General features: G+C 52.0%; 4 protein-coding genes across 8 annotated transcripts; 2 read left to right on the top strand and 2 right to left on the bottom strand.

Moving 5' to 3' along the window:
• The first annotated feature begins 2,502 nt into the window (after nt 1-2,502).
• Nucleotides 2,503-43,329, top strand: PLCG1 (phospholipase C gamma 1). 4 transcript variants are annotated; one of them, XM_066330590.1, is made up of 32 exons: nt 2,503-2,812; nt 19,616-19,768; nt 20,136-20,229; nt 20,687-20,734; nt 25,025-25,109; nt 26,164-26,247; nt 26,417-26,439; nt 27,482-27,554; nt 28,544-28,645; nt 29,330-29,448; nt 30,243-30,328; nt 30,665-30,785; nt 31,164-31,332; nt 31,767-31,889; nt 32,751-32,852; nt 33,072-33,259; nt 33,560-33,760; nt 34,166-34,285; nt 34,561-34,741; nt 35,032-35,109; nt 35,579-35,682; nt 35,929-36,025; nt 36,126-36,195; nt 36,410-36,567; nt 37,072-37,168; nt 37,612-37,836; nt 38,665-38,813; nt 40,522-40,636; nt 40,823-40,984; nt 41,475-41,563; nt 42,161-42,345; nt 42,713-43,329. In XM_066330590.1, exons 1-32 carry the CDS (start codon nt 2,611-2,613, stop codon nt 42,753-42,755), a joined length of 3,846 nt encoding a protein of 1,281 aa, XP_066186687.1. In that variant the 5' UTR covers nt 2,503-2,610; the 3' UTR covers nt 42,756-43,329. The 4 variants fall into 4 exon arrangements, with proteins under 4 accessions (XP_066186687.1, XP_066186689.1, XP_066186690.1 ...); XM_066330592.1 differs by having other exon boundaries at nt 42,164-42,345; XM_066330593.1 differs by having other exon boundaries at nt 36,129-36,195.
• Nucleotides 43,330-43,745: 416 nt separating this feature from the next.
• ZHX3 (zinc fingers and homeoboxes 3) lies at nt 43,746-91,359 on the bottom strand. Of its 2 annotated transcripts, none has more exons than XM_066330595.1 (4): nt 91,323-91,359; nt 73,107-73,213; nt 50,690-53,597; nt 43,746-49,419 (listed from the first exon to the last, which is right to left on the bottom strand). In XM_066330595.1, the coding sequence occupies exons 3-4, from the start codon at nt 53,445-53,447 to the stop codon at nt 49,409-49,411; spliced, it is 2,769 nt and encodes a 922-aa protein (XP_066186692.1). In that variant the 5' UTR covers nt 53,448-53,597; nt 73,107-73,213; nt 91,323-91,359; the 3' UTR covers nt 43,746-49,408. The 2 variants fall into 2 exon arrangements, with proteins under 2 accessions (XP_066186692.1, XP_066186693.1); XM_066330596.1 differs by lacking the exon at nt 91,323-91,359 and adding an exon at nt 73,452-73,577.
• A 7,544-nt stretch (nt 91,360-98,903) lies between these two features.
• Nucleotides 98,904-107,273, top strand: LPIN3 (lipin 3). Its single transcript, XM_066331047.1, has 20 exons — nt 98,904-99,098; nt 99,441-99,536; nt 100,302-100,537; nt 100,762-100,863; nt 101,300-101,420; nt 101,581-102,010; nt 102,616-102,712; nt 102,833-102,996; nt 103,079-103,172; nt 103,352-103,421; nt 103,507-103,599; nt 104,155-104,216; nt 104,365-104,514; nt 104,663-104,792; nt 105,033-105,181; nt 105,342-105,428; nt 106,338-106,490; nt 106,745-106,856; nt 106,948-107,051; nt 107,162-107,273. The coding sequence occupies exons 1-20, from the start codon at nt 98,907-98,909 to the stop codon at nt 107,271-107,273; spliced, it is 2,754 nt and encodes a 917-aa protein (XP_066187144.1). The 5' UTR covers nt 98,904-98,906.
• Nucleotides 107,274-112,458: 5,185 nt separating this feature from the next.
• EMILIN3 (elastin microfibril interfacer 3) lies at nt 112,459-121,945 on the bottom strand. The gene is made up of 4 exons (XM_066330584.1): nt 121,749-121,945; nt 118,597-118,719; nt 115,242-115,489; nt 112,459-114,723 (listed from the first exon to the last, which is right to left on the bottom strand). Exons 1-4 carry the CDS (start codon nt 121,943-121,945, stop codon nt 112,829-112,831), a joined length of 2,463 nt encoding a protein of 820 aa, XP_066186681.1. The 3' UTR covers nt 112,459-112,828.
• Nucleotides 121,946-139,442: the final 17,497 nt, after the last annotated feature.

Below are 139,442 nucleotides of genomic sequence, written 5' to 3' on the forward strand. Positions count from 1 at the left end.
CAGCGCTCGTGTGATGAGTATCGGGCACCTCCTCTCCGTGTGTGGTGTGCAGGGCAGGAGAGGGATGCATCATCTCCCGGACACTGGTGTCAGAGGGATGCTGGGCTCGGGGACCCCCGCACTGGCCTCAGAGTGCTGTTTCCCTGGATTTTGTTCCACAGGCTTTGAGCATGCCTGGGGCTGTCCTTAAGCCAGAGGTCACCTGGCCGTCGGCCTGTTCCTGGTGGGAGGATGCAGCTGCTCCATGAATCCTGCAGGATACGGGGGATGGCATCCCGTGTTTAGGAACTGTGAAGGGGGAGGTGCTGGGGCCACTCCGAGGGGAAAATCCCCCTTTTTCCCGAGGTGGGAGAATTGCAAAGGGAGATTGCAGAACTCCCGGGCTTCTGCAGCCACATGATGAACGTAACCCTGGGAACTTCTTCAAAAGCAAAGCAGGAATATAATGGAAGTTTTTGCTGCCCTGGGGGGTGGGGATGATTGTTCACAGCCTGGTTGGTACCGCAGCTGGGACCATCAAATGGGGCTGTCAGGCAGCAGGAACACGAAGGCTGTCATATTTCCTGTGCTGCCAAATTAAACAGTGGAATTCCTTGGCGTGCAGCATCTTAGACACAGAGAGCTAAGGCAAGGCTGAAAGGTGAGCAGTCAAACTTGGAAAATACAAAATATCCATCGCAAACAGCTCACTGTAAACCACATCCTTCACGTGCTGGCCCCTGCCACCTCGAGCTCCAGAGCCGAGGGCACACCTTGCTGGGTGCTCTCCATCAGCAGGAACAGGTAGTATTTGGGAGCGAGGGAGTTGCCTTTTCTGCTTCTTCGGTGGCCACGCTCTCTTCTCAGGTTTTGCCCTCAAAAACAAGGGTGTGCCCATAATGCTCAGCTATTTTAAGACCACTGGGAGCCGGCTGCTTCCTGCCGGTCCCAAGCGAGGCCATTACACAAGCCAGGAGCAACTTCCCCAGCGGCCACAGCAGCTCACCCCGGAGAGAACCAGCCCCAGAGTGCTGTGCCAGCACCAAGCACAGGCTCAGGTAACTTTGGCTCAGCTGAGCACATCCCCAGCACCCTGACAGTGCTACCTCTGGTTCACTGTCATACCCCTCATTTCTATCAGGGCAGGTTTAGGCTCTCACCCCCCTGTGTCTGTCTGTGCCTGTTTGATGCCCAGATGCCAGGTGGGATCCTAAAGTACCTTATAGGGCTCCTACTGTGGGTGCACATGTGTGTGCTGGGGAATGTCCCTCTGGAGGCAGGTGAAGTGACAGGACAGAGGGAGCTGCTCTCATGTGGGGTCCACTCAGGGATGGGTCCCTCACTTGGAAAATGATGCCCCTCCCAGTCCCAGCCATGAGCTGGAGGGGTGAGATAAGGACTGCTGAGCACAGGCTGCCTTGCCGTGGGCCTGTGGACACGTGTGTACGTGCGAGTATTCACAGAATCATTACGTTTGGAATAAAGAAAAAAATCATAGCATCAATAAAGTTGGGAAAATCCTCTAAGATCGTCAGGTCCAAGCATTAACCGATATTTATACATTTATACATATAAATGGGACAGCCTGAGCACCCAGTGTGCCATGGGGTGCCCTGATGGAAAGGAGGGCACGGGGAAGAAGGTCAGTGGCACACAGAAAGGGAAATTGCAGGCTTTAACCACATGAATGGAGTGAACTGCACTGAAACGCTTCCCGATTCAACCACTTATCCCCTCGCTAACCCTGCTTTTGTGTGGTCTCTAACCCTGTTTTTTTTGTGGGGCCGGAGAGCAGTCTGGAGAGTGTCCAGTGATCCCCGGCTCCTGCCACAGCCCACCCTGCAAGCCCCATCCCTCCCGCTTTCCGTGCCAGCACGGATCCAGCTGGTATCGACGTGGAGGAAACCACAGCAAAAGCAGACCTGGCTTCATCAAGAAGCCACACCATGAGCCATACGGAGGGGTCTGTCCCCAGGAAAAGCCACCGTGGGACGCAGTGTTGGGACCCCACCTGTGCCACGCCAGCATCCCACGCAAACCCTGCTGTGGGTGCCGGGGCCCTAAGGCGTTCTGTGGGGTGTGTGGCACACGGGGGACCCGTGCCGTGTAGGGTGGTCCCCTAGACGTGCCACAGGGGGCAGAGTCCCCTGGTCCCCCAGACGTGCCATGGTGCGGAGGGTCGCGCGGTTCCCAGGCGTGCTGGGTGGTCTGTGGCATCCCGCACCACGCAAGGGGCCCGCCTGCCCCTCCGCCCCGCGGGCTCCTGGACGGGGATGCTCCGGCCCCAAGCCCCTCGGCCCACAGCCTCGAGTGTGTGTCTCCCCACGGGACCGCCGAGTGCGTGTCCCCCCGCAGACCCCCGAGCCCCGGGTGCGTGTCCCCCCACGGAGCCCCGAGTGCGTGTCCCCCCGCGGACCCCGCTCTGCGCTCCCCGTGCCCGCCCCCCGCGCCGGCAGCGCTCCGCCCCTTCCCCTCCCTCCTCCCTCCTCCTTCCTCGCTCCTCCTCCTCCTTCTCCTCTCCTCCTCCTCCCTCTCCCCGTCCTCCTCCTCCTCCTCTGCTCCCCTCCCGCGGCGGCGGCGCGGGGCGCGGCGGGGCTCGGGCGCTCCCGCTCCCCTTTGTTCGCCGCGCCGATGGCGGCCGGGCCGGGCGGCGGCCCCGGGGCGCCCAGCGAGGCGGAGGCGGCGCAGCTCTGCCGCAGCCTGGAGGTGGGCACCGTCATGACCCTCTTCTACTCCAAAAAGTCGCAGCGACCCGAGCGGAAAACTTTCCAGGTGAAGCTGGAGACGCGGCAGGTCACCTGGAGCCGCGGCTCCGAGAAGGTCGAGGGCGCGGGTGAGTGCGCGGCGGCGGGCGCCCGGCGGGAAGGGGCTGCGCTGCCTCGGGCGGGCTGCGGGGCCGGAGCCCTCCGGGAGCCGCCGTTCCGGGGCTCGGGGGCGAGGAGGAAGGAGAAAAAAAAAAAAAAACAAAAAAAAACAATGAAAAATAATGAACCTCCAGGCTCTCGGTGCCCGCGGGCAGCCTGGGGGGTCGAGAGGGGTCGGGGTCGCGGCGCGGGGCCGGCTCCGTGCGCGGGGGATGCGCGGGTCGGGACCGCCACCGCCCCCGCCCAGCGCCGCCTCCCAACTTTCCGCATCCCTGCTCGGCACCAAACTTCCCCTGGGATGAACGAGGTGTTTTCCCGGGTGGTGCCTTGGCGGGCGGCACCTGAAGGGCTGTAAGGAGCCTCAGAAAGAGGCAGGATTAGTGTGAGCCCTTTTGCGGTTGCACCTCGGAGCAACAGATGAGACCAAACGGAAAAGGTGAAAAAGTGGGAAAACCAACCCGAAATACCGTGCTGTAGTTCCGACCTCTTCCCCGCTGCCCTCTGTACGTCAGCCCCGGGTTCCCTTGCTGGATGGGGACAAGGAGGACAGAGGGAAGGAAGAAACCTGAGTGTAAAACCAGAAAGATGAGTGGGAAGGAGGTGAGATCTGGCATGCCCTGCACTCTTAACCTTGGTGCTAGTTTCCTCCTAGGTTTTCTTAAATCATCCTTCCCGCCCCCGTGTGCACCAGCACGAGGACAGGGTCTCTGTTCCATGCTGGGCATGAGGAAGAGGGGACGTGCACCGAGGCCAAGTGGTGGGAGAGCTGGTGCTGGCCATGGCACTGGCCTTCCCCTGGCTGGGGGATGTGACTGAGGCCCAGCAAGGCCAGGGAGGGTTGTCATCTCTCCTGGCAACTGCTGCTGGTCCAGCGTGGAAAGGTGGGATGCTGCTAGTGCCAGGGGCTTAGATGAGGAAAGGGCATTGGAGATAGTGGCCACATCTCTGTGGCAGGTCCACAAAATGGCAGTTGGGGGCTTTGGTTTGTCCTAAGACCTTTCAAGTCCTCTACCTTCTGCCCTGTGGTGACTCCAGGCAGATCCAGAGGGAGCCTTGGGCTCCTTTAGCATCCTGAGGATGTGAAGCTCCCCCATCTCTTTCCCAGAATGGCCTCTGAAAGCAATGAGGCACTGTGAGAGGGAGGAGAGAACAGCATTCTATTGACCCTGGGCTTAAGCTGTTCTTAAACTAAGGCACAGCAAATGTTGTTTTTGCTGGGGAGATTCTCAGGCAGAGCCTACAGATCACATGTGCCCATGGTGGACAGAGGTCCCCACTGGTGTCTGCATGGGTGATTTTTCCTGGGGACAGACCCAGGAGTGTCCCTGTAACCTGGGACCTTATCTTGGGGGAAATCTAGAGGGCTTCAGCTTCTGTACCTGAACTGTGGGCCTAGCAATGACAAAGCCACGGCTGCAAGGAACTCTTGTGCTGTGCAGACATCCAAGGGCAGACCAGTGAAAGCAAAGAGAGTGTTCCAGGGTCTGAGATGATTGTGTTTTTTTTTCATGCCACAGAGGAAAATTCCTTGGGGCTTCTCTGTTGTGCCACAGGCAAGTTGTCTGGCTGGTGGTTTTGGGCTCTGGGTTCCCCACACTAGCTGTGACCCTCCCAGGAGGCAAGGTGGGCCCTGCTGGGCACAGAGGACATCAGGCTGAAGAGCTGCTGTATCTTCAGCCCCATCTCTCCGATGCCAGATGCTCTCCCCATGGCGTCCTCCCTCACCAGAGCATCTTGTCCTGTCCCCAGCCCCCTCCTCTGGTGTCACCCAGCGCCCTGAGCTTGCAGGGCTGAGGAGCAGAGCTTTGCTTTAACACTTCCTGGACAGAACTGTGGGGCTCCAGGTGGAAATATCAGCCTGTGTACACAAATAGTGGCTGGGTTTCTAGGCAGGAAAGGTAAAGCCATGGGATCGATGGCCAGCAGTACTAGGTTCTTGGCCAGCTTCCCTATTTTTATCTGGATGTGCTTTCTGGGCAGAAAGAGGGTGCCTGGGAAAAGCCAGGTGTGTGACAGCTCCGCTTCATGTGGCAAATACACCAATGTATTCCCCTCCTGGCTCCTGCCCTTGAGGTCAACCTTGCCATGGCCGTGGTGAGAACCAGAGGGGGAAGTAACCTGGACCTGAGCTCATCACTTTCATTGCAGGATAGTTTCAACCATGGGCAACGACTGATCCAGTTCACCCCATGCCAAGCCATGCCAGCACAGGGAGCAGTAGGCTGGGACTGGTAGGAAAATTGGGGTTTGCTTTTTATGGTGGTACTGGCTTGGCCCCAGCTTGCACTATGAGGAGAGTAGCCAGGTGTCAGGAGATGAGATGTTCCTTCCCATGGAACAGCATCTCCACCAAACGGTGTCTGGGGACCTACATTGCTGTTTTCATGGGTCAGTAATGGATGGTCTGGTGTTTCTTGAGAGCTGGAGACGGACAGGGAGTTTTAGACCACCCTAGATACATGTTAATTGTCCAAGTAGGGATGATTCTGGGGTTTTATCCATTTCAGAACAGGTGAATATCCACAGTACATCACATGTGGAGGTTTTGGGCTCGGGGCATGTCCATGTAGATGGCCACGTCTTGGAGAGGTCTGTCTCCATGGACACCAAACACAGAGGACCTGTGCTCCTTTCTCTGCTCCTGCTGGGCTTGTGCAGAAAGGAGATGTGTGTTTGTCCCAGGGAGGGGTGGGTGAGGATGGGGGACCTGGTTCCATGGCTGACAGCGCTGGGAAGAGCCTGTTCCCTGGCTGCAGCCTGGGAAGCTCCTGTTGTGTGGTAGGCAGTGCATGAAGGGACAGAGGGTCAGCTGGCTCATCTACAGGTGGCCTCAAGCACGTGGGCTAAAGCCAGGAGGAGAGGGCTCTGGGCACAGCCACTGCCATCGTTCCTTGGTATGGTGGTGCTCATTTTGGACCTGTGCCATCACTGTCAGAGGTGTCCTGGAGCAGCTGCTGCCCCAGGATCTGTAGGAGCTGGTTTGTCAGGACTTCTGATCTCTGCCAAACTCTGGGGGGCTGCAACAGGCAACCAATTCTTTGCCTTAAAAATAATATTTGGGTGTGCTTGGCTTCCTGTGCATGCTGATGTGAAGCTTAAAGGGGAGCAGAGTCTGAGCAGGCTGAAGGTCACCTCACTGCTGGAGAGAGGTCCAGGGAGCCCCTGTCCTCTGTGCCTTTGGTGCCTCAACAGCATGGTGCTGTTAGTGTGAGTTCCCTCACTCTGCCAATGCTGCCGTGCCCAGAGGTGATGTGCCACCCTTTATTTCAAGTTACTGAAGCCAGCAGGGTCTGACTGGCCTCTGCAAGGAACTTTTGGCACTAAAGGACAAAGGCCTGTCTAAACTTCAGCATCTCCTAACAGCAGGGAGGGTGGACCAGGGGGATGCTGGCTGGGGAGGAGCTGTGTAGATGTGGCACCATGGCTCAGTGGTGGACCTGGCAGTGCTGGGTTATGGTTGGACTGGATGGTCTTAGGGGACTTTTCCTACCCTCATGATTCTGTGAAGGCTTGGGTGGCATCACCACACGTGCTGTAGATGGACAGGTAACCAGCTGGCCTCTGTGGCCACCAGGAAGCTGCCCAGCCTTGCCTGCCCATGAGGCAGGAGGTGCAGGGGAGCCGAGAGCAGGGAACCCTCGCTGGTGTGACAGCCCTCTCCTGGTGCCCTGCTTTGTGACCCTTGTGTGGCGCTTTGTGAGCGCTGCATAAAGCCACTGTGTGTGTCCCCCAGGGCTGCCCTCTGTGAGCAGCCCTGGCTGGACAGCAGGCAGAGCAGGGCCACAGCCAGCTGGGCTGCCACGTGCAGAGCCTCTTCTCTTGGACAGGACCCTGCTCCTCGTGGGGCTCCTCAGCTCAACCCAGAGTGAGGAGAATCTCACAGGGCTGGTGAGGAGGGGTAAGCTCCCCTGGGCAGGAAGCCTTTCCCTTTCCAAAGCAATTGCCTCCTTCTCCTGTACTTGTTCAAAACTGTACAAAATGCAATCCTCGTTTGTGCCAAAGGATTTAAAAAAAAAAAAAAAAGGGGCAATTTTTTCAATTAATACTTGTTTTTATCCATAGGGTTCCAGCCAGGTTTAATTACCAACGTGTTGCTTTCTTGCTAATCAGCTCTGGAGAGGGCCTGGCTCCTACAATAGGAAGAGTGCTAATAATTTTCTATTCCTTTTGTTAAGCACCCAGAGCAAAGTAGACCTAATCCCTCTAGTCAGTTTTCTTTTATGCATTTATTTTCTTTTAAACTTCTTGTGTTAACTGATTCTTTGTTTTTAATAAAAAAGGGTCTTACATTCTTACTTTTTCTTGCTGGGGGGTTATAGGCCAGCTTCAAATTGAACTGTTTGCCTTGAAACACGTCAGAAAATTCAGAGAGTTTGCTCAGAGAGTGAGCTGAAAATTTGGAGCAGATGTTTGTTTTATAGGGGAGAGAGAGGAGGAAAAAAAACTCCCTCTAAAAAACCCTGGTTGCATTCTTGCTTTCAGTGAAATGAGCTCAGTCCCTTGGAGGTGGAGAAAAGCCTGTGCAAAAGAAAAGAAATGAGCTGTAAAATATTAATGCAAAGTGGCTCTGAAGTGTGGCTCGTACTCGCCTCAGCCGTTTCAAGCACCAACCTCTTTCATTAGTCCACTGGGGCACAGCTTTTTTAATTATGTTTTTTTGGGGAGCGTTGGCTTTAGCTGAGGAGCTTGGAGCTCTTAAGAAGTGAGTGAGGCAGACATGGTTTCCAAGGATAAAATAACTTCAGAATGAGCTCTTCTTGGGGTGCAGGACAGCTTTTGCACTGGAGGATGCCCTCCAGGATGCAGCCCCTGCAGTGGGCAGGGAGGAGGGAGCTCCCCCTGAGAGCCTGGAGCAGGGGGCTGCAGAAGGGCTGGGGTGGGAAGGGCAGAACGTGCCTTGTGACTCAGGATGGTTGAAGCTTCCTCTGCTGATTCTCAGCTGCGGGAGTTTCTTGAGGGCAAGTTTTCTGTGTCCCCCTTCCTGCTTTATGAAGGCACTTGTGCTACACACAAAGCAAGTGAGCTCTGCTCTGCCTGCACTTCCAAACTGAAACAGCCTCTCCCCTCACTTCACATCCCTTTGTCATCCCAGTTTTACTCTTGGTAGCATCCTTCAGGAGGAGCAGGTTAGAAATCCCCTCCCCGTGCAGTAGGATACATTACCTCCTCCCTTGGCATCTCAAAGGTTTCTCTGCAACCTGGAGAGCAGCTGGAAGTTGGCTGGCTTGGGAGGCCAGTGATTTCCTCTAGTACCTGCACCCACGTCATCCCTCCATCTGGTTCCTTCCTGTGCCAGTCAGCCACGTGGAAGGAATTGGCTTATGGGGTTCAAGCCCACTAATTAGAATGTGCTGGAGAGGTTTTGCAAAGTGTTGGACTGATTATTTCTCAGCAACATCAAGGGGCTGAGTTTTTCAGGGCTTGGCTTTTCCTTGGCTGTTGGCTGGACACCATGTGTGGAGGCAGGAGCCACCTGAGTGAGCTGGATCTGAGCATCTGGCCTTGCAGAGTGCCTGCCAAGAGGTGCCACACTCAGCTCTGTCACCTCCTGTCACCGGGGGCTGTTCTGTTAAGGGGTTTTGTACAGGACTTTAATGTGCCCCATCTCAAAGCTGAGGAGCTGAGCCAGCAGTTTCCCAGCCCAGTCTGTGATCTCTGCTGTGTTTGAGCTGCCCTGCCTGCGCAGAGGGGATGGCCATCCTTATCTCAAGGCGTTTGCTGCCTCTGTTATCTGATGCCAGTGGCTGCACTGTGAACATCCCCGGGACATGCTGGCTGTCCCCTGGCCTGTCCCCATGTGAGCAGCCCGGTGACCTCCTGCATATCTTACAGATTGCAGACACAGGAGGAAAGGCTCCGCCAGGAGTCAGTGCTAAAGTCCCCAGCCCTGAGCACTCCTGAGGTCCCAGTCGCCAAGTGCTGCGTGTGGCAGAGCAGGCTTGGCCACTGAGCTGCCCAGGGGTGCAGACTTGGTGTAAATTCTGTGTTCCTGGGAACCTGGGCACTGCTCTTTGGCTGGGAGTTTCCCCTCCAGGGAGCACTGGGGCTGTTGTGTCCTTTTGAACTGCCCCATGTCGAAGTGCGCTGTGATGGGCAGCCTGGCCAGGATGAAAAACTTGGGAACTCCTGGAGTGGGAGCTCTCAGAACAGACCCTCACTTGTGACTGCCTTACAGTTTTGGCTACAAACTTCTGCTTGACTTGCAGGGTTATTGATAAGCTGCAGCAGCTCAGCCTATGGATGGCAACTTCAGGTGCTGGGAGTGGAACAGTTTTGTCTGTGTGTCCAACTCCTCTGTCTGCCAAAGTGGGATCCTGCTGGGGTTGGCTTGACAGACAGCTTGTGCTGAGCCATGGGACTGGCTGGCAGGAGCTGTGAGATCTCTTGGAGGTCAGCCTGGGGTTGCTGCAGGGCTGTAGGGATACCCCAGCACTACTCTGGTGGTGGGCTGTGGTCTGGTGGGTGAAGAGGCCAACGGTGACAATCTGTGCTTAATGCTGGGTCAGCCAAGAGCTGGGCTGGTGGTTTTGGGCTCAGAGGTGTGTGACAGTGGCTCTAGGAGCCGTGTGGCCTGGCAGGGCTGCAGCCAGTGCCCGTGCTGTGTCCCTGCTCCTCAGCTGCTGCGGGTTTTGTGAGCCCCAGTGTAAAGCTCACAGTGAAGGAGGGTGTGGGGAGCCCAGGAAGAACTTGCAGCGTGTGGTGAGGAGGTGTGGGCCTTTGAGCACAGAAAACCCCAGCAGCTCTGAGTTTAAAAGCCATTGGCTGCACCTTACCATACAGTAGAAGGAAATGGGTGAAGTCAGTGGAGAAAATTTTTTACTTTTCTAGTGTTCTCTGAGTTTTAAGTGCAGTAGAAATCAGAAAATTTTGAAGTTCTTACAAAGCTTTTGAAAAGTTTTCCCCCACATCTTCCCTTCTTCCCCTTGGCCAAACAGGCTGGCAAGTGGCTGGCAGAAGATGATGCTGGAATAGAGCAACGAGAGGGATACCTGTCTAGAGAGGGATAAAAGGAGACAGCAGCTCTGGGTGTTCAACAGATGTGCAGCAGCTGTATGGAGAGAGCTGTGTGGTGCCTGACATCTGGGGGTGCTCACAGAAACCTGTGAGGCTCCTCACTCACTTAGTCGGGTGGTTGCTGCTGCTGGTGCCCCATATGAGATCAGATGAACATTTAGCACATCCTCTGCCACTGGCTGTCCTCCCTGCACAGGGCTGGGTGGTGATCTCATGGCTTTTCCCTCTCATCTCTTCCGCCGAGCGTGGTTTTGCTGCCGGAGATGTTACATCAGACAGTGGTGGGAGGGTATCTTCCAGACCAGGGAGAGCCCTAAAGAAGGGACATGGTGACAGCAGTCATTCCTAAAGGGACTCTGTAGTGCTGGAAAAAAAACTGTCCTTCTAAATAGTTTTCATCTATAAGTTTTGAATATTCTTATTTTGCACGAAGTGCTGTTTTATGTGGAAAAAGCTTTTTGACATTGATTCCAATGAGGAACTTCCTCATTTCTGAGAATTTTCAGCCTTTCTGAAGATCCCCCAGCACCTGGAGCTCTAGGCCAGGGCTGTCTGCTTCTGGTCTGCTGGGCTCATCCCTCCTGTCCCAGGTGTCCTTACCTCTGAGCACCTTGCTGCCTCTGCATCTGTCCTTGTCATCTATTGGACACCTTGATACACTGGGTGGCAGGAGGGTTCAGGATTGTGGAGCACCCTGAGCACCCAAACAGCCGTGGGCTGATGTCTCTAGCAGAAGCTGGCCACTCTAAATCTGCAGAGTCAGCAGAGCTTTAGGATGCTGCCAGTCCACACTCTGAAAGTCTCTGTGATTTTCAAACTGCATTTTAGCTCCATCTCTGCTGTCCCTTTGGTCTGGCGGCTCTTTAGCCTGATCTGGGGTCCTGCACTTGTCTGGCTGGGGAGCCATGGAAAGCCTTCCAGAATCTGGGATGGACCTCTCCCTTGTTTTCCTCTGCAGGTCCTCCCTTCCGTTTGTAAACATTTGTGGCTCTGAGGTTTTGGTCAGTCCCTTGTTGTGCTGTCAGCAGGGTGCCCCAGAGTGTTCCTGGCTGCCCAAGCATCCCTGCGGGGATGGCTGCAGTAGGGTCACTGTGCTCTGGGTGACACACAGCGATGCTGGGGATGCTCTGCTGCCTCCTGGCTCTGGGAGCTGCTCCAGCTGTCCTGCTCTGCATCTTTGCTGGGACTCCTCTGATTCCCTCTGTGCTGCTCTCCTGCTGGGGTTGCCCCGTGCAGAGCCCCATCCTGCTCCCTCTGAGCATCTCCCCGTGGCAGGGCCACACCAGGCAGAGCTGGAAATTCCCACACCAGGGAGGGCTGTCACTGCAGGCTGTGCTCCGCAGGGACGCTGGGCAGAACAGCTGCTCGAGAGCCTTTTTCCTGTTTACTTGCTCCCAGACGTGCTGATGGTGTGGTGATTGAAGGACATCCCCCTGCATGTGCCAGTGCATCCTTCATCCCTCCTCCTCCTCCTCAGCTCTGGTGCTGTGATCCTCCGTCCAGGTCAGATAAGGGGGCTGGCTGCAGGTGGGAGTTTGGCCAGTCTGGGAGCAGGGAATGTCCAGGAGGACTTTCACCCCCTTGGCCGCCTGCCCTGGAAATCTGCACCCCATAAATCTGCTTCCCAGCTGGCGGGAGGTGGGGCAGGGACTGGCTGGGTTTGTTTGCTGAGCATTTGGACGCTGCCTGTCAAGGTCCTTCTTGGTGTGAGGCACTCGTGCCCCTGGGCTCATCAGAGCAGAACACAGAGCCTGCTGCCTCATCTCTCCAAGCTCCTGTGCTCGGATACTTGTCCCTTAGACATCACTCATCCACCTTTTGCCAGGATTCCAGGGCACTCTGGATACCTTCCTTCTCTCCTGAGCTTGCAGTCCTTGTCCTGTTAATCCCTGCCAGCCCACAGCCCTCCTCAGCTTCAGAAGGCCAAAAAGCTGTGTCCCTGGTCCCAGAGCAGACCCCAAGCAGTGCCAGGGCAGTGGGGAGTTGGCTCTGCTTGTCTCTATGTCCCAGCAAAGCAGCAGAAATTGATTTTTGTCAGTTTTTTTTTCCTCTTCCATGTCTCACATGTCCTGTAGTGCCTTGTGTTGCTCTGTTCTCAAGGTTTTGCTGCTAGTTGGAATATTGTCCCTGTAATCTCTAGCAGTTCAGGCTCTGGGGCGTGTTGTGAAGAGGTCTAGAGGTGAGGGAATGAAGTTTCTGGAACATTGATACATCAGGTTTGATATGAACCATGGAGCAGGTTGGAGTACAAACAGGAAGAGGTCTCCAGTTCTGGGGGCCAAATAAATCCCAAGTGTTTTTCATTTATGAAAAACAATCCCAAGTGGTTTCACACCATCACCATGTGCTTCTGCTTCTCCCCCATAAACTGAAAATGCTGTCACCTGCCAGGACAGTGTGTGGCTTGGACAGTGTCTGCTCAGTGCCTGGACATCTTCAGCTGGATGGTGCTGTGAGGAAGAGCCACTGGCTGATTGTCCCCCAAAATCTTGCCTTGGCATGGGAAGGTGAAACCAGCCCGGGGGTGTCCCATCGTGGTTAGTGCACATGCAGCAAATTTGGTGGGAAGGGGAGGGGAGAGTCACTGTTTCCATTTCTAACCACAATGGGACAGGTTTGATTGCAGCATCAGCTGCTGTGGTAACTTTGTGTCTGGTGTGTGTTGGGGCAGGCAGAAGCGACTCAGATGGAGAATCCAAGGAGGAGGAGGTGACAGGAGGAGGTGCCTCCTGCATTTATTGGTTGAGATGGTCCTGCCCCTGGGGCTCTCTGCAGGCAGTGGCACAGAGCGAGATCGAGGGGAGGGCACACATCTGGAAGCCACATCTGTGCTCTGGCAAATACTCAACCCTGCCAGTCTCAGAACAGCTTCTGAGTTGAGCATGGGATAGGAAGAGGTCAGGCTGTTGTGGTGACCTCAAACAGCTCAGCAGCTGATGGGATCTTTATCCCATCCTTCTCTTCCCAGTGGTGCTGTCACAGTGCAGAGTTCAAGCCCAGGGACAGGGACAAGCCACTTCCCTGCTGCCCACTGAAGGTCCTGGCCAACTGTTTTAAAACACTGTCATGGAAACTTGATTGCATTGTCTGGTGGGGTGGATGAAAACTGAGTCACAGCATTTGAGCATCGCTGACATTTGCTGCCACTGTGACAATTTTTTTCTGTCCTTTAGTTTTCACTCCTTGCCTTTGTGCCTTGTCCTGGGGGCAATGTGTGGTCACTCTTGTCTCCAATTGCTTTGTGACAGGGCATGAAAGTTGGGAAGGCACCTTTGTTGAGTGCAGAAATCCCCAAAATGCTCCAAGGAGAGCTTACTGCTGTTGGACACTTGGGTCCCCAAATCCACCTCTGCCAGGGCTCCTCACTGGCCCTGCCAGGCTCCTGGCTGTCAGGCTGTGAGCTGTGCATTCAGAACTGCTGGACTGCCACATCTGCCCTTCTGTGCTGCTTGGTTTCTGGCAGTGTTCTTTGCCCCATGCCCTTGCCCTCACTGGCAGCGAGCATCTGGCTGCCTGAGAGCCTGGGGACATCAGTGACCCTGTGAGGTTCAGGAGAGGGATGAGAGCTGTTGCACAGAAGGGTTCCCTGGTCAGCCCTTCCAAGAAGGACACCTGCCTGGAGAGCAGCTTCCTTGAGCCTCTCCCCCCTTCCATGCTGAGACACAGTGTGTATTGGTGCCTCATCCATCTGTCCCTGCCCACCTGTGGGTCTCTTACAGTTGTAAAGAGATCTTCCCTGGAGAGAGGAAGAGTGGTGACACAGGAGCTGTGCTCACAGATCTTCATCCCGTCCTCCCTCTGGTTTATTGTGCTCCTTGAAGGTCATTGCATTTCTCACCCAGGCAGGGCTGAGGGGGATGGAACCTGCAGTGCCATGCAGAAGAAAGGTCACCTTGGGGGTGGATTGTGGAGCCTTCCCTAGACAGGCTGTCCAGAGCACCAGTGCTGAGCTTCCCCTTTCCAGATGAGTCAGTGGAACTTTGCTCCTCTCAGACAGGGCAATGACTGAAGGGTCTCTCTGCTGGCTGCCACAGGCCTGATCTCATCTGGGACAGGGACACCAACATCTTCAGCGCAGCATCTGTGCATGCAAAAACTGGGGTTTGCCTCAGCTGGAGCAGCTCTGCCTCTCAGCAGAGGCAGAGCTCTCAGCAGCCCTGGATGCCCAGCTTGGGATTTGCTACAAAACCCCACAGCTCCACAAAGACAAAATTTCCATGGAGGACAAGAGGGAGCCCCAAAACGTTCCAGGAGGAGGATTGCTGGAGCCCTTGCTGGCATTTGCCATCTGCTGCCTGTCTCCTTCAGCTCCCCACCTCTGGCTATGAGCAGAGGCTGTGAGGCAGCAGCATCCTGCTTTGCTCACTTGGAGGATCAGCTTTGGTTTTTTACTCATATTTTCTTGCAGCTGAGGGTGAGCAGGAGAGATGTGCTGATGATAACAGGTCGGGCAGCTGCCAGCCCACAGCTGCCTCTGCTTCTCACATCAAGAGGATGTTCAAGAGCTCTTGAAGGCCACCTGCATGAGGCTGGCAAGGCAGCCTGGGAAGAGGCCACCGTGCCCTGTAGGAGCAGTGTCTAGGCAGGACCTCTGCCTCCCTTCTCCAGCCCCTAACGTGGCATATGTGTGGGGTGGAGGAGGGCAGGGCTCTTCCTCACATCCTCCCCCCAGCCCGCAGAGCAGTGTGGCAGCACAGCATCTCCTAATCTCCCTGCACATCTCCTGCAGCTTCCTCTGCAGGTGATAAGGATTTTGGAGGGGGGGAACAGGGGTGGGAGAAGCAGGAGCTCAGAAGCCCCAGGACATGTGACTGGGGGCACAGCAGAGGCTGGGGCAGGAAGCCCTGGTGCCCACACAGCAGCCCCATGTCCCAGGTGCCACTTCCAGGTGGTGTTTAAGCTCTCTGCCTGAGCCTCTCCTCACTGAGTGACAGGGATTGCTGAGAGGTGGGCCAGGGTCTGAGTCAGGATCCAGGCTAGCCCCAGTCTCCCTGGCTGATCAGAAACTCACTGATGTTGTCCCATCTCCAGCCCACTGAGCTGTTTTTCCCCCCAGCATCCCCTCTCCCAAGGTGCTTTCTGCAGGGATGTTGCTGGCTCTGGGGCAGTGATACTGAGACAGTTGCTTCATAGCAAAATCCAGTGGCTTGGAGCAAAAAATCCAGTTTGTGGACAGATGGGATGAAACACCTTGTTAGAGCAGCCTGAGACACAGCTGAGCTGAGTCTGGAGGGGAAAATAGCTTTACTTGTATCTTCTCCTGAGGCACAAGTACCACCTGCATGTTATGGCAACAAGAGCAGTGGGACCCTCTGGTCTTCATGGCTCCTCCCTGGGACAACAAGGGAAGTTAGAGACCATTTTACAGGGATTTGAGTGCTTAACTGGAAGGGCAGAGTCACCTTTTTAGTTCATAGGGGGTGAGGGATGCTCTGGGACACAGGGTGCTGCTGGTTTGGTGATTGTTTCCCTCTGTGAATACCTCAGCCGTGCTCCCTGTCCTCTGAAAAACCAGTTAAGGTCAAATGAGAGGCCTCGGCTGGTTTCTGGTTGTCCTGTCTGGATAAGCCATCTGTTAATGGCTCTCCCTCTGGAAACCTGATAGCCGGTGCTGAGCAGCGCCGGGGCTGCGGTCACCGAGCGGGGACGTTCCATTCTCCATCATGACTCTGCTTCAGCCTTGTCGCTGGAGGGAAGCTTGTGGCCTTGAGGGGCTGAGCTGCTGTCACTCTGAACACTGGGGCTGGCTGCTCGGCTCCTTGCCGAGGGGACACAGAGGGCAGCACCGCACTCGGTGTCCTAAGAGCCACCTGAATTTTCACTCTGCGGCCAAATCCCGGCTCGGGTGGGCTTGTCTGCGCCGTTCCCCACAGCCCCACACGGGGCTGGGCGCGGGCACACCCGGGGCTCCGTGAGGGGCAGGAGCCGGGCTGCAGACTGCGAGGTGCTGAGGGCTCTGGCCGCCGGCCAGCGCAGCACTTAGAGCCGTCCCCGAGCCCACGGCGGGGTCCCCGGGGGTTTGTGGTGTTCTCGCAGGCGGGGTTGGGTTGCAGCAGCAGAGCCGAGGCGCTGAGCAGGGCCGGGGCTGCTCGGGGGGATGGTGCTGGTGGCGGCCAGCAGGAGCAGGTGAGGCAGGACCCTCCTGACAGCCGCTGTGACCCCAGTGCCCACTGCGGGCCACTGAAGTGTTACAGGGGGTGGCACGGCTTTACTCTCCACGCTGTTGCATAATAGATTTTTCTTGTGTTTTACTCACATGCACGTGTCTTTTTCCTTTCTTTCTCCCTGGGGGCCACCTGACCCTCCGGTGCCCCTTCCAGCGATGGGAAGCCTGGGGATGACCACATGGCTGTGCTCAGTGGGATCCACAATGCTAAATAGCAGGAAGACTATTTTTTTTTTTTTAATCTCTTTTTCTTTGCCAGAGTGAGTAGGCTGGAGGTTTTTCCGCTGCCCCTGGGCAGGATCAGTCCATGTCAGGCAGCTGAGGTCGGGCTGGGCTGGCAGTGACCCTGTGGCTCTCAGTGCACCATTTCTCCCCAGGGAGACCCAGCAATGCCTGTTGTGGGGTGTTTGCTTGGAGGCTGTCCCTAATAAACCCATCCTGGAAAGTCATCTGGCTAAATGTTCTTTTTGTCAGCTTCTTTATTTTATTTTTTTTTAATTTAATCAGTTTTCCATCTTTGCAAAAATCCTCTGGAGGTGGCGATTTTGCAACCCTCAGAGCCTGTTCCAGGCTGTCCTTATCCTTACACATTACAACACCCTATCCATCAGCGGGTAAATGAGGCTTGGATGAAGTTTCAGTTTTAAATGACTTCAAGGGTGGATCTGGTTTTCATGTAACCAGAGGGTAATTTGGTGGGATTTTTTCTTACATGGTGAGGGAGGTGGATCTGGGGTCAGCTTTTTCTTTCTGATGCAACCCACTCCTGCTGAAGGGAGGGCTCTTTGCCCAGAAATGTGACCCTTTTTTTTTTTTTTTTTTTTTTTTTTTTTTTTTTTTTTTTCCCAGCGCTGGAGGCAAAGGGAGGGCCAGGCTGTTTCTTCTGGCAGTGGGCTGCAGGGAAGTTTGGGAGGCTGTGAAGGGCACGACTGTTTGTACAGCCATGAGATGGCTCAGTGTGGAACCACGTGGGGGGCTCAGAGCATCTCTGGGCTGGATGGGCTTTGCTGCCTCCTTCCTGGAGCCTCTCCTGGCTCCTGTCTGCACACCCTCCCAGGAGGGCTGGAGAGGAGCCAGTCTGCTCCAGGCCTCCGAGCTCATCCGTCCCTGCTTGCTGCTGCTTCTTCTCTGGGGCATCCAGCTGTGCCAGGCTGCAGCAGGGCTCGTGTTCCATCAGAGTGCTTCCCTCTGCCATCGCTGCAGGACCGAGTTCTCCCTCTCTTGCCACATCCCAGCTGGGATAAGGACCAGTTTGTACACTCTGCCTCCCACAGCACGCCCTGGGAGGGGGCAGCTGGGGCAGGAGGAGGTGTGGCTCACCTTGGTGACAGAGGACTTGTCTTTGGAGGGCTTACCCCAGGTCACTGCCCTTGTTCCCCTGCCCAGGTGTGCGTGTGGCCTGTGGAGCTGGGACCTCGCCAGGAGCTTAACCCCATGTCTTTGCCCACATCCTTGGGAGGCTTTTCCCAGCAAAGAATCAAGGTGCAGCCCCATGGTGGCACACGTGGGTCCTGTCACAGAGCCCATGCCACCACTGATGGGGAGACTGAGCATGGCACAGCCTCCAAAGTGTCTCTGTGAGACCTGGGCCTAGAGCAAAAGCCCTCCACCCCTCATTGCCCTGATGGCTCCTGGTCCTGCCCTGCCAGAGGGAGGACTGGTGCAGGGAAGCCTCATTTCAGCCCTTGCAGCTTGGGGATGGTGGCATTTGTGCTTGCTGTGCTTCCTGCTCAGAGTCACTTCCTTCCAGCTGTGAGGGGGCCAGGAAGGCAGCGGGTGGGAGAGGCTGCTCTGCTGCTCTGTGGGGAGAAGAGACTGCACAAACCAAACCCCAGCCACCTTCCCCAGCACACTCAGGCAGGTTTGGGAGGACCGGAGAGAGGAGCAAGCAGCTGCAAGCATGCGTGGGCTGGAGGTTCCTGCCCCATCCTCACAGAGGCTGCCCTTTGCCCTAGGAATTCCCTGCGTGCTTTTGTCCTTGATAAGCACCTCACTTGCTCCAGGGCTCTCTCCACTGCGTGGATTTTTAGGTATGCACTGTGTAACAACAGCTCTGCCTCACCAGGGAGTAACCTGCTCGTACTCTGTGCAGGGAGGGGTGAGCACAGGGCACAGCCAACACTGCAGCATCCCAAAGTGCAGACAATATGCTTGCAGTGTGGTGCAAAGGCAGGCCAGGAGGACTCCAGCACCTTTCTCTGGTAGTTATTGCCTGGTAAATTGCCATGAAAACCCTCTGACAGGTTTTCGCTCACTGTGTTGGTCAAAATCTGCATCCTCCAAGGACAGGGTTAGCCTTTGACCCCACTGTGCGTGTCCTGGATGCAAAGACCTGAAATGTGATGTGGGTTTTTACAGGTTGAAATAACCTGCTGTGTCACTAAGGATATGAGCATGTGGGTAAGGTTATGGCAGGCCATGCTAACATTTGAACTGCCAGGCAGCTCCTTTCCAAAGGATAGACAGATGATGCCTCAAAAAGTCACACTCTTGCTTATTTTAGAAAGCTTGTCTGTCCTTCCTTTGCAGCCCCAAGGAACTGAGTCTTTCTATGCTCTTCTCACAACTTGATGAGCTTTGGAGGGTTATTTGATTCATAGAATACCCTGAGTTGGGAGGGCCCCACAAGGATCATAAAGTCCAACTCCTGGCTCTGCACAGGACACCCCCAAAATTCACAGACTAGTCTGGATATGTCCTGTGCCAGGCAATGAGCAGGCTGCTCTTGTCTCCAGATGCCTGCACAGTGCTGCATGGGAGCAGGATCCGAGAGAGGATCCCACATTCCTTGTGCTTTACAAGTCCTCCCAAAGTCTGCCTTGCCGTGGGGTTTGGAGAGAGCATCATCTCTCATGATGCAGTTTAGTGCTGTTGGTGGCTGCTGTGGGTGATGAGCAGGTCACATTTCTGTCTAGTTTAGAACTGCAGTAAATAGGAATGAAAGGCAAGACGATCCACAGTGAGTGCAGTAAGTGGAGTTTAATTGGGATGAATTACATGCCAGGTTTGCAGTAATCTCCATCCTGCATTGCTCAGAAGCATCATCTGCTTTGGAAACGTGACTCAGAAATGTTGTTATTTGATTCCCATGAGCATTTAAGAAACTATTTTTCCAGGAAGCAAAAATTATTTGGTTTGGATTGGGTTTCTTTTTTTTTTTTTTTTTTCCTTGCTGCTGCTGTTGTTTTCTCTTTGTTCTATGGCAATAGGAGTCCTTTCCCAGAATTTCCTCTGTGGAGGGAGGCTGTGCTGTGAGATGCTCCCTTACCAGTGTCTCTTCAGCTCCTTCTCCTCACTTGGTGTTAATGCTGCAGCAGGCCCACAGCTGCCCCTTCCTGGGGATCCCTGTGGGAGAGACATTCAGCCATTTCTGGGGAACACAGAGGTCAATAAGGGGGTGCTGACTGAGGAAACCTCCAAGGGAAGTGGGGCTGTGCTTACAGGCTGTAGGCCTGGGGCTGCTGTCATGTAATAGGTGCTAACCCATCTCTTCAGATGACTAAATCCACCTCATCCATGCCCTTCCTCCTCCAATGCTGTGGAAATCCCAGGCTATCCACCAAAGGTCCCCTTTGTTTTCCCTTTCTCTTAGTGGATATCCGTGAGATCAAGGAGATCCGTCCAGGCAAGAATTCCCGTGACTTTGACCGGTACCAGGAGGATCCGTGTTTCCGCCCAGACCACTCCCACTGCTTCGTAGTCCTCTATGGCACAGAATTCCGACTGAAGACCCTCAGCCTGCAGGGTAAGGCTCTCGTGGACCTGGGGTTGTGCCACACAGGGTTGGGCCAGAGCTTCATCCTCACAGGACCCCACCAGCTTTGCTGCTTGGGGACAAAGATAACTCCCAGCTCTCGGGGGCTCTGAAGGAGGAGGGAGTGGGACTTGCAGGGCCAAGAGGTCCAGTCAGCCACATCCATCCCACAGGAGAGGAGTGGGAGCTTGGCAGGGAGAGGAGCCAGCCAGGGCATCTGCTGGGGGTGGAAATGTTACCAGAAAGGGGATGAAGCAAGGAATAGGGCATATAAAGGTGCTGGGGATAGTCCCAAGAGGTTTGGGTTGGTGATCAAACCTGTGTGACCGTTCTTCCCACTCCTGTGCATTTTCCACAGCCACTTCTGAGGATGAGGTCAACATGTGGATCAAGGGGCTGAACTGGCTGGTGGCAGACACTCTGAGGGCACCCACCCCCCTGCAGATTGAAAGGTGAGGAAAACACATCCTTTTCCTGCACTTGTTTTCTTTTTTCCCCTTTCTGTCTGTTTTGACAGAAGAAGGTGAGCACAGTGACATCTCATTCCCTCTCTGAGCCGTGCTGACCCAGCACTTCTGCCTCTGCACCCCAGAGGCTTCATCCTGCTGACACCAGAGTTTGATCCCTTGCATCAGGGAGAAGGAGTTTTACATGAATTGATGTTTCCATGTGTGCACAGCCTGTATTATCTGTAGCACCTCAGTGCAGAGGCATTTTTGAAGCAGAACTTGCCACCTGTATGAAAATAGGGTAGGCTGCCTCTGACAGGGGGCAGAGCCGGGTTCCCTGGTGGGAAGGAGGGATGTGGGAGTGGATGGGTGGCACTGAGCATCTTCCAGAAGGAGGCTGGGGCAGGGGCTGGCTGTCAGGAGCTGGGGCTGAGCGTGTGCCTGTCTGTGCCTTCCCCAGGTGGCTCCGGAAGCAGTTCTACTCCCTGGATCGCAACCGGGAGGACAGGTGAGGAGAGAAACCTGCAGTGCTGTTCAGGGAAGGGTTTGGGCTGCAAGTTCACCTTGGCCTTGGAACCCCTTTGGCTTTTTGCTGGGTTCTTTAGGCTTTTAATGCTCATTTCCAAGGAGCCTTCATCCAAGTCCCAAACTTCCCTGGCTGATTTTCACCGAATTAAAGCACAAAAAAGCTGTCTTGTTTCTCCTGACCTATTTCTCAGCTGTTAAGACCCAGTAACACCTTAAGAGCATGCAGCTGTGAAACACCTTCCCCCCACCTGGCACCACCCCAGGAAGCAGACATCAAAGAGCCAAGAGGCAGTTCAGGGCACCCCATCAGGCCTGAACTGGGTTGTGGTTATTACTCTCTGCCCTGTTTGTTCTATTTTCCTTTTCTGAGGCCCATGAGGCCATGGATTATCCCACTGCCTTGCTTGTGGGGCTCTTGGATGAATACTTAGTGTTGTCATAACAAGTAAAATGTCATGCTTGTCATCAGGAGGTGAGAGAAGGGAATTGGGTCATGATTCACCATGAGATAAGGGAGGGGACATTTTCCTGTTGAGGAGGTGAGTTCCACCGTGCTCTGCTCTCTGCCCCACTGCCATCACCACGTTTCCAGTCCCACTGCTGGCTGCCAGCCTGCCCTTACTGAGCTGCTGTTGTTTACCTCCTCTCATCCGTGGGACATGCTTCTCCCCTGTGATGTTAACTGAGCCCATTAACCTTTCAGCATTGATTCCTGTGTTAATGTGCTCCCCTGGGGCCATCAGCCCTGCCCCACAGCTGCTGTGGAGCACGTGGGTCCCACCTGCCCCTTTCCATGCTCTGATGTCCAGAGAGGGCTGACTGCAGAGCACTGAGATCCAGAGCATCTTCTGCTTTGTCCTTGTGGTGTCCCTCCAGGACAGCCAGCCAGGGGATAAATTCAACCTGTCCAGGAGCAGGGCAGGAGTGTTTTGTGTGGGGAAGATCCTGCTGCACTGGACGTTTTTGCCTTTGCAGTGATTTATACTGTGGTGTGATGAGAGCACTGCTGGGTGCACGGGGATTTTGTGGAGGAGGAATAAATCCTCACAGAGGCTGAAAAAGGAAGAAGAGGAGCTTTAATCTGTTGCAGCTGCTCTGCATAAGCCACACACCTTTCAAATCCAGGCTTGGGTTGTATACACAATGGTGACTGGGCACAGTATTTCCTAATTCTGCAGTGGAGAGTACTGTGTGGAGGTTTTGGAGGAGAAGTGCAGGAAAAGTGGAAATAATTAGTCCTTTTTTCCTTCTGGTTATGCAGTAAAATGGATGAAATGGCATCCCAGCAGAACAAAAAGAGATTGCATGTATAGGTCTGTCTGCCCAAGGCAGGTCAGCAGAGCTGACAGCCAGCCTGTTGCATCCCTGTTGTTTCTATTGATATCATCTTTCTATTAGCATTTAGAATTAAGGCAGCGAAATCCAATATATTTCTTACCTGTCAGCCACAGGGAGAGGTTTCAATAAAAAACCTCTTAATTAGGAGAGCTGCTGCTCCAGCCCAGGCAGTGAGAGGAGCAAGACAGCAACAGAGGGGATGTGGAAAGATTTGGGGTCATCCCATTTTACGAATATTTTACAAGCATCCACATGTTTTCTGCAAGGTCGAGGCTACAGTTCTGGGACTTACACATCTCCTGAATTAAATCTTGGCCCTTGTGAGGAATTTCAGCATTAAATTTAATGGCACTGAGCTCTTTGCTTTTGCTTCTCAGCCTGGAAGTGGATTTTCAAAGAGAACAGTGAGTTGTGTTTTAAAAAAAAAAATAACCTACTTGCACACCATCCTTGATCCTTTCTGGAACAAGTATGGTTTTGGCAGCTGCAGAAATCATTCCCATCATTTGTGTTGCCCATGCCTCAGCTTCTTGTGCTGGAGCCCTTCCTCCTCTCTCCTTCCCCAGCTGGGTGCTGGGACATCCCTTCCAGCAGGCCAGCAGATGGTGGCTGTTTCCACTGGCTGCTGAGCCTTTGGGTATTTGTTTTTCCACGGGAGGTTAGGTGGAAAGAGGAGGATAACAGGATGCTGGGGTATTTTTCCTAACTTCTGTGGAGGAGACTGTTTCACCTCTGTCCAGGAGAGCTGCCCATGGCTGGGAGCAGCATTTACAGCACTGAGGGCTGGCAGGGGAATGTTTCCATCCCCTGTGAGAGGGCTGGGCCTCTGGCGTGTTTGTCATGAAACCTTAAAAAAAAGTTCCGCAGGAAAAAATTAGTTTATTTTGTTTTTTACTTTCTAGTCTGAAAATACTACCAAGCTGTTTATCTAAGGTCTCCAGCACTTTAACATGACGAATAACACACAATAAATAAAATCCTTCTGTACTCTGTCCTCCTCCTGTAGCTGAGAGGGAAGTGCTGGTCACAGCTCTTGTCACATCAGCGAGCAGGGCTGTGCTCCAGCCCCTCCTGGGAAACAGCTCAGCATCACCAGAGCTGAGTGTCGGCTCCAGCCAGTCTCCAGGGATGGCTGCTGCTGCTTCTGCTCTGCCAGCCCCTCCTGCTCCTTTTCCACAAGGTTTTTTGCAGTCTCATGCTCTCACCAAGGAGGGATTGCTGCTGGGCAGCCCTGGGGGCTCTGTGTTCTGTTGGGGGTCCCATGACATCTGTTACATGCTGTGGTTCCTCGTGTGAGGGCATCTCTTGTTGTACTCCTGGGTCACTCCACACATTTCCCTGTCACCCAGGACCCCATGGCTGGGACTCCCTGCCTGGGGGGTCACACAGTACCCTGCACATGACTGTGTGTGTGTGTTGGAGAAGGGAAAGGGCAGGATCTCCTCCCCAGAACACTCACTCTGAGCCCCCAGGGCACCTTCACCTGCCCAGGGAGGTAGAGGTGCAGGAGGAGATACTAGTGCTGAGTGTGTTGCTGACTGTACAGCTGTAAAGGAAGGGGAGGCTGGGGCCATTTCCCAGCTTATTTTTTAAATTCTGTTTCTTTTCCTGTTCTGCCAGTGAGTGGCAGGACACTGCAAAGTCCTTGGAGGGCCGGGTGCTGGCCTTGGGCACAGCACAGGAGCTGGGCCAGGTCCTGCTCTGGCCGTGTGTGTCTCTGAGCCCAGGAACAAGGGCTCTCTGTGTGTCCCTGCAGCGCCTGACACCAGCCGGTTTCTCCCTCTCCATGGAGCTCTCTCCATCCCTCCTCCTTCCCGTGCTGTTTGAGATCACCCTGCCTTCAGGGAAAAGCACAAAAAATAAGTGGGTCCCCTGTAAATGCCAGCATTTACCTGGGTTAAATCCTCTTTGCAGGACATCTTCCCTGGTATTTTTATATTTGCACCCCAAAGCCATAAGGATTTCCAGACTTGCCCTATGCTCTGTGGGATGGGGGAACATCCTGTAGGATCCTGTGTTCCCACGTGCTCAGTGGGGGACAGAAGCACCATCTGTGATTGCAGGGGTGGCTCCCAGGACTTGATTTTAAGGCAGGAGCTGCCAGAAAATGATTGGACACAGATCCTGGAGCTTTTAAATCCTGCAGATGGGAGGCATCCTTCTTTTTCCTTGCTGCAGGGCTGTTGCTCCATGTGGGGACAGCTCCGGAAGAGGCAAGGGCAGCCCTGAGCTCCTTCCTGCCTGTCTCTGCCTGCTGGGGTGTGGGATCCTGCTCAGGGATGACACTGGAGCTTTCCCTGGTCCAGGAACCAGCACCTTTGTGTGGAGGGCTTTGGGAAGCACAGCTATGCTGGCTGCTCCCTGCCTGCAGCCCGTGTGGCTGGGAGAGCACAGCTGGGCACGACGTGGCACTGCTGTGCCTGTGGCTGGGGACCAAAAATGGCTTTTTTTTCCTCTCCCTAAGGTAAAATTAGCTGAGTCCTAACCACTTAGAGAGCAGGCCTCTTCCTCCAGCAGGCCAGGGAGTGGGTTCTGGAAAGGAGTTGGTCACCCAGCATCCGTGTTGGGGAACAGATATTTGAAAAAAGGACTTTAAATGAACTTTTCCCTGGTCGTTTGTTTAAAACAGTGGGTGCTGCCTGTCAGCTGTGACCTCAGCTTGAGGGGACAGAGGGTGTGGGCTCACCCTGCTCTGTCAGCAGCTGTAGGAGCAGTATTTGCAGTCCCCACTGACATGCAGATATCTCTTTCTGCTCCCCACATCTTCCCCACAGTTTCCAGCCTCAACGTTGTTCTGAGGTCACACCTTGTGTCACAGCTGATGTCCCTTTAGGCTCAGCCTCTCTGTGCATGTGCTGTTCCAGCCCCAGGGTGAAACCCCTCCATCCCAGACCCTCTGAACGTGTCTCCCCTCTTTCCCCTGCCGAGCCAGGATCTCTGCCAAGGATCTGAAGAACATGCTGTCTCAGGTCAACTACCGCGTGCCCAACATGAGGTTCCTGCGGGAGAGACTCACGGTGAGTGTGGGACCCCTCTGCTCTCCCCCTCGGCAATTAGGGACCCTCAGCAGTCCATTGCCTGCCTTTGAGCAAAACCTGGTGGTGGTTAAACTCCCAGGGAGTGTTTGCATACTGCAGAGCCTCCCAGCCTTTCCTGGGAGGGCCCCCACCCACGGTGGTGACTGAAGAGGTGCCAGCTCCCACTGGGTGCCACACCCTGGCCCATTTGTGGTCAGCACCCTCTCCTTACCCCACCCTGCCTCCCACACTCCCCTCATTGCTCCTGGATCCAGTCATGGGCTGCTGCTGGTGGGGTAGAGTGCAGACCAGCTACCAGGTCCTGCATCCTGGCTCCTGCAACCCACTGCCACTGAGAGATGCTCTGCCAGCATCGCCTCTGACCCAGGGATGAAGGGTCATCTCCTGATGACCACTGTTCCCACCAGCACAGAACTCCAAGGCTAAAGAGTGGTGTGTCCAAAGGAGAGCACACACTTTGAGTCTTGCAGTTTCCAGACACTAAAGATACTCTGGGCAAACAAAAAATCAAATGATCCTTTTGTAAGTATTCAGGTCAGTGGCAACACTTTATCAACATGGTGATGCCTTTGTGTGGGTGAGCCTGGGGAATTGTGGAACTCCTTTCAGGATGTGCCTGTGGCCTGGGCACTGCAGAGTCCTGCTGGCCCCAGCAGAGACTGTGGCAGATTTGTATTAAGATTGGAAAAGCCCTCTAAAATCATTTGGTCCAATCATTACCCAGCACTGCCATGTCCACTAAAACATGTCCCCAAGTGCCACATCCACATGTTTTTTGAACAAGTGCAGGGATGGTGACTCCACCACTGCCTGGGGAGCCTGTTCCAATGCCTGACCACTGTTTCCATGATTTTTTCAAAATATCCAATCTAATCCTTCCCTGGCACAACTTGAGGCCATTGTGCAGGAGGCAAAGTCTGGATGCATTTCAGCCTTTATTCTCCTTTTTTCCCCAGGGATACTGGTGTGAAGAGAAGCCATGCAGAGTTACCTGTGGCCTCTGTAAAACCTCTGGGTTTGATGTCTTTTTCAGGATGTGGAGCAGAGGAACGGGGATATCACGTACGGGCAGTTTGCGCAGCTCTACCGCAGCCTCATGTTCAGCGCCCAGAAAACGGTAAGAGCTGAATTCCCCAGGGGAGGACAGGGAAGGGAGAAACCATATCTGTTAGTGGGCATTCCCACTTAGTTCACTTTTTAACCCTGCTGCCCTCGGGTGAGCTCGTCTCTTGGGAGTAAAGGAGTTACCGAGTGCAAACCTAATGCTTGTGCTTCTTCTTTTGCAGATGGATGTCCCGTTCTTGGACAGGTGCATAATTCTCTGTATTTTCTGGGGAAGGGGCTGTTTGCTTTTGCTCCATAATAGGCTTTGGGGGCTCTAGCAGCATGTTGGGATGGGGCATTATGCACTCTTCGTGCTCCTGTCCTGCCTGTGGTGCTGTGCTCTGAACAAGTATCATTGCTGCAGACACTTTAGCTCTGGGCAGGGAAGGCTCTCTCTCTCCCAGACATCCCAGTGGGATCCAGCTCAGGTCAGCTGGTCGATGTGATCAGACATTGAGCCATCTCCCAGGGATTATTTATGCTCATGGTGGCTGCAGAGCCCTCCCCACCCAGGCAGTGCCCTTCCCTGCCCTCTGCTCACCTTGGCTGTGATAGAAGGAGCTTGAATTTAGACATAGCAGCTGAAGAGTGAAAGACTTACTGACTTGTCCAAGTAATTCCCAATGGTTTCCTTCCTTTTTTTTTCCCTATAACCATAGAAAAGAGATATCAGAACCCTCAGCAGACCATCTGGCTCATTCCTCTGCCCAAGGCAGCCAGCACTGCCCAGTCCACTTTGGATTTTGTGGTGTTAGTGCCCAGCTTGGCCCTTGGCTGTCCATTGTGACTTAGAGCAGTCATGGACCAGTCTTTCAGGATTATCAGCTGCAAACATCCCTTCTCCATTCCCTATGTCATGCCTCCATGAGTCCACATTCTCTGCATACCTGTATGTCTGTCCTGTCTGCAGTCAGCCCTTAACTGCCCTGCACCTATTTAGTTCTTTACACTCAGGTACAAGCCAGACCTTCTTTTTTTTCTTTACTAATCTATTCTTATAATGGTTTTTGCTGCCCTTCACCTGAATTACATGTTTTCATGCCCTTGTCAGTGTGAACTGTGTGCTGCTTCTGGTTCTGAGATGTGGACATGTGTTTGCTCTCCTCAGCTCTCTGCTTTTCCCACTCTGCTCCCTCAGTGCTGCATGCTCAGGGCACATCTGACTGCAGGTGACAGGGAGGTGGCAGATGGCATCTCACATGAGGTGCTGCACTAGTGACTGAAGCTTCTCTCTCTCTGCTTGTCAGGGGTGGAGAAAGGTCTGAGCACTTCAGGGTGTCGCTGCTGGAGCTGCAGAAGTTTTTGCTGGAGTACCAGAGGGTGAGTTCAACACAGGCAGTGAGGAGGGACAGCAGGGTAGGCACTGGTGACATTAGGGGTCCAGTGCTCCGAGGGTAGCCTTGCTGTGGAGCTGGGATGGTTTGGCTGTGGGCTGCTCTGCCTGGCACAGCACATCCTTCTGGAGCAGGAGGTGTTATAGGGGAGGTGCTGGGGAGGGCAAAGCTGAACACAGCCAGGCACCCTGGCCAGAAAAGGAACCAGGAGATCTGGGAAGAGTGAGGGTCTCAGGAGGCAGGAACTGACCAGTGGAGGTTGACCCAGTCCCTGTGACCTCAGCTGGTTTGCTGCAGCAAAGAAGTCATGTCCATCCTGCTGCTCAGAAGGTGTCAGCAGTTCCTGAGGAGTAGCTAATGGATTCAGCTGCTGATTCTTCAATTTAAAAGCAGTCTTGGGTCACTCAGCAAGCACAACATGCATGTGCAGACACACAGGCAGGCACCAGCAGTGCATTTGTGGGCAGCACAGACCTCTTGGCTCTTGCCAAGTTCCTGTCTCATTGCTGGTCTCCTCCAGGAGGGCAGGGCTGGCTGACAAAAGGATTGCTGTGGCTCGTGGCTCCTGCTCTTCCCTGTCCCCCACTGCCACCTCCCTTCTTGTGGTCTGCAGGGAGTTAAGCAGTGGGGAGATGCAGTGTTTTGGTGGCTAATGAAAGAAACTCAGGGAGAGAGAAACAAAGGAAGCTGAGTTGGCTTCTGCTGCCGAAGGAGGAGAGATGGCAGATGTGTTCAAAGGAGCTAAGGAGAGAAAGATGCACGGCATTGAGAAAATGGAGCCCACTCAGAAGCAGGGCAGATTTTGTCCTTGTGTGCTATCCAGCATTTGTGCTGACAGTTGAGTTCCTGGCAGAGATGGTCTTGCATCCAAAACCGCCTCCTTAATGGTTAAAGCTTCGAACTGGATGAGCTGCATGTGGTTTGTGGTAATGCATTCTGAAATGGCTCCTTTTATGTTTCCCCTGGGCTTTGCAGGAGCTCTGGGCTGCAGATACCCTTCAGGTACAGGAATTCATGTTCAACTTCCTGAGAGACCCTTTGAGGGAGATTGATGAGCCTTATTTCACCCTGGACGAAGTAAGACACCTTGAAGGTGGTGTGTGTGGAGTGGGGTGAGGCAGGGGATGACACTCCTGGTGTGATGTGTGGTGTGACAGCTCTGCTCTCTGTGCCTTTGCTGCAGGGTGGGGAGGCTGGAAGGGTCACAGCTCCTGTGAGCTGTGTGGCCCTGGGACAGGGACATGGTTGGCAAAGGGAAGGAATGGCTTCTGGGCTGTGCTTTTGTGCTGAGTGTGTGCAGCTGCAAGCACTCAGCAGCAGTTCATCTGGAGGAGGAGAGGGGCTGCCTTGGGGTATGGAAGGATCTCTTCAAAGCAAGAAGAGTTGATAAGGAATAAAAACAACTAGAGATGACCATGTCACTGGCACTCTGGACTAAGCCAAGGTCCCTTGACCCACATGGCCTTAGTAAGCTATTGCCTGCCATGTGAGCTGCAAAATAAAATGCAGAGCCCTGAATCTGTCTCCAGCTGGGTCAAAGGGTCTGGCACACAGATATCTGGCAGAGCTCAGAGGGTAGGTGGCAGTGCCCAAGCTGTGGTCACTCGGGCACCCTGGCTCAGGTAGCTGGCATGCTGTGGGGCAGCCCTGGTCAGTCTGTGCTGGATGTCTGCTGGAACAGAATGGGAGATGTGTGTGAAGCTAAACCACAGCAGCCCGCTCCTCTGCATCATTAACACATTTCTGTTTCTTCCTGAGCAGTTTCTCACCTTCCTGTTTTCCAAAGAGAACAGCATCTGGAACTCGCAACTGGACATGGTGTGTCTGGAGAACATGAACAACCCTCTCTCCCATTACTGGATCTCCTCCTCACACAACACGTAAGGATGAGGGCAGGGCCCTCTCCACCCAGCTGCTCTCAGCACCCTTTTCTCATGCCAGGGTGGGAGTGTCCTCATTTTGTCTGATTCCAGTGATGGGTCAAGCAGGCTTTTCCAAACCCAGGCCAGTATGTCAGAGACCTTCCTCTTGGTGTCCCACTCATCCCTTCTGTCATTTAGCCATAAGTGTTTTGCTCAGACATTGTCAGCAGCACACGTCTGCACAGGTTTTCAGGTGCCTTCACATCCTGTGCTGTCACTCTGGTAATTTCTCACCATTAACAATGTCATTCTCCAGAGCCTCTCAGGACAGATGTGATAAACCCTGTCAGGATGAAATTGGCCATTTTCCTCTCTCTGCTGCCAGAATAATTTTGCAGGAGCTGCTTTCTGTGCAGGCAGGCTCTGTCTTTGCTCTGTGTTCATGCTAACCCAAATTCAAAGGACTGAGAGCCTAAGCCAGCTGAGCAGCCCTGAGGGCAGGCAGTGAGATCCTGTCTGCCTGCAAGAGCTCATCTCACCCTGCTGTCAGGCTGCAGGGGGCTCTTTGTGGGACCAATGCTGATATTTTTATCAGAGGTTTATCTCAGGAGCTGGGGCTGGACCTCAGAGGAGAGCTGGCAGCCCCTTGCAGCGGGGGCAGAGCTGAACCTCTCACCTGGGGGAAGTGGCAGGTGTGGAGGAACACCACTCACGCCATTCCCATGTGCCAGAGGCAGGCCCACAGTGTCCCAGCAGACTCCCGTGGCCACAGTGGGCTTGTCTCCGTGCTGATGTGTTGTCTCACCTGGAAGGTACCTGACGGGGGATCAGTTCTCGAGCGAGTCCTCGCTGGAGGCATACGCCCGCTGCCTGCGCATGGGCTGCCGCTGCATCGAACGTGAGTACCCGAGCTGCCCCTCCCGTCCTGTCATCACAGCAGCTGCTGCTGCTAGGGCAGGCTTTCCAAGGGAGGCAGAGCTGAAGGCTGGCGTGGCCAGTGGCAACATTAGCGCCGTAATGTGCAGAAAGAGCTGAGGTGGTTTGCTTTGTGGGACCGGGTGATATGTGCCATGGTTTTGGTCCCACAGAAAGATCAGGGCTTTCACTGATCAGCTCAGTCCTTTATTGACTTCCAGTAATAACCTTTCCCAGCAACACCTGGCTCAGCCCATCTCATGTCCATGTCTTATCTCTACTCAGCCTTTGGCCTAAGTTTCCCCTGTGTGTCTTTCAGTGGATTGCTGGGACGGTCCCGATGGCATGCCAGTCATCTACCACGGGCACACCTTAACCACCAAGATCAAGTTCTCTGATGTCTTGGTCACTATCAAGGAGCATGCCTTTGTCACCTCTGAGTGAGTACAGCAGGACTTCAGCTAGCAGAGCAGAGAGAGGGTGGAGCCAAGGCTGTGGCAAAGTGAAGCTCACTTTATCCAGAGCTGCAGTGGATGTGGTGGGAAGAAAGCATGTCATGTCTCCCAGCCAAAGAGAGATTTTCCCCAGAAAAATGTTGTGGGAGGGAGGGCTTTGGGTAAACCCCAGTAGTTTGCCAGTCCTTCTCCACCCTGTGTACTGTGAAGGGTGGCTACACTGGGTGCTCAAGGCTGCACAGATGGCTGTTGATGTGAGCTGCTCCTGGAGGGCACAGAGGCCAGGCTTTGAGACAGAGCTTAGAAGTCCTTGGTTGCATCCAGAACCCATGCTGGCTTTGATGGCTCTGCTCCTTCTCCCAGTTTCCCCGTCATTCTGTCCATTGAGGACCACTGCAGCATTGCTCAGCAGAGGAACATGGCTCAGAATTTCAAGAAGGTCTTTGGGGACATGCTCTTGACCAAACCAGTAGATATTTCTGCTGATGGCCTTCCATCTCCAAACCAGCTCAAGAGGAAGATTCTCATCAAGGTGAATTTTCTTGCCCAGCAAGGCTCCTAAGTGAGGCAGTGGGGTGAGGGTGTGGGACTGAAGGCAGCTGCCTTTGGAAGGGGGTGGTTGGCAGTGGAGAGGTGGAACTGGAGGCCTGAAGCTAAGAACAACTGGACACAAAAAAGCTCTCTTGGTTCAGAGAATCTGCTGGGAAATGAGCTCAGCAGCTAGGTGCTGCCTTTCTTTGAGGGCATGGTGGGCATTGCTCTTTCTGCTTCAGGAATCACCTTTGGGAAGGAGGGGTGGACTTCAGTGCTGTTTGATGATCCCTGTGGCAGGGGTCTTGTTTATCCCAATCTGGAGGACCCCACCGCAGCAGACATGGGCTTTTAGGGCTGTTCACCAGGAAATCTATGCTGCTTTTTGGGTGCCTGCTCCCCTCAAGGTGCCTGACCCCCTCTCTCATCCCACAGCACAAGAAGCTGGCGGAGGGCAGCGCTTACGAGGAGCTGCCCACGTCTGTGATGTACTCAGAGAATGACATCAGCAACTCCATCAAGAATGGGATCCTCTACCTGGAAGACCCCATCAATCACGTATGTCTGAGCCATGGGGACCCAGTCTCTGCTCTGAGGGCTCCATCAGTGATGTGGTGGCTCTGTGTGTGCTGGAAGGAGGGCTGTGGTGCAAATGATTGAAAAGGCTCTCAGTCTGGTTTCTCAGGTGTCCCTGAAGGCTGAGGGCGTTTTATGCTGGCTCTGTCTGGGCTCTTCCCTAGGAATCTCCTGTGGGCCTCTGCTAGAGACAGAAGGCTGAGCTAGAGGGAGCTCTGGGCCAAGGCACTGCAGCCTGTGATTTGTGCTGCAGGAATTTCTGGAGATGGCCGCACTTCCAGCCCTGCCTCCTGCCAAGTGCCTGCCCACCTGACACACCTATGCAAGGGTTTAGCTTTGTAAAGCACCGAGTGTTCATTACTGTGTGCATGTATTCACAGCCCACCTTCAGTAGCTTTACTCTGCTGAGGGTCTGTCTGGCAAAGCCACATGCAAATGGAACAGGGTCTTTTTAACAAGCAGTAAAGTGCAATGGTAAATCCACATAACCATCTCTGTTATCTTCACCTCAGATTGCCCCTGTGTTGAGTCCATGCAGACTGTTTTCTTTTTGCATTGATTTGCTCTTCATTTGGTCATCTCCTTTTATTAAGTGTTGGAGTGTTTGCAGTGTGATTTGTCACATGCTGAGTTTTTTGCCACTGATAAAATCCATGCCTCAGATCTGGGGGATGTCTTGGAAGCTCCTGTGACTCACTGCAATCAGTGTTGGTGGCTGTCCTTCACAAACCTGATTGTCCCTCCCTGCTTGTGCTGGTCAGGAAGAGATGGTCCCATGGGTGGGTGGGTGGGCAGTGTGGTACTTCTCCAGGGGTCTCTTTGCCAGATTTTGTTTCCTTGCAGGAGTGGAATCCACATTACTTTGTGCTGACCAGCAGCAAGATCTATTACTCTGGAGAGACAACCAGTGACCAAGGAAATGAGGATGAGGAAGAGCAAAAGGAGGTGAGTATTCTCCTATGTGACTGTGAGTTGTTCCCTAAGGAAAGGACTTGGCTGCCCAAAGGGCTGAGCATGACTTCAGGGGGAGAGCCTGTGGGGGGAAGGATGGGAGCTGCTTCAGGAACTCCCTGGTCCCAGCTGGAAGAGCCCTGAGCAAAGCAGAATCCAGCACCATGAGCCTGCCCTCAGTAACCCAGGTTGATGTTTTATTCCCCCTGCCAGGCGAGCAACAGCACAGAGCTTCACTCCACGGAGAAGTGGTTCCACGGGAAGCTGGGCGCGGGCCGTGACGGGCGGCACATCGCGGAGCGGCTGCTGACGGAATACTGCATCGAGACAGGGGCCCCTGACGGCTCCTTCCTCGTCAGGGAGAGCGAGACCTTCGTGGGGGACTACACCCTCTCCTTCTGGTGAGGGCCCTGGCACCAGCCACTGCTCTCTGCCACTCTGGGATTGTTTCCTCTCGACGTTTCCTTCAGTGGTGGGGTCCCATTCCTGGGGGAATGAGCAGTTTCTCCCTTGTTTTTGTGCCTCAGCATCATGTCAGCTCCCTGTCCCGGTGCAGAAGGGTCAAGTCTCTTGTGATCCTTATGCAGTCACTCTCCTGTGGGGCAGGAATGCCGTGTCAGGCTGGAGCTGTGCCCGAGGCAGGTACAAAATCCCCATGGACAGCCCTGGCTTATCCCCTCCTGGCCCTCCCTGTTCCACAGGCGCAATGGGAAGGTGCAGCACTGCCGGATCCACTCGCGGCAGGACGCCGGCAGCCCCAAGTTCTTCCTGACGGACAACTTGGTGTTCGACAGCCTCTACGACCTCATCACCCACTACCAGGAGGTGCCACTGAGGTGCAATGAGTTTGAGATGAGACTGACAGAGCCAGTGCCACAGACCAATGCCCACGAGAGCAAAGAGTGAGTGCATGTGTGTGTCCATTGGGCAGCAGGGACACTGTAGGAAGCTCTCACAGGTCTCTCCTCAGCCATTTCTCCCTTTCTGGAACTTTCTGATCCCCACTTTTTCCCCATGGAGCTCTGTCACAGCAGCCATGCTGCCCAGCTTCGTTGTTCATGGAGCTGAATGTCACGGAGGCTCAGTGCAGAGCACAGAGCTGCTGGGTTTGGTTGGGATGCCCTCACCCATGCCACACCTCACCAAAGGGCCCTGATCCTACTTGCCTCATTGCAGTCCCTATCTTCCTCTGGAGGATTCGAGGAGCCTTTTAGGGGCTGGAGGGGAAGCCAGGTGCTGTGGCAGAGGAGTGGGATGGTAAGGGCTGGGTGTGTGTGACCTGTGCACAAGGATGTCTCTCCTGGCAGGTGGTACCACGCCAACCTCACGCGGGCCCAAGCCGAGCACATGCTGATGCGGGTGCCCCGTGATGGAGCCTTCCTGGTGCGCAAGAGGAGCGAGCCCAGCTCCTACGCCATCTCCTTCAGGTGTGTCCCTGTGACAAGGGTGGAGGGTGCTGGAGGTGGAGCTGGCATGCTGCAGTGTGTGAGAGAGCAGGAGAGGTGCCATCAGCCCTCACAGAACTCCTCTTGCTCTGGGATGGCCCTTGAATAAGTCCCTGAGATCCTGCTCATCCTCCCATCGGGAGACGGCTGTGCTCTGCCACCACACCAGGGGCTCCTTTTCCTTGGTGTCTTTATTTTGGCAGAGACCTTCTCTTGCCAGGTGCCAAGTGGCTTCTCCCTGTGTTTCCTCCCTCCAGGGCAGAAGGGAAGATCAAGCACTGCCGGGTGCAGCAGGAGGGCCAGACTGTGCTGCTGGGCAACTCGGAGTTCGAGAGCCTGGTGGACTTGATCAGCTACTACGAGAAGCACCCGCTGTACCGCAAGATGAAGCTGCGCTACCCCATCAACGAGGAGACCCTGGAGAAGATCGGGACAGCGGTGAGTGCAGGAGCCAAGGAATGATGGACAGGTCATTTTTGAGCTGGTGGTGTCTGAGACATCCCTGTGCTTTGCAGCCCACACCTCTTGGGGCTTCCTGACACTTGACTGAAGTTTGGTGCTGCCCCTCTGAGCCAGGCTTGGGCTGCTGTTTGCTGGCTGCAGCATCATCTTTGGTCTTGTGCCTTCTTGTTCCTTCCTTCTTGTGCTCCCACTCTCCACCTAGCCCAAGGTAGGGAACCTTTTCTCCTGCAGTCACTGCTCTAACCACTGTCCCTTTGCTTCCACAGGAGCCTGACTATGGAGCCCTGTATGAGGGACGCCATCCTGGGTTCTATGTGGAAGCCAACCCCATGCCCACCTTTAAGGTACACTCTCACTAGTTTGGCACAAAACAAACTGTAGGGCTGGAGGGTTTAGCCAGGGTCTTTTTATTTTTCCAAGAGCTGTATTAGTTTGCACACTCATTTCTAGACTATGAAGAAAGAGACAGTGGAGGTTGAACCTCCAGGTTCCCAAGCTGGGCTGCCTCTTGTTCTGAGCTGTCCAAACTAAGCCTATCAGTGGCTCTTGGAACAGAGGACAGTGCCTGTGTGGGGCCATACCAGACTTGAGAGCTCTGCTTTGGCATAAATGTAGGCCTTGATTTGCCCTGCAAGGTGTCACTAGGGTGTGGCAGCCTCTGGCAGCAGGGCTGGATGCTGCCTGCCTGTTCATGATGTTCCTCACAGTCCCCCAACAAACACATCTGTGGTGGGAGGTGATCTCTCATCCTGTGGACTCATTGTCCACGTGTCCATTCCCTGCCCAGCCTCATGGGACCCCTCCTCATTGCAGTGTGCAGTCAAAGCCCTGTTTGACTACAAGGCACAGAGGGAGGACGAGCTCACCTTCACCAAAAATGCCATCATCCAGAATGTGGAGAAACAGGAAGGAGGCTGGTGAGTTGGTCCTGAGCCTCCCTTTTCCCTAGGAGATATGGTCAAACCTTGTTGTCACCATCCACACAAAGGTGTGTCCACTCTAGGAGTGGGTCTGTCTGGGGGTTACCTGTGAGCTGCACTGTTCCAAAGCCTCACAGACCCTAAAAGCAGATGATGGAGGAGCTGCCTGCTCCCCTCACCCCCACTCAGAATACTCTGGGGTCCCGTGGTGGGTGCTGACATTGCCCCTTCCCTCCCTTCCAGGTGGAGAGGAGATTATGGTGGCAAAAAGCAGCTGTGGTTCCCTTCCAACTACGTAGAGGAAATCACTAGTCCCACTAGCCTGGAGCCAGAGCGGGAGGTGAGTATGGCCACGAGTGCAATGAGGAGGGTTTGTGACCCCTGAGCTCGGCTGCTCTGCCCACCGTGCCCAGCACCATCCTGCTGTGCTTCCTTCCCAGCAGCTGGATGAGAACAGCCCGCTGGGAGACCTGCTCGGAGGCGTCCTGGACGTGCCCTCCTGCCAGATCGGTGAGTGCCAGGGAGGGAGCATTGCAAAGGCCCCTTGAGGCTTCTCAGCTCATTGCTTCCTGGGCTCCATCTGTGCCTCCAGTGGCCAGGAATGGGAGTTCCCTGTAGCTGTAGAGTGCCATGAATCCCTGTGCCTGTCTTCTCCCCTCCTCCCTGTGAAGGGCTTGGCTCAGCAGGCGCTGTGACCTTGCCCTGTGCTCCCTGTCCCACGCAGCCATCCGCCCCGAGGGGAAGAACAATCGCCTCTTCGTCTTCTCCATCAGCATGTCCTCCGTGTCACGCCTGTCCCTGGACGTGGCAGCCGACACCCACGAGGACCTGCTGGACTGGGTGAAGAAGATCCGGGAGGCAGCTCAGACAGCTGATGCCAGGGTGAGCCTGTGACAGGCAAGGAGGCATCTCCTGGACAAGTGCTGGTTTTCCCAGGAGCCGAGGAGCAGGTGGAGGCTGGTGGGAGACAGTGAGGTGACAGCCTGCGGTGGGTGGCAGAGCAGTTACAGAGATGGTAAAGCCAGAGCAATCCCGGACAACGTGGCAAGGGGTGGTGGCCACTCAGATTGAGAGGTTCAGGCTGGATGTTTGGGAGGATTGGACAACTGAGTGGGTGCTGCAGCCTCAGGACATGGGGGATCTCCATCTGTGGAGGGTGGCAAGGCCGGTGATGCCCTGTGCTAGTACCAGTGCCAATCCTGCTCTGGGCAGGATGTAGGCCCTACCTATGTGGTGTCCCCCACACAGACCTGGCAGATCTGCTGGTGGTCCCCACAGTGTTGGCAGGAGCCACACCAAGCAGTGAGGGCCAATTTATGAGTTGGGTCATCCATCACCACTGCTCCTGACACCTGGCATGACACCTCTCTCACCCTCTCTTGGCAGCTCTCTGAAGGGAAGATGATGGAGAGGAGAAAGAAGATTGCCCTGGAGCTTTCAGAACTGGTGGTCTATTGCCGACCTGTGCCCTTTGATGAAGAGAGTGAGCATCTGCTGAGCTGGTGGCCATCACAGGCAGTCACTGTGGCATTACAGACCCTGTGGCGTGCTCCTCTGCTGAGATCTTTGGCTAGCTCTCAGCAGAGGCTGGGTGTCCAAGTCACCAGTTTACCTTGGAGCTCTGGGTAGCTCCAGAGGGTAGAAGTTCCCTTCCCTATCCCTCTGTTGCTGGGGTCTGTCAGCACCCAGAGCAGCTGCTGAGGGAGTGGGGCTGGGGAGCATCATGCCTGGTCAGTGGGAGCTGTATTGGTGCTCTCAGTCATTGATGTTGGACACTTGGCAAACACGCACTGGGGCAGAGCAGAGTCTGCACAAACCCTGGTGGCTGTGCCAGGGGTGAGAGGATGGTGTTAGGAAGGAGCTGGGGTGGTTAAGTGTCAGCAAAGGGAGTGTGCTGCTGGCTCACACGGTGCTGTCCCCTCCCAGAGATCGGCACGGAGAGGGCCTGTTACCGGGACATGTCCTCCTTTCCCGAGACCAAGGCGGAAAAGTACGTCAACAAGATCAAGGGCAAGAAGTTCCTGCAGTACAACCGCCTGCAGCTCTCCCGCATCTACCCCAAGGGCCAGCGCCTCGACTCTTCCAACTATGACCCCCTGCCCATGTGGATCTGTGGCAGCCAGCTGGTGGCACTCAACTTCCAGACCCCAGGTGAGGGCAGAGGGCAGGGAGGGTGGGCTGGCTCCGGGGGTACCCTGTGCCACCTCTGAGCCACCTGCTGAGCCCCTGCTCCTGGCAAGTGGGGGGCTGGGAGGGGCTCTGGCTCTTGGAAGGGCTCTGCAGGCAGTGAGACCCAAGTTAATATGCTCCAGAGGGCTGGATTGGGCCAAGGAGCTGGACTGAGGCTGGGGATTGTGCCATGAGAACAAGACAAAATGCAAAGGAGGCAGGGAGTTCTCCCAGGTCCCTGGTGACAAGCAGGACAAGGCAGGGAAGGTGCCAAAGGGGATGGTGCAGCCCCAGGCGTGGGACACCAGCTGGTTTCATGGTCTGAGTCCAGCTGGCTGCTCTTCTTGCCTTCCCCCAGCTTCCATTCCTGCTCCTGCCGTGCAGTCCAGCCTTCCTTTCCCTGGCCTTTGCCAAACCCTCCTGTGAGCCTGCTCAGCTCACTGGCACACCAGCAAACGACCTGCCTCTTTTTTCCTGCTGGCTTTTTCATTCCTTCTGTGAATTCAAGCATCTCACAAGGGGTTTGGCAAATGCTACAGTCAGCACAAGGCAAGCTGGCAAAAGCAGGAGGAAAAGAGGGAGGTGACCTATGGAGCACTGGATGGCTGGGCAGATTGTGCATGAGGGAGTCACCTCATGGCCCCAGCATGTGCACAGGCCACAGCGGGGACACATTGCTCAGGATTGCCAAGGGGTGAGCCAGGTCCTCTTGCCAAGGGCTTCCTGTGAAGCTTCAGTGATGGGGGTGATGATTCAGCTTATGAAAAATGGTCTCCTTCATCTCCTGTATCTCCTGCCTGTGCTCTCCAGACAAGCCCATGCAGATGAACCAGGCCTTGTTCATGTCCAGTGGCCAGTGTGGGTACGTCCTGCAGCCGACCAACATGAGGGATGACATCTTTGACCCCTTTGACAAGAGCACCTTGCGGGGCACAGAACCACTCTCCATCTCCATTGAGGTCAGTACCTCCTCCTGCTCTGGGGGGATGCAGGGGCAGACCCCAGTGGTTATACCAGATTTGGGGTGAGAGAATGTTTTTCGGGGCTCCTGGCTCTGCCTGCAGCTGCTGCTCACCAAACCTGTTCAGCCCCTGTCCTGCAGCACAAACTGGGAGAGCCCTCGCTGAGGAGGGGCACTCATGGGTGCTGCTGAGGGTGCCTGGAGAGGAGCAGCAGGAGCATCCCTGGATGCTCCCCGCAGGACTGCTCCTGTCCAGGTCCCAGTGCCAGCAGGTGGCATCGACGAGCCGCAGAGGTGGCAACCCTGTCAACAGAGCCTGGCCGGGACTGTATCCACCGGCTAACAACACGAGGGCTGTGCCATGGCCCCTCTTGGGAAGCTGATCGAGATCAAACTTTTCAGGCCATTTCTGTGTTGTGCTGCTGGTGATGATAAGAGGAGAGGAGCTGAGGGTGGAGGGTGCCAGAGGATGGCTGTGCATGCTTGATGAGGTTTTTTTACTTTTCTAATGGTGGAACTGAGGCTGGATTCTTCCTGTGTCAGCTCTCAGAGCTGCATAGCAGCAGCTCTGCTCAGCAGGCAAAGCTCTTGGAGGGCTGTGCCAAACCAGCTGGGTGTCATCTTTGGACCAGCAGGGTCCAGTAGCCTGTACAGGCATTCCCTGTGATCTTGAAACCAAAGGGTCATCAACAATCTCCTTTGCCAGTCCCCTCAGCTCATGTAGACCTTGGGGAGGATGCAGTGGAGAGCCTGCCTTTTGGTGCTCACAGGTTTCCTCTGCCACCACCTCTGTTTCAGAGTGATCCCACCTAAAAAAGCTACATCCCTTCTCCATGAGGACACCCCATCACGTAACCTCTGCAGCACTGACCCCATGTCTCCCTAAAAATTCCCTCCCCCATCTGTTTTCCAAGTTCTTCCTGCACCTCAGGATGTGCCTGCCACCACCAGGTGTCAAGAGTCATTGTGCCATAGCCAGTCACTGTCGCCTTTAAGAGACAGGCTCAGTCTCTCTTCTCTGGCAAAACTGCCTGCTGTCCCCAGCAAAGCCAGCTTTCATGGATGGAGAAGCCATCCCGAGCCCAGCATGACTCAAAGCACATGATCCAGTGTTGGCAGCAGGTCCTTCCCCTGCAACAGCAGCGTGCCGACAGCACACTGGAGCGACATATGGCCACGGGCAAGAGGGAGCTGTGATTGCTTTCTCCTGCGAGGGAGCAGGTTGTCATTTGAGTGGAGCACAGGCTGTGCTGCAGACACGAGGCAGAGCAGTGATGGAGGGCAGCTCCTTTTCCTCCTCTCATCAAGGAGGGCCGAGAAGTTTCAGCAAAGATGAGGGGGTCCAGTGTAGTGCCCCGGCAGGGAACAGTGCTCGGCTGGGAGCCCAGCTCCAGCTTGGCAAACGGGGGGAAGGATGCTGTGGCCCAGGCCTGGCTGTGCTGGCAGCAGGCAGGGACCTGGAGCAGTTCAGCTGCTTTTTTTTATGGCTTACAAGTCAAACTGGGGATCAAGAACACTACCGCAGCTTCCAGGGGTGGGAGCTATTTCTCTCCAAAATGCCAGGCTGGGCTGGCTGTCAGTACTGCTTCTCTCTCCAATTAGCAGAGCCAGGGTGATTTATTTGGGAAGAAAATGTCTTGGTATGCAAACACATTTTTCCCCTTTTGTTCCTGTCTCTTACCAAGTCTTTCCTGCTCTCTGCTCAGGTCCTGGGGGCCCGGCACCTTCCCAAAAATGGAAGGGGAATCGTTTGTCCTTTCGTGGAGGTGGAGGTGTCTGGTGCCGAGTACGACAACGCCAAGCAGAAAACAGAGATCGTGGGTGAGTGGGATGGTGAAGGGAAGGGAGAGAGATGCACCAGCACTCCTGATCCTGCTGTGAGCTGTGGGCTCTGCAGCAAAGCCTGGCACTGAGCTGGGAGCTGCCCTCGTGCTGCCCCTGAGCCCAGCATCAGCCATGGGGAGGGCTCAGTGGGGCTGCCCACTGACAGCTGTGTTTTGTGAGCAGCTGACAACGGCCTGAACCCTCTCTGGACCCCGAAGCAGTTCCACTTTCAGGTCAGCAACCCTGACTTTGCCTTCCTCCGCTTCGTGGTGTACGAGGAGGACATGTTCAGCGACGAGAACTTCCTGGCTCAGGCCACCTTCCTGGTGAAAGGCTTGAAGACAGGTGAAGCACTTGGGGCAGCAGGGAGGGGGGTGGTCATGGTGGTCTTCACCAGTTCACACTGCTGAGTTTCATGGGAGGGTGTTGTTGGGCCCCAGGCTGGCTCAGTCCCTCCTGTCCCCATGACAGGTCACATCCCAACCAGTTGAAGGCAGAGCCATTTGCTACAACAGCTCTTGGGGCCACCTGCCACTTTGAGGGAAATTTGGTAGTTTGGAGAATCACAGAATCATAGACTGGTTTGGATTAGAAGGGGCCCTAAAGGGCATCTTGTTTCAGCCCCACTACCATGGGCAGGGACACCTGCCACTATCCCAGGTTGCTCTGAGCCCCATCGAGCCTGGCCTTGGACACTTCCAGGGATGAGGCAGCCACAGCTCCTCTTGGCAGAAGAGAAAAAGGGTCTTGTGGGAGAAGAACCCCCTTGAGTTCTGTGCCAGGGCACTGCACCTCACCTGTACAGCGAGTGACACCAGGGCTGTCTCTGCCGCAGGTTTCCGAGCTGTTCCCCTCAAGAACAACTACAGTGAGAACCTGGAGCTGGCTTCTCTGCTTGTCAAGATAGACATTTTCCCATGCAAGGTGAGATTGGCTGCACACACGAGAAGGTGACAGTGCTGCAGGGCTGAGGAGCAGAGCCAGTGAGCCCAGCCTGGCCCTGTGGGGGCAGTGAGGCTCAGTGGTGCCTGGCCTGAGTGCCTGTGGCTGGCTGAATTCCCAGTGCTGCTCCATAGTTATGCCCAGCAGGAAAGCGAGCACTGGGTTTGCCTCCTGCAGCAGTCAGGGTGTTTCAGGCAGGGTCCTGCCTGCGCTGTGTTTGACTTGCCTGGAAATCCCTTCAGCCAAAGCTGAGGAGGCAGATTTGTCACAGCGCCTGTCTGTGCTCCAGGGACAGCTCAGGATCACGGAGCTGGCTGGCCTGGGGCTGTCCCTGTTGGCTTAAACGGAGGGCAGGGCTCCTTCTGAGACAGATGGTTCTTTTATTTCTTCATTTAAAATGGTGCTGGTGGGAGCCAATGATGGCTGTTAGAGCAGCTGCACATTGCAAACCCCAAGCCCCCCTGAGCCCTGGACACCCTGCAGGGCAGCCAGGACGCTGCACCACAATTGCCCTTACTACAGGCTGTACACTCAGAAATCACAAGCCCTTGACTAAAGCATTTTTTTTCCTTGTCCAAGCAGGAAAATGGCGAAATAAACCTCTTCAATGCTTCATCCCTACGGGAACGAGCAGGGGATGGCTCCAGCCAGCTGGCAAGCAGAGGCAGAGAGGGGTCCTTTGAGTTGCGGTACCAGCAGCCTTTCGAGGATTTCCGTGTGTCCCCAGAGCAGCTCGCTGACCACTTCGAGAGCCGGGAGCGAAGGTGAGAGCAGTGCTCATTCAGCTGTTCCCCGGCAGCACAAGGGGAAGAGCTGAACGAGCTCTTCCCCGTGCATTTAGTCTGGCTGGAGGCAAATGAACGCAGCCTCCCCCTGACCCAAAGTGGAGCTGCAGCCTCGTTCACTGCGTGCAAACCCTAAATTTGACCTGCACATTGTGCCATTGCTTTGTGGGAGTCACTGCTGTGGGAATAGGGTGGGACAGCACAGCTGGTGGCATTATCCCCAGGCAGGGGGGATGTGGCTGAGCCCCGGCTTTCCTCCAGCGGGCAACTTGAGGCCAGCAGAGCATTGTCCTTGGTCGTGGCACGGCGAGGCTGAGCTGTGTCCCCTGTGTGTGTCCCCTTGCAGGGTACTGCGGAGGACCCGGGTCAACGGGGACAACCGGCTGTAGCCCATCCCGGCGGGCGAAAGCACCTCCAGTGCTTGTGAATCTCACAGCACGCTGTGAACTGGTTTCTATGGAAACGGCACTGCTATGGCCTACTTTCAGGCAGCTTTTCCAGTTTCTCTGCTGAAGTGTGTTCGAGTGGAGAACTAAAAAATAATAAAAAAAAAAAAATATTGGGAATAAACCCCACCTTAACCAATCCCAAGCACCCACCAACCTTCACCACGAAGCCCTTAAGAAGCGCGTCGGTGCGGACAGGCTGCCAGAGGCCAGAGAACAAACTGTCTATAATCACAAGAAGAGACCTAAAAAACATCCCCAGCCCGCCTCTGTGTCACTGCTCTGCCTGTAATCCAGAGATGGTGTGCAGCTGCTGGAGCGTGTTTGCAGCCATCCCGTGCTGTGTCCATTCCCAGAGCTCCGGGCCAGGCGTGACTGCAGTGACCACAGCAGCACCTCTGTCTGTCCTGGTGACACCAGCTCTGACCTGTATAGCCACTGCCGAAGGGTCCAGTAGTGAAACTCTACATTTACAGGGCCGCTCTAGCTTTAAACGACAATAAAAGTGTCAGTATTATGTGTGTGCTGGCTCAGGTGTCTGCTGGTCGGTGCTGAGGGGAGGCTGTACTGCTCCCTCCTTCCTCCTGGCTTTAGGGCAGGAAAATAACCAGGAACAACCTCAGGTTTTATGCTGTTCACTCAAAAGGGTAAAACAAAGTTATGTGCTCCAGCTGCCTGTGCTGTTCTGAGGCAGCCTGGGGACAGAACTCTGGAATGAAAAAGCAGCCCTAAGGCAGAAGAGTCTTGGGCTCAGGATCCTGCTGGGGCACTCACTCACGGCCTTACCCCATGGAAAAACTGTCATTCTTTTAAAGTAAACGAGGAGGTTGTGGTGGAGCACTGCCAGCCCAGCAGCTGGAAGGCAGGCACAGCCATTCCCAGGGCAGCCCCTGGGCCCTCCCAAACCCCACGGCAAGCACCAGTGGACTCACGTTTGTCTTTTACGCTCTTTATTTAGGAACAACCAAAAATGTCTGGTTTCATTTCAACAAACTGTACAAGCAAGCTCTTCCCCTCGCCCACCCTCACATCCACATATACAAAAGGAAGGGAAACTTGCCGTTCACTTCTCAGAAGTGGCATTGTTGCTACAGGGAGTTCTTGCCCTCAGAGGGTAAGAGAGCAGGTAAAAGTCCATAGCACATACAAGCTACCCTAGCCCTAATAATAGCTACAGCCCACAACCACAGGCAGCTTCTTTTTTTGTTTCCTCTTTAAAACCTTTACCAAAAGTAAAAACTATTTCCTGTTTCACATGATTGCCAAAGTGACCATTTAAAATTGCGGTCTTGGAAAAAAAAAAAAAAAAAAACAACCAAAAAACAAAAAACCAAAACAACAAAGTAACAACCCCCCTGGAACCCCCCACACCTCCCCGGTACAAAGACAGCTTTACACAGCAGAGCTCTCACCCTGCTCCCTCACTGCACCGGCCACCCTTATGAAAGGTCCCGTTGCAGCTACAATTACATTTTCCTTTGGATAAATCCAAGCAAAAATTCCAGCTCATTCAGCACCAGCATGATTTCTAAATAACAATAATTAAAAAAAAAAAAAAAAAAAAGAGACCCCGATAGGCTGACTTTGTGGTCTGCTGAGAAACAAAGTGATCAACACGCTGTTCCCAAAGTCTCTCTTTTAGTGCAATGTTAGTATGTGCAAGGGGAATCACAGCCACGTACCCATAACACCACCACGAGCCAGATGGGGCAGAGAGAAAGTGCAATTTTAGCTAGAAATTTTCTATGCCATGGATTCCTAGCCCAACCTTCACTAGCACCAGTAAGCAAGGATCCTCCTAATACCACCTTCCATCAAGGGGCTTTAATTGTGCCACCAGAATATGCCGAATGTCAGCCAACAGAGCACTTGGGCCATAAGAAGAAAACCCAAAATTAAAAAAAAAGGTAAAAAAAAAATTAAAAAAATCACTGCTTACATAACAGAGCTCCCTTGCTCTGCTTTCTCTGCTTTAAAGTTTTGTGATGCTGATGCCAATCCAACATTCCTGGCACACACCACTGCCAGTAAAACATACAGCAGAAACTAAATTAATTTCCCAATAAAAAGAACAACAGGGATAGCCTGCAAGTGCCTCATTCCCCTCCATGTGTCATGTTGCCTAATCTTACCCTGCTGGCTTTGGGATCAGCTGAGAAGTGACACCAGAGGTTTACAGGTGAGCTGAATCACATCAGGACCTTGACTGAGCTGAAGAGAGTGAAGCCAAAATTATCTGGTCAACAGTGGAAAGAAGTTTACAAGCATTTTAAATACTGCCACCCTGATGGCAATGTGCAGTGTCACATTCACTTTGTAATTTGTGCTGAAAATCATTTTTTTCTTCTGATTGCCAATAAGCCAGCTTCTGATCAGGTTCTCTCTGTTATATCTCTAAGAGAATGGCTGCAAGGAAAACAATACAACACTTCTGCAGGTGACCAAAATCTGTTGCTTTACAATACAAAAAAAAAAATACCTAAAACCCTAAATGAAAAACGAGCCTACTACAGCTCCCTTCTCTTGAACTGTCAGGGGACACGTAACAAAAATTAACCCAGCAGGTATCTCCCAGCTCCTGTGTGAGGTTAAGGATTAGTGTTTCTCTGCCAGCAGCTACTGCTTTAGCTGGTGGCTTTTCCTGGTGACCAACTCAAGGAGGAGACATGAAATCACACTAAGATCCTGCAAGTACCTGTGCCCATCCTCCCACCACACTGCAGGCCTGATGCACAGCACCACTCAGCTCTCAGGAAAGTGGAGATAGGAGCCTGTAGATCATGGTTTGTTTAGTATTCTGCTGAAAAAAAAAAAAAACCAAACAAAAAACCCACACCAAAATTTCAAGGCTGCTAATTACAGAGCTGAAAAATAAGGTACCCAAATGAAACATGGAACAGTGTCTAGAAATCTCATGGCAGGGGCTGCTGACATCAACGAATAAAGAAACTCAGTTCCTTGCACCAGGAGAACCAGCAGCCCTTTTCATGAGCAAGCCAGAGCCAGCACAAATCAGGGTTTCGGGTTATTAAGCAATTGGATTGTGCCCTTAATCTAAGCAGCCTCGGAGACATAAGTAACAAGATTCACATGGATTAAAATTGATGGTTTCTGCTGTGCCTGCCAAGCCCAAGCTCAGGCACAGTGGATGGAGGTGGAGAATTTATTTTCCCTTCCTTACTGATGCTGGCTACATCACCTCGATCTTACACCCCTTTCAAGTCAAGATAGTCATCTTTGATTAGATGATGATAAATATTCACACACTATGAAGAATTGTGGTGACACTTCCTCTTAACACCACAAGAGCTGCTGTTGGGACTGTCAAGCCACCTCTCAATTTTTCTTTTCAGTTTTGGATGCAAACACTTTCCCAATGTCCTGCACCAAAACCCGAGTCTGTTTGGAGATGGCACCTGTTTCTCCTCCTCAGCAGAGAAACAGAAGACCACAGAGCTAAACCCTCAAAAATCTTCAGCTTATACTTTCATGGAGATTTCAAGTCTACTAAAAAATGCAGATAACAAGGAATGTAGGAGTTAGAAAGGGAACTCGATCATTTTTTGATTTCTTTTTTGTCTCTAAATCTTACCCTCCCCACGCAAAGGCGTTTGCCAGCCCCGTTGCCATGTCCGAGGGGAGTCTGCATGGAACCACTTTTTAAAATTCCTCTGACCCAAAAGAAAGAAAACTCCTGCTGTGCTTGTATGAATGCATGGAGACAAAGCTCAAAAACCTCAGCAGCTTCCAACCCTCAAGGCTGGTTTTTCTGTGTACACCGGGAAATTCTCCCTCTAGCTCACAAGACTTCTTTTCAATTTTTCTGGAAAACCGGCTAAATACAATCCAAGTGCAAAATACTTCAGCTAGTGCATCAAAACATGGTTTGAAGGGACCAGTTCATACCATAGTCCTTAAGCATTCCTGTAGATGGAGCGGGGATCACTCTTCCAATCAACCACAGGCCTTTAAGTGTACACCACAGAAATTCCACAGAAAATCACCTTGAATGGGCAAACTACACTTCCAACGTATTTATATAGCAAGTAGTTAGTAAAAGTGTACATTTTTAATGTACATCTTAATGCAATAAAGAATCAATGGCATATTTGAACTGTATATATGTGTAGTTAAATAAACCTGCATGTACATAGACACTACAGAGTAAATTGACTTACCTGTATTTGTTCTCTGAAGGTGACACTGTACATACATCCATATTCTCAGGCTGCACGACTCCCAGATCTGCTTTCAGCTCTAGAACCACACAGATTCTCCCCCCCTCCTCTGACATTTTGGGGTTCATAGGACTGTACTCATGAGGCTGAACCCCTGGGGCTGTCACCACAGGGCAGCTGTCCCTGGTCCCCAAAGAGAGCCATGGGGATGCCACCGGCTGAGCCATCACCAGCCAAGGTGGGATGGCTGCTGGTCATGCCTCCTACTGGTCATGGCCATCAACAGTGCTTCCAAAGGCAAATTTAGGGAGCTGGTACCACACAGGCTGCTCCAGGTCAGTGCCACAGCATGGTGGGATGGTTGGTCTGGCTATGGGATGCACAGTGTGAGTGGCCACATCCAAGGTGTCACCCTGTTCTCTGTGGGGTGCAGGTCACCTCTGTGTGGAGCAGATGTCACACCTGGCCCTGGTCTCACACCATGTGCCAGGGAAGCTCTGTGAGCTCAGGCACAAGCACCCAGCACATCCCACCAGGCGAGGGGAAGCCTCTGCCAGAGCACTGAGCAGCCACAGCCCCTTCCAGCAGCTGAGCAAGGCGGCCTCTAGAAGAGGGAGCAAAGAAAGAATTGCAAAAGCAAAGGCAATTAAAGGTAGAAATCAGACACCATCTTTGGAATAGGTTCTGAAAGAGCTTTTTTGGTTTTAAACCAGATTTTTTCTAAATCTCTGGATCTGATCCTCTGGGGTTTGCTACCCACCCTCCTAATAAATATCATTTACCACCAACAATAAAGTCTCCCACATTAAAAAGCTCTCACAAAATAAAAACCTTCTACTGAAAAAGCTTGGCTGAGTTGGCTTGGCAAAAAATAAGCAGCTATGACTACTCTCCATAAATACATCAGCAGATAAACACCAAAAACTATTTAAGTTAAAGGACAATGTTGGCTCCAAAACAATCCAGGAATGAACCAGCCATGAATTAATTCAAACTAGAAATTTAAAGATAGTTTCTAACCACTCAAAGTCAGTCAATTTCTCGAATAGCCTTCCAAGAGCAAAAGTGAAGGCAAAACATGGAACCAATTTGGAGTTGGGATTTGATTCGTTTGTGACAGAATGATCTGACACAGCATTTGGCTGGACTATCCAGCTCAAGAGTTTCCCTTCTAGACTTTGTTTTCTATTAGAAAAGAATATTTAAAGCAAAAATGTTCAAGTAGTTGCATCACACAGCAACCACCCAAGACAAGGCTCATTAAAAATGTACAGGTACCAACCAGCAGGCAGGATAACCGGGAAATTTATTTTGCTCTTTTGCCAGAACTATTGCACGTGGCCTGGAGATAAAAAAGGGGGGAAAAATAAGAAAAGAAAACCAAAAAGGACTGGATCAAACACTTGAGATCACCAGCAGTACTGCAGGAGGATCTGCCACGTAGGGCTGCAAGAAGGAAACTTCCCGATGGCAGCAGAAGCGCTGCCTTGGAGACAACAATGACTTGAACCACTCACAGCCACACTGTGACTCTCTGCATTTGTTCTCTGAAGAACAGGCTGTTCTCTCCAAACAATGAAAAGGATTCCAGGTCAGGATGCAAAAATTATTATGTGCTAGTTCTCAGAGATTAAAGAGAGACTTGGAGATTTAACAGCCTGTTACAGTCAGCCTCCATGAGCACAGGGGAACGTGTTCTAGCCAGCAAGGGAAAAATGACACCAAACTGCATCTCCTGGGCTGCCCAGGTCTGGGAACCTGCTGCTTATCAGAGTATGCAATGCTCACTCTAACTAACCTCATGTGGAGGAATGAGAACCTCACTCAAATTCAAGACTGGCAGTTTTCTTCTCAAATCCCATCCCTTTCATAATACTCTCACACTTGTGTGCCCACAAAGCTCTTCACTGCCAGGGGTAAGGACCAGAAAAGGCAGAGAGGATATATGCAGTCATGCCAACCTTTAGAGAACAAACACCTTAATGGACAGATGAAGAAAAAAAAAAAAAAAAAGAAAACAGAAACAAGTACTATGCCATGATAGTCCATATCTAAGCAATGATCTTGTTTACACAACGTCTGAGATTTGTTATGCTTGTATAGGCAGCTGTAGGCATCGGTATATGAATATGAAATCTGAAAGTCTGTCACTGGAAAGCAAACAGGAGCATCCTGTTTCCTGGGTGTGAGCTGAGCCCCCACCATCCCCTGGGCTGGGCCACTGAGAGCTCAGCACCGAGTGCCCAGTTTGTGCACGTGCTGTTTGCTGTGCTGTGCCCAAAGGTCTCATGGATGGCAGTGCTTCATCACCACGTCCTGCTCCTCAGGCTTGCATCAGGCCGGCCCATGGGTTCTCCTAAAGATCACAGATTTCTTCTCAAGGGTAAGAGCGGATCCTCCGGGGCTGGTGGTTTGAGTTCAGTCTGTTTCTGGAAAAGAACAGAGGTGTCAGAGATGCTCCTGGCCTTGCTCCAGGTGGAGTGTGGGTGGGGAGGAGGGGATGTAGGAGTGCCTCAGGATAGGCAAGATCAGGAGCCTTGATAGCTGCAAAGAAGGGCTAGCAACATTCAGAGGGGCCAGGAAATCCAAAATCCTTGAGGGAGTGGAGTTGGCTTTGCATCCTCTAAGGAGGGATGCACCTTTGCTAAGCACCTCCTGCCTCTGTGCCACAAGGGTTGACAGCAGCCCCTCACTCTGGCTGGCAGAAAGCCATGCTCAGAGGGCACTAGCAGGGGCACAGCCACCTCACCAGCACAAAAGCTGGCCCCCTACCAGTCCCCAAAGCCATCATTCCCCTGCAAAGCACACAGAATGTGCTGCAAAGGCAGGAGTCATCCAAACCCATGCTCCACCTTCTCCAAATCAAATGGGAAGGGAAGAAATGAATTTTACTCGATTTTTATAATTATTTTTAAAGGCCTGCAGCCATGGCAGAGGTGTGTGGGAAGCTCCAAAGCGAGGCAGTGGGACTGGAGAAGGTCCCAGCTGGCCAGCAAGGAGCTGTGTGCTTGGACCACCATGGGACAGGGCCAGCACTTGGCCATCCCCATCTGGTGGGAACCCCACCAGGCAGGAAATAGCCCCCAGCTGCACTGCAGAAAAGCCCACAAAGGGCTTGGAAACACCTCTCCTCTCCACCACACACATGCACACACAGACACACGCCCTCCAAAAGTGAGTTCTGGAGACTCCATGTCCCCTCCTGCCTTTACAGCCTCCACCTTCACCACCTGAGCCTTTCTCCACACCGAACAAGGATGTTCACTCTGGAAAGCAGGAGAGGGAAAGGCAGGCATTGGTACATCTGCCGCTGGAGGTCACATAGAGACATGGAAGGCACCAAGGGCACAGGACAAGCAGCCAGGCCTCTTTCTTCCTGAATACATAAACAAGCCCATGGGCCATCTTCCCACAGGGCAGGTAAAATGACTGGAGCCGTACTCCAGCTTGAAATAAAGCCAGGATTTGGCTTCTGCCAGCACCCAATGACCAAGGTAGGAAAAGGCAGGCAGTCAGCGGCACTCATGTCATCCTGCCAGACTCTCCTCACTCTCCTTCTTCTATGCCTTTCTTTCAAGGAGACAGCTCCTCACCACTTCCTCAGTTAAACCTCAACCACTGGACTCCTTCACAACAGGGGAGGCCCAGTGCCCCGTGCCACCCCCAGCCCTCCCAGTGCCGCCGAGGCAGGGGCCTTACCCAGCCCTGTGGCGGGCGGCGGCCCGGGGGCGTCGGGGCTCCGGGCGCTGCCCTCCTGGCCGCCCGGCTCCCACGCCTCGCTGTTGTCCGACGCCTCCGCGCCGGCTCCGCACGGCCCCTTCCCGCTGCCGGCCGCCTCGGGGCCCGAGCCCCTGCCCTGCTCCTCCGCCTTCACCGCGAACCACACCTTCAGCTGCTGGGCGCCGAGGCGGGCGCGCTCGCACAGGCCGGGCACGTCCTCCTCCCGCAGCCCCTTGTGCTTCTCGTAGTAGTCCTCGAGCACCTCCCGGCCGGCGGGGCTGACCTCCACCAGCCCCGGGGGGAACACCCCCCGCCGGTAGTTCTCATACCACTTCAGCTGCCCGTTCTTGTAGCCATAGCGGCTGTCCCCGAACCAGCGAATGACCTCGGCCCGCGGCAGGCCCGTCTGGGACACGATGGCGTCATACTCCTGGTTCGTGGGGCGCTGGGTCTGCACGAACATTTGCTTCAGCAGATGCCGCTGCTGGGCCGTTTTTTTGAAGTTCAGTTTGGTTTTGGGAGGGGTGGGCGGCCGGCTGGAGCTGCCGTCCCCCTTTTCATTTGCGCCGGTCCCCGGTACCTGGTTTTTGCCGTTGGACTCGGTCACTCGCAGGTTTTTCAGGTTGATTTTGATGGGACTCACCTTCCGCTCCGCCGAGTTGGGGTTGCTGCCGGAGGCGTCGACTGAGCCGTTTTCACTCGTGGCCCTCTGCTCATCCGAGGAGTCTTCCCCTTCCCCGCCGCCATTCTCTGCTTCCTCCTCCTCCTGTTGAGCCACCTCCTCCACTTTCTTATTTTCCTCTGCCACCTTCTTCTTCCTCCTCTCCGAGAACCAGCTGTCGATCTCCCTCCGTGTCATCTTCGTTTCCCCCCTCAGGCGGTTCACCTCTTCCTCTGCAGGAAGGGGATTTTGGGCAAAACTGCTCTCCAGGGCCTTCAGCTGCTCCGGCGCTCGCTCCTTGTACTTGGTCGGAGTGAAGTCGGGCGCCTGGTGCCACGACTGCCGCCGTGGTGGGTGGTGAGGGGCCGGCGTGGCTGCCACCGCTGCGGGGCTCAGCTCAGCCCCCCTGGGTGGGACGTCGAAGGTGATTTCGGGCAGGGAATCAAGAGCACTGTCTCCAGGGAAGACGGCCCGGCCGCCTCTCACGTTCCTGTAGTGGTACCTCCTGTCGCTGAACCATTTTCGGATCTCCTTGGTGGACAAGCCCGTGATCTTTGTCAGCCGCTCGACTTCAGCCTGGCCAGGGAACTGGTTTCTGCAGAAGCTGCCTTTGAGGGCTGAGAGCTGCTCGTGGGACTTCTTGTTTTTGTAGACGTTGGGATCCAGGAAGGTCTGCGAGGAGATGGTAGGGCAGGCGGTGAGCAGGGACTGGGCGCTGTTGACCACCTTGACCCCTGATGTGTTGCTGGAGCTCACGGTGCTGTGCTGCGCCGCCGGCTGCGGCTTGGGGACAGAAGTCACTGCCAAGGTGAAGGAGGAGCTGGTGCCCTTCAACCCGTTTGCCATGATGGGCTGCGTGACCAGCAGACCCCCTGTCCCCTCCGGCTGCCCCACCACGTGGCCTGGTAAAGTTGCTTGGATAAGATGGGGAACAGTCCCAGGATTTGCAACCAGGGGCGTGTTCAACACTGTAATGGTGGGTTGTGGCACAGACTGAATAACAGTATTGAACATCTTCTTCCTGGCATCTTCAATCTCCTCTGGTGACCAGCTGATACCCTGCTTCAGCCTCTGGGCAGTGAACCAGATCTTCAGCTGCTCTTCTGGGTACTTGGTCACCACAGTCAAGTAACAGAGCTCAGCTTTGGTGGGGTAGGGGAACTTGTTGAAAGAGTTTTTCAGAAAGCTGTTGGAGTCCATGGCAGCATTGTATGTGGGAATGCTGCTCAGTGGGATCATCACTTTGGGAAGGGACTTGGATGTAGGGAGCTGCTGATGCAACGGGGGCTGCTGCTGCAGTGACACAAGTTGTGCAACACCTGCCTGCAGAACAGGCACGTTTCCTATGATGGAGCCATTCACTATGTGGGATGACTTTGTTGAACTTGCAGTGGGCTGGCTGACTGGCACAGACCCATTTAGGAATGAATGCTCTCCATCCTTCACCTCTGTCTCACTGCCCAGCTGACTTGACACATTCTCCTTCAGCGTGTGGATTTTTTTGGCCTCAGGCTTACCCTTCATTATCTTCATGATAGGAGTTTTGGTAATGATAATTTCAGACTGGCCATCTGCCCCTTCCTCAGGGACCTCTGCGGGCAGGTCATGGCTGCTGGTGGCCTCACAGAGACTTTGCTCCACGGTCACACGACTGTCCTGCTTCACCAGCCTCCAGACAAAGCCGGTCTCGCCGGCGTGCGCCTCGGTGTTGTGGTGCAAGAGCCCTTCGTGGCTGTTGGCCAGGAAGCTGCACCCGACACACGCGAACGCTGGGTCTTTGCTGAAGTCTGAGTGCTCAGAGTCCAAGTGCCCAAAGAACTGGTGAAGGTCTTGAGACCCGAAGTCACACGGCTTGCAGATGTAAGTGTCACCATCAGCGATGCCGCGGTGCCCGTTGGACAGAGCTCCATTATTACTGTTGCTGGCCCCAGCATCACTCACTGCTGGTCCTTCTGCAGAAGCCTCTGGTTGTGTTCCTTCATGATCATCTTCCCCAGCATCCTGTTCGGTCTCCTGAAGCACCAGTGTTTTTACTGGTATCATGCAGGGAGTTGTGGATTTCCTTTTGCTAGCCATTGTTACAGTTGATCCAGAGGACTATTTTTCTTTCATTTAAATTAAATTCAAATTTAGAAGGCGCTATTGCAAGTGCTCCGTGGTCCAGATTCCAGCAAACTCATGATGTCCCAAGGAGTTATTGACAAATGTTCATATTTGCCACTGAACCTGAGGATAAGGAGAGGGAGGAGGGGTTAGTTCCCTTGGTATTAGACAAGGCACAACTGCTTAACCGCCTCACTCAATAAATAATTTTCCTTTTTTCATTGGAAGAATCTAACTTGACCTTGGATTTACTGTATTTTCACACCTAAACCTGTGAACTATCTGTTTCAAACCAAACACACAAACATGCCACTTTTACAGCCCACATCAAATTTTCATTTAAGGAGGAAAACCATTGAATTTTCCCCTCATTCTGCCCTGTCAAGACCCGTCCTTGGTGTTTCAGCAGGGAGAGCAGTGCCTAGGCTCCCTGTGAGCCCAGATCCCAGCTCAGCCTTGCAGGAGGTGACACCAGGCAAGGTCACCTGGGAAAGCCACGTGCTTTCCATCACAAAAAAAAAGGATGAAAAATCTACATATTCCCCACAGAACATTTCAATTTCTTCAAAATCAGCGTTTTTCCATCCATCCCGTCAGGAAGTTTCTTGCCAGCTCAGAGCACTGTGTCCGTGCCAAGAATCTCTGCAGACACCCAGAGCTGCTGCAAAGAGTGAGGAGGCTGCAGTATTTTAGCTCTTCTTGCTCAGCAAGCCTGCAAAGCATTTGGGAGATGCCCTTCCCATCCTGTGTAAACTTCATTACTGTTCCAGCAGCATCTGTGAGTCCTTGTCTGGAGCCGCAAGAGAAGGTAAAGGCTCCAAAGCTCAAGAGCAGCATCACAATGTTCCTGGCTCCCAGCCTTCCCCTCCCACCACCTCTGCAGATTTTGGCAGTCACGCCACTCAATGCACTGGGGTATTCCTTAACAAAGTGTAATTTCTCGTCAGTGCAAGCTCATCTCACTGGGCTTGGGCTAACCAGAGATTTGTTACATTTAAAATCAAAACCAAACAAAAATAAGCAAAACCCAACCAACCAACCATAACATTTTTCTTTTTTTTTCTTCCCTCCTCTGAAGCTAAAGCAGACCCTGAAGTGCTCCAGACCATGGAAGGCCAGGGCTGGCTCAGGCATTAGCCACAACCTTATTCCTGGCCTGATGAAGCTTTCCCACTTGCACAGCAAATGCTCTGTGCCTGAAATCATGACCCCAGGGCAGTAAAGCTGCTGTAGCTGGCACCAGGAGTCATCTCCTTGGTGACATCCCTCTGTCAACCTTTTCTACAGCAACTCTGCTTTTTTTTCTCTTCAACAGAGGGATAAAATGGTGTTTTTCCAGACTGCAAGGTCACTTGGAAGCATATGGACACACTGATTCATATTACAAAGACTCTGTGCCAGATTTCCCTGAGATTTACAGTAACAGCAATTGAGCTTTATAAAAACACTCATAAAAACTTGAACTTTAAAAAAAAAAAGACTTACCATCCTATGAGATGAGTCACAGAGGTAATTCCTATCAGTTACAGCAGTTGTGCACCAGCAGCTTTCTCAGATCAGATATTTGGAGCTGATCTCATGCACTGAGAAATGCAGATCAGGCAAATGGTTTGGTGGTGCTTATGCAATACCTCCTGTGCTTAGTTTTGTTGTGCTTAGTTTTTAGAGCAGAGGAATGAAAGATCCTCATTAAAAAAAAAAAAAAATTCAAATGGAAGAAGTTTAATTTCAAATGACCTCCCTAGCTTTATTAGATTTTTTTAAAAAGCTCATTCTGAAAGCTGACATAATTTTTTCCAAACAGGAGAGCCTGGATGGCTGGCTCTGGCCTCAGCAACTTTCAGGCACCGTTTGAAAGACTGACGGGAAAACGTAACTTCCCGTTAATGTGGGCTGATCTGAGATTACAAAACAGTCCTGTAAATAGTGTTAGTCATCACTGAACTTGGCATCAGAAAAGACTGCTTGCTATGCTAAGGCATCGTGAAGAGCTAGAAGTTATAACTTAAAAAAAAAAATCTATAAATAAAACAGGTATTAAAGCTGTGAGCTGGATTTAGATGGTGTGGATTGCACATCTCAATACCTGCTTTATGCTGCTCTCATCCCACCTTCTCGTGGTTAGTCCTGCCCTCTGCAGAGGGCCAGAAAGTTATTCATTAGCATGAGCAAGTGGAATATTTGGATGACTATGAATGGGCTGTGCTATTCAGAGGGGAAGAGCATCCATTTGACACCAATCCCAAGATCCTCATTTTTGATGCTAAGTTAAATATTACACAGTCTAGCAGGCTGCAATGACCTTTCCAAGTCGAGTCAATTAGGGAAAAGGCAGCAAGATCAGCCTGAAGGCTACAAAATACAGTTTTAAAGGCCTGAGAGGAGTTTCATGTCAGGAAAGCAGTGGTAAAAGAGAATACTTATTTCATTTGATCCTGCAGCTTTAACACAGGGAGAAGCTGCTGGGCCCTCTGAAAGCTTTTTTTCTTTCCAGCAAATTCCTGAGTCTCCATCACTGAGAGAGCTCCAGTCCCTAACAGATCTGACCCAGTGTTTATGGAGTCTCCGGATATCAAAAAGATGATTTTTATCTGTCAACAGAGTTATTTTGATTCAAAGCAACGGCAACACACAAAGACCCCCATTGTGCCATGTTAACAAAGTGCCTCTCCTGAGCACTCCATTATTTTGGGTAAATGTGAATGGCCTGACCCACCTACAGAGAACCTAAAAGCTCTGCATTTCATTTACCAGCACATTTGCATCAAACTCTGTGCTCTCTCCAACAACTTTCTTTAAAAATGCAATCAAAGCAGCCCCAGCCACCACAGCTCTCCTGCGGGGCTCCAATATTAATGCCACCTGAGAACACAGATTGCAAATTTTAGCTGGAAGTGAATCACAGTGGCAATTTACTGGAGAAAATAAATTAATCAAGTGTACTGTGTGTCCATTTCATTTCCATGGAACAGTTGCATAACCACATGTTGGAAGCATGTTTTATTCACTGCTCACCTTCTGGAATGCACTTAATACTTTAATACACCACTAATATATAACAGAATGGATAATTCACTGATTCTCCTCATTGAAGTAAGTGAAGCTGTTCTAATGGATAGGGTAAATTAATGGCAGAAAAAATAATCAATTGAAAAAGATTGTTACAACTGACCTCATTGTATAGATCACCACTGCAGATGCCTCAGACCCATCTGCACAGCTATGACTGAAGAACTCTATTTCCTGTGTATTACTTTATGATTAACTGGAACAAAGAGAGAAAGCCGAATGGAAGAGCTACCTGGAGCCAGAAAGACAAAGTTCTTGTACTTAAATTAATGGTTCCTGTTTAATTTATACCTGCTAATTTCATGGCAAGGTAGCAGAGTAAGCAGGTCAAATGTTCAGTGCACCTAAACCATCCATGCTGCTGGAAGTTTGAGGGAAAACTGACTTAAAGCAGAGTAAAACCATTTTTTTTCCCAGTGATGCTCACAGAAACCAAGGCTGGAGGGAAAGGTGGCAGTTCCAGGTATAAAACCAACCCTCTGCAGAGCAGCTTTGCCTCTGCTGAGGGAAACAATGCCCAGACCAGTCACAGTGAGCTCTGCAATAGCAGAAAATTTACTTCTGCAGAGATTAACAAAGGGAGGTTTCGAAATCTGCACTGCCAAGTATGAACTTTCAGCTTTTTCCAGCTTGGCTGGATATAACTGGTTTGGTTTTAAATGTTTCACTGAATTAACGAGTTAGGTTGTTAATACAAAACATTCACTGCACGCAGTGCCAAGGTCCCCAGTTAGAAGATTAATTTTTTGTGACCTTTTGCAAACCTCGCCTAGAAACAGCCACCAGAAAACCCACCAGGCAGCAGCACCAGCCAGGACACAGCAGCTCCAGTCCCACTGTCCAGGCACGGGAATACAGGGACAGCTGCCCTCCCCTGCCCCCAGCCCTGCCAGCTCCTGAGTGCCAATGCTGACACCAGGGACAAAGCTCCATGGGGACACAAAGGATGGCTGCGTGTTCTGTGGGCTCTGCTGAATAGGGAATGCTCTGCTAAAAGAAAATGAAATTAATAAAAAAAAAAATCGATGTTTAAAAATCAGAACCAAAATAGAAGGAAAATAACAGTTTTCTCAACACTTTCAGTGCCTGCTAGGCAGGCAGACATGCTCCCCAGGTCAGAGACAAAGTTAATGTTTCTGTCTCTTATGGAGCCAAGCACAATATTGGCACTTTAAATAAAAGCGGTTTGTTTTTAAGTTGAAGCTCTGCAGGGCCCAGCTGAACGCATCATATGAGGGGGGGAAAGAGAAAGAAATCAAAGGAGAAAAAAAACTTGATGTTTTTGAGGATTTTGTCTCTCCCCTTTAGGCTCTACCTCCAGCCAGGGTCAGAAGATGCAGTGGTGTCTTTGGGAACTTCAGATGACTGAACCCAATTACACTGTAATCGGCCATGCCATTAAATAAATGATCCCTGTGGCCAGCACCATCAACCCAAACTTGAAGGCTGAGCCTCCTTGCCCTTCCCACCTCCACAATCATCCCACTGTGTCGTACAGCAGGTCCCCCACATCATGACAGGCACCCAGTTTGCTCTGGGCAGCACTGGGAGCCAGCTCAGCAGCCTGGGACTGGGTGCATTTACCATGGTGCTGGGGAAGGCAGGATAAACACGTCCAGGTATTTGGGGTACAAGCCCATGGCCACTTTTGTTGCCAGCCAGGGCAGTCCTGGGATTCCTCCTCTTTGGCTGGGCATTAACATTCCTTCTGCTTTTGCAGTCATCCATGAGAAGTCATGTAGGAGTTTCACCAGTTTGAATTATTTACTGCTAAATCATGCCCAGTGGGGGCTACTGCTAATCCATCCCTGTGTGACACACTGTGTGGATGGAGATCTCAGCAAAGACCTCTCCAGGCCACATCCCTGTCATTCCATACAGACAGCTGATGTCCCCAGGAGGGACAGATCACCTCTCCAGAGAAATTTCCAAGGTGTGGGTGGCACCTCTCTGCCAGCTGTACCAGTATGGCTCTGTGAAGGAGAAAAGGCAAGATTTGGCAGGGCTGAGGTCCCTTGTTCCTGCTGTGCAGTTGTGTATCCCAGCTAGCTGGAGCCCAGCATCCTCCCCAAGTAACTCTGCAAAGGCTGCAGCTGGGAGGAAGTCACAAGATGGGAACATCTCCAGCAGCCTAAAAATGCCAGCAGCAGAGCATCACCCTGGCTTCTGGCACACATCCCCATGCCATGCCCGTGCACCTGGAGCTAGCTTCTGTCACCCAAAACTTAGTTCAGAACCCAGACCAAGGTCATAATACACTTAATTCTTTTGGGGTTTGACCCCATTCAGGACTGCAAGTTCATCAAGGAGCATTAGTTAGTGAGATTTTCCCCTCCAGAGTGCATTGGTACCATACTAACTCTGCAGGCACTCAAACCTCAGGTGATCTTAACATGAACAAGCAGAGCCACAGCAATACAATAACCAGAGCCCCAGAGAGGCCACGCAGGCAAGAAAGGCTCTTCACATCTTATTATTTTGCGCTGCATGAATGTACAAACACACGCACCAACTTCAGCAGTTTTGAGCTTCAAGCAGCCTCACAGTCAACGTTTGTACTAAGGAACAATTTCTCTTTATGCCAACTGGTCAGGGTGCTTTGTGGCTTAAGCCTGGCTTTGAAACCGCGGGTACAGTCTAAATGCAGTGGGAGCCGGTTGACCGAACAATCGTATTCATTCTCCATTCCTTGGCAGGCCTAGAGCAGAAAAGCGTCTTTTCCATTTACACCAGTTAAACAGAACTATTCATTAAAATTTCACCCTTCTCCGAACTGCTGGGCTTCTCCAGTTAAAGCCTGCCTTTAAGAGAAGCTCTCTCTCCTCTGCCCCACAGTGCTCCTCATGCCCCTGTCTCAAGTAGTCACCCATTTCTGAGCTGTGTTTGGATTGCTCTTGTGCTGTAACAGCAGCACCTCTCCTGCGCGTTGGTATCTGGGCAGAGGCTGCCTCAGCACTCAGGGACTAAGGGCAATTATCTCTGGTTGTTTTTTTTTTTCCCCAGACAAACACAAAACAGAGCGAGATGGAAGGTTAGAAAGAGCCGGCTGAAACAGAACATGATTGGAGTATAAAAATAGGTCACTGGGATAATATAACCTTTAGACTATTGGCAATGTGCCCCCCTTAGAGACAAGCTTGTGTGCTATATTTCAGGAGAATGTGAGGAATAAAAAAAAAAAAACCACCACGACACACATCAAAACAAAACCACTGATCATCCCTGGGAGCTTTGCGTGCTTCTGTTTGAACATCACTAACATTAATTCACTCCTTTTCCTCTGCCCTCATCCATTTGATTGAGCACAAAATAGATGTTATGTAATCATACCATTAACATCTTCCAAAAAAGTAATAACCTCTTTTGGCACAGAGGCTTCATTACAGATTTGCTCTGCATTGCACTACCTTAGCAGGGTTCAGAGTTCCCAGGGACCCACCTGCATAGCTTCAATCCTCAGATTTTGTCCATGCTGCAAAACATTCCCAGCATTCCCCCAAAGCAAAAGGCCCAGCAGACAGATAATCACATCTCAACAGAGCCAGCTCTGAGGTTAGCACTACCAGAGGACACCAAATAGTGTTAATGGAGCTTCAAGAAGTCCCTCAGCTCATGAGTATCTGGGTGTCCTGTCACCTCACACTCAGCAGGTTGGTTTGTGCCTGAACAGGACAGTATGACCATGCTTGTAAACACACTGCAGTTCCCATTTCAGCCCCTTGTGCTTTCTCTAGGATGTTTTGTCTTTGCTTGCGATTTCATCTGAAACACGGGCACCTCAAACAGCCCCTCACACATCAGTTACATCCTGCCACACCACCTTCAGATGTGCCACATGCCTTGTCATCCCACCCTTAGAGCTCACTGCCAAGCACCCCCATTTCTGTAGGACAAGCCCAGCTTGGAAGATGCAGCCCTTCAGAACGTATGTGAAGATGAACAGGTTACACCTAAAATACACTTCTTTGTGTTTTTTTTATCTGAAATTGCTAAACTGGTTCCAAGACAAAAATCTGCCGCGGTGCTCAGAGTAATGAATAAGCACCAAAGGTAGATCTTTGTCAAATTTCTGACAACGATATTTGAGACTTAAATCAGCAGGGAACACTTGACTGAGCCGGTGAGGAGCTCACAGGTGTGAGCACCCAATGGCAACAGAGCACCCACAGTGGCACAGCCCCACTGTGCTCTCAGTGCTGCTACAGCCTGCCCCTTCCCAAGAAATCGTCTTTGGGGAAGTCTTGGATCCCACTTTTCTGATGTATCCCTGCTCACAACCCCACTGCCAGGCTTGCACATCACCTCCACACGGGTGACCTCAATCGAGGGGCCATCATCCCAAATTCAGGAACCACAGCACATGCCAGCACAACATTTACTGTTAAAAGAAAACCAGGGTCGGCTTTTACACCAGCACCAAAACGATCCCACTGCAGACACAAACCCAAAAGCCTGTCACACAGGTTTCTCACCAAGCATCCAAGTCCCCTGTGGACTGAAGAACCGCTTGCTGAAGCCAGGCTGATCACCAGTTACCGAGGAGCTGCATAAGGGACAGACCAGCAGCAATTCCAGGGAAGTAAAGAGTGCCCAGAGCTCTAAAACAAGATGTGGGTGGGAAGGACTGAACCAAGCTACTAAATAGTACCAGAGGCGCTGGAGCTGATCATCTGCAGCACAGCCTGATGACTACGAGTCCTGCAGCCCCTTCCCTTCCCAGCTGAGCCTTTTTGGATTACTTCATCCCCCATGCCCTTCTTGCAATATGGAGCTTCGAGAGCCGCGTTTCGTCCTGGCTCAGCCTCAGCTCCCATTCCTCCACTTACAGTTGCTATAACCAAAATGAAAACTGCAAAATACTTTGTCTGAAAGCAAAGAAGCAGGGTTTGGCAGGTTGGGATCATGGATTATTTTTTTCCATCCCCATGGATTCTGCTTCAGAGTCGTCCTTTCAGACCCTGCGCGCAGCCGATGGCTTTTGCAGCTTATTGAGCCCGCTGGTTTATGGCAATGTTTTTCTGCTCACTGAACTGGCTCATTCTTTCAGCAGAACAAACTGTTCCACGTTGAGGCAGGAGTTGGCTGTGTTTTAACAAAGGATTTTTCCCTTCTGACAGTGTTTTGCAAAAGACCCAAAAAAAGGAGTTTGGAGCCAAGTTACAAAAGGTCAGGAGAGGCGAGTCAAGCACTGGGTGTAGTTCCTGTATGTCACAGCCAGACAAGGAAATGGGTGGGGAGAAGAGGAATGGCACTTCGAGCTGCAATAATATGTATAAAGTGATATTAATGAGGAATGGGCTTTTAAATGAGGATGGCAAGTATGCAGGCACTATAATTTTTGCTGTACAACAGCAGGCTTGTTAGGTAGGCTGAGGCTTCTGCAATCATTTATCCATGTGAAGCATGCATTTGAGAGAGTTCAAGTAGCACTAGGAGTGAGAAAAAGGCAGTCTTATTTGCTTCCCCTCCCCAAGCTGATTTCAAGGAGCTACAGCACTCTCATCTCCCGTCAGCCAAATGAATATTCAAAAGGCTCTTGCCAAGCCAGCGCCAGTCAATCAGGGAAACAATGCTGCCGTGAAAAAAAAACACTGGGCTGAGAGACCTGTGTGAGACAGGCAACCTTGTCCCTCACCACGGCTCTGCTTTAGCATCCAAACCTTTCCTGTGGTGCACGGTGCACCTGCCAGGTCTGCAGCTCTGCCTGCTCCATCCCCTGCCACCCCACTGGACAGCACAGCTACAGCAGAGCTGCTGGATGCAGGATGAGCATCCAAGCCAGGGGGACAATCCCAGCACTGTGGTCCCTCCTGAGGCAGCTGATGATAGCTTTTCCCTCTCTGCTGCTACAGGCTGGGACCACAAAGTTTTCTGCATGGGATGGGCAGGTTCCTGGTGAGGTCCCACTCAGGAACTGGGTCTTTCTGCTCTGTGCACTTTACATGGACAAGCCAAGATGGACAACTCCGGCCCTGCAGATGTTGGGAGGAGGGAGTCAAGGGGATCTGCAGCAGTTGACAGTGTCATGCCGAATACTCAAGCTTTTCCAGGCCTCAGAGGATCCCTGAATAGAAAGAAACCACCCACCATTGGAACACAGCCACTTTTGTGGCTGGAAGGGGCAGATGTTCAACCCCATACAACAATGCAACACAACAGTTGAAGCTGTAAGTGAAGAATGCTGCATCCACTTAAAACTGGAGAGGGAAACTGGGGACACCATCTAATTCTAGAACTACCATTTGGTCCTGATGCTTAGAGTTCACATACCTACTCTGCAAGAGTGGCACGGGGTTTTCTTCCATTGCCTTAAATAGGCAATATCCTGGACTAAACCACTGAACCACAGGGACTTCAGAAGCATATGGTCAGACTGGCAAGTGCTCAGTTCCTTCAGCTGGAACACCAGTTTCCAAGTAAGTTCAGTTCCTTTTTAGCACCTACATAAGTGACAGACTTCCAGAAGTCCCAATTGACTGCACAGGACAGGCCCTGCTGGCATAGAGAAGGGCAGACCATTAAGAGAGCTCAGCATCTCTGACAGCCCTTTGCTGAAATGAGCCTGGGGAGAAACTGTACTTCAGAAATCCTGCTCACCACAGCCAGCATTAAATCCTTCACCACTCAGTTGCCAAGAGGAGCTTGACATGGAGAACACCACCATCCCTACCACCACACCCTCATTCACTGACCACCAAGAGTTCCCATAGGACAACCTTCTCTCTTTCTCTGAAATACCATGTCTTTTAGGATTGATAGCAAGAGAAAAAAAAATGGATTTGCTACTTGATTTGAGATCTCTCTGGGCAAAATCTGGGCCTCTGGATCACACACCTGCCAGCCAGATGGAATCCTGGTCATTTGCTCCCTGGTTAGAAACTGTATTTGTTCAAAACCATTTGTCAAGACACTCTGGACAGAACTCAGAGACACAGAACAAAGTTCAAGGGTTATTTGTGATATGAACCGTGCCAGTCAGGACTCTCCTCTTCCTCCAGCTGTTTAGTGACACTTGGAATGGATTTGCCTTACTGAAGGGTCAATTATTTTTTTAGCTGATAACTTACCATCCTCTAGATCAGCTGTGAGCTGAAAGCATCCCAGTTATTTACTGCTGGAAGCTAAAGGAATTTCCTTACTCTCAGAAGACAGACATTTAAAATTAGTTTCAAGTTCAGTTGTGATAAACAAATCACGTTCTCTTCCTTTCCCTCTCCTGTTTTGTTTTGGGTGGGTTTTTGTTAGGGTTTTTTTGGGGGGGAGGAGGTGGGGGATTGGTTGGTTGGGTTTTTTTATTGTTGTTGTTGTTGTTTGTTGTTTGTTTTTTAAATCATGCCTCCTAGTCCAACCAGCCTTTTCCTTAGCTGCTCTTTGCAAGTCCTCATTTAAAAAGTCATTCACAAGGATGCAGGGGAACTACAGACATCTTCTGAGAAAAAATAGCAAAGCCAGATCCCTGATTGCAGGGCTTTTCCTTTGACACTTGATTCCCTGAGAAATTCATTAAAAAGAAAACAAACAACCACGTATTTAGGTTTTTTCCCACTTCCTATGAAGAGCAAAAGGTTGGGAACTGGGATGGGGGCTCAGGACTTCAGCTCTCTGCTGACAACCACTCCACCTACCTTGCCCAAAATCTGGGGATGCAAACAGCTTCCAGCAGACTGATGAGGAAGACAAAAGGTGTTTTAAATTGATATTACAGTGCAGCTAAAGGGTTTGGAGTTTTGGACTGAGTCCCACAAGCCTGAATTCATACTGATGCACTTTGTACCTTATGGATCACAAGGCCTTGATACAAGGAGATTCTTTTAAAAAATTCAGGCGTGCTGGGAGAATTGCCTCCTTGCCATGTTTTAGTGAGTCTGCCCATGAACTGCCAGCAATTACTAAGCTTCCACTCTGTATTCAAAGCTCTGTACAATGGAGTTTATTATTTTTAAGCCTTTCAGACATCAATGCAGCAAACTTAACAGAGCTATTTGGAAGATTAAGATACAAACACCACCGTATTATTCAATTTAGCTCCAACACTGAACACTTATTTCTGTAAAGAATCACAGCTAATATATTGCCAACTGCCAGCAGAGACAAACACTTAAAGCTTTAAGTCACACTGCAGCATGGTCTTATAAATCAAATTTAAGATATAAGAAGAAGGAAATTACTATCATTATGCAAATACAGCCCAATTACCACCAACTGATAGCAAACCTATCTTCAGGTCTTGGCCACAGGCTTCAAAAATCCACCCCTAGAAATGACAGCCCAAGGAAATCCTCATTTTCTGTGCAGGCAGCCGGGTGTGAACCTACTAGTACATCTCCAATAGCTGTATTACATGACGTTTCTAAGTATTTTATATTTTCATAACTGTGCAAAGAGACTTTGTTATCACCTCAACACCCCAGTTCACAGTGGGGAGTTCACTAATAGCTGCTCTATTTGCCAAATCAGACCTGCAGACAGGTGACAAAGGGGAGTGATGAGAGAAAACAAAAAGGATTTGTGCCTGTTTTCTGAGATTACACTGCTCACAGGAGAGCTGACTGCTGCATTTTGCCCTCCTGAAACCATCCCATCCTTCACAAACAATTGCCTGGACTTAGGTAAGACTAGATGCAGGAGTAGCAGAGGGGAACATCCTTCATGGAAATGAGGGAATGAAATCAGGGTCAATTAAAAAAAAAAATCAATCTGCCATAAGAAGACTGTAATTTCCTTAAAGCTGATTTAACCTGAAGCTTTTGAAGAAAATCCATCTGTTACAAATTTAAAATTTCCCAGCCCTTCAAATGAACATGGAAAAGTTCTCATTGCAAAGTGTCCCATGAATAACAGAAATATTTCTGGTTTACACCAAAGACATCAAAGACTGTGTTATAACTTCAGCAAGACAGAAATCAAGAAGCCCTCCTAACTTTTCAGAAAAAAATGAAAGGTAGTCTCATTACACCAGTTGAAAGCATTCATTTATCCTCATTAGGGTAAAGGGCACAGCGACATTATTAACTCTGTTTCACAGCACTAAGAAAACAGCAGGGTAAAGTAAACTGCAGGAGTCAGCACAGGGGACAGTAAGGTAAAAACGCCCATGCTGAGTCAGCAGGCAGCCTGCAAACACAGCAGTGGGGATCACCCACTGGCAATGCCATGATGGGGCATTTCATTTCTAGGCCAGCAGCCCCAATCAGTCAGCTTAGGAGAACATCCAGGCACCTGCCCTCTTCCTTAGGCTAGGAGTGAACAGAGTTGGGAGCATCTTAATGCTCCTGCACCAGAGTGACAGCGTGTCATGCTGGATAAGGCTCAGGATGGAGGGAACTCCCTCCATGCACAAACCCATAATCACCGCCGGCAGAGGAGTAAGGGAATGGATGCCTCTCACATCAGGGGACAGAGCTCACACTGCAGGACTCATCCTTCACAGCCTGCAGGACTCGTCCCTGATCCCATCAGGAGCACACAGGGCAGCTCCACAGAGAAACCCCACGAGAGCAACACCCTTGTGATCAATTCCACAGACCGTCACACTGAGCTGCTTCCCAAAGGGCCAGAGCAGGCAGAGCAGCAGGGCTCCTTCGGTGAGCTCCCCATGGGTTCCTGCTGTAACACTGCCCATACCTTCCAGGGATGGCTGGGAAAGTGCTTGGCAGCACTGGCCAAAGCACTGCAGAGCTGCACTGCCACCACATTTGGGCTTCTTCCGGGCCATCTGCTTTCACATCAAAAGCAATTGGCAACCGCAGGGGTAACACACGAAATTCAAGGTGCTGCTCCTGTCCTTACCCTTTATCCTCCTCAGCCTTCTAAAGTTTGACATAAGCCTCATCATCACCTGCAAGTGCTGGTGAGTGCTAAGAAGCTGCTAGTGCAAGAGACACTGTTTAAATGACCTGGGCAAGGCCCCACAGGATGGCAGCTCCCTGCCTGTGGGATATTCTGGTTACAGCCCCTTGCCATCCCCCCGAGTATATCAGTGTTCTGAACTGGGGCTCAGCTCCGTTAGGAAATGGCTGCTAGCCTCCTCCTCATTGCCTGGCATCTTCCCCACATCCCTCCCTTCCTTGGTCAGTAGTTATTTCCACAGAATTTTAGAATTTCCTAAGAGACATCTGCAAAGCCTCTCCCCAGAGCTCCAAGATCCTCCAACAGACAACTCTGAAGACTTATAGAAGTCACACATCCATGTGATCTTCCACACACACCCTCACACACAAAGCTCACCCTCCCCCACACACAAAGAGGCTTGAACAACTAAAAGTCTCACAACTTGGGGAAAAATCCTCAGCCTTAAATGTTTGTTGGCCTTGCAGGAAGATCACACAAACCACAAAAGGGAAAAACAAGAGGGTTAGACAGCAGAAGTGCTTAATGATACCACATCCTGTACATCAAGAATTCAATTTCTCCCCTTTCACTAGTGTCAGGAGTGCTGTTCAAGACAATTTTACTCCTAGTTACAGGCACAGTCTGAGGAAACAGCCAGACCTGCCTGTAGCCTGAGATTTACAATCCCTGGTCTAGAAGCAGCCCCAGCCTGTTGCTGTGCCCTGGAGGCCACATGCTGCCAGCTGTGCAGCCTTGCAGCATCCCACCCAGCAGGACAGTCAGTAACTCAGGATACTTTGAAGGAGAAGGGGGTCAGGGTTTTGGCTCTTGGGAAGAGAAGGATGGAGATGAAAGCAAAGCTTCTGTCCAAAATGGATGGATTTTTCCAGCTGCTGCACAGGTGATACAAATTTCATATGATATATTCACACCAAAGATGAAAGAGCGGTCACAGTTCACAGCCTGATAAGCCACTGGACCAGCTGTGTGACCAGAGGGAAATATAGATAACAGTATTTTTAATGTTTCTGGATAGTAAGATACTCCCCCAAGAGCATCTTCCCACCCACAACCACCACAAGACCTGATTTTCTGCCACATCCCAGAGATGATAATTTCCATCCAGTGACAGCATCCCACACCAGATCCACCCCTGGATATGGCAAAGGGAAGAGGGGCTGGATGGCACCAGGACAAAGGAGGCTCAGCATCACTCCTTCTCAACCCTGCTGTACCTGAAACAGAGGCAGCAGAGGCAGCTCTCCCTTGGACAGCTGTCATGTCAGGGCTTCCCATAGCTTATCCCATGGGAATGGCAGGGAGCCTTCACAGCACCACACAGGAGACAGCCAGCACCTTGCTCCCCCCCAAGATGTCTGCTATTCCAACCACAAGGTTTTAGCACATTTCAGGCATGCTGGAAAGCTTCTCCCATTTAGGGAGTGGTAAAAGGAGTGGTCAGTGCTGTTACCCCACACTGGGACGAGCAGACAGGGAAGAAGCAGGGAGAGATGAAATGATCTGCACAAGGTTTGTCTACAAACTGCCATGGGGAGCACGACCATGTGCCATGATCTTTATCCCAAAGCCACTGCCTGTCCTTAGCATTCACGCAGGTTCAAAGCAGAAAGGCAGCACAGGAGCACCAGAAACCTGCTCTGCCCAAACTGGCCATCAATTTAAAGCTCAGAGCTGAGAGCAGTGCTAAGGAAGACTTTACAGCTCAAGAAGCAAGCACCTTGCTAGTGCAGTTTTGCCAGGAGCCCCAGGACCTCCTGGAATACATACTCTGGGTACCTGTAAAACCCTTTAAATGGATCATCCTGTTCTGTTTTCCCCAGGAAAACAGAAGAGAGGCCCATGGGATGGTCATGCTTTCTAGTCCATCCAGGTTCTTCACACCGCAGCTATGGAAAAGGGTATGGACACCTTCCCACAGACACAGCTCCTGGCTGGAAGGGAAATGCTGTCACCAGTGTGTTACAGAAAGGGAAATGAGGCACAAAGCAATTTTAAATAACTCGCCCAAGGTCACAGGAAGCTTATAGCAAAGTCTGTAATTGAACTCAGGACTTGTGAGTCTCCAGTCTAGTTATTTATCAGAAATCACCCTTTAATGGGTCACCTTTAGTCAGACACCCTTCTATTTTGCAGTGCCACTGAATTATACTGGCAGAGGGAATTATTACAAGTTTCCCTTACGGCCCAACATGCTTAAAGGGCTGTTTTGGAAATAAAATAAAACTTGCAGCATGCTCAGTGTGCTGGAACAGACAACTCCTCAGCGCTGCAGAGAGCTGAACCACCAAAGTCATTACAAGGCTCCATATCAAGCTGGGAAATAAGAAGCTGTTTTTCCTCTGAATCACTTTGTTTTGAAGGGTGGCCTCCAATCCACAGTTTGAAGGGTGGTGAGTGAGAACTCACCATTTCACCTAGGCTTTGTGCCTTCTTTCGCAAATACCTCCGACCACAAAGAATATTGCAGCCTTAGCTCTGAGCCAGACATCCCAAAGCCTCTCCCTTTGAAGCAGGCCTCTCCTTGAACCTGACATGCCACCAGTTTGTGTTGGTACAAAACAACAGAATGGACTTTATCCAGACTTTCACAGGCACAGTTCTTTCCCTTCACAAAGAAAACCTGTTCAAGCATGCCCCAGTCCATTCACAGAGGCTGGACACAGCCTTCACAGGAGCCTTCCAAAGCCTCAGGGCACCCCTGCCAGACAGGGTTGGTTGAAGAAATGTTCAGAACATCCAACCTGGCTGTCTCCTGCTGTTGGAGCCCAGTGCTTTCCTGGGGCACTGCTCACCTCACCAGAGGGACAGCAAAGGCACTGCAGCAGCACTGCACATCCCAAATCCCAGCACGGGGAGAAGCCCTGCAAAGAGGAATAGCAAACCCAAACCCTCCTGATACACAGATGTGGTTTGTAACACAACAGACAGCCAAACCACATCTGTGGATATCTGCATGCTCAGATCCTTTTCAGCTGATGACAAATAGTGGAAGTGTTGGGCAATAGGTTTGGAAAGGGACACGCAGGATGGAATTTGCCTTTCACAAAAAGCAATGTGAGGGACAGGAATCAACTATTAGTGTGGGGCTAGTCAAGAAGTTTATGCAGCATTCAGGCATCCAGTGGCCTCATCTTTCTGAGTACAAGCAATTTAATTTGTCACACTGATATTGTATACATGTCCTGAGCAAATAGGTCAGTAAGAAGTAAGAGTAGGAAAGAAGGAATGAGGGAAAAGGGTGCAAAGACATCTGGAAAACTGTCTGATCTGCAAACTTGGAAACTTTCTGGTTACACATACTGATTGGGGAGATAGGAAAAGGGGAGGTAAGAGAGGCTTCACAGCTCCATGCTCAGGTCTACAGCCCCTGCCTGGGAACTGAGGGGCACTGCTCAGTGCCAGCCCCCAGCCATCACCTTCCTAGGGAGCACCAACAGAGAGAGAGAAAAGGAAGACAGAGAGAGAGCTTCACCTCTTCTAAGACCCTGTTACAGAAAGAAACCCCACGCGCTCCAAATTACATCGACAAAGGACAGTGCTGTTTTGCATAGCGTTTTTGTGGGGAATTCTTTGCTTTGAGCTCTGTCACAGATTTGCAGGTGAACGAAACTCCTGTGAAAAATTTACCTCTCAGGGTGAGGAAATGAAATCTCTTTTCCCCATCTGTTCTTCACTGGCAGAGCAGAGGCTCTGGGTGGAAGGGCTGTATGACTGGGATAACCCTGCCCCAGCCCTTTTCTGCTTTAAGGCTACTCACCAGAAGTCCTTGCTGTCTTGCACACCACAAACCCCAGCGAGGAGCACGTCCAGTGCTGCAGCTGCACACCAGGCACTCAGCTGTGCGAAAGCACCTCACACTTTCCCACCACGGGTCCTGTCTCCCCTAACACTGTCAGATCAGGGTGAACCCCTCAGCCCTCTGCAAGAACCAGCTCAGCAGAAACACCTCCAGAGGGTTATTAGCAACAAGACCAAACTAGCAGCTGTGGGCCTGCAGATCCTTGGGCCCTAAGCACAGGGCTGAAGAGGCGTGACATCAACTATGTCAAAAATTTGCTTGCTTTGAAATCCTACTCCTGCTTATTTATGTTACAGGAGTACCCAGAGGCCTCAGCCAAGCCCTACAGAGCTGGGGCTGGAGAAGTGCATTTGGACATGTAATAGCCATAGAATCACAGAATGGTTTGCATTGGAAGGGACCTTAAAGATCATCTGGTCCAGCCCTGCTGCCTGGGCAGGGACACCATCCACTACACCAGGCTGCACAAAGCCCCACATCTCCAGAGAGAGCTCCTGCCCCACAGCCAGCCACAAGCAGCTCACAGTTTTCACTAGAAATGACTCACAGCCAGGCTGGAGGTGAGGAGGTGCCGTGGCAGGGCAGGCTACAGGAGAGAGCCAGCACAAGGGCTGGGAAGCAAGCCAGGAGCCAGGCATCATAGACAGGGGTGTCCCTGGGGCTTCTCTAGTGCTCCCGTGGCAGAGCTGAGCTCTGCCTCCAGCAGCAAAAACACCTCGGTGAAAACGCTGCACAAAGAGCTCTGCAACCCTCACATGGATGCAGAGAAGGCTGCTAACCCAAACAGACACGTCTGAGATTGATTCGCAGGAAGGATGAAATCAAGAGGCAAAAATAACATTTCCAACACACCAGTGACATACCAAGCTCTTAATCCAAGGCACTATTTACAGGCCAAGAGCATTCCTTGCTGCTCTTACCTTCAGCTGCAAGGTCTGGGTCAGCAGCTGCCTTGGAGGAGCCTGTTTGAAGGTAACAGACAGCCCAGGGAACAGCCAAGCTTAGAAACTGGGATTTGCAGGAGAAGGTAAATAATTAAAGGGACAACTGAGCACAGCTCACTAGACTTTGCTTCACAAAGCAAGTGCTGAACATGGAAAACTCCAAACATTTCCTCCCCGAATGCATTAAACACCCATTTGGCTATTTCAAAGTCTTTACTTTCCCCAGCATCCAGATATTCACTTCCCAGATGCACTGCCAGGAACAGGGTCTTGTAAATAAAGTTTTACAAAAAAAGGAAGGTTAACACACAACATATTTTTCCCATTACTTCAATACGTCCTGCAAGCTCTGCAAGCTTGGTAAAGAAAGAGTCTATTTAAAAATCTAGGGTGGGGAAGAATTAGCTCACCAAAACCATAAACAGATTTGCTTTGCACTTTCAGGCCAAGAGAAAAACAAGACAGGCCATGTGCGTATTGGTGCACACAATGGCACAATCGCTTTAAAAACAAATGAATTGGGAGGGAGAGGACACCACAGGAGGGTGGGGGGAAAGGAGGAGGAGAGAGACAGGGGCCAACTTCTGCTGCAAAGATCCTCAGTTTGGTTCTTAAAGCCCCCTCAGAAGATACTGAAAAGCCTTAGTGGGCCAACACAGGACTGTGAGCTTGCAGCGAGGATGGCACACTTTGCCACGAGGCCACAATCCATCTCTGGGTGCTGGCCATCCAGTAATGAACAACGTCTTTTTCTGCAGATAGAACACAAAGGAATTCTTCTTATCTACCCAGACACCATCCACACAAACCATCCACATGCATTATTGCTGTCTTTCTGTGGCAGATACCAAGACATATAAAACGTAATGCCCTTCTCCCTACTTTCCCTCCTAAGAGACCGACTGTTTACAAAGGCAGAGGGAAGCTACAAAAGCTTCACCCTCTTCCTCCTGCAAAATTGTCTGTTTATAATAGCCAGACAACCAGAGAGCCACAATGTTCACTGCATTTGCACGTGCCATAAGGTATTGAGGACCCACCTAGATGCAATTAATGGAGGGAACTTCAAGGAGGACAGCTCTCAGGGGGCTGAGGGTGCACGTGGATCCCAGCACATCACATGCTTCATCAGGGTGCCTTAGTTTATTCCTACCAGTTTAACAGGATGCAGAAGTGGAAGTGTGTCAGGAAAGCTGCAGCAAACAGCATCAGTCCAGTCACTGTACTCCCAACGCTGATTATTTAATAAAGTCTAGAAACAATCAGTCTCCAGATGTGGCACAAGCTGTGTAGAAACCACTGTAGGGTTTGAAAATCCCCATTTCCAAGGGGACACTGTCATTTACCACACAGCCATGAACTGGATGAACAAATTCCCCACCAGTCTGCTCACTAATGTTCAACCATGGAGCTTACTTTTTGTACAAATAAAATGGCTTGGCTCTGCTAGGAGACCAAATTTCTTCTTCAAAAGCCTGGAACAGTGTAATGGAAAACTGGAGTGTTATTTCCAAGCACACTTCTTCCATCCACAGAAGCCAAAGGGAAAAAGCATCACTCTCCTGACCCCTCATCCACACCATGGGACAGATGGATATTTATTAAGTTATATGGAAATAAAGTAAATCAGCAACTAGTGCACAGAGGAGCCAGCCAGAAGAAAAGTACAAACACACAGGCTCTGAACTCTGTGTTGTTCAAGGAGTGATATCCAAAAGCAAAGAAAATAAAAACTGCCCTCTTCTCAGGGACAGCTGGAAGCATAAGCCAAGCTTGATCTGACCAGAGAGCAACCCCTGTTCTCAAGGCAACAGAGCCAATCACTGCCTGATCACTTCCTTCAACCACCAGGCTCCAACAGCCTGCACAGATCTCTGTGATGCACTGGAACACACCACATTGCCCTGTCCAGGCTGCCCAGAAAGGTCCCCATCACACACAGTGCCCGAGGTGACAGCAGTGTCCTACCTGCACAAGGGACCACGTCCTGAGCCTGTTGTTCTCCTGCCCCTCCTTTGTGCTCATCCTCATCTTTAAAGTGCCTGCAGTTGCCTCAGCAGCGCCAGGATTCAGGGCTGGAAGAGAAGACATGACACCAAAAAATTACTGCTGCACCCCTGAAGGAGAAGGCAGCCCTTGGTTAGCAAAGGCTAAAAGCAAAAATAAAACACTGATCAGTTTGAGGTGTCCTGCCATGCTCCCACAGTACATCCCCACTGAAGCACCCTAAACACCCATCTTTGGGGTTCCCCCCCCCTCAATTAGTAAAGTCATTATTTATCAGAAGTTAACCAAGTTTGCTGAATTAATCACCAAGCCCTCAACCCAGTGAAAGCAATCCCCCATCTGCAGTGTGCTGGAAACCAGTGACTGCTGCCCAGCTCCCTGTGGACTTGGTCCATTACAGGGCTGGAAACCTCAGCTGGCCAGAACATATTTAGAGCAGCAACCACAGCACCCAGACTGCCACCACCACAGCAGCAGCTAAATATAACCTGCAGCTCTGCTTGTAGCTGTGGCCTTTTTTTCTCCCCTTCATTCCCCCCACTGCCATCCAATCCCTGTTCCCTCACTGCTGGAGAACCAGCAGAGCCAGCTCCATGTATTTCCTAATTTCTAAAGAGATAACCAGCCAAGTGGGTTTCTGGGATTAAGTTCAGACCAGGGGAGAAAACAGCATATTGAAAAATGAAGAGTCACCCTGGAGAAAGGTGAGCCAGAGCTTGTAACAAGGATGAAAACCAAGAAAATTTGGTTGTGATTGCCCAAGTAAACTTGAACTTGTTAGTTGCTCCTGCCCAAGCAGTCCTCCTCTCCCAGCAGCATGTCCCGAGTGTCCCATGCCCTATGGCATGAGGGCTGGAACTATGTGATCTTTAAAGCCCCTTCCAACCCAAACCAGTCTGTGATTCTATGATTCTGTGAAGTGTCCCTGTGCTTCAGCCAGCTCCAGTCCCTAAAGTTCCCTGCCAGAGCCTCACTGAACTGCTTCTCAGGTTGGATCTTGCTGACCATCCGCTTTTAATTTAATCCAAGAAACTCACACAAATGTGGAGTTTCTTGGATCAAATAAGTAAGTGGCACAGAGAGATTTCACCAAATATTTGGCACAGATGCATTACAACTCAGGAAAGAGCTCCCCAAACCCATCCAACATCCTGCAGACAAGAAATTTCCACTCTGGCTGTAATTTCACAGACCAAACTCAGCAGGATTTAAAAAGAAAAGAAAAGAGAAGAAAATAATAATAACAATAACAATAATAATAATAATAATAATAATAAGGCAAAGCAATTGGACAAGGGTAGAAGGACACAAAGGTTTTCCCTCACTAAGCACTCAGGTGTCCCGACACTGCTGCAAAGCCCTGCTTGGAGAAAGCTTTCCTCAGACCTGCAGTGCTGGCTGCTCCATGTTATTTGTTATACATTATTTACTGTATGTTATCCTGCCCAATTTAATTCACAGGAAAAGCAAAGCAAAGAACTGGGAGGAAAAAAATCAGGAGGCCTTAGTCGGGCAAGTCACAAGATTTGAGAACAAGAAAAAATGCTTTAAATGCCTGCTAGATGCCACAGCTTTTTGCTTTTTTCCTCGCTTTTCTTTTTTTCCCTCCCCTAAAATGAAGGGAAGGCTTACCCCTAACCAATTAGGTTTCAGCACATTTGGAAAGATCCCAGCACTGAATGCCGAGACCTTGACATAACAGGTGACAAACTTTGCTCTGCCAGAAAAAATTTAACATATAATAAGAAACAAATACTAGATTGCTGATGGAGTGGGTTTTTATTCCAGCAATTAGTGTAAATGTCCTATAGTGACTTGCACAACCCCAGCACCTCCCAAACAGAGTGATAACAGCGTGGCCTCACTGCTTATCTGCCATTCCTCCTCCTGTTACAGTGCTGCTTCTCTCCCTCCGCCATGGTACATTTAATATCCTTCACACACTCCTTTAGGGATTCAGCATATGCCTAAGACTTTACCAAACAAGATTTTGCATTCCTTGGAGTACCTAAATTAAAGAGTGACCTCGATCACAGCACTCGGAACAGCTTCGCGCTTCTAGAAATTAGAGATGGCTTAAATAGAAACTTAAGCTGGAGGCAGAGATAAATCTGAGTCTCCCAAAACCTTGTTCTGAAATATGGAGTAAAGCCCCTGCAAATTTGGCACCATGAGCCATGATTACCCTGGCAGCTCCTCCTTGAATTCCCTGGAATTGCTGCTTCCAGAGGAATAACACAGAGAGAGCTGGGGCGAGGGGGCAGGGACTGGGGTTTCCTCAGAGCAGAACACGCAGACAGCTCAGCTGCTTATCACTGAAACTGGAACAGCAACAAGGACAACCAAGGCATGCTTTTTTCCCCTAACTTCTTTCAGATATTAAAATCCCAGCATCCAACAGCCAAGATACACTGAGGTCCTTCTGTCTCAGTTATTTGCACTGTCTGCCAGAACCACAGCCATCATTATCATCCCACTAGCTGTCCTTTCAGCTCCCCAAGGCTTGACTGAGCAGCTCAAAACCTGCAAACAATTCCAGAATGGAGAATATCTTCCCTAAATAGTAAATTCAACACACACTAAGCCATCTTACCACACCTGGAGGTTTAACACTGCAATGTCTGAACCAGCAGGCTCATGAAAGAGGAGAGAGAAACTCCAGCCCTTCAACAGCACTTCTGTGTGAGATCCACCGATGGATGGAATATTTCAAAATCAAATCCACTGCAAAGGCTCAAAAATAGAGATGATTCTGTTTTCCTTTTACCTGACAACCCCCCCTCAGATTTTTTTTTTTTTTTAACAGCTGTTAGCTCTCTTTTGGGATATTAACAGATCTTCTTGCTCTCTTTTGGGATTTTTTTTTTTTGACGTGGCTGAAGAGGGAACTAGGCTGTCCCAGAATAAAGCTTCCTTGCAGAGCAAAGCCTGGTTCAACCTGAGACTCACACAAGCAGACAAAGCAGCCCCAAACACACCTCTCTTTCCAGACAGAGGATGGGCTGAGGAGAAACAAAATTATACAGAAAAAGACAAAAACAATTCCCCTGCCCACCAAAGGGGGTGCTTTGAGGGATGCTTCACCTTTTCTTGCTGTTCTCAGAACTAGGAAATAGCTGAGCTGTGAAGGCACTTTGCAAGACCCCAGCTGTAGCAGAGATTGGAACCTTCCTGAGGTGTCCACATGGACCTGAAGGAAACTTCTCAGACACGTGAGACCTTCTGACACTGCCCAGCAGAGACTGTCTGGCCCTGCAGCCTCAGCTGCTTGGGGAACACTGATTTTAAAAAGTTACCATTCCCAAGGTACAATTAAAGGACTGACAAGTTACCATTCAGGACCTCTAAAGTGGCTGGTTTTATTTCTCCAGGATTTACAGAGCTGGGAACTAGGCTTCTCTGATATTTCTTGAAAGAGAAATAGCTGTACTAAAGGCAACATCATTCACTCCCCTCTCTGTCTCTTCCAACTCAAGTGAACCAGTGTCCTGGAAAAGCTTCCCCACTGAAAGAGGCAAGTTGTTCAATTTAATGTCCATAACATTCAATTTCAGAACCAAAGAGCATAAAATATTTCTAGGCAACATCTGCTTTTGTAGGGAGGCATGTAAACTTACATTATGTTTAGTCACTTCAATCTTTTTAAGTGCCTGAAAATTTAAGCCACAGAACATCATTTCTCATCTCTTGCTTATTTTAGACCAAACCCAACCCTCTCCAGCCTCACCACTCCAGGACAGCAGTGAGACAATTCCCACTGCAGGGGAATAAACTGCATCCTCCTCGTGCAACAGTGACCATGAAGAAGTATCAGACAGATATTTCCAAGCTGTTTTAAACTCCAACAACTGATGCCCCACAAACTCTTCAGACCATCAAATCCTGTTGTTACTTTCAGGGAAAGTGCTGTCCTAATTTTGCCCAAGACTTAATCAGAACTTTTTTCTCCACAGTTTTAAGACTGTGACCTCTTGCTCTTCTCACTGTGTACACAGAGAGCAACCATCCCCTTCCCTTTTAGGCACCTGAAGATGTATTTCCTGCCTTGCTCTTCTCCCATCTAGAGCCAAACAGCTCGGGTTTGTTCAGACCAGGGATTTCTAGACCTCCAGTCAATCTCCTTTCAACTCTCTGGATCTCCTCCAGCCAAACTCTTCTCCTCTCTCCTGCCACAACCAGACAAGGACACTTTCCCCCATCCTTCTGCACTGTACTACTCCTGATGCTGACGTTTATTTTCAGCTGAGTTTTATGCCCAACCCCCAAGAATCCACAAGCAGATAGTGGTCGTCCAGTCCATATCTACTGGAATAAATGTTTCCATTAAAGATAGAAGGAAGTATTCCAATATTCCTTATATGATGCTAAAAGTACCTATTGTAGACTTTTAAAAATTTCAAAACCTATTCAGCTTGGGTTTTAAAACAACCAAACAGGTATACACAACATAGAACATTAAAAATCAGCCAATGATAGTCAGCTTCTCATCCAAGAAAAGGAAACAACAGACTCATTTTCATCTCACTGCCCAAAGGATGCTCTGAGGACCACAGGGGACACAAAGAGCTAAATTAAACTATTATTTGAGAGCAGTAATCATCACTTTGTTCCATGTTTTATTCAAGGCCTGATGGGGCTCTGATCATCTGTGTGATTATCCAGTTCGAGGAAACAGAAGAGCGCTGGTTTCCCTTTCATCCAAAAATCCCAGCCTACAGCAGGACGTGGGAAGCTGTGACTCCGTTCCTGCACTGCCAGGAGGCTTTGGCATCTTGAGCTTCAGCTCCTGCTGTGAGCTGGGATATTCTGGGATGGGGAACTCTGTCAGTCCCCCGGGATCTGCTTTCCATGCTGAATACCATATTTAAACTGTCAATACATTCAATAACTTGGCTGAACAGTTCCTCTGCCCTTATCTCCAGCCTCTCCCAGCTGCAGTTACAGCTGCCATTCACACACAATTTTGTGGGAGCAAAGAGACAACAAAAGCAAAAATAAGTTTTTTTCCAGCAAAAATTCCCGTTGACAGGCAGCCCTGCCATTAACTCAGGGATAAAAAAAGCCTGGGAGCCAGCAGTGACAATGCTATTATAATACAAATTATTAATACAAGAGACCTCACTGCTCTCAGCTTCCACATGCAGCTTGCCAAAAGACAAAGGTTCCTATTTTTTAGGGGCTGCACAGACCTTGAAAACTCCAGTTAGCAAAGAAAAAACCACACTGACAGTCTTTACACTGTCCATAATATCTTTTTAAGGTGAGTTGTCATTTAAACTGACAGCTTGAAATCTAATCATTTTAAAAAATGAATATAATATTATGTATTACACTCACAGGCTGCAACCACTGCCAGATTCCTCTGACAGTCTTTACAGGATTATAATCACATTCCTCTTTTAATGTATTCTGAGCCAGAGAGGTGGGAAGGAGAGTAAATGGCTACTTAAGAACAATGTATGATGATCCAAAGCAAAACTGAAAATGGAGCACAGTGCTGTGTACCCCCTCCTTGAAGGCAGGATGCTCAACAGCCAGCACACTTTAGGACACTAGTGTAATTTTAAAACAAGTTTTCCCATGAAAAATCCTTTTATTACAGGAAAAACACTGATAATTGTGAGACAAACGTGTGAGAGGACAAGCTTGATGTTTGTGCCATTGAGAAATACCTTGCAGAGACCAGACACAGCTCAACTCAACAGTGGCCACAAAGAGACTGTCAGTGGGACCCTGAGCAGAGACAAGAGCTGACCACACCAGAGCTCTGTCCCAGAGGCTGCACATCCTCCATCTACTGCCCAGTAACCCTCCTGCCTTTTCTTCTCCTTAAATTCTCCTATTAAGATGGAGCAGATGAACAAACACCTTGGAGTTTGCTCTCCACACCACGAACGGGGCCAGCCTGAGCAAAGTGCCAGCTGGGTCCCAATCCCAGCTCCTGCAGGGACCTGGCTGGGGCTCAGCCTGGGGAGAGCTACACAAAACAAGGATTCTGGCATTTCTTAGCTGAACCTAAATGTCGGGTTTTTTCCCCCCCCAAAATGCCTGGAGCATAACAGTGCTTGTCTGTACAAAGAGGACAGACAAAATTGTCTAGAAATGGAAGCAAAACCTGATTCACCCAAATTAATGGGCATATTTTACAACACGAACACACGAAAAATGTTGGGTTGGTTTTTTTTTTGGTTTTTGGGGTTTTTTTTTGTCTTTTTTGCCTGCATGGTCTTTTTTTTTTTTTTCTTTTTTTTTTTTTAGGACAGTGTCCCCTTACAAAAGCATTCTTCTGAAAGCACTTCTCCGGTGTAGCTCCCCTCCAACAGCTACTGTTACAAATCTGTGATAAAAGATGTATTCAGCAGGGTTTGGCACACAAATAGCACCCAAACGGGCACTGCCAAAACCTTGCAATTTTATCGTGAGCTACAAAATACTTGGAGAGAAAAAAAGATGCCCTTACAGGGAGCTTCAGCATAAGAGAAGCTTCATCTCTTGGGGTCATGAGGACCTCAGACTGATCAGGCGGGGAAGAAAAAGTGTCTAGACACAATTCTGGAGAAAATCTCTCAAGTGGGAGGACAAAGTGATTCAGATTTTCAAGGCCTGATGGCCAAGCAGAAGGAACCTTTGATGAACTATCACTTGATTTGATCCATCCTCAGGATTTTGCAGTGTCCCACTGGTGACTACTTTTTGGGGAGAACTTCCCAGACCCCTCCAAGAGTTTCTGGACCAACAGAAAGCTGTCCAAAGTTATTCTTTAGCATCAGATCTGCCATCTCACAGACCTCCAACTCAGGCTTGCAAGAGAAATATAAATTGAAATAAAACTGCACACTGACTCAGCAAGGTCCATCAAAACCTGGGGGACACACGGAGCTCCTGATGGGGGACAAGCCTCAGTGGCACAGAGCAGTGCTGTGGAAGTGTGGCTGAGCCCAAAGACGAGTGTGCAGGACCTAAAGGGCACCTCTGCAGGACAGACAGACAGACACCCAACACAGGCACAGCTCTTCTGTCCTGCTGCTCCTCCCTTTGTGCCAGAAACAACCCGCAGCCAAACTGGACCCAGCGTCCATGACACGGGGGAAAAGAAACATCTCAGCAATTAATAGACTTCAGCTGGAATCTCCCAGGAGACAGTATTAAAATGGAGGAGGGAAGAAACAAATAAACAGAGGAGAAAAGAACCAACCTAGCAGCGTCTGCCATGCCAGCTTCTAAAGCCAAAAGTCAAGCCCAGGACCCCATGGCACTGTTCCCAGTCTGGGATACTGGGAAACAACCAGGCTAATGTATCTCCCTACCACTCTCTGCCCAAAAATTCCCATTTTCCAGCTTTTCTCCACAACCACAAAGCTCTGGAGGTTTTGTTTGCCTTTAAGAAGCCGAGATTTTCACTGAAGTCTCTGGTTCTGAGTGCTGGGCTGTAATCCAAGAGCCCCAAGAGCCAGACATCAGGAGGCAGCAATGGGCTGCAGGCTCTGGCCACCAGCCGAACCCTCCTCCAACCAGCTCAGCTGGGGTCTGGGTTTGGGAATCCACACTGCTGCATTCAGGAAGTAGTTCCCAAAATGCAGAGTTTAACCCCAAAATTGCATCGTGAAGCAGCAAGCACAACTCTCTAACACACCATAAACACGGCACTCGGTACCACACTCACCAAGTCCAGCTCTAAATCTGGTTCACACAGAAGACACAGAAAATAAAAATATTCTCCCTGATTTCAGTGCAATATTCCCAAGCTGATCCAGAGAACCTACAAAGTCACTAAGCTATAATTAGAGGTTTATTAGAAAAGGTGTTTGGGATGCCTGTCAGCACTGAAGGACACTCTGTATTTAAGGTACCCTTAACATACACAGTGGCAGTGAGCCATTTTTTGAGCTTTCATGAAACACAAAAAGCCAACTAGTTTACTCACCTCAAATGACTTTTCTTGGTCTCTGCTTTGTTGTTTTTTTTCAGTCTCTAACTTGATTAATGGCATTTTAAAAAGGCAAAAATCAAAAGCCATCAGTGAGGTGGTTTAAAACATACATTTTTATCCATTGCTCATGATTGCCAGCTAAATCTTGCTTTTCACATGAAAACAAACAAACAAACAAAACCTGAGTGTAGAATGCGCATATTCACTCACTGGTTACTGTGTAGGGTTGTTGGCATTAGCTTTTTTAAAAAAAAATCAAGTGTGGAGGGGAAATGAAACAATGTGATATTTCTTTGAGACGGTCTCTAACATTAAGAAAACATGCAAAGAAAATCCCATAATGATCTACCTGCAGATCTTCCCACAGCACACCAAGCTCAAATTAATAAAACAACAAATTCTGTTTCAAAGCACTCAGGCTAGCCTGGCTTTTTCAAATTGTTTTTAAAATAATATAGGACAATAATATCATACACCAGCATATCCTGAGGCTTTGGGAAGAGAGGACCCGAGTGCCACGCACCAGAGATGCTCTGTGGGACCTGGTCTCCCTCCTGGCTGTCACACCACAAGTGGCTCTGGGCAGGTGTCATTCCCCACACTGAAAACAGAGAGCACATGGGATCACCATCTTCATGCCAGAGTGAGCATTTTACTTTAATTAAAAGATGGCTCCAGGATTTCTCACCACTGCAGCACAGCGTGAACCCACCTCTCGTATGCCTTGGGTTTCAGCAGACCATCCCTGCCCTTCTAAGAGAAATGCTTTAAGCCTACAAGCACCAAGCTCTATTACAACTTCACAAATGTTCCTAACATCGAGTTTAAACTGGAATGAAAAAGCATCTCTGAAGTGATGCTCTGGTCCCACAGCCGGCAGCAGCATCACCTGTGCTTTGCTGTTGGAAAATAAGCCCTGAGGGTGAGGTGGCCATGGCCATAAGGGGAAAAACATCATTAGGAGATAAAATCCTCTCTGCTAATTCTGACTGTGAATTCAGGTGCATAATTAGACCAGCTGCAAGGTACAGCTCTGCAGGGGTGACCTTTCCTGGTGCTGTCTGGATGTGACACCATGGAGCCATCAAGGCTGAGAGAGGATTTCTCCCTCCTTAAAATGCCACCCACCTTTGGGACAGAACCAGCCAAAAAAAAAAAAAACAGGAGAGGGAGGCAGAGCAGAGCTGCAGATCCCTGTGCCAAGAGGGTGTGCAGCTCCTGGGTGCTCTGAAATCACCCCTTCCTAAACACCAATTTTCATCTCTCCCTTCAAAGCACAAAAGCAAAATATTTGGGAGCTGGATGGATGCACAGCAAATGTATTTCACTACTAATGGTCTCCAGTGGACTTGTTTTTGCATCTTGCAGCAAAACATGACTGCAAGGGAATGTTTTCCTCTTCTAGTAGACTGTTTACTGTTAGACACCTACATAAAATTATAGATATTTGACTTACAATTCTATTTCTCTTCCTCAAAAAAAAAAAAAGCAGGTGAAATTGAGCTACTTACTTGCAAAATTAGCAATACTTTATTGCTAATTCAGTTCCAAGAACCTCCCTCTCTCTTTTTTTCTAATCACATGCAGAACAGCTACACTGCACATACCATTTTTTGCTACATTGAGCTTGACGAAAATTTAAGACTTCCTCCCCACCCCGTCTTCTTTTTAATGGGAGATGTGATTATTGAAATTAATTCGGAAAACAGTCAGCATTCACCAATCAGCTCAGCAGTTTGGGCTTTCTTCATCTGCTGGTTACATGCTAATTATTGTACTGGTGAGATTATTTCCCATTCACATTTGGAATTTACAACACAGTAGGGAATTGATTAAATTAGAAGAAAAATACAAAAAAAAATATAGAAAGAAATCAATGACATTTTACATTCAGCATGCTTTTTTTTTTTCCACTCATTTTGTTCCCAGCCTCATGCCTACAATGCCCTGACAAACTCGGCCCCAGCAGAGCAGATGCACAAAGCAGCATTTCCCAGCATTAAGGGCTGGAGAAAATGAAATCCACTGAGCAGATATTTTGGGAAGGCAATGCAACCCTCCCATGTTCATCGACATCTCAGTTGTTCCCCCACCTTCCACTGCCTCACACCAACCACAGCCTTTTCCACCTGGCTGACATTTACAATAACGAAGGGAAATCTCCCCACATGTGGGAAATGAGCCCCCATTTCCAAGGGCAAGGCTCCAGCAATGCTGAAATGCCCACATAGAGGCAGGAATGATGTCCCCTGCCCCATGAGCAGCTCTGGTGGACTGAGGTGGCTTCATCCTCATGCCAGAAGAGCACAAGGGACAGAGAAACACCAGCCCACAACCCCCAGCAGCAAAGACCACCTTATCCTGCTGTCAGATCTTCCTTATGGAAACCCTTTCTCCAGACATACTCAACAGAGAGATCCCTAATTTCACTACTGCATCTCAAATACTATTTACCAGCTCATTTCACCTGGACAGGCACAACCATCTTGTCAACAGCAGGGCTTTGAGCACACAAGGGATGTAGTGTTTGCCTAGCAGAGCTGTTTATTTGTGGTTACCTCTCAAAGCAAGGGCTGCTTCTCACTCCCACCCTCTCCTTTCCAACCATCCCCTTGAAAACTACAATTTAAAAAAAAAAAAAAAAACCAACCAAAAAACAAACAATCAAAACCTGTCCTAGGTGCCAGAGAAGATCAAAGTAGGAGCACGAAGGCTTTAAAACTCCTTTAAACGCTCCAATCTCCTGCTTGCCACAAACTGCTTGGCACCCACAAGCTGCTCTGAGACCTACCCCGAAGGTAATAAGAAAAGCAATGTCCTGCAACACCAAAGGGAAACACACAGGTGCCCCACAGCAGAAAATAAGATTGAAAAAACACCTCTGAAGAACTGACAAAGAAAGATGCCAGGAAATTCAGGAGAGCTTAGAGTAGCAAAAGGAGCTTGGAAAAGGGTCAGGAGCAGGTGGACACAAAGTTCACAGAAGAGGGGTTTTGTAAAATTAACCCCCAGTACACCAACTCCAAAGATACCTCCTCCATACCTCCTTCATTTCTAGTGCTCTAATAGGCACTACAGCATTCCCAGGGCCAAATTTCCAGCCTCCAGAAATTATGCTGGCACATGGCAGAGCAACCACAGCTCAGCACAGGCTGGGAGAGCAGGACAACACCACACCACCGAGGCAGACAGAACAACACAGGGAAAACAACTAAAACCGAAGGACCTGCAAACCTGCAGCAGTCACTACATCATCCTCAGACTCTGTCTTTCCTGCCTGTAAAGCAACATGGAGATGCCAGACACTGGAGCAGGGAGTGCTGGCTGCCATTTAAAACATCTGCTGCACTTCCCAGTGCATGCAAGGCTGGGGGAGAGAAGCCCAACAGGTGGATTATGGTCTAAATGAAATATTCACATCATTTGTTTGCTCACAGTCCAGACCACAGCCTGCCTCCCCTGTGCCAGCACAGCTGAGGGGGGTCTGTGCTTGGATTTTTGGGTTTAAGACAGCTCTGCCTGTGTAAAACAGAGACACTCCCCTTCTCTTAAATGTTTTCTGACATGGAAACAATTCCTAGCAAAGAAAGAAAGAGCAGGATACGTTTCAGAAGGGGAGCCTGCTTTTACATCCTGTTTAACAAATCAAAGCACAACACACCACACAGAGGCTTGCACAACCTCCGGCACAGGGGTCAGGGTGATCTGTCTCTAAGGGCCACCCCACACCCGGGAAACTATGTAAGAGCCAATTAACCTTTCATGCAAAGTGTAGACACCTGTCTTAGCAGGGCTGTGAAAAATGGCAGCACATTCAACCCTTCAAGGTCTCCAAAGCCACCTGCTCAAGGTGCTGGTTGAGAGGTGACCACCTCTGCCCAAAGGCTGCAGGCTGGAAGAGAAAGCCCAGTACCTTCTGTCATTGGAAGCTGGAATGATCCTTGTGCTTTGCATGTTCCAAGGCAGGACCTGGAGCCACCAGGAAGGTCTGCAGCCACTGGAGTACAAGAACAAGGAGCCAGGAGTACATTTGGATCCTTCATGCTGAGACCCAAGACTTCAGTTCATTAAATATGCTGCACAGCAAAAAGCATCCAAGACAATCTCATCTCAAACATCCTCTTACACAAAGTATACTCCAAGTACTCCAGTGCACTCCAGCACAGATCCCTGCTACTCCTACACTGAGGACATCTCAGGAGATCATGAGCTGTAAGATCAAGTATCCAAGACTTCAAGCCTAATTTTGGTCCTCTTAACTAAACTCTTTAGTTTTATCATTTTAGAGCAGACAAGAAGCTTCAATCCCTCTTTAAAGACAGATACCAGCTGATCCCTGATTATTTGGGGATGACAGGAGCTCCACCAGACAGCAGGGCACAAGCTTTTTGGCAGTAACTGCACTCTCCATCTGTGGGATAACCCAAGCATTGGACTTACTTTCCAAAAGGACACCAGCAATAGCACAGCTGAGGCTTTAGGACAGGAAAGCAAGACACCAGTATGGGCATTTTGTTGACCTTTGCTATATTCTGGGAGTATTGTTTTTAAATTCATTGCAGCAGCTAGCCCACCACTGACCTGAAACTCTTCTGGAGAACAAAAAATATCCCCACAGCTGAGAAGCATCTGGATGTAAAGAAAAAACATGTCACAGCTTCCAATTTACAGCACTGCAATTGTAGAGCACAAGCCCACAGAAGATGCACAGACTTCCAGGTGGAGAGAGGGACAGGACTGATTACATACAATTATTAATGTGTGTCCCTACAGCACTGGAGAAAAAGAACTGAATGCGCTTAGGAAGAAACAAAGCAGTGAAAAATAAAATGACTACCCATTCAAGTATTTGTGCGACACTGGCATGACACCTTAGGGAAATAAATATTTGCTTGACCTATTTCCAAAAGAGAAGTCCTTTATAAGTCCCATGAAAACCTCTTTATTTACTGAGGCATGAGAGCAGAGCATTTGCAAGCATCCCACACAACAAGCCATGTTCCAGGAGCAGCTAACTCCCTTCTTATCCTTCCCAGAGGGGAAAACTGATGCCTTTACACCAGTGGGACAAAATCAGAGTGAAAACATCAAGGCACTTCTTCAGAAGAGTTAAACAACACAGACACAAATCGCAAAGAACCACCTTGCCCCCCTTGAAGCCCCTTTCCACTGATCCATCTGACTGTTGCCCAGTGAGATTTTGAGTGCTCACACTTCAAACCTGCACTACCCAGGCTCTTTACTGAGGAGCCAGGCACCAGAGCTCATTCCCCACCCTATTCCTGACATGACTCTCAAGCATCTCTGTATGAAAAGAAAAAAAAAAAAATACACAAAACCAAAAGCTGTTCTACTTTCCCCCAAGCAGCCCAGCAGACAGGGAAGCCCCATCACCCAGACTGAATTTTCTGAGCATTACTGGGCAGGAGTGTTCGGGTGGAGCTATAATGGAAACTTTTGCAACCTCAACATCATGTTATTTTATTTCATTTTTTTCCCCAAGCAAGTGCTAAAACACATGAGGGACCTGGCTGGAGCAGCAAGGGCAGCACTAGCCTGCAGCAGGAGGAACCTTACAGATGTTATGACTGCAACTTGACACACACAGTTTAGAAGGTTCATTCTCCAATTTTTCTATTTCTAATTTTAAAAGAAGCAGAAATAAGGAGTGAAGAGCACACAGATAAAAGGGAGTCCAGTTGAATTTATTGTCCAGTTATTGTACCTGTAGAACAAGGAGACGGCACCCTCACAGTGTCCCTCTGGAAGAGGAGAGGAAAAAGAAACCACAAAGCCTTTGAAGCACATGAGAGCATCCTCCACGTGGAGATGAGCCATGGCTGTGACTGCTCTGGTGACACCACTCTGCTCCTGTGCCATGTGTCATCACCAGCTCCTGAGCTCCACCACAGTGCACCACCCCAACCAGGCCTTCACAAGCTCACTCCATTTGCATTTTAAGCATTGTTATTTAGAACATACGTCAAGAGGGACAAAAAAATAAAAAAGAGAAAAAGCAAACAAACCAAAAAGGGGAGAAGTACAAGACTTTTTCCTTCATAATTAGAAGCATCGCTCTGCTCCTACTTAACAAAGCAGAAGAGCCATCACAGCTGCCAGAGGGAGAGAGGTTGCTGACCTTCACCACAAAGACCATCAGACATCAGCAAGCAGGATCTTCTCCAAAATAGCCTCCATAGCAGGACCAGACTCATTCCACCTGGAGCAGGTGTTTTACTAATATAATCCTCCTGATCTCCTATGTAGTCGGTGCAAAGAGATAGGCAACTCAGCATGATTCTGGAGCTGCATGGGGCAAATCACCCTTAGGATGAGCAGGGTGGGGGGAACCTGGATCTGGCTCTGGGCTCCTGCTCTCCCAGCAAAATCCCTCTATTCCAGGGTGACCCCAGGCCCCTGCAGGAATGGGGATGACAGTAATTTACATTAGCAATGAACAAACCAAGGACCTCTCCATAGGGTGAACCTCCCTCATGCTTTTTTTACACACAAATCATGTGGGAAAACCAGAAAGGAATAATAATATCAAGTGATGGGAAGCAAGAGGGCATCGCAGCAAAGTGGGGGCCAACAAACCAGCCCATGGGAGTTAACTTGCACAAGCCAGGGGGGGCTGAGCAGGATGGGGGGAGATGTCTGCTCCCACCTTCTGCCTTTTGTCTGCACAGATCCTACCGACTCTGTTGGGAGTTAGATTTGTTTCTTTTTTACTTATGGCATTTTTTTCCCCCGTAAGTTGCTAGGAGACTAACTGCTGCGTACTTGTGGGTGCTTGACCAAAACAAAGAGGTGGCCAAAAGTCGGGAGAGGACTGTAGCATTGGGGCTACAATTCTTTTGTCTTTGTGAGCTTCCCTCGCAGGGGAAAGATAATGCGAGTTTTGGGGGCAGGTAAAGGACGGGGCCGGGAGCAGCTACGCCCTCTCTCGCTCTCGGCATCGGAGGGATGATAGTCAGGCTGTTGCTTACTGCCGGGAGAATTCACTGTCACCACCAAATCCGGTGCTGGGAAGTCTACCACCATCTGCTCGTGTGCCCAGGAATTCTGAGGTCGCCTCATCCTCCTGCGCTGCTGGGGCTGGGCCGGACCCGTCCCGCCGCCGCCCTATCTTCGGACTGCTCTGAGGTGGTGGTGGGGTTTGTCAGGGATTTTTGTTGTTGTTGTTTGTTTGTTTGTGGGTTTTGGGGGTTTTTTTTTTGCTATGGTGGACCTCCCGCACCGCCCTGCCCTGCAGGGACATCCCCGCCTTTCCAGCTACCACCGGGAGGGAAGGTTCTGCTGTATCGCATCCACCAGCCCGGGATTTTCCACCGTTCCGGTTTGGTGCTCTCAGAGTCCCGCAGGGGCACCGGGATCAGACCGCCCCGGGCTTTGTGAAGCAAAGCCCCTCGAGGTTTCTGGTTCTGTTTTGTTGTTAATGCTGTAGTTGTTGTTTGTTTAGCCTTGTTATATATACTAGTAAAAAACTGTTATTCCTATCCCCGTACATTTGCCTGAAAGCCCCCTTAATTTTCGAAATTATATTAATTCGGAGGGAGGGGGTTTGAATTCTCCATTCCAAGGGAGGCCTTGCCCACTCTAGCAGACACCTGTCTTTTCCAAACCAAGACGGATTCCCAGTTGTTCGTCTCCCCTCCCAGCAGTTTTCAGGGGAAGCTGATGCCCTGTCTGCAGCTGGCCCGTTCCCTGGAGGGGATGAATGTGAGCGGGTCTTACAGGGCTCAGCGCAGCCCGGATACTGTCCCACATCCAGGAATAGCAAGAGACGCACCCGTGTGACAGCCGAGCACAAAGCAGCGCTCAGAACCAAGAAAAAGGTCCCGTGGCACCAAGGCACAGCCGTGCCCTGCAGACAACGCTGCCTCCAGACCTGTCCCATCACACAGACAGGGAAAGGCTGGACAAGGGATGGACACAGGCCCGTGTCCCAGGGCTGGACTGCAAACCCAAGTTGCAGATAATTCCAGGAGCTACAAGATGAGCTGTTTTTACATAGTAACACCATAGTAACCAAAGCGGAGGGAAAAGCTTGCATACACAAGGGGACAGCATTTTTGGAGAGGAGGAGCAGGAGGTCTAAATAGGAGGAAAGCACTGCAGAGCAAGGGAACACATCTACACGAAGGAGAACTGGAGCCACGCTGCTGTTTAAATCTCCCCACACTGACAACCCAGACGGCTCTCACCACCAGCCTGGCTCACCTGCTCCAGGCTACCCTGCTCCAGGCTGTCAGCACCGCCTGCATCCATCCCTGTGCCTGCCCAATGAAAGCCAGCAGTCCCATGGGGCTGGTTTGACTTGGCTTTACAACAAGGAATTTATTGATAGGGATGTGCTCCCACAAGTGACTTCAGGGATTCAAGTTACTACAGCTTTTCTACAGTAGCAAGAACTGCGGAGGCTGAGCCCTGTCAGAAAAACCTATGCTAAAGCCCAACCCATCCATATATAATTAACATCAGCTACAGATTAAGCTGTATCTGAAGCAAATCAGATCCAACAGCCTTTTCCTTCCCACCCCCAAAGGTGGGTCAGGATTCCAGAACTGTGTGGGCATTCGTGTGCTGCAAGTTACTGGGATGTACCAAGAGGAAACAATAAACAGACTGGAACAGTCTGCTCCCTCTTCTCAGCTATGCTGTAAAATACATCAAGGTCGCAGACCCAACCTAGTTAATAGAAGTTATCATTAAATTGCTGTTTTCTTTTACGGTAAATAAAATGCATCTGAGCATCTGGGTGTTTTTCCCTTCCTCCTCATCTCTTAAAGAGAGATTAGTTCAGAATAAGCTGTTCCAGATAATGAAGTAAACTTTTGGCTTTCTAACCATGGAGAAGTGTTCCTCAGGACACTACGATCCTTGTTTGGGGACTGGAGCCAGAGTAGGTGGTCAGGGAGAAGAGCTGAGAAACCCATCCTGTTCAGTTGGAGCCACCCTATAGCACCAGGCAGAGAGAAAGCCCATGGCTGGGCAGAGTTCATGCCTTTAGTGGGCAGAAATGGGGAAAATCATATCAAAAAAGGCTTGTATATGAGCTTTTCGAGGTACATCACATACTCTGACGAGACACATCACCTACCTCTCCCCCAAAAGTTTCCCATCACGTAATCAGAATAGCAGAGAACTCCTTTGAAAAACCTTATTGTCTGAGATTTGAGGGCACAAAGTGTGCCCTGAGCAGCAGGATGGGGCCACTTCTCCCACAGGCCAGCTTGCCAAGCCAACGTGACACCCAGGTGCCATAACCCCACTCTCCACCCTGGACCCACATCCCATCCAAAGGGACATCTCTGCTCTCCAAATCCACCTCTCACAGTGGAGAGGCCTCAGTCTGCTGGCACCTGGCCACACGCCCGGCTGCCACCGCAGGAGCCCTGGCTAGGAGCTGGCATAGCCCAGGCAGGACTTTACCCCGGCAGCCCCAGAGTGTGAGGTTAAACCACTGTCCCCAGCCAGGCAAGAAAAGCACCGAACAGGAAATCTGGGGTTTAGCCGGGGCTCGGCCACAGATTTCCTGTGCGGCCTCGGGCTCGTCACTTAGCGGCCGCTCAGTTTTCCTACCTGTGAGAAGAGGGAGATGCCGTCTGCCCACATCCCGGCTTGTCCCAAGCACCGGCACGTCAAACCTGGCACTGCCGCAACACCAAGAGCTCCAAAAATCCCCACGATCACTAAGCCAAGCTTGGTCCAAGCCCCCAGCTGCGACACGAGTGGGGTCTGCTGCCCTGCTGTCCATAGAGCGAGCAGCCAACGAGGGCTGGGAAAAAGCACTTTTCTTCCGCTAAAAACCCAGACTAAAAGGAAAACAACCCAGAACACTCCGGGGGAGAGGGGTCCCGAGCCGCCCCACGCAGCCGGGTGGGTCTCGGGCTGCCCCACGCAGCCGAGTGCTCACGCACAGCTCCCACAGCGGCGGGAGCCGATTTTTAACTGGATTTATTTCAATTGTAACTGCTGGCCAGCCCAGGGCAGCGCAGCCCCGCCGCTCCCCGGCCGGCGGCAGGGCAGGGCTGGGCGCACCGGGGCGGCGGCGGGGCGGGGGGGTCCACGCGTGTCCCGACCCTCGGGTGGGCGCCCCGTACGGGGACGGGGGCGGTGCGACCGCCTCGGCCCCGCTGCCCCGCACCTGCCGGGGCTCTGCGGTACCGGGGGCAGCGGGTGAGGGCGGGAGCGAAGCGCGGGGAGCGGGACCCTCCCCGCCGCGCCGGGCGCTGGGCACTCACCCGCGGCAGGTCCGTGGCGGCTCGGCGGGGCTCGGTGCGGGGCGGTGCGGTGCGCTGCGGTCCGGCGGAGGCCCCGGCCCCGAGCGCGGGGCGGGAGGCGCAGCGGGGCGGGCGGGCGCCGCCGAGCGCAGGCATCGGCGGGGGGAGCGCGGGGCGGGCGGGCGCGACAAACACCGGCATCAGCCGGGCTCCATCGCCGGGCGGGGGGCGTGACGTCACCGCGGCCGGCCGGAGCGCGCGTGCGCGCGGGGACACCCGGGTGGGTCGGGGCAGTCCTGGGACCGGGACCGGGACCGGGATTGGGATCTGGGATGTGGACCGGGACCGGGACCGGTCACTGGGACTGGCATCTGGACAGGGATCGGGACAGGGCACCGAGACTGGGATCTGGACCGGGCACCGGGGAGTGCGGCGAGCGCCTGCACCGGGGCTTTGCCCCGAGTGCCCGTAGCAGCCCCCCGGGCGCCCGCGGGGAGCGCGTACCGGGGAGCAGCCCCGGACACGGGGAGGGTGGTGAGGAGCGTGCGGCCACCGGGGGGGCCGGGCACGGAGCGGGGCACAGCGGACCCCGCTGTCCCCGCCGCCTCTGCCGCTCCCCGCAGGGAGCTGAGCCGGCCCGGCGGCGCTGGGCTCCGGTGGAACCGGAGGGCGAAGGGTCCGGTCGGTCCGCGATCTCCATCAGCCTTGTCAAGAACCGCGGGCGGCTCGGGGCGGGCAGCCCTGCACGGCGTCCGAGGCGGTGGACCCGGCATGGATGGTTGGGTGGCTGGAAGCCCGCAGCCCTTTCCCAGCCGCTGTCCCCCGGGCAGGTGGGACTGTCCCACCGGCGGAGGGAAGGAGGCTGCTGCGGGCGGGGGGCTCAGGGGTCCAGCCACGGGGTGAGCTGTGCTTGGGGACTGGAGCCCAGAGCTGCTGTCTGCCCCCCCGGCACTGCTCGAACTGGAGACATGCGTGGGGTGCCCAGACTGCTGCACCCCAAGGCTTTGGCAGCGTCACTCCCAGCCTGCTGTGAGCAGGTTAGAAACGAACCGAGCACCAACTATTTCCTTTAAATAAAGTGTGTCTTGGAAAGATCTTGTCTTGAAATCAGACACCAGCTTTGGACAAAAGATAAAAGATTTTCCATCTGCCTAAATGTGGATGTTATCCCACTTTTCCTGGATTCAGAGCTGATGGTCAGACTCTGCTCACCGTTACATTGATGTAAATATATCACTTATCTAAAGCTATTGTCTTTAGAGTGAATGTCCTGGCGGGATGGTCTGGAGCTGGGACACAAAAGCAGAGAGCTCTCAATTCAGGGATTTAATTTTTCCGGACCATGTTTTGCTCAGGGCTCTCAGCTCTCCCGGTTTGAGGGTATTGCTGGATTTCTCTTGCAAGCCCTGGCTCTTGGAGCCACACAATTGTGTGGGAAATGCAGCTTTCTGGGTTTTTTTTTAAGTAAGCTTGAACCCTTTGTGTTTACAGAAGAAATGTGAACTTCCAACAGGTCAGAAACTAGGAGCCAAATCAGCAGAGCATGTTTTTAAACCAGAACGGACGGTTTCAACCAGTTCTGCGGCTGTAATTCAGCTTTTTCAATGCTTGTGATTGGGGACTGAGGATGGCATTTCCTCCTCTTCAGGCAAAATGTCTTTCCCACCCACTCCATCGCATGCCAGGCCAGTCTGACTTGATCTTTCTGGGAATGGGAAAGAAAAAACAACCAGCAACACTGTTTTCTTGTTGTATTCCTAAATCCAGGGCTGGTATGCAGAAAAGCTGGACTTTCAGGAGTTGTCCCTATGCCTGAGGGAGTAGGACACCTGAGCCTTGCTCCCCACGGCTTTCATCATGGGGATTTGACCCCATCCAGCTGTGCTGACTTGGTGTTTCTGCCTCTCCTCTCATCCTGTTTTGCTGAATCACTCCTTTCACAAGCCTCTGGAGCTCTTTGTTGATCCAGGAAAGGAAATGAGAGCTCCAGCCCAGTCAGCTGAGGGTCAGAAAGCTCTGCCAACCTCACGAAGCTCCCCCTCCTCTTAAAGCGCTGATTCTCCGTGCTGGGAGAAGGGGCCGTGATAATGAGAAAGCCCTTTCACATCCCAGTGTCTGGCAGGGATTCCCCGGAGGGTCACAGCGGAGGAATGTCAGTCGGGGATGACAGCCCTGCCAGCAGCAGGCAGCTGCTCCAGGGAGCTGCCCAGCACAAGGACCTCGGGCCTGATGGATTGATTGACTGCTGTCAACCAGCCCCACAGCTCGGGCCATCCCTCACCAGAATTGTGGTGCCTGCAGCAATCCTGCTCAGTGCACAGCATTCAGGAAAAGGCATCCTTACAGCCTGCCTGGCTGCTGCCTGGATTTTGTCAGCATCTCAGGAAATGCCCATGTAAAAGGGACACTGGTGGAGATAAAAACAGACCAGACCCAGGGAGAAAGGAGCCAGGCTAGTGGACATCAGAGGATTGTGCAACAGAACACTGAGGTTCTGAAGCACCTTTCCATGTGGGAAAAGGAACAGGAGAACACATCTTCCTGGCCCTGGGGTGAAAAGAGGATTCAGATGCTGCAGTGTGGGCTTCCAGCCATCAAATAGTAACTGGAGTCCCCAGCTGGAGGGATTTCTCCTGTTCCAGCCCCAGCTTTGCTTGTCCGAAAAGCAAAGTAAGACCCTTTTTTAGTCAACTTGGTTCCCTTCCTGTCCTCTGCAGCATCTCTGGGGAGCTGAGCTGTGTCAGGTCTCAGCCAGCATGAAGGCAGACTGGCCAGCTCCTTGGGTCTGCCTCACTGCTGGATTATCTGACCTCCCTGCAGACATTTCAGTCCCGTGAAGAGGCATGGAGCAAAGCAGGATCCAAGGAGATGAATCCCAGGCAGCTCAAATATTAAATCAAACAGCCGGGAAAATCCCAGAGAAATAGTGTATTGGTCAAGGGAGAAGGCAGACCCCTCATGAACTCCCACCTTGGAGGCAGCTGGAGAATTGGCTGTGGCCCCCCTGGGCTGCAGCAGCTGTCAAAATGTGAAGAGGGGGAAGGAGAAGTCCGTCTTTTTGACACAGCTTGTCCACTCTCCCACCCTGTGACTGAAGACATAACTTGATATTTTGGAGAGAGGAAAATTTAGGAGGCTCCTGGGCAGTTCATCTGTGCTCCCAACTGCCCAGTGGATGGATGGATGGATGGATGGATGGATGGATGGATGGATGGATGGATGGATGGATGGATGGAGTTTTTCTAGAGAAGCCCATGGTCTCAGGATGCAGGGCTTTCAGCATGACAGTCAGTGGAGGTTTGGGGAGCCCATAAGGCAGAAATGCCTCATTAGGGGTGAAGGCTGCCATCCAGGAAAGATGGGAAGTGCTGGGATGCAGGACAAAAGCTGCCAAGTTGGATGTTCCTGTGAGCTTTTTGAAATGCAAGGAGCTAAAAATACTGCATCTCAGTTGACTAATTAAAAAATCTGTCTTGTTATGCAAAGGTTCATTGCAAACATCTGTGGGTTGTGGAGTTCCCAAAAGGGGGAAGACACTTCTCCCTGTTGAAGCATCTGGGGGAAGATGCACAAGATCTGTAGAGAAATTGGGGGCTGCAGAGTCACAAGCACAGGGAGGGATGGTTCTGCAAGACTCACCTTCCAAAAAAGAGGAAAGGGGAGTGAGAGGGAGTATGAAAAACAGCTGTCAGGAACCAAGGATGATTTTATGGCATTGCAAAAAATTACCACAGCAATTAAAAGTGCTCTAAGCTTTTTGGAGGAGACAGAAAGAAAGGAGAGGGGAAAGAAAAAAAAAAAAAAAAAGCCTGTATTGCAGGGAAGAATGCAGAGAGGAACAGCCATCACTCAGAACAGCCATGGCACAGCTGGGGATCTGCTGCAGGGGCACGAGGGCACAAGTAAAAGTTGGTGTGTCAAGAACCAGGAGTACAGCTTGGTGGGGAAAATCAGCTGGGCAAGGAGCCTTGGAGCTAAGTGATGGGGTCTGTACTTCTGCAGGGTGCCCAAGTGCCAGGAGCTCATCCCTGTGTTCAGAGGGTGTGGGCTTGGAGCCACAGCAAGGCTGAGCTGCCAGCTTGCTCCTGCTGACATTTTCTTCCTTCTCTGTGTTCATCTGCAGATACTCTCAGCTGGCTGAGGAAGAAATGGTGTCCTGTGCTTGAATGTCCTTTGTTGAATATCCTCTGCAGCATTTTTTACCAGTTACCACGCATCTGCAGCCCAGATCTGTGCTGTTTTGTGTTCCAGCCCTGGGGGTTTTGTTAGACCCTCAGGGCTTGCAGGATGTAGCCCCCTGCCCTGGTTGAGACCCACTCCAGTGGCATCAGCAAGCACCACTGTAAGGACATCACCTGAAGTGTCACACTTAAGGTGTCTCGATGGAGGTTCCATCAGATTCCCTCCCTGCTGGGCAGAAGTGCCCAGTGCCCTGGCCGTGGCCTGGAGGGTTTGGTGGCAGCCACCCACCCTGCGATGCCAGCCCACCCTCCTCAGAGGCTGCAGCCATGCCGGGCCACCCACAATAGCTGCTTTTAGTCCAATTTCACTGAGGGGCAGAACTCTTAAAAGACTAAGCTGCTGGAAAATAAGCTTCATTCCTCAGCAGATTTGTCACAGCCTTCAGGAGAGTTCCCATGTTGGGACTGGGATCTTGTGGCCAGGCCATTCCTGGCACTGGACAGGCACAGGGGGATCTCTGTGCCTCCGATTGCCATCAGCATAGCTGGGGAAAGTGAGGCACTGGGTGTCAATGGGGCTTGCCTGGGAACGAGCTGTGGCATTTCTGCAGATCAGCCCATCAGCTGGGACCAACAGGCTTTGGATCCTTCTTCTCAGGGACTAAAGAAGTCCTAAGCAGCCACCTTTCAGCTTTGGCGCTTCCCTGCCCTCACAGCACAATGTCAGCTCCATGAGTGACGTGTTGGAGAGCTGCCATCCCTAAAGTGCCACCACTCAATCCCCATCACTCCAAAACCCAGCAGAGAAGTCAGGTGAATACAGGACAGAGCCCACACCAGCCACATCCCTGCCCTGGAGTTATAACATGGTGAGAGTCAATGCACTTTTGGGGGGCCATAAAAAACCCCACCAGCTCAGTTCCTCACCTGAGTCCCTCCAGGTATTCCCACATCAGTTCCCCACTGCTCTCAGGCTCCCGGAGATCTAGAGAGCATCAATTTTCTTAAAGTCTCAGCTTTTACGTGCTTTCCTTTCACCGTGCCCTCTTTCCCCACGGAGATGACGCCGGGCAGAGGAGCCCCTGGGCTTTGGCCACCCTTTCTGTCTCATTAAGGCTTCACCGTGACCTCGCAGGACGGTGGGCTGCAGCAGGGAGGGTCTCGGCGGGCACAAGGCAGCTGTGGCCGGGGCTGCAGGAGCGAAGGGGCTGTCGGATGAGCCGCAGCCCGCCCAGAGGCACCGCCGGCCGGCCCGGGCCCTCAGAGCGCGGCGGGAGGCCGGGGCCAGGGCCGCTCGGGGGACGGGACGGGCCCTGCCCTCGCCCAGGTGAGAGGAAGATAAAAACAGGGAAAGGAGAGGCTGAGGGTGAGTGCTGCTGCCGCCACAGCAGCCCCTGGGGCTTAGCTTTGCCCCGGAGTCCAGGACGTGCTGAGGCTCAGCAGCTCCCCGGGTAATGGGGAATGGTAAACTTGGTTTATGGCGTGCGATGGATGGGAGCGCCGATGTGGATGTGGATGTGGGCAGGGTGTGCTGCTGCCAGGGTGGCCCAGGAGCAAAGCAGACTGGTGACAGCAAAGCACCTGGTTTATTTTGGGCAGCTCTTTGAGTCTGGAGGTTGATGTGAGCTGTCGGCAGGGGAGGACTGTCCCCTTCATCCTTCACCAGGGCTGCATGGTGGAGGGCTGTGATCCCGGCTGGTCTGGGGGCTGAGGGCTGGAGATGCCCCATTCCTCTAGAGGATTTATTTTTTGAATACCAGTTCTCTTACTCTGTCTGCCTATTAATCTCTCTCCAGACCATAACCTACCCTTCACCTCCCTAACGGGCCTGCTCCATCCATGGTGGGGCCGAGGCCTGCAGGGAAAAGCCTTTCTCTCCATTCCCTGCCTTCCTCCAGCTGTCCCAGGTGAGGCCTACAGGGAATTAAATTCAGTGAGCTGAAAACTTGTATCAGAGCCATGCAGTCCCCAGCAATGAGGTGCTTGGAGTGGGGGCAGCTGCCCATTGAGGCAGGGGGGGACAGTGGCCCTGCAGAGGGGACGTGGCCCTGGCACCTGTTTTGCTGTGTGTCTGCAGTGTTATGTTGAGCTCTTGCACCCTGCATTCACCATGAAGGTGGTGCTCAGTGCATCATGCCTGGGGGTAATTTCCAAGCCCTCACCCCAAATCCTATGGGATTTCTCTGCTCAGGACTTCCCCTATGCACTTTTCAGGTCTATGTCAGTGTATATCTCAACTGGAAGCTCATCAGTGCTGCCCAGGGAGCATCGGGCTCAGCCTGATCATTCCTCCTCTCCAAAAGTGCCCCCATGTGCAGAGAGGAGCTGTCTCCTGTTTGCTGCCAGGCCCTGAGGCACAGCAGGGAAGGCAGCTGGAGGGCTGCCCACCCCTGCAGCAATGCCTGGGAAAGCTGGGCTCAGCAGGTTGGTGGGAGGCCCCGTGATGCCGCACAGCAGAGCTGATGGAGCCACTGAAGCTTCGGGAGCTGGCTAGCACTTCCCTGCTATCATTCTACAGAGAGAATCTAGGATTTGGGCTTACTCCTGGCTGCCAGGGAGAGGTGGGGGATGAGGCATGGAGCAGGAACCATGTCTGCCCACTCAGACTGCCTTCCAGGAGGAATGTCTGGGAATGGGACAGGGCCAAGCTTATGCAAAACGGATCAGAGAGGCTGGGGACCTGCTGGGGCAGAGGGCTTGTGGCGTGGTACATGCCTGTTATCATCCCTTTGGGTAAGGAACCAAGTCCCCCCCAGCCACCCTTTGGGTTGAGTGTGCACTGAGGGCTGTGCTGAGGGTCCCTGGGGCTGTGCTGAGAGTCACCATACCATCACCTGGCTGTGCTGCCCAGCACAAGAGTTCTGACAGGAACACAGGAGCTGTGTGTGGCCAATTCTGCAATGCCTCAGTGGGATGCCTTTCCCTCTGAGTGGGAAATATTGGGTTTGGACTTTATTCAAAGTGAGTGCGTGGTGTATGGAGCAGCTTAGACTTCCCACCTCTCTGCCATGAGTTGTTTGGCAATTTCTAAGGACAGTGCAGGACAGGAGGTCTCCTGCCAGCCCAATTCTAGTTTGAATGGGATGTTGACAGCTTGACTGTGTGGTGTTGCTGTGAGGTTGTATTTGCCCTCTCAGGGAGCAAATGTGATGGTGTATCCCAATGCCAAGGGCATCCCTCCTCCAAGCTGGATGCAATAACTCATGCTCTGGCTTCTGCCCTGTTTTCTGGTGCTCACAGAGGCCCTGGCTGATCTTCATCAAGGCCTTCAGGTGTTTGTTTCTCTAGAGGCTTACCTACCCCCATGATGAGGCTGTGTTGCAGCCATGACATGACTCTCCTACAGTAAACTCACATTTCCTTTTGTTGCTGTTCTCTTCCCCTACCTGGGTCTATTCCTGTCTCTCACTTGCAGTCTCAAACCATGAACTATGTGGGGCAGCTGGCTGAGAGCGTCCTGGGCACGATGAAGGAGCTGTACCAGGATCTGAACTCTGCCACCCTGTCGGGCTGTATCGATGTGGTGGTGGTGAGGCAGCCTGACAACTCCTTCAAGTGCTCCCCGTTTCATGTGCGCTTTGGGAAGCTGGGAGTGCTGCGCTCCAAGGAGAAGGTGGTGAGTGGTGCCTGCCCTGGGGCTGCCCTTCCTGTCCAGTGTCTCCAGACCCAGGAACTTCTGTGAGCCACAGGTTATGGAACTATTTTCTTTAAGGGGAATGGGAACCCAGTGAAAGGGGTGCTTGCCAAGTTTTTGAGGGGATGCCCCCAAATGGAGACAATCCATTTCCAGGGAGGAATGTTCTCTCCAGGAAAACTGGGAGAGGTCCTTTGCCTTAAAGGTTGTGTGGCTCTCAGCCCTGTGAGCAACTTCAACCCATCCTCTCCATCCAGAAGTGTCCCTGTGCTCCAGTGGGATGAGGAGGTGTTCAGATGGATAGGTGCTTTTGTCCCTTGCTAGGTCGACATTGAAATCAACGGAGAGCCTGTGGATTTGCACATGAAGCTGGGAGACAATGGAGAGGCCTTCTTTGTTGAGGAGTCAGAGGAGTATGAGGTTGGTTATAAGGAGGTGCTGCATGTCTGTGTCCTGGTGTGACTACCTGGAAGTGCAGGGTTGAGGTGGAATGACTGGGTTTGGAATGCTGCTCTTCCCCAGAGTGACTCCATTGTCCTGTCTGATGTTTTCTGTGCCTGGAAAGGTTCCTGTTCAAAGGACCTTGCAACCCAAGTAGTGGAGCACCCTGAGGGTGTATTAGACCAAATATCTGCATCTCAGACTGGTCTCCATCAATGAGCATGGCTGCTGGCCAGACAGGTGGATATCTTGCAGCTGGCCCCTGGAGTGATCTTGTGACAGGGATGAGAATGAGACAGATACTGTGGTAGGCTGCCCGCTCCAATGGGAAGTGGGATTAGGCTAGTTGTGGTGTCCAGAAATCCTGCCAGCTCTTCTCTCAGGCAGACTTGTGGTCACTGCTGGTTTGGGCTGAGTTTGAAAGTAGGAAAGGGCTCTGGAGTCAAATCCCATTTGCAGCCTTTGTAATTCTGGTCTTGTGGTGCCACCTCCTGCCTGTCTCTCCATGCCTGTGTTAAAGATGTCTTTAGCTTGTGGCTGGATCACCCTAATGTTCTTTTATTCACATGTTGTAGGTACAGATTCTTTCCTTTTAGGCCAGGCCACAAAACCACCCCTGAGCTGAGGGCTCAGTGGTGTTGGCTGTGCTCTTCCACACTATGCTCCATAGACAGCAAGGAGCTGCTAGGCTGAAAAGGAGTGTGCTGGAGGGAGCTGATGGGCTCTTCCTCATCCCTGTTCCAGGGCAGCATCCCCTCCTACCTCTGCACGTCCCCCATCTGCAAGGAGCGGAGCTCAGATTATACTTCTCAACCCTCCTGTGGGCTGGAGGTCACCGGCGCTGGGTTGATCCCGCGCAAGAGGAGGCGACGCAAGAGAAGGCCCAAGAAGAAGTTGGTGTTGGACTTGGATTCTGACAGCAATGATGAGAGTGAAAGTGAGATGACCATAAAGGAGCCACGTGAGCTGCCAGCCCCACGGTGAGCTATTTGGTCTGGGTAGAGTGATGCAGTAATCAAGCCTGGGTTCATTTGGTGATGTCCAGCAGTACTGAAACAAGGGGAAACTATTTGCAAGTTGAAGCCCAGCCTCCTGTGGAGCAGAAAGCCAGGGGGAATGGTGAAGCTGGGGGAATTGCCAGCTTTCTGGAGAGAAGACTGCTGCTTGAGAGTAGCACAAGTTGCCTCTCTTTCCTCCTTTGCAGTGATGCAGCATGTTCATCCTTTGCTGATCTTGAAGAAACTGGGTCGTTGCAGTCCCGAGAGATACGCCCGTACTCCGATGGGGAGCTGCTTGCAGCGGACAGGTAATGGGCAGAGCCAAGGTGTTCTGCTCAGCTCTGGTGAGAGCAGGGCACATGCCCCATGGCAGGGAAGGAAGTGAGGAGAAGTCACTTGGAGGTGTTGGGAGAGGAGAGTTTTCCTAGCCTGATATGGTGTGGCTGGAGGAAAGCTCAGAGACCACAAGGGACACTTGTGGCCATGGTCTCAGGTGTGAGAAGCCTGTGTACAGGGCTGTCTGCTGATGAGCTGCTCTGGGCAACTGCTGGCATAGCACTTTCCTTCCTTGGGCCTCAGCTTCTGTAGGTCTTGGCCCTTTGGGAGTGACAGTCTTATAGGGTAGGAGTGACTTTACGGGAAACAAGCGTTACAGGGTTCTTGGTTCTAAATGTCCTTGCACTGATAGGAGAGCATGGAGATGCAAGTGTAGGTGAAGCCCCACATCACCTTCTCTTCCTGCAGCCTCATGCCAACCCATCTATCTTCCCCAAAAAGTGATTCTGAACTAGAGATCAAACCCCAAGAAAGTTTTGCTCGGGAGTTTGAATCCCGTCTGAAGTGGATCTGGGGGAAGCTCCCTCAGGTGAGTCTCTGTTCTTGCTATTTTGCTGGGAATGGGTGTTCAAAAGACCTGCAGAAAGTATAGGAGGCTGTGACCAGGCAGCCTTAGGGAAGTTATTCTCTTCTGTGGGATGCTTTGGGCAATTTCCCATCCTCAGACCTGCTCTTCTGCTTTCCTTGAGGTAAATAATTTGGTGCGAGTTAAACCAGCCAAGTCCACAAAGACCAGTGCTCCTGCAGCAACCACCACCTCTGTGACACCAGTCCCAGTGGATGAGGCAACCCCTCTTGTTTCTGCTTCTGAACATCTGGGAAGGGATTTGAGCCCAGCAGAACCACAGGGCATACCCTGTTCCTTGGCCGTGTCTGTAACTGAGCCAACACTCGCACCCCAGGCTGAGAACAGCACCTCCAGGCTGAAGGACATCCTCCGTGCTGCCAGGGCAAAGAGATTTTTGGGGGCCTACTCAGTCCTACAAGAGAAACAGAAAGAAGATGTGAATGTTGTGCCAGAAGTTCAGGCAGATGTGGAGCCCTTTGAGGGAGCCACTGCTCCAATGCAGGCAGGCTCAGAAGACCCTGAGTCCCAGCTGGAGAGGCAGAGGAGGCAAGGTAAGGGGGAGACTGGTGCTGCTTGAGGTGGTATTTGAGCCTGCACGTGTGTCTGACTCAGATCAGCACCTGGGTTGTTCCTTCAGTGTGACTTCCAAGTTGTGGTGTGTTTGCTTTGCCTACTCTGTGTGCTACCAGCTCCTTTGCTTTGAAGAGGCATCCCTTAGGTGCCCCCCACCTTTCAGTGACCACCCAGCTCCCAGGAAGGCTTTCTTGCCTTTTGTTCCCGAAGTCTGTCCTTTGCTGTCTCTGCTTCTGCATACTTAGAAGATTTCTCAGCAGTACAGGCCATACCTTAATTTAAGTGTCTGACAGTACCTGGCATGACTTATGTCTTCATCTTGAGCTTGCAAAGTCAGGGAAAATAACAGAGAAGCATTTATGTACCCCCTTCACAGTGTATTTAAGGATCATGCTAGTGCAGGTATCCTGAGGCACTCCTGTAGCTGTTGACTTATGGCAGTTTTTCCAGTAGGAAAATGGCTGCCCTGTTTGTATGGTACATGGATATGATTGAGGAAAATGCTGTTGGCTTTCTCGATAGATGCTGGGGTGATTGGAAAGATGATTCAGCTAAGATCTCTCTCTTCTGTCTATGCATGGAGAATCCATCCAAAGTCCTCACTTGGGTCCCAGAGCCATTTACGTGGAAGACCTCTCCAAGCTGGACAGCAAGCCAGTGGCTCTCTATTTCCGCAGGAGGTATGAGTTGTCCCAGGTGGCCAAGCTCAGACATTTTTGAGCAATTCCACTGGCACAAAGGATGGAGGTATGTTTAAAGCTATTCTCTGATGTCACCACTGTTTCTTCCCTTGCTGACAGTGACACAGAGCAGAGTTTGAGGCCTGTGACAGACCCTAGCAACCATCTGTGTATGCAGCTGCCATCTACCTTGCCTGCCAACAGCCCCATGGACTCTGACTCAATGCCCACAGTTGCCCTGTCCCTGTGTGGGGGCCTCAGGGGCAACAGGCAGATCTCTCATGGTAGGCAGGAGGGGAGGGGGAATCTGTAGCCCTAAAATCCTTTCTATCCTCCAATGGCATGACACAGCCTCTGTCCCACCAGAGAAGTTCATGGAACACATGGTTTCCTACCAGGAGTTTGCTGAAAATCCAAGGCTTGTCAGTGACCCAAACCTCGTGATAATGATCAACAAGAAGTAAGTGGCCTGCCCTTCCTGCTATTTCATTCCACAATGGACATTTTTGTCCATTTGTTGCTGTGGAAACCCTCCTGTAGGAATGTGACTCCATCCCTTAGTATGATTGTACCAAAGTAGTTGTGGGACTTAGCCGTGCTGCAGGATGGTGATGTGCCCATCCCTCTTGCTTTCTCCAGGTATTACAACTGGGCAGTGGCTGGTCCCATAGTCCTGGCCCTGCAGGCTTTCCAGAGAAACATTCCTGAGGTCAGTGGACACATTTACCGGCTATGATTCTCAGCAGGGCCTGGGCTGAGGACTGATCTCATCCCATGTTCTGCCATGTTCACAGAGCATCATCGATGAATTGGTGAAGGAGAAGATGCCCAGGAGGGGCAGAAGGTGTTGGTTCTCCCGCAGGAGGAGAGAATTCCCAACAGAGGGGGTATGTTTGCAGCAGTGGATATGACAACCATGTCCCCAGGGGACAGGCATCATTCTGCTGACTGGCAGGGTCCTGGAGATGGCCTGAGGTTGACTGTGAGGACATCCAGGACGTGATGAGATGACTTCTTAAGGTTGCCACCGATCCCCTTTGGTCTTAATGCCTGAACAGCAGAGCAACACCTGGTAATGCAGTAATGTGAACCCTGTAGTGGTGAGACCTCCTGCTATATGCCTGTCATACCAGGTCCCTGGGCACCACGTGTGCTTGCTGGTCTCCCTGCCACACCACAGCACCAGGCTGTGCTTCCTCTTCCACTAGCAGTGCCCTGTGATGGCAGGGACTGCAGTGATGCCTCTTTTGGCATTGCTGATCCAACTGGGAAAAAAGCAAAGTAGCCCCTGCTCTTGCTTTTAGATCTGTGCAGGCAGTGCTCAGCAATAACAGAAACATCTCTGTTATCAACACTGTGTTGAGCCCAAATCCAGAACACAGCCCCATACCAGTCACTGTGAAGAAAATCAGCAAACCCAGCACACCTCTCTCTGCCTGCAGCAGCAGCTGAGTCCAGGGAAAGCCAGCATGGGAATACGGTGGCGTGACCGTGCTCAGCAGAGGTGAGTGCCTGCCCCCCAGATCATCTTCAGGAGTCTGAATACTCCTGGTCTCTTCTCCTAGCTGACTAATTATTCCCGAGTTTACCTGATAAAAGAGGATAGAAAGCTTTTTAAAGACTCTGGCTGACCCCTTCATTTCTTTCTGTAGGCAGGAGGAAAAGGAGTCATCCAGTGACAGTGAGCCTCAGCACCCTGGGGACGTGTTGGCAATTAGTGCACCTGCTAAGAAACCTCTGCCAACCTACAAGACAGGGCAAGCCAATGTGGGCATGTTGCAGCCTGACCCTGCTCAGCAGAGGTGAGTGCCTCCCTCCCAGGTCACCTTCAGGAGTCTGTATGCTCCTGGTCTCTTCTCCTACATCATGAGTTATTCCCAAGTTTGCTTAACAAAAGAGAGTAAAAAGCTTTGTTAAGACTCTGGCTGACCCCTTCCCTTCTTTGTGTAGGCAGGAGGAAAAGGAATCACTCAGTGACAATCAGCTCCTGCACCCGAGGGATACATTGGCAGTGGAAGCCTCTGCTCAGAAACCTCTACCAACCTACAAGAAATCCCTGCGGCTCTCCTCTGAACAAATTGTATGTATTTATTCCTCCATCTTCACTGTCCATGTGTATAGCGGTGAGACAACCCTTAAACAGGGATTTCCATACTCCTGACCTCGTGTTTTTGTAGGACATCCAAATATTTTGCCTTGTTGGCCACCCTGTAGAGCCTTGGGATCTCTGGCCTGGCTGGGTGGCAGTCTGGCCTCTGGCAAGCCTTGCAGTGGTGTGAATTGGCGCTGGTGTAACACTTTTGCTGCCCCTGTCCCCCAGGGAAGGTTGAATCTGCAGGATGGCCCCAACCAGGTGGCATTCAGTGTGACGACTCAGTACCAGGGCACGTGCCGCTGTGAGGCCACCATCTACGTGTGGAACTGGAACGAAAAAGTGGTGATCTCAGACATCGATGGCACCATCACTAAGTAAAAGGCCTTTCTTCCCCACAAAAATCCTTGTTTTCCCCTGTTAGGGGAAAGTCTCCTTTAAAGGCTCACTTAAGCAGGCAGAAGGGAGCACCAACCCCGCTGGGGTGGGGATGCTCACCACGTTGGATGACACTAACCCAGCCTCCTTTCCTTTCAGATCAGATGCTCTTGGACAGATCTTGCCACAGCTGGGTAAAGACTGGACTCACCGTGGGATTGTTAAACTCTTCCACAAAATCCACCTGTAGGTGCATCAGCTGAGGCCAAGGGGAAGTGGGAAGCTGATGGAGTCAGAGTCAGGGCTTCTTACTCGCTGATGCAGGTCCAGAGAGCTGCACTATCTGCTGCCAGTGGTGGCTGATGCTGGCTGCACTGCCTACATGATGCTGAGGGGTGAAAGCAGAAGGCCCCCTGGGAGCAGATGCTGGCATTACCTTCCCTTGAAGGAGTGTGTGTCAGTGGAGGCTTTGCTGGGGAGATATAGCTGAGCAGCAGCGGAGACAAGACCACCTAAGGTCACACCTGAGAGTTGTAGCACGGGTGCTCCAGCACCTCTCTGGGCACCCAGTGATCCTTTCCACAGCCCAGGGGTCTCGCTGCAAGGGGTGACACCAGCAGTGAGTCGCTGCCGAGCCTCTAGCTTGGAACCTGGCCGCTGCGGCCACTGAGAGGCACTGTGGGCCCGTGGATGGCTCGTTCTGGCCCCAGAAAGCGATGCATTCCTGGGATTGCAGGGACTTGACCGGCACCTCGGCTGCCTCTGGCCACCCGGAATCACCTCTGCCGAGCTGTCCCCGCCCCGGGCGTCAGCAAGGCTTGGGTACAGCCCTCCCCGATTGACAGGCAGTGCTGTGGGGTGGCAGTGCTGTGTGAGGGTGCAGAGCTGCAATACGTGCTGTGCAGCTGGGCTGGGTGGATGTGTGGCTGCTGGGAGGAGCATGGAGGATGGTGCAGGGACACTCGGTGTGAGGCAGATGGGGGTTTGGCTTAGTCTGGGTTTCCAGATAAGGAATTCATGGTCTTTGTGGAGCCACCTCGTTTACTGGAATAAAATTTGGTCTTAGGCCAGGTACTTGGCTACCTCCTCCTCCTCAGAGCAAGAGAATGCCTTGCTCAGGCCACAGCTCAGAGGAGCTTCCTGTGTTCTCTCTAGGAATGGCTACAAGTTCCTCTACTGCTCGGCCAGGGCTATTGGCATGTCTGACATCACCAAAGGCTACCTCAAATGGGTCAATGAACAAGGCTGTGGCCTTCCCATGGGCCCCATGCTGCTTTCTCCCAGTAGCCTCTTGTCTGCCTTCCACAGGTACTGTCTTTTCCTGCACTTCCTGTATCCCAGGGCACAGCACCCCCTTCCCCGAGGGATGTCCTGGCCTTAAACTGCTCTGCCCTGGCCTTAAACTGCTCTGCCCTCCTCGGTGCACAATGCCTTTCATGGGAGGCAGCGGGGGAGCTGCCTGACCTTGCTGGAGCTTCACAGTGAAGCTTCTGATGCGCTGAAGCACAGATCACTTCCCTGAGCCCCAGACAGGTTTGGTGACCGTGTCTTTTGTGCTGCAGGGAGGTGATTGAGAAGAAGCCAGAGGTGTTCAAGGTCACCTGCCTGACAGACATCCGAAAACTGTTTACTACAAAGAGTCCCTTCTACGCGGGCTTTGGGAACAGGCCCAATGTGAGTGGGTCTCCAGGTGTGCAGGGAGGGCTCAGGCTGGGTGGTGCTGCCTTCCTGCAGCTCTCATCCCGTGCTGGCCTTCCTTGGGCAGGATGTCTACGCTTACAAGCAAGTGGGGCTGCCAGAGAGCCGCATATTCACAGTAAACCCCAAGGGAGAGCTGATCCAGGAGCTCACAAAGGACCAAAAGTCAACGTAAGCAAAGTGGTTACTCCTCAGCATCCTTGGGATGACCCGGCTTTGATGCAGAGGAGCATCAAACAAACACCCAATGACCCCAATGTAGCTTCTTTCTTACCCCACAGATACGAGCGGCTGTTGGAGCTGGTGGAGGTCTTCTTCCCTCCTGTGGGACAGAGGAGGAGCGCTGCTCTGGCGTTCCCAAACTACAGCCACTTTGCCTACTCCACTGCTTGATGACTTGGATTGCTTGCCCTAAACCCATCCCAGTGGAGACCTGAGCCACAGCTCTCCTGCATGTTCTTTGCCAGGAATAAATGCTTCCGATACACCTCATCCTCCCTGCTGGCTGCCCTGTTGGCAGTTGCAATTGTAATATGACAGGCCTTAGCAGGAGGCCAAGGAGCATAAGAGGGAGCTCTGACTGCAAAACCTGCAGTTGCTAAACACAAATTCCTGAAAGCTGGGTCTCTTCTAGTATTTGTAGCTCCTTTAAAGCCTGGCTCTTTTTTAGAGGTGATTGGTTGTTCCCTGTTATATTTATTGATGATACCTCTGAAATAGATATTACTACCTCCTGGTATCACCAGTGTTCTAGACAGTCCAGCTACCTGCAGTTTGGTAGCTGAAACTGCTCACCACCTTGTAAAGGTCAATGGAAGATGCTGGGGCTTTAAGTGTTCTGAACTAAAAGCAATAATAAATAGTGCCTTTATCCAGGCTGCCTCTTGTCTGCTCTACCCCTGTGCATAGATGTGGGAGCCAGGCTCCAAGTCCTTTCTAAAATGTGATTTTCCATATTCAGCTACCCAGCTAAGTGGGTTCTGGGGGCAATGGGACCACCTTCTGGAAAATGGCTTTTCTTCATATTTTTTTTTAATTATTACATTTAGCTAAGGTAGCAAAATTAATTAAAACCAGAAAACAAGTCCAGGGTTATTCTATATGTACATGGGGCTGAAAGGACAGAAGGCCTTGCAAAAGCCAGAGGCCCCTGTGGTGAGGCTCACTGTGGGCTGGCTCCAGCCCCATGGGGTGCCTGGGAGCAGACATTGCCTGCAGCCCAGTGCACTCTCAGTAGCACCAGGGACACCCAGGGAAGAGCCCTGGATAAGGCTCTGCAGGCCCATCCAGGCTCAGCCCTGCTCCCTCATGGGATGCCATGGGCTGCTGGGATTTGCCTCTACATTTACCATGCACCATTACAGGGCAGGCTGGGGGTGGTGTTTGTGCCACCAGAACCCAGGGACAGCCCCTGGGCACCGTGTCCCTGAGCGGGGCCACCCAGCCCCAGCCTGGCAGCAGGGGACCCACTCTGCCTGTGGGAGGGCATGGCCAGCAGCTGCCTGTCCTGCTGCTGGGGTCCCTCTTCATCCCAAGACCATGTTCTCCTCCTCACCTTTCTCATCCACTTCCATGTCTTCAACGTAATCCTCCATTTCCGTTTCCATCTCTTCCTCCCTCTCCTTCTCTTTCACATCCACCTCCATTTCTTCCTCTCCGTAATCTTCTACATCTGCTTCCATGTTTTCCTCCAGATCAGTCTTAACATCCAGCTCCATCTCCTCCTCAGTGTCTGAGCCAGTCTGCACAGGGAGCAAAACCTCAGAGTGAGGTCCCTGTCCCACCCCAGCCCCACAGAGCTCCAGCCCACCCAGGGAGTTGGGGGTGTCCACCTCCATGGAATGGCACTGTACCTTCATTGGGACAAAAGTGAGCATCCTGCAGGGATGGATGGCAAGATCCAGGCAGCAGAGAGATATCAAGACTGACAGCAGCGTCAGTAACTCTGTTTTCCTTCACACTGCCATATGCACTCTGCCCCGAGTGTGGTGACTGCTCCAAGTGTCTTTTGCAGGGTAGCTACACAAAACTCCGTTTGAACCACATCACATGCACTCATAACACCATTATGCTTATATGATTGAATAATCATACCCCAAACATATCACTTTAGGTTTTAGTGGTCTAGGTTTCCTGTGTAGCAAAGCTAGAGGAAGGAGCAGTATGAAAGTTTGAGTCCCTTCAAACCATGTCTCATAAGACAGTGAGTAGAACATAGTGGTTTTTGTGGTGAATCTCTAGGTTCAGTTCTGAGAGTGAAGCAAGGAGAAGGAGCAAATTCAAAATCTATTTCCATTCTGCATTCATTTCCTCTGACTGTCCTATCTGCAGAGGGGATAGAGAGAGGAATGAGATTTCACTTCCTTTCAGTTTTAGCTAGCTGATGCAGTGAAGTTCCCAGGACTGTTTTATTTTTATTTCTTTCCTTTTTCTTTTAAATGTTTGTACCTGCTCTGGACTGAAAACCCAGAAGAGCTTTGGGGACCCCCCACCAGTGGCCCACTGCGCCTGGGTGTCAGCATTTTCCAGCACTGGAGGGATGAATAAGAGACTGAGCTAGCTGAGCTGCACTCCATGACAAGGATTTTCTCAATTTGTCATCTCTTCAAACAGTGAGAGGGTTTATTGTTTCGTATTATCCATTTTTTTATGCTTGTGGATACTTTGCTGCTTAAAGAATTTTTTTTTTCCACTTTCCTCTAAGGAGGTCTTTTCCTGAATCAGATGGGGGAGAAGCTGCTTGAATTTGTTATTCTGGAGGGACCCTATTCAGAGGTTTTCTTCCAGGTTTGCTCTGAACCAGGAGAGATGGAATGATGAATGATGGAATCCTTTCTTGATTTTGCTTGGAAAGGACCCTAAAGTTCATCTGTTCCAACCTGAGCGATCTGCCCCCAGACCAGGCTGCTCAGAGCTTCCTCCAGCCTGGCCTTGGATGTTCCCAGGGATGGGACATGCCCAGCCTCTGTGCACAGCCTGGACCTGTGCCTCACCACCCTTAGTGTAAAGCACCAGTTTCTTGTGACACAACCTAATCTGACCTTCTGCAGTTGAAAGCCATCCTCCCTTCTCCTCCCACCACAGACCCTGTTGAGCACTCTGTCCCCATCTTTCCCATGGGACCCTTCAAGTCCCGTGTGGTCTCAGTGAGGCATCCCCATGGCCCTCTCTTCTCCAGGCTGAGCATGCCCAGCTCTCTCTTCACGGGAGGTTATAAAGTAAAACAGAGGCAGAAGCACTGCTGGGCTCCTTCCTCCAGTCTGGCATCTACCTTCTCCTTCCCTGACCCCTGTGTGTGAGTGTAAGTCACTTGTCTGCCACTTCTGGTAGCCACACCAGTCATTTTGATCTTGGAAACTCAGCAAGAAATACTTTATTTTTTTCCTTTCCAGTACAAACAGTTTTTCAGTTTTTAAAATCTGAACAAATAGACATGGTTTTAAAAACAATAGAACGCAATAGAACACAGTCTTTTAAGAGCATCAGTTTTCAACTCCTTCAGAAAGCTGCCCATGCAAGGACAACCCTATGGGCACCATTTCCTTACTCTGCAAGCAATTTTTAAAAATGCCCGGTTTTGTACAAAGTTCCTTTCACTTTTTAAACATGAATAGCTGAGAACTGAAATAACAAACTGTCCATAGCTTCAAGTGACTAGTCAGAAATAGTCCAAACATAGCACCATTTTCCGGAAGGTCAGACTTCTTCCTTGTCCTAGTTTTCTCATGGCCAGTCCTGGCTCCCTCTTTTCTGGGAAGCTGTTCCTGTTCAGCCACTCTAACCCAGCCCTGGCTGGGGGACAGAAAGCCTGGCCCTTGGCTTGGTTTTCTCTTTGGTTTTCTCCCTGGTGTGAGGGGATGGAAAGGGAGCTTAGGCAGGATGCTCCCCTGCAGGGTGAGGGCTCCCCTGGCCCATGACAAAGTACTGAGGGTTGGCTTGAGCAGGTTCCTTAAGCTTCCTTAAGCAGGAGAAAAATTGGAGCAGGTTTTGCAGGATGTCCAATGGTAGCAGGAGGTCATTCCTCAGCTGGAGAAGTGTCTCAGCAGCCAGAGAGTAGCTTAAAATCAACAAAACACAGCAATGAGAGTGCTGGTGAGCATTCTGGTGCTGTAAGCACCTGGCAGGGCTGGGCAAGTGCTGGGGAGGCCACGTGTCCTCTCTACGCTCCCACAGCTGAGAGGTCATGCTCCTCTGGCAGGGGAACGCGCTTTTCCTGCCTCAGAGCAACATGGTGTGGCTGCTGGACTCAGTGATCCCTGTGGTCCTCCCTAGCCTGGAAGCACATTCAAGGGAGCTCACCCAGATTTTCTGGGGGAGAAAAGGTGCCCAGATGGATCTCTGCTGAGAGCTGCTGCTGGTTTGTGCTAATCAGAGCACAGAGCTGCTCCTTTATGCAATCAGGGGGGGATCAGGGAGGGAACCATGGTGCAGAAGAGCAGGGACTGGTGAGGGTGACAAGCACTGTGTGAGAACCAAAGGCAGGCTGGGGTGGAAGGCTTTGTGAGCTACAGTGTCGAGAGAAAAAAATATTCCTCTGCTATAAAGTGCCAGAGTTGCTTGAATGGAGGCTCTTTAATTTCCTGCTCATCCTAGTAATGAATTCCCCATTGGCTGATCAGCAGAGGGTGCCCACGGGAGAGGTGGATTCTGTGTGCAGCAGCTCTGTAGGGCAAGGCTGGAGCTCCTCAGGAATGTGGACGTTTTCCAGCCTGCCTATTTAGAGTCAAGATGAGTAAATGATGTGGGTTTTTCATTCTGAGCTGAGGACAGGTCTCCAGAGCTGTTCTCACAGATTCCCTGACTTGTTCCACATCAGTGTTGGTCCCAGGGCTACAGGCATCCCAGTGGGATCAGAAGAGCATGAGGAGGATGCAGACTCACTGCTGCACTCACACCCTAGGGCAGCTGGAACTCTCCTGCCTGGGACAAGATGATGGAGTTCACAGTTTAAGCAATGAAACAGGAGAGAGCCAGAGCTGGAGGACAGGACTGCTCTGTGCCCAGCTTGGTCTCTGCAGAGACCTATGGACACACTTCTCCTCAGGGAAGAGACATGTTTTCCATAACCAGAGAGCCCAGGTGTAACCAGAGAGCCCAGCAAAGTGGGATTGCAAAGCACAGCAGCCCCAGGGACCATGGGGCTCTCTCCAAACACTGCTGCCACAGCTTTTAGCTACTCAGTGTGGGTCTTTGGAATATGGCAAAGGACATGGGGGCTGCATTAGGGAATTGGAATCAGATGAGCACCATGACACAGGATTGTTCAAAAATATACATACACATACCATATATATACAAATACATATGCATATGTGTTTTCCTAATGCACACCCTTGTATGCTCCATAAGGCATGTGCATCTGCATGGAGGAGGGAGCATTAAAAATGGATTTACCAGACACAAGGAGGGCTGCCATCTTGGAGAAGGGAAGCCAGTTCCCGGAGGGACATGTGAATACGTGTGTTCTTTGAAATCTACTGTTCCTGTGGTGAGTTTTGTTCCCTGTAAGGAGCCCTGGCTCTGCTCAGCCTCTGGATTAAGATGCAGCTGGTCTTTAGGTCAGAGAAACTATTCCTCAGCTGATAACTGCAGGGTTTTATTCTTCAAGAAATGATAAATCCACAAAAATAAAATTAAAAAAATGTTTCGGCCTTCAGCTTACTCTTGAATTGTCCTTCTGGAGTCATCAGCCCAGGAGCCAAAGCAACACCAGGTCAGGACCTGCTGCACCAGGCTCAGGACAGTTGCTGAGCATTAGGAGGGGAGTACCAGCACGATGAAGTCAAGGAGAAGTGGGGCCAACAAGATTAGGGGAAAAAAAAAATGTAGCAGCTTTTCATAAAAAAATTATCCCAAGAACTGTTGTCACATTGGAGCAAGTCTGTGTGATATAATTTAATCCTGTCCTTCACAGCAGGAGAAGGAAGACACATGGCATGGCAGTGTGGCTAATGCTGCCTCCTCTCTGCCTTCTCCTCCAAGTGCCCAACCTGTTCTGCCAGCTCAGAGACCTTGGCTTGGCAGTCAAGCAAGTTGTCCTTCAGCCCTGTTATTTCCTGAGAGTGGGCAGCCAGTGTCCCGTTCACGTGGTCCATGTAGTCCCACAGACTGCCCGTGTGTTTCTCCAGCTCCTCCCTGATGTCACCCAGGCCGCCGGTGATGGCCCCCAGCCTGCCACAGGCGCTCTCCACCCGCGCCACCCGCTCGTCAAAGTGAGACACCTCCTGCTGCAGGCCGTGGGCCACGCTCCTGCAAGAGCTCAGGTCGCTGACAATCCTGGCTTTGAGTCGCTCCAGGTCTCCCTTGAGGTTCAGGACACGGCGGTTGCTGAAGAAAAGCTGGGAGCCTTGGTCGTTGACTTTCTCCTGGATGGAATGGACCTCATCCTCAATCTTCCGCTCGTGCTCATCTAGGGAGGAGTTGACGTGTGTCACGGTGTCTGAGTATTGGGACACGGAGTCCTTGAGCCCTGTCAGAGACTTGCTCACGGTGTTCAGGTTGATCTTTAGCAAGGTGATCTCCCCTTGCAAAGCCCCCGATGCCTCCTCCTCAATTCGCCGCTGGATCTCCAGGATGGTGGCGTTCAGCTTGCGCAGGAGGTCGTAATTGCTGTCCATCCGGAGGAGCAGGTCCTGGTTCTTGCTCTGGCAATCCTCGATCTCCGTCCGAAAGGTCTCCACATCTTTGGAGGCAGAGGTGCAGCCCAGGGAGCAGGTGCTCTCCAGAGTGACGAGGCGGTTCTGCAACGCCTCCAGCGTCTCATCCGTCCGTTTCCTCATGCTGGCAAGCTCCCCTTCCAGCACAGGCACCACTGCTCCGTCCATGCCCATGGGAGAACTGACATTGTTCAGCTCCCCCACGATGGTCATGAACCTGTCCTCCAGGGTCTGCATTTTGTCTTCAAAGGCAGTCCTCATGCCATCCACCTCTGCCACCACCGTGCCTTTCATGCTGTCCTCTATACCAGAGCAGCAGCTCCCTGTTTCCCCCTCTGTCGCATTGAGTCTGGCTTCCAGGTCCTCGAACCGCCCTTCAAAGAGGTTCCCTAGGGTGACCGTGGAGATTTCTCCATCCAGGCGCGAGTGCAGGTTCTTCTGGGACTCAGAGATGCTGTGAAGGCCTTTCTCAAGGATGTTCATGCGATCGGTGAGGTAGTCTAGGTTGCTGCAGCAGCTTTCCACCACTGTCAGCCCTTGGATCTGGGTCTCCAGCTGAGAGATCTCTTTCTTGATCTCCAGCTCCTTCCCATCCAGAGTCTGCTGCAGCCGCAGGTTGGCAGCTTTCTCCTCCTCGCACTGCTGCCGCACCTCTTGGATGCGGAAATCACACGTGGTCTGGATCTTGCCCAGCTTCTTCTCGAAGCCGTCGAGCAGCTCTCCACGCAGGTTGCTCAGCCTCGTGTCCACGTACTCCTCCAGCAGGTCGATGGAGGTGAGGGGCGAGGGCCGGGCGGATTCCAGCAGGTGCTTGATCTGCCCGTCGTGGTCCAGGACCATGCCCCGAACCTCGTGCAGCAGATCTGCCTTGGTTTTCAGCACGTCGCTGACCTCGGTCACTTTGGTCAGGATCTCCCCCACGGGAGGGTAGGTGGCCACGTCGGCTTTGTCTGCCACATCCACCAGGCCGTCGGGAATGATGCCGAAGCCCACGGAGGAGTCTGGCGTGCCCGGGCTGTTCATCAGGGAGCCGATCATCTTGGTGGTGTCCTCCTGGATGGCCAAGCGCAGGCGGTCCCCCAGCCCACTCACCATGGTGTGCAGGCTGTCGTAGGACTGGGAAAGGCGCCTCACCTCCTCCTCCAGCCGATCCAGGCGGTCCCCGAAGAGGCTGGGCAGCTTCCTGCCTGCACAGGGAAAGAAACAGAGAGGGCACCGTGAGGGCTGGTGCTTCTTTAGCTTCGCTCCCTCAAGTCATTTCCCAATAATAACTTTGTGTCCTGCCCTTTGTTATTGTCATTTCAGCAAAATCCCAGCCCACATCTCTTCTTAAGCTATCAGGAAACCCCCTTTCCTCTTGGGATCCAGTCTTCTGTTCCCAAGTTCAACAGTAGGTGGTGATAACAGCCCAGGAGAACCTAATCTTGAGACACAACCTATCAACCCCATAATTAATGGAAAAATGCTCTAAATCAATGAGGAAAGGCAATTTTGAAGCTGCACATTTCGAAAGAAACAAGATATAAAAAGCAAGTGGTCCTTAAAGCAACAAATGTCAGTTCTCTGATAGGAAACATATCACCCACTGAATTTTTGCCAGGTTCATGCTCTGCACTGAAACAGAGAGAACTTGGAGGTTCGAGAGCATGACAGTGGTGTGGTGACCTGGGGGACCTGGGCATATGAAGCAGGAGAAAGGTCTCACCATATTGATTCTTCTTTGGTCCTGGAAACAGGTCAGGGTGGCTTTTGGGATAGGGAGGAAGTCTGGGCATTGGAAACATCTTTTGCCCGGGAGGCATTTTAGGGCTGGGATGCTGAGGCAGAAGGCCAGGCTGGTCTGTCGGGCTGTCATGGCACCCTTCTCCCATGAAGCCTGGGCAGCACCTCCAGGACAGCTCGGTCACTGTCTTGTATCCAATCTTGTATTTGGGCCTGAAGAAGGTGCGGTACCTTTCCAGGAGAGGAGAGGGAGAGAGAAGACAGTTTAGAGAAGCAATTTCAACATCAAGCAATAGAGCAGGGTCACAGTCCTGCTGGATGCGGGCACATGGGGAGGCCTGGCTGAAACCCTTGTACTGCCCCTGCAGACCATGGCCCATCTTCTCCAAGAGCACTTCCTGCACCAGAACTCAGTGTAGCATTACAGTGGGGTTTTGGTCGAGTATTTTTTAACCTGGGACACTGTGGATTTACAACTGCAGCTCTAAGTGTATTGCTGCATCCCTCGCCTGATAAGTGACCACTCTGACAGATACCACACTGTTTGGCAACTTCTGGCCAGCAGAGCACAAGATGAAATGATGGAACTGAGTTCAAAAGCCCTGCAAGCTCACATCGCTTCCAAGAGGGAAGTGGACTGCTCATAAAAGTGGTTTGCACTTTGAATTGACCTACAGAATTTTCTAGTGAGATCAAAAAAACCCTCTTCTCAACTGTAATCCTGTCTGGAAGCCTCCCTGAAGTCTGAAATACCTTTGGAAAGGTGTTTTCTTTCTCTGTGGAGGGCATCAGTGCGCTGGGAAGTCTAGAGGGGCTTGGGCTGGCCTGGTGAGGGTCTCCAGGGTAATGCTGTGACATGCACAGAGAAATGGCTCCTTACACTGCCTCATGCTCCAGCTGGAATGCCCTGGGAAGTGTCTCCATCATGGATTTGGGTACTATAGCATTGATCCTGCCATAGGCAGCACACCAGGTACAAGCCCACCTCACACCTTCCCCCTCTGCTCTCACTCTGGATGGGGTCCCACCGCCCATGGGGGAGGATTCAGCTGTCCCCTGCTTCTCCTTGGCACTTCCCTGTGAGGCAGCAGTGATGGGACAGGACCCTGCTGGCTCCTGTCTTCCCCCACCAGCTGAGCTGAGCCATACAGGCCTGAACACGGTCCTTTTCTCACCGCCTCTAAATACCAGTGCTTTAAGACTGCCTTTTGGAAATCTCCAATCTGAATTTACCAGAAATCTCCAGTCTGAATTTACCAGCCTGAAAACCCTGAAGTTTTCTGTTTTGCAACAACACACACAATCAGCCTCTTGTTCTTCTCCAGCATGTTCAGCAGGAGGCTTTGGAGGAGTAGTACAGCCAGCCAAATTCACACAGTGTCCCAGAGGGGTTGCAGAAGGCACTTATCCATCAGTCAGGGCAGCACAAGGGGCTGATTCCCTGCCATCCATGTCCTTGCCTGAATCCAGTGTCCTCGGCCCAGGCTGCAGCTCCTGGCAGTGCTGCTTCCACATGATTCCCAGCAAGATACAGCCACCTCCATATACACCACAGGGCAGGGGGATAAACCAAACCAAAATCCTCTCCTCCTTGAATCTCTTCAAAATTTCTCAACCTCAATTTCCCAAAGGGGCAGTTTCAAAACAAGCTCTTCTTGTTACTCCTCTTCACAGATGCTCCTGAGCTTCAATGATCTTTCCTTCTGTTGTAGTGTGTAGAAACCTGCCTGGATGTGCCACGGGAGATTGCTGCTCCAGCCACTGTCAGGGGGTGAAGAAAGGAGGAGGATGGCATTCAAAAGGCAGAGCACCTTCTCTATGTCATCCCAGCCTCTGCAGAGGAGCTCAAAGCCTTGGGCACCTCCAAATCTTTCTACCCCTGCTCCAAAGGGCAGCAAGGGGAAGTATTTGCAGCCAGCTCCACAAACATTAGCTGATGGCCCCAGCACATGGAAAACCCATGTTTCCCTTTTGTCCATGGATGCAGCATCTGAGGCTCTGCAGCAAATTTGGCTGTGGGTCCATCTGCCCTCAGAAAATACCCTGGTTTTGTTTGAAGGAGATAGAGAGAGAACATCGTGGAGGTGGGAGAGGCTTTGGAGATCTCCTCCATGGGTACCAGCAGCTGCAGGATGTCCTGAAGTCCCTAAATGCTGCTAAAACACTTGTGATGGAAAGAACAAGTGAGTGAGTGGGTTTGGCTGCCTGTCTCTGCCAGCAGAGGATGCCAGGAGAGCCCACGGCACCACCAGCACATGGAGGGTCCCAGCCAGCTGCCACAGGATGGGTACTGGACTCTGACAAAAACTTCTCTCATCCCAGTTTTCCTCTGTGCTCAGCTCTGCTCTACTCCTCAAGCCTGGGGGCACGCAGGAGAACAGCTTTTCCCCATGGAGCAGTGTTCCTGGAGGGTGGTGAAGGACAAAGCCCCAGTGTCTGCCCTGCACCACAAGAGGCTCCAGCTGTGGCACAGTGAAGTGTTTCCTTCCAGCATCGATGATGTGGCAAAGAGTTTTGCAAACATATTCCTGGAGCAGGAAGCACTGAGCTATCCCCAGCCACAGGTTACATTTCCTCTTCCTCTCACTCAGGTTCTCACTGAGCTGCCATCATTCTGCCACATTGCAGGTCTGTGACAAACTGCTTTCTCACACACAGGCTCCTTTCCACTTCCCATGATTTCCACATTAATTTCTGAATCATAGAATATCCTGAGTTTGAAGGGATCCATAGGGATCCATGATTTCCACATTAATTTCTGAATCATAGAATATCCTGAGTTTGAAGGGATCCATAGGGATCCATGATTTCCACATTAATTTCTGAATCATAGAATATCCTGAGTTTGAAGGGATCCATAGGGATCCATGATTTCCACATTAATTTCTGAATCATAGAATATCCTGAGTTTGAAGGGATCCATAGGGATCATTGCACCCAGCAGCTGCACAGAACACCCCCAAAAATCACACCATGGGCCTGAGAGCATTGTCCAGATGCTTCTTCAACTCTGCAGGTTTGGTGCTGTGATCAGCTTCCCTCGGGAGCCTTTTCCAGTGCTCAGCCACCATCTGGGTAAAAATCTTTTCTTGATATCCAATCTAAACCTCCCCTGACAGTTTCTGAGGAGGCATAGAGCTCCCTCTCCCTCCTGACAGATTCCACCTTGCCTCCTCCCAACACCACAGCCCTGCCACCGACTGCCATGTCCAGGAAAAGCCCCTCTCTCTGCCCTCTGGAAAGTGGGGGCTCATGGTCAGAAAGGTGGCACAGGGTCTCGGGAGCGAGAGGTCTTTGGGAGGGGAAGGGAGCCATGCCCCAGTGTCCCCCATACTCACAGCACTTTCCCTGGGCATTTGGGGCCCCAGCTGCACTTGTGGTACTCGGCCTTGACGTAGCTCTCGGCCCCGTCCTGCAGCGTGCACGTCACGTTGCGCTGCACCACGTAGGCACAGTAGCTCCTGGGGAAACACAGGAGACAATGTCACCCCTGCCCAGCAGACACTGACACCCCCTGCACTGCCAGACACTGCCAGCCAGCTCTGGGGGGCAGGAGCTGGAAGGAGCCCCCCAGCTTGGGCAGCTGCTGGGGAGGGGCATCACAACCATGCTGCAGGAGCGTGGTTCCTGTCACAGCCACGTTGTCAGCAGTGCTGGTGGTGTCCCCAGAGCTGGGCTACGCTTGGCACAGCATGGACTGTGTGGTGAGACAGGCTGTGAGGACAATCAGAATCCCAGCAGCAGCAGCTGTAGGAATAGCATCCCAGAAATAGCTCCAGCAGTGCCTGGCAGGGGTGGTGTGTCCTGCTGCAGCTCCTGGAGTGCTGCCAGTGCAGGGGCCAACCCAAAAGCCTTCAGCCCTTGCTGTGGGTGCTGCCACAGACAAGGGACAGAGAGGAGACGCTGCTCTGTAGGGCTGCAGCATTGTGGGTCCCTCCATCATGGAGGCAGGGACACAGAGTGGAGCTGTGATGGAGGCTGGAAACCCCTTCAGATCTCTAGGACAGTTAGTAGAGAGCCTCTTCCATCTGCCTGCAGCTGGGTGCCACAGGTACCAGTCAGCTTTCTGAGCCAAGCAGCAAAGGCAGGCGCTGAGGGGTAGCTGGCTGGGAGGAAAGCAGTGTGTGGGAAGGATGGAGGACTGCTGCTAGGACAGATGGAGGCCAAGGCTGTTCCAGCTGAAGGCAGGGCTGTCGGCAGGAGCAGATGGACTTGGTCCACAGGGGCAGAGACAGCAGGGATGTGTGGTGAGGCGGGGATTAAGGACAGGGGGATGTGGCAGACGGCAGAGCGGGAGGAGAGGAGGGCACAGGCCCACGGAGCAGAGCAGAGCTGAGGCAGGAGGTCAGCGGCATGGAGCAGATGGGCCAGCGCGAGCTGCAGGTGCAGAGAGGTGTTCAGTGAGGCGGGAGAACGTGGCTTCCCCTGTGCCAGCTGGGGGCTTTGGTATGGATGGGCAGGGAATGTATTTGTCTTCACCTGTTTGCCATCAGTGTTTGTCCCTCCTTCATCAATCTTTCCCTACTCAGGGCGAGCCAAAGTCCTGCTGCTCTGGCCCCTGGGAGTGACATGCTGGGGGGGGCTGTGCACACCCACCCTGTGCATGCACACACACACTCCAACAGGAGACACCACAGCCCTTCTTACCAAACCCTTCTGCTTCATCCTGACAGTCACAGTCCCTTTCCTCTGCCTCCACCTGCCAGAGGTGTCTTAACATCATCCAGACCATCATGGCAAGCCCATTTGAGCTGGGCTGAGGCCCTGCAGCTCACTTCTGTGCCCAGCCCTGAGGCTGTTCTCCGCAGGCTGTGTGATGCCACGCCAGGGAATTCCAACTGCATCCCTTCCTGTGACCAGGCAGCTGAGCTGCAGCAGCCCTGGCTGCCTCCCAGTGTCCCATTCAGATGCCCTGAGCAGACTACACGATCTCCAACAGCCCACCTGGGGCAGGAGCTCTCACTGTGAAGCAGCAAGGTATGAGCAGGGTCATCCTCCCTCCAAGCCTCTCTCTTCTCCCTTCCAGCAGGAATCCCCTGATCTCACACCCCCAGCACATCCCATTTACTCCTCCCAGGAGCTGCACCAGCACATCCATCCCAGCCTCTTACCGAGGGCTCCCTCTGATCCCCTGGGATGGGCACACAACTCCCATTTGTCACTGGCATTTCCAGCCTTGCCCAGACCTGCGCAGCTCTGTCCTGGCAAGGGGCTGCCAGGCTCAGAGCATGAGCAGGGCAGGACCGTGCTGCTCCCTGCTCCTCCACAAGTGAGTCATTCATCCGTGCACAGGACCACAGGAGGGGGAAGGCCAGCCACTTCTCTGAGCTGGAGGCAAGGGAGTTCATGTGTGTATATGGAAACTTAGGATCACCATCTATCCATAAATCCAAGACCTGCTTACAAACACACCAAGTGCCTCTAAGTTAGCTAGTAGCCAATGCAGGCAAATCTGCCAGCCACTGCTAATAAACACTGCCTACCTGTGATTGCTCTGGCCTGCTCTCCCTCTCAGAACCCCTTCCCTTCTCACACACCTGTGGCAAGCAGTTTTATAGCTCCAGCCTGATGTTTTTAGAGTGAGCAGCTGGAAAATGTTATGGGTTTTTGAAAGTTCTCACTGGCACTGCCAGTATTGTTCATCCCAAGTGTTACTTTATTCATTTCAGCTTGTTCATAACCCCACATCCTCCCTCTTTCAAAGGAGCCCGGCAGAAACTGCTCTAGCAAACAGGCAGGGAGGGAAGCGGCACCCCCCTCTCCACCCCCGATGTAACAGCTCTTATGCAACTGAACGGAAAAAGTCTACAGTATGTGTGAAACTCACATTCCTCACTGCCTGAGCTTTCTAGGTTTCCTGAAATCTTATTTCAACTCCAGTATGTAAGTATTTTACAAGCAAATTCCCTCCAAACCAACCTACGTTTTCACACGTAGGTCTGTGCACTGCCATCCTCCTCTCCCTCACATCACCACCCCCTACCCCTCCGCGCCCAAATCCCACAGAGCAGGTATGTGCATCTGTCCCAAAAACCGCACAAGGTATCCCCAATCCCTCCGTCCGCCAGCCCCGTCCCGCACCGGACCGTAGCACACGTGTCGCCTCCGCACGCAGCCCGTTCCCTCCTGGAAATACAACTCCCGGACCCTCCTCTAGATGGACATACGGACCCTGCTGCGCTGCCATTGCTCGGGACCTGGAGGAGGATACGGAGCAAGGGATGCCCGCGGCAGTACCCAGGGAATCTTTCCCAGCCAAGGATGCTCGCAGGCGAGCCCTGGGGAAGGTATCCAAGGTCGGCACCGGGGTTTGAGTCCCCGCGGCAGCCCGTCCCCCGGGGATGCCGCCTGTAGAGCCCAGCCCGGTGCCCGGTGGCCGCGGTCTGTTCCCGGTAGGGGATGCCCGACGGAGACCCGGCTCGGTGCCCGGGGCCGGCGGCTCCCGGTGCCCTCCGGACGGGTTGCGCGGCCGCGGCCGGGGGTCGCTTACTTGTGCTTGCCCACGGGCTTGCCGGGGCCGAGCTGCGGGCTGGAGCCGGCCGTGTAGAGGCTGTACCTGCCGCCGTAGGGCAGGGGGGCGGCGGGGGGGTAGAAGGCACCCTTGGCGTCGGCGAGGGCCAGCAGCGTCCCCAAGGAGAGGCAGGCGAGCAGCGCTCCGCGGCGGCGCAGCGCCCGCGCCCGCCGCATGGTCCCGGCCCGGCGGCGGCGGAGCGGGATGGGATGGGATGGGATGGGATGGGATGGGATGGGATGGGATGGGATGGGATGGGAAGGGAAGGGATAGGAAGGGGTGAGATGGGGTGGGACGGGGCGGCCGCGGGGCCCCGCCGGGACAGCGCTGCAGATAGGACCGGAACGCCCTGCCCGGCCCCTGCCCTGCCTGTCCCCGTCCCCTGTCCTTGTCCCTACCCCTGCCCGGCCCTGCCCGCCGGCACACGCCGCTCCGCCGCCCACCCGTCCCCTTTTGTACGGCGGCGGCGGGGGCGGGCCGCGCTCCTCCTCCCGCCCTCCCACGGCCGCCGACCCCGGCCCCGCGGGCGGGGAGACAAAGCGAAGCCCCCCGACCCCGTTCTCCCCCCGCCCAGCCGCCGCCAGCGGTGCCGCAGCCCCCGCGCAGCCCGGGCGGAGCGCTGCCCACCCCGGCGGCGGCTGCAAGGGGCTCGCACCTTCTCCCGGCCCCGGGTTCCTCTTCTCCCCTTCTCCCGGTGCTCCCTCCCTGCGCACCGGGCCTTTGCCCCCGCGGGGTAGCAGGTGCAGCGGGGTCTGGAGCCCTCTGGCTTTTGCTTCCCCCGGGTCCCCAGCTCTGCCCCGCCGCATCCCGGAGCACAGACGAGAGAAAGGCTGAAGGCGACCCTAACTCTGCCCCCGAGGACATCCGTGCTGCTGCAGTTTGGCAGCTGTCAATCATATGGCCGGCACCAGCCTGGTGCATCGAGCATCCCTCAGCGAACCCAGCACCTGCAGGGGGGGGGAGAGGGAAGCGGTGCTCTTTTGGAGCCCTCCCCAGACTTTGGGTTTGGATCCAGGCTCCAGCAGAGAGCAGGAAATCCCTCACCTTTCCCTGCAGACCCCTGGATCTCCCATAGCCAAACGCATTTCATCTTTCATGGCTCTGGAAGGCATGTTTGTGTCTCCTTTTCATCCTACCCTGCAGAGATCCTTGCTAACCTGCACGCCGTGCCCCCACCCAGGGGTGCACCCTGAGCACCCTGCCCTGCCCTGCCAGCCCTCCCCAGGCTCCACACCATTAACCACAGTCGTTCAAAACTTTGTGTGAGCCACAGCTGTTAGGTAGGGGAGGAAGGACCCCCACCTGGGGTACTGAGCATTTTGGGAGGGGGTAACATCCCCAGTGCTACCCAGTGGAGGTCATATTGAAGCCCTGCAGAAGACAAGCCATGCCAGGGAGTGGGAAATTTTGTGATATATGCAGACAGTTATACCCTTGGGCATCCCACCAAAACCTCACCAGAGGTCTTTTGATGAGACTCCTGTCTTGGCTGGCAGCAGCCAGCTTTAAGCCAGGGAAGCACCATGACAAGGAGTGCCATGCTTCTCTGAAACTCTTGGAGGAAAACAAGAGGTGGCTACAAAAAGGTGGCTGGGTGAAATTCCAAATGAAGGAGTGAAACCTGCTGCTGGGGGAAGGAGGCATCAAGGCTTGGGCTGACATTGACACATCAAAGCTTGGGCTGAGACAGAGATGATAAGATACTGAGACAAACAGCCTTTTTCAGTTAAAATGAGTCTTTGGCTCAGTCTGACGTGAGTATGGAAACATTATCAGGAGAAGAAAAATCCATCAGATTGGGAGAGGCAAGCTGGACAGACCAGGCAGAAAACCAAGAGGAGGAAGCCTGAGCACTGGAGCAGTGCATCCTCTTGGTTCAAGCTGCTGCAGGGTGTTGCTGAGCCTCCCCGCTCCTGTCAGGCTGTGCCCCAGAGGTGCTGCAGCGTGGTTTGTACGCGGTATGTCTGGCAGCACTTGAAGCAATCCTCATCCAGCTGGTGCACTGCATTGTTCTGCTCCGCTGGGATGCTGCAGGAGGGACGGTCCATAAGCAACTCTATAAAAACAAACAAAAGCCTGCCGAGCCTGCCTGGTTTAATGCTGGATGCCAAAGTGGAGAACGAAGCTTGAGCAGAGCCTTAATTTTTTTTCCCTGTGCGCAGGGAGTGTGAGCCAGTTCTAATAACAGCAAGCTGCACGTGTGTGTCTGAGGCCTCCGGAAAAAAACATCTGGAGTTGCACGGTTTCAGAAAAAGCCCCTGGCCCCGGCCTTTGAGCCTGTGCTGTGCTGAATGGGTACAACAGGGCTGAGTTAAAAGTGCTCCTTCATTCTCACCAGCTTGGCTGGGAAGGGGAGGGAGGTGGGAGTCATTGCTCTTGGGTGGGTCTGTCTATCTGTCACTGCTGTCCAAACTCACCTTTGAAACACCAGATCCTTTTCTGCCAGATTTCAGAGTGAGGCAGGATCCTCAGAGAGACTGAATCCCATTTTCTTATTCTATTGTCTAATTGTTTATGAAAAAAAGACATCTGAGTACACAAGAGAACGCCAAACTTAGGTCCCAAGTGAGGAAATGAATTCATCATCAACTCTTTTGTAAGACATTGAGGAATCCATACAGGAGAGAGCCATTATGGGTGCCCCAAACCATGGGGAAAACTCTCATGTGCCTTATTAGCTGTGAGCTAATCCAGCCATGAGACAGAGCAACAGGAAACTGGGATTTGTGAAGTTGCTCTTACCAGGGAGCAGCTCAGGTTGAACTCTTTGGTGCTCAGCTGTGCTTCTGCAAGTCCTCACCACACTGCAAGCCCTGGCCAGGAACAGGAGGGTGCCCTGAGGAGCCTGGCATGGCAACCTGGCTTTGGAGAGGTCTCATGTGGAAAACAAACAGGAGACTCCATCCTCCCAGGGCATCCTTCCAACGTGGGCACGTCCCTGGGCTGATAGAGAAGATGCCAAGCCCCGTCTCCCAGAGCTGTGAAGCACATGCTGAGCACTGAGCTCTCCAGCAGGATGGAAGGGCTTTGCCACACTGAACTGCTGCCAAAAGGCTCTGCAGAGCTGCTCTCTGCTCTTGGTGTTTCACAGAGGAAAGATCTGCTTTCTCCCCTGGCTTCACCTGGAGAGTAAAGGGGACCGGTTTGGAGCTGCTGCTCAAATCTGGATGCTGGGAAATGCCTACCCACAGGGGTGCCTAACCAGGAGGGTTGTGTCCATCAGTGATTCCATTTGAGCACATCCCACAGTGGCTCACCACGTGCCTAGGGAGCTTCTTTCTCCACTTGGACTGCCAGGAGCTGATTATTTCAGTTCCATCTCTCACTCCTGCACAGCTATGCTCCAAGCCAGTCCAGAAATAACAGGTAGAAGTTTTTCCCTACCAAGGATCCAGCAGATGACATTATGTAGGACACAGGAGGCACCCAGAAACAGGAGCTGAGCAGGAGAAGATGAGAGCAAGAGCAGAGACACTACGGGCAGCTACTCCCCTGTTCCGACTCCTGGGGAGGGCTGGGGGAACCACCAAGAGGCAAATTTCACAAGCAGATGACACCAAACAGTGACCTGTTCTGCTTCCCATGCTTTTTAATTAACACTTGCACGACCTCATCAGCTGAGTAATTGCCTCCCTTCACGGGTCAACAAGCCAGCAGCCCCTGACCTCCCGTTCCCAGCTGGGTAAGAGGTTTGGTGCCTGCACAGGGTGCAGTGGGCATGTGCTCTTGTACCACCAGACCCACAGTGACAGCAAAAGTGAGAGCACAGCCCAGGAACTCTGCAACTCAGCTTGATCTTGGCCAGGACCAGCCTTGCCCACCCTAATGCTGAGCTTTAAATAGGTGCCACTGGTGGAAAACCCCCACAATGCTGGGCAATAAGAGGGCAGTTGCTCTCTCTGTTGCCATGGGATAGGAGCAGATTGCAGCAAGGGAAATTTAAGTTGAATATTAATAATAAAATGGTATCTGCTAGTAAAAATAATATAGCCCTGGAGGAGACTGTATTGAGCCATCTGGAGATTTTAAAGGAAAGGTTAGATGAAAAAAAAAACCTGTCAGGACCAATTTGGGGTAGGGAAATGGATTGGATGGCTTCCCAAGAGCTCTCCCAGCCTGAGTTTTTCCAAGTACAAATTCATTTCCCAAAGTGGCAAGGCAAGAGAGCAGCTCTATTTAGAGACAGTTTCTCCCTAGTGATTCCCACTGGATCAAAGGCATTCCTTGAATTGGCACTCACAGAGGCCTTTTCTCTTGGCAGCGGGTCTGTGTCTGTGTGAGAGAGGGAACCTTCTGGACAGCCTGGATTTCCCAGGTGCACATCCATCAGGACCCACTCAGGGCTCATTCTCCCATGTCCTAATCCCTGGGAAGATCCCACAGCTATCCCACACTGCTTCCCCAGCCCCTGGGAGGGACAGGGGACACTGTGTTTCCCAAACTGTCAGGCAGGACGCGTGTCCCAAATGCCACAGCCGTGCAGTGGGATACCAGTTCAATGGAGAACAGTGATAGTTCTGCAGTTGTTCCAGTTCTCAGCTAAAACTGAGCTCAAGGAAGCCCACCATGCTCGTGGTTCAGCTCGTGGAAGCTCTTTTTGGCTCCCAGCACTCTTTTGCCAGATCCCTGCTCCTTGCTGGGCATGGACCACTTCTCCTGTTGGTCTCAATGGGAAGGGGAGGAAGGTGTGCAGGCAGGAGGCATCCCTGGTGCATCAGAAATCCAGGCAAGGTCACAACATTTTGTGACTGCAGATTGCCAAGGTTTTGTTCTGAACTAGCCCCTGGCCCCACTCGCAGAGGTGTGATTGCAGTGTGTGGGGTGGGGGCACCTGGCCTTGCCCACGCTGTGGAGGAAGCTGCAGCCAGGGGCTGAGAACAAAATCCCTTTCTTCGTGGGAAAGCAGAGTGACTTGAAGTGGTCAGACAGCCTTATCTCTGGTTTCGAAAGCCACACGCTGATCATTTGTCAAGATTAGCGCGTGCGGTAGAAGGGATGGAGCTGTTCCAAATCCATGCTCACATCTCTTCCCTGGGCTCACAGCCATTCATAAAAATGCCAGAGCAGCAGCAGCAGTGGCGGCAGCACATTCTGGGATTGTGGTTTGGGGAGGACTAGGAGGGGTCAACCACAGGTTACACAAGCTCTGAGCAGGGAAAAGAATATACAGGTTGCTTTATTTATATATCCATTAGCGTCTTTCCTTCAGGAAAATGTGCAGGGAGACTGGCAGTGGGAGATTTAACAAGGAAGAGGGGCAGGCAGGAGGTGATGCACTTCAAAAACTTTTCCCAGCTATGCCAGGACTCCAGGGATGAGCATTAACAAGGAACAGCCATGGAGATGGGGCAGGAGCAGTCCCAGAATTTAGCAGCACAAGGTGAGGATGGAGGGGATGAGGAAAGGAGGAGATGACACCCTCCCAGTAAATCCCAGCATGCTGATGGTGGGGCACTGGGGACCTGTGATGGTGGGGTATCTGGCCCTGTGAACCCCGAAAAGGAGCAGCCCTGATCTGAGCTGAGCAGGAGTCTGGGAATGTTATAAAATGCTGGTGCCCAGGGCCAGGGTGGAGTAGGGGGTTTGTTTCCCAGTGTATCCAGGGTATGAGAGAAAAGGTTCTCTGTGGGCAGGTAAAGATCTGGGAGGGTTCCCTAGGGCAAGAAAAATGTTAGTCAGCTCCTGCCTACCTGAAAGGATATCCCTGAAGCCAAAGGAAAGTGATAGGAGAGGAAAATGCCTTCAGAATGTGGGGTTGAGGCTGTGTCAGGCACAGAGCTGTGCTGGCAGGAGCAGGACTGAGGCCATGTGCTGTGAGGGAAGGTGCTGCTGCAGCTGGGGAGATTTGGCAGCAGGGGACATTGCAAGGTGATTCTTGTCCATCCTGGCTTTGCTGGAGAGGGCTCTGGCAGCAGGTCATGGGCTTGTTCAGCCTGACTGAGCCCATGGGGGCCCCTGGTGCAGTGTCCTCACGGAGGATCAGCCATGAGAAGATGTGTCTGAGATGTCAGTCCATTGGATGTGGGAGAGGGGCTTGGGCAGCTCATCCCCAGCAGCAACACATTGTCCTAGAGACTCTGCTGTCTGCAGGGCGTGAGGGGCCCTGGCTTTGGGGAATTGCATGGCTTCAGGGCTCCTGTGTCAATGTCCTTCTCTAGGGACTGTCCGTGGAGCAAGAAACAAGTTTCACTGCTTTTGGATTAAAGAAATGCCCCAGAACTGTTTAGATGACCTTTAAGGTGCCTTCCAGCCCAAACCAGCTGATAGGTTTGATAGCTTCTCCATGGCTCAGCCTGGTCCTTGGCAGAGTTGTGCCTTTAGATTATAGGAAGATCCATATTCTTCCTTGGCTGGATGTCCACCTGAGTCACGTTCTTTCTGTCTTTCCTGGGAACAGGATGATGACAGCCACCCAGCAAAACCCCTGAGTCAAAAACCCTCTGCTCAGTGTCCTCACTGCTGCACAGTGGAAGAAAAGCACCACAGGAGCAGAAAGAAGATACTTCTCCTTTGGCATGTGGGGAATACTGAAGGCAATAATACAGACCAATTTCCTAAGTGATTTTTTGTTTTTAATTCACCCACAGGTGCCTGGTTGGTGCAGGCAAAGGAAGGACAGGAAGCCAGCTCTGCTGGGGTGACTTCAACAAGAGAAAGGGACATGAGGGATAGCTGTGGACACGAGTTTCCCTGTACTTGGTGGGCCCACAGGGGTGATGGCCAATCCAGAGGCTGCTGCAGGGCTCTGTGAATTCAGCATTTTAGAGGCACAAGCCACATAGAACTCCCTGGGATGCACCAACAGCCTGCTCAGATGAGGACTGTCCCAGTGGCAAATGCATGTTTCTGTGGTGAATGATGGAGAGCAGCCCACCGCGGATGAGTTATCCTGCGCATCTGATTCTCTGTTTTGTGCCTATTTTTGCCTAGCCATGGACATTTTTCCTGGAGATGAGGCCCTGGGACAGCAGGAAGTTTTCCCATACCTGAGGTCTGCTCTTTCTTGGCTGTGCTCATGACCTACTTGTTCCAAGCCATGGGCAGCACGGCTCCCACATGTCCCCAAGCACTGGGTGACTCTGGATGTACCAAATGTGGGAACAGCTGGGCTGAAACCCTGCCATCATCCACATCACTCGAGGCCAGGGGATGAGTGGCAGTTATTTTTGGGTTGGAGGGGAGGCCCTCCATGTCCTGTTGCTGCAGCCAGCTCTGCCCCGTGCTCTGAGGCGGCACGGCAGGCACGCGGGTGCGATGAGAATGGCCATAAATAACAGGTGGTTATTTATGCACGGGGAAGAAAACGTAACTGATACCAGCTTGGGCTCCTTCCAGACCTGCTTGGAGCTCATGGCTGATACTTGGCTTCACCCACTTCCCTTTGCAAGCAGCTGTTCCTGCAGGCCCTGCATCTGCACTTGGCCTTCGGCGCTGTTTGCTAATCCTCTGTCCCACTGTACAGCAACGTGCGCTCGCCAAGGTCCCACTGACCCATCACCAACAAAAAAAAAGAAAAAAAAAAAGGAGGAGGAGAATTTGATATCTTCTGCAAGTGAAATAGCTTGGGTTCAGTATTGGAGAATTTCCCGAACTCTCAAGGAATTTCCTGATCTCAGGAATCTGCCAAAATTTGGGATCGGCCTCGGTTGGGCTGTGCATATTTCCAGAGCGCACGCTGTGGTGTTGTGTTTTAGGTTTCCACTCCTGTCTTTGTGAGAGCACACTCTCCCTGAATGGGTCAGCTACAACTGAAAGGAAAGTCTCCCTCTGACAGGCTCCAGGAATACAGAGGGATTTATTTACCATCCCTTTATTATGGGATCAATGGGATTTTTGGTCCTAAATTCCTGTCTTGCTTCCCCATGCCAAAACCCAGGCTTTTACTGCGGCCCTCGTGAACATGGAAACTTGGGTGCAGTTGTAATACTTTGGGTTTGTGGCTCACTGGCAGATCTGGAATTAAAGGCATAACCTCAGTTTAACTAGTAACCCATATTTTTACCAAAAACCTAAAAATAAAAATAATGCCTTTGCAGCAGAAGGCAGCCTTTCTGCATGTAGCTGGGGCTCAGTGTTCATGTGTTTATCGCATGTATTCCAAAAGCAAACAAGGTTCTGGGTGGGAAGAGCGCAGCCCCTACCCTCGGAACTAACTCAAACGAAATTCCTCAAAGTCTTTTTCCAAAAATTAATGCTGTCTGGATTGCAACCAGGTTGTTTTTGACCAGCTTTAATCTGTGAAATCAACACCGACTCAGGAAATGCTTATATTGACTCTGAAGGAGGATTTGGCCAGAACTTTTCTCCTATTTATAAGGGATAGTTGGAAAACAGAAAAACCTCCCAGAGGGGACCTGCCCTGACCTCCCCGTTTAACCAGTGCAGTTCAGAGGGGTTTTATCATCCCTTGACTCTTGGGTTTATCTGTAGGAGCTCAGCAACCCCCTTGGGTCATGCATGGTGCTGGGATCTGGGACAGCTTTTCCACTGGCTTCAGTGGACTTTGGAGCAGAATTCCTGTGAGCCAGCAATGCTATTTTGGGAAAACCCGCAGACCAGCAGCAATGGGTAAGAGCTGAACCCTTAGGAACACCTCCTCCCAGCTCCAGCATGGACCAGCCCAGGGAGCTGCTCTCTGCCTCCCTGTTTGCTCGGGGTGCCTCAGCATTGCAAGGTCTCCATCTCCTGGGTTTGGGTTGAGCAGAGCCTGGCCCAGAAGAGCCCCTGGCCTCCCCCAGGTCCCCCCATGTCTCGCTGTCCCTCCTTCCCCATCCAATGCCCTGCAAGGGCATTGTGACTGTGTCATCCTTGAGAAAGGGAGGAAAAGAAAACTCAGCGTGAGCACATGTGGCAGGCAGGGGGAAATGGCTGCTGCAAAGTAAGCAGTGCCTTTAAAGAAGTGTTTGTCTGGGGTTTGTTTAGTTATCCTCTAGGTAATTTTACAGCTGAGGAGGCTGGGCCGTTCAGGCAATGGCCAAAACAATATCTCCACTGTCTGGGCAGCTCTCGTGGCTCGGCATGGCTCAGTGGTGCTGGGGGGGCAGAGGGAGGAAGGCAAAGAGAAGTTTCTTTTACTGGCCGTAGCCAGAAATCGCCATGGAGGATGTCCTGTAATTAAGACATCGCTTCAAACGATCAAGTCACTCGGCTGTCAGGTTGAATAAACCTCTGGGCTCAGGCTGGCTGTGAGAGGGGGAGGAAAAAGCCCAGTCCCGTAATTTTGATCTGAAGCGTGGCTCCAGGTTTGGGGCACAGTGGGATGCTCCTTATGGAAGAGGTTGATGGGATGAGGGCTAGGGCCCCTTGTTCCCCTGGGCAGTGTGGAGTTGGAGGCAATTCTGCCCTGCCTGTGCCCATTTCCTCCCCCAGGCTCTGGGAACCTGTTGCTCCAGCCTGTCAGACACAGGGAACTGGGACTCCAGAATGCTGACTCACCCTCATGGAGATGTGTGTGCCAGGGCAATCCTGCCCCCAATCCCAGCAAAGCACGGTTTGTCCCATCGGATCCCAGGCTGAAATCCCCAATGCAATCCCCAGGAAAAACTCCCCTGCTTCTTCCCAAGGGTTTGTGCAGCCCAAGTTGGAAACGTGGGGGCTCAAATCTGTGAGCACTACGTGCAAATAGCTCACATCAGCTCACAGAGCTGTTCCCAAGAGCCGGAGCACTCGCTGCTGGCAGCCAGCTTGCAGGAGGATACCGATATTTCATGCAGACATGGCGAGAAACCAGCCCTGTTTCCCATTCACAAGGGGTGGCTCCGAAACAACACAGAGATCTGTCACAGCATATATGTGGCATCTGTGCAAATTGGCCTGACTGCCTAAATAATTCCGTATATATTTATAAACTGTGAGATGTAACGTTTTTTCCTGTTTACTTTTCGGTTGAATTCCTTGCTCATGGAAATGAGAGCTGCAGCGCGGCGGCTAGACATAACCATTGTATGGGGAAGACACTGTACAAACTGTCCTAGAAAATTCTGCCAAAATGCCAGGCCACATCAGCCCTGATCTGCAGCCCCTCGCCCCTTCCCACACATTCCCCCCTGTCCTCCCACTGCACCCGTGCACGGAGCTGAAGCCAGCCCAGAGCTCTTACCAAGTGGGGTGTTTGCCCAAATATTAATTGGGAGAGAGATTGGTTTGGACCCACAGCGAGGAAGGTGGAAAAGAAGGAGAAAAGAGTGGCAAAGTTTTTCAGCCTGCCAGGATTGCTGTGAATCTCAGCTGGGCAAATCATCCATGGGTGAAATCAGAAGAGGTCTCTGCCCCACCAGCCGTGGGTGGGATATCCTCCCACGTGCTGCTGAGCATTGTGGAGCTGGCAGCATCCTGTGCTGGCACTGATGGAGGTTGGCAGGGCAAGCCCCTTTGTGGCACAGCTTGGACAGCAGCACATCACTGTCTCCACCAGAATGTCCCATGGCTGATCTCAGCGTTCAGCATTTGCTGAGCATCTCTGGGCTATTGCTGAATTGCTGTGCCCAGCAGAGTAAGGTCATCCAACGGGGGGCAGGTCCTTGGCTCTGCTCCTCGGTCTGTTTTTGTGGCCAAGCACATGGGATGGTGCCCTGGTTACATGGGAACTGCAGAGCTTATACCAGAAGCAGCCCTTGCACTCTTACATGGATTTGGAATTGAGGTGTCCAGAGCATTTGTGCCTCTGGAATTTGAGAGATAGGTGCAAAATGACTGGGTTAAGGAGCTCACAAGGCTTCTGCAGCAGCCAGCAAGGGAGTCAATGCAGGCACGGCTCTTGTTGCCAAGTGTTGCAGCCCCGTGAAGGGCCAGGACCTGTTTGAGCGAGGGACAACACATCTGCTGGGGAAGAAAAGGAAAGGAAAGGAAAGAAAAGGGAGAAAAGAGTTTAAACATTGAAAGTGAAATGTAAACTCCATTTAATGGCTGCATGGAGGCCACATGTGAGGCTGTCAGCTGTCCAAGGGGGCTCTGGGAGGGTGGCAAGAGGGGCCTGAGCTTCTACATCCCTCAAAGGGCCTCAACCTTCTCCATGTCTCCATGTACCTCGAGGGCTGGGTTGGCACATCCCACCCTGCCTGGATCATCCAGGCCCAGCATGGCCAAGGGGAGGTAAGGAAGGAGGAGCCTCAGGGTCTCACGGGCTTTTCCCCTCGCCCCTCTCAGGGGCACTCTGACCCTCAGGAGGACTCACTGCTGAGTACTGGCTGTTGCTCAACACCCCTTGCAAAGCAGGAGAGAGCAAAACAACCACTTACATGGCTGACAGACAGCAAGGGTGGAGCAGGGCAATGAGAAAATGTTGGAGCCTCCATGTGCTTGCACTTGCATCACCCTGGTCACTCCCCATCTCAAATCCATGTCACCTGCTGGTGGCATCTTTGCTTTCGACTCTATTTATACCATCAATTCAATTAAAAACTTATTTAGCAGTGACCACAGCTATTGTGTCATATTTATTTATAACCTTTCACACTTGCTTCTGTTCACTCTGTCGGTTATTTCAGTCACATTTCTCATCCCTTACATAAAGGTCTGGGAACAGCTGTGCTGGAGCAGATCAAAGGCCTGGGGAGCCCCATGTCACCTCTCAAACATGAGCCAGTGACAGGAGCTGGGGAAGGAGGGATGAAGTAAGTGTGCAGGGATGCTGCTGGCAGTGAAAGGGTGAGGCACACCTCCAGGTCAGCCCCCTGCAGCCCCCCGGGACCTCCCTGAGCTGCTCTAATCTCTTCTGCAATGCGGTTATACTCCTGACCTCCCCAGTGCCCCACCACGGATGTCACATTTCACGGTGCCCCTGGTGAAAGGGGACTGTGACCATGGCATGCATTCCCCTGGGGCCATGGGGGACCAGCTGGTGGTGACAGGGATCCCCTGTGAGCAAGGGGATAATAATAATTATAGCGGGTAACAGTTGAATTCCTAGAAATGCCTTAGAGTCAGGGATTTCTGTGCTTGCACATGGCTCAGGGAGCAGCTGGGGGCAAGGTTGCCTCCCAGCCTCTGTCCTTTGTGGGGGGACGATGTGGGATAACCAAAAGCATTGGGAGGTCCTCTGCCCCAGAGGCCCCAGCTGAGCCTGTGGATGAGCTCCCACGGGAGTGATGGGATGCAGAGATGGTCCTGGCTCCTGCCCAGCAGTGGGTGCTTTGCTCAGAGCCCTGAGGCAAGCGGGTTGTGGGGTGTGGAGAGCAGCCTGCAGGATGGTAAATGAGGGTGGACCTGGACATGTGAAGAATCGCCATTAAAGCAAGTGTCCATGGAAAGCCTGACTTCTGGACACAGTTGTTTCATACAATGACAAAGGCCATCAAAAGGAGGCGAGACAGACAGAAAGGAAAGCGTAATTGGATGTTTTGGTAATCCTTTTCTGAAGGAGTCTCAATGGCTCGTCCGACCGGAACGGGGTAAAGGCTCATCCTCCCGGAGCAGCTCTGTGGGAGGGCTGGGAAAGCCCCTGCCCCATCGACAGGGCAGGCAGCAGTGTCCCCTCTGCACGGCCAGCAGTGCCAGCCCGAGACACCCCAGCTGCTGTCCCCTCCCTGGCAAAGGGCAGCTGGCCCAGGTGGGTGAGGAATGGGCACAGCAGCTCCTGGGCAGGAAAGGGGATGGTGGGGCTGTTTCATGGCTGCTGCTGCTGCCCATGGGACACTAACACCAGGGTTGTCCCCTTTAAACAAATCTCAAATGTTGCACTGGACTTACTGGGTCATGGCCAGGCTGAGCTGTCCCTACACCTCCCTTGGGTGCCACGTGCCCCCACCTCAACCCAGAACCTTGTCCCTGCTCGGGGTGATGTGCCTGATGGAGTCTAAACCCTTCGCTGCAGGACTGAAGCCTCATTTTCCCCTCTTTAGCATCCCGGCCAGGTGTCATCGTGAGGGAGAAGGGCCTGAAGAGTGCAAGTGGGGACAGCACGGGGGACAAGGCACTGCCGGCTGCTGCCTGGGCGTGGAGGGAAGGCAGGACGGTGGCAGAGGGAGGTTCTGGAGCTCTCCCGAGCTGCCTGGGGCGCTCCCCCCACCTCTCCATCAGGGTTTCAGTGGATGTGGAGAAACCCGTGGCAAAGTCAGTCCCGCTCCCCCGCCCCGGCTCTCCCGTGAAACTGGATCTATTTCCTGGGATTGCACGCAGCACCTTAAAGAAAATATTTACAGCATTTATATTCACATCCCGTTCGCCCTCTTCTCCGGGGGCTCTCCCGTGCCCTCCTCCCTCCAGCACTCCATCTCCCCCGCGCCTCCTCCCGCTCGCCTTCCCCCCGTCCTGCCACAATACCCGCCTTTGTGAGAGGAACAATGTTGACCCTCCATCGAGGATGGGGGATTGGCAGTGAAAAGGGCCGCCTCCCCCTCGCCCCGGCTGCACTCGGCGGCCGGAGAACGAGGAATTCCTGCAGGAATGCCGATGGCCACGGCCGCCGAGAAGACAGCCCAGACAAGGGGATAAATATTCATGTCGGAGGAAAGAGGGAGGAAAGAAAGAGAAAGAAGGGCCTGGGGACCGGTATAATCCAGGGGCCGTCATTTTTCTCTGTGGTTTAAGGGTGTGTTGGAAGTTCCCCGCTGCCCCCGCTGGGTTTACAGGTCCGTGATGCAGAACGGGTGCAGCTCTGTCTTGGCCCAAAGCAGGAGATGAAAGGCATGTCTGGGTCGGGGAAGGCTGTACAGCAGCCCCAGGAGCGGAGAAGGGGAGCTGGGGCTCGGAGGCGAGGGCTGCGGGAGCCAGCATGTGGCTGCAATTACGGGGATGCTTGCGAGGATGGTGCGCTCGAGCATTGGAAACGCATCGCTTTGCTCCCCGCCCTTCCCTGCCGCTGGCTGCCTTTCCCCACCAGAAGCCAAGATTTCTCCTGCTGCTCCTTGCTGGGAAGCCATCCAGTTGGAAAAGGGGAGCGCCGGAGGGACGGCTGCCCTGCAGCTGCGGGTGGGTGACGGGGATGGGGACCCCGGCCCGGGCATCCTAAAGGGGTAGCAAGCCTTTGACTCAGTCAAAAATGCAACCTTTCTCTTCTTCTCTCAAGGTGGAGAGAACATTAAAGGCTGGAGAAGCTTTTTTCACGGGGTGGCTTTGCCTCCTTGAGGGCCCTCTGCCATCTAGCAGCAGCAGCCTTTGCTGCCAGGGCTGGGGGGCAGCTGGAGTCAGGCACTGCTGCCCTTCCCCACTGCAGAGCTGCCCTTCCCTCAGCTCTCCTAAGCCTTTCCCCGTGCGAAAAGGGGGCTGCTCAGAGCCCACAGAGCCTGCCCTGGGCCAAGGGCTTTTCAGGCACCCCCAATGCCTGTGGGAGGCCTGGTGGGGCAGGAAGGACACGTGGGGTTGGCACCGATGCCACGATGGGCTTTGGAGCCAGCCCTAGTCAGGAGCCAGGAGCCATCTCCAGAGGTGAATATGGAGCTTCACACAAGCTTCTTTGTGTTTCCTGAACAACCCCGGTGTCTAAATATAGCAAGTGCTTGGGCATTTTACTCTGGGAAGGGAAAACAGCTCCAGTGCCAAGAGAGATCCTCTTCTGTTTGCACAGTGTGAGGGCTGCATGTCCTCTGTCTGCACCCATCGAGGGGGGTCTGTGCTGACAGGGGCTGGCTCACCCCGAGCTCTGTCTGTCCCTCGGGAAGCTCGTCCAGCCAGCCTGGGTGATGCCAGAAATCCTGCACTGTGCTTTGGGCATCCAGTCCAACTGATGCATGAGCACGCTGAAAGGCTCTGCTCTCTCCTGGAAGCAGCACAACTCTCTTCCCAGTTTGTTCCAAGAACAGGAAAAAAAAAAAATTTGCTGTTTAATTCAGGGCTGAGGCAGGAAATCATCATTCCCAGGGTCCCCTCTCCTCACCGATCAGGACAGTCTGGTTGGGTACCACATCCTCTTGCCCCAGCAAGAGAGGAGCCTTAGGAAGAGGCATTCATTGGGATATTCCATTCCCTTAATTACTCTCACTGGTCTCCAAAGAGGAGATTTAGGCATGAAGACCTGTACCCTGGTCCATCTGTGTCACAGGCAAGAGCCCCAGCAGCTCTCTGAGCACTGTTTATTTTCTGCCTGACAGGTGGGAGGATACAGTTATCCATCTTCTCCCTGATCCCCAACCTGATGGGTGCAATGGGAACACTCAGTCTACCCAAAAAAATATTTTCTTCACCTGATTTCCAGATGCTATGCTAGAGGAAAAGCAGACTATGCTGTTTATGGTTTCTTAGATTTAGCACTGCCGTCCAGGCAATCCAGGCCCTCGCCCATCCTCACACTGTGGGAGCAGACAGGCACCACCAGAGGAATCCATCCATGCTGCAGCGTGTGCTCATCCCCTCTGCATGCCCTGCCAGGCTGTGGCTGTGCTGTGGAGGGGATGGCAGGTCCCTCTGGGCTCATCACTCCCTGTCACCACCAAGAGCTGTGGGTGGTCTGGGAAACCCACCTTTGCCCTGGCCTTTGCTCCCCAAATCAAGGAAAACAAAAGTGTGGCACTGCAGGGGCTCTGTGCTCACAGGGCTCTCTGCCTCACTGCCTTCCCAGCTGCTCTTTGCCTGAGCTCTCCTTCCAAGCAGGACACTGGAGACCCAGGCATGTCCAGGCCATCACACTTGGCACCTGGGCACACCCCTTGGGCTGGGAGAATGGATGGAGACACCAGGGAAAATGCTGTGTCTAACTGGGAATCAGCATCCTCCAGGCAGAGGGGGAGGCCACCACCTCCCTGCTGCTCCAGGAGCAGTGCTTGGCTTACACAGATCCCCCAGCACAAGCTCCTGCTTTCCCTGGGCTGCCAGCTTGGAGGAGTGTGAGGCTCTGCAAATGTCACCTGCCACAGAAGGGCCACCAGGGTCATCCCCAAAAGCTGCAGGGATCAGGTTTTGAATCTGATTGTTTGCACAGGGAAAGGGTGTCCCAGAACGGGTGTAGAACAGTTGGGCTCCTCTCCCTGGGTCTCCTGGAGGAGCCTTTAATGGAGAGCAGGAGTGAGTTAAAGGATGGAAAGAGGCCCTGGATTTCTCTGGGAACGCAGAAGGATTAAAAGCTCTGGTCCCTATATTGCTTTTTCTATTTCCTTTCTCCTTGGGATTTTTTTTATTTTTTTTTTATTTTTTCCTTATGGTATTATTTGATGCTTAGAGGAAAAAAATCTGGAAACATAACTGCATAAATTGCTGTTATTTCCGGCTATCCCTGCAGAGCCTGGCTCTCTCTTCTCCAGATGGACTGGCTTAGGGAGCCTCCAGCTCCAGAAAGGTTCCTGGGGGCCCAAAGCTGCCCTCTTTTCATTTGCCATCATGAATTTTTCTCCTACCACCCGTGCTCCCTGAGCCAGGTAAGGGAGGCAGCTGGGCTCCACGGGTCTCTGAGCCTGGCTGGGAGCACTGGGAAACGCTGCTGACAGTACTTTGCTGTGTGTCCCTGCTCTCCTTTGCAAATACCAAACCTCCCCAAGGTCTGCTTTCCCCTCACCATGGGTGTGCAGGGGTGTTTGGGCCAGTTTATCCTTCCCCAGAGACAGCATTCCTCCTTGTGGATGGGCAGGTCTCTCCTAAGCAAGAAGCAACAGGATAAGAGAAAATGATCTCAGCTTGTGCCAGGGGAGGTTTAGATTGGAGATCAAGAAAAATTTCTTCATGTAAAGGGTTGTCCAGCCATGGAACAGGCTGCCCAGAGCAGTGGTGGAGTCACCATCCCTGGAGGGATTTAAAAGATGTGTAGATGTGGCACTTGGGGACATGGTTTAGTGGTGGTTTAATGTCTATGTCTTACGTCTGTGACACACTTGGACACATCTTGCAGGTTTTTCCAAACAGGAACCGTTCTATGTCTCCACGATACTCTGGGAACCAGCAGGCAGGGCAGGCACAGGGTGGAGGGGGAAGGATGGGAGAGGAAGGATCCTATGGCAGTGACCTGGTGATCTGGTGATCCAGCAGGAAGGAAGAGACCTGCCAGTGTCAAGTGATTCCCAATAATCCCACAGTTCCTTGCCTGATTGAAGGGCAGCCCCAGCCCCAAAGTGACCTATCCCTTACTGTAGAGAGCTGCTCCACAGTCCTGCTCTGCTGGCTCCTGCCCCACGGCCAGCAGAGCATGCAAAAATTCCTCAGGTGAAGGAGCCACTATGTGTTCAGCCCCATATGTGTGGAAAAATACGTATATGTTCCATATGCACAAGAAAAAGGCCTTGAAAACTGGGAGGATGCAATGATCAATAAATTATTGCTTGGATAATGTTTTCCACCATCACCAAATAAATCAGATCTTATTTTTCCCCTCTGTCCGCAGATTTAATGGCAGCAACAGTGCCCTTGGTGGTCGTAAAACTCCATCCTCCTCCTGAAGGGCCTCCCAAACAATTTGTCATTTGGCCTTTGCTTGTTTGCTTTAAAATTAGCTGGTCCAGACATTTAATAGCCCAGGAGCTAAGAAATCCATCAACATATCCCAGCTTCCAACTATCTCTGTGTACACTCTGAGGCTGCATCTCATCATGGTGGGGGAAGGAGGGATGGGGAAGGAGCAAGCTGTGGAGTCAAGGATCATGGGGGATATTTTTCATCTGAGCTTTAAGATCACCTTTCCTATTTCCACTTCTTTCTTTCTTCCCATCTTTTCTTTCCCCCCTACGGTCACATCACCTCTCCAGCTGCCATGAGCAATACTCTCCTTCCAGCCGAAGTGAGCAAGTCAGGGGCTGACCCTTTCTCATAGGTGTA

Source organism: Sylvia atricapilla, chromosome 16, assembly GCF_009819655.1.
Source record: "Sylvia atricapilla isolate bSylAtr1 chromosome 16, bSylAtr1.pri, whole genome shotgun sequence".
Lineage (NCBI taxonomy): Eukaryota > Metazoa > Chordata > Aves > Passeriformes > Sylviidae > Sylvia > Sylvia atricapilla.

Coding starts and splice junctions, on each gene's coding strand:
- PLCG1 (XM_066330590.1), top strand. CDS start 2,611: ATGGCGGCCGGGCCGGGCGGCGGCCCCGGGGCGCCCAGCGAGGCGGAG. Junction 19,769..20,135: donor GAAGACCCTCAGCCTGCAGG/GTAAGGCTCTCG, acceptor CATTTTCCACAG/CCACTTCTGAGGATGAGGTC. Junction 34,286..34,560: donor TCCTACGCCATCTCCTTCAG/GTGTGTCCCTGT, acceptor TCCTCCCTCCAG/GGCAGAAGGGAAGATCAAGC.
- ZHX3 (XM_066330595.1), bottom strand. CDS start 53,447: ATGGCTAGCAAAAGGAAATCCACAACTCCCTGCATGATACCAGTAAAA.
- LPIN3 (XM_066331047.1), top strand. CDS start 98,907: ATGAACTATGTGGGGCAGCTGGCTGAGAGCGTCCTGGGCACGATGAAG. Junction 102,011..102,615: donor GGAGAGGCAGAGGAGGCAAG/GTAAGGGGGAGA, acceptor CTATGCATGGAG/AATCCATCCAAAGTCCTCAC. Junction 104,217..104,364: donor CGTGACCGTGCTCAGCAGAG/GTGAGTGCCTGC, acceptor TTCTTTCTGTAG/GCAGGAGGAAAAGGAGTCAT.
- EMILIN3 (XM_066330584.1), bottom strand. CDS start 121,945: ATGCGGCGGGCGCGGGCGCTGCGCCGCCGCGGAGCGCTGCTCGCCTGC. Junction 115,490..118,596: donor AAATGCCCAGGGAAAGTGCT/GTGAGTATGGGG, acceptor TCTCCTGGAAAG/GTACCGCACCTTCTTCAGGC. Junction 114,724..115,241: donor ACCAAAGAAGAATCAATATG/GTGAGACCTTTC, acceptor TTCCCTGTGCAG/GCAGGAAGCTGCCCAGCCTC.